This window comes from Centroberyx affinis, unplaced genomic scaffold (assembly GCF_046629955.1).
Source record: "Centroberyx affinis isolate AG114_WGS23_722 - 3 ecotype Tasmania unplaced genomic scaffold, CSIRO-AGI_Caff_v1 ptg002808l_1, whole genome shotgun sequence".
Taxonomy (NCBI): Eukaryota; Metazoa; Chordata; class Actinopteri; order Beryciformes; family Berycidae; genus Centroberyx; species Centroberyx affinis.
Genome location: NW_027280954.1, coordinates 29315 through 173493, shown reverse-complemented (window position 1 = coordinate 173493; position 144179 = coordinate 29315). Strand labels below are relative to the sequence as shown.

Here is a 144179-nt window from a genome sequence, read left to right as displayed (position 1 = left end):
GTCATCATTTGACCATTGCCACCCAGCTTTTTGAATTAAAAATATCATAATTCACAGGAAAATAACAAAAAAACAAATGCTTGTAAATGTAACAGCAGTTGTTTTTTTGTGTTTTATTTTTTTACTTACTGTCATATGATTGGTCTATGTGCCCTGAGGTGGCCCTTTTAGATTTCATAGAATATATTTATTATTGAGTATGTATGCGATCATATAACCCAGACAGAGGCAAAATATGTAGGTTTTTAATATTGTATATCGTTAATATAGTTTTGTCAATTGTTCTCTCAGAGTAGCTGATTTTTTTTCATCCTTTAGAGTAAAGTATCTTCCTGATTGTTGTTGTTTTTATTTTGTCTCCATCTTCGTTTCTTCACTTCCCAGAGATCACCTGTCAATCAAACAGTGTGGGCGGGACTCTGACGTCTTTTTCACACATTTTTTGCACATCGCTCCCAGGAAAGAGCTGCCAGACACCAAGTGTTTAGAAAAGTTTCCATGTACTGGATATAGGTTGTGTCACTATTGGATTATATCAGTTGGCGAAAGAGAGTAGCAAAAGTGACATTTATTTACATGAAAATGTCCCGGATTCTTCCTTTTTAATATTCTCAAAGATAATGTTTCAGGGCAGTTTTTCTCCTCCCCATCAGCTGATGTGGAAGACCTTCCCCCCCTCTTCCTTTGCGCGTTGCCTCCATCAACCCCTGGAATCGATTAGTGGCTTTCTATTTTTAGAGCGGCGTAGTTCACCTTGGCCATCCTCCATCCTCCTCAGGTAGCCAGGAGGACCCGTCCCGGCCGCCCCCCTTTTTACCGAGAGCCTCTCAAAGTCATGGAGGACGGGGGGGAGGAAAAAAAAAAACCAGCCCCGCTTCTTTCTGATCATCAGCGGTGCCGTGTATTAGTGCATGCAGGGCTGGCTGGACGCCTCGCACGAGTTATTTATTTGGCGGCTTGCTGTTTGTCCCAGGATACTGTCTGGGCTCTGACCTCTGATAAGCACCTCTCTCTACACCCGATAACAGCTGGCTCTACCTCTTTCCTGATCCCCTTTCCCTCTTTTTTTTTTTTCTGTCTCTCTCTTCCTCTGTCTCTCTTTCTCTCCAGACATCAGGGAAAAATGTTTGCGTGTGTGTGTGTGTGTGTGTGTGTGGAAGGGAAGGGTATCTCTGCTCTATCTCATTGCCTCTTTAATAACCCTTGCGCTGCGACGGCCGCCGAAGAAATTGTTTTGGGTAGAAGTTGCGGGGGCCCCGGCCGTCCCCCGATGCATCTATCTGAATAACCTTTAGATGAATTAAGCGGCGGGCCTCGGCTGGCCGGCCGCGGGACCCCTCTGGAGAGGCGTCTTCAAAGGTTGGCTAATAGTGACGCGTGGCCAGGAGGCCCGCCAGCCAATTGATCAGGTCTCGACTCAAACGGCAATTAGGGAGCCTTATGAAAACCACCTTGAGTCTCGGGGCGGGATAAACAAGCCCTCGCCCAGCCTCTGCAGCGTATACCGAAGTCGGCTTTTATTTAGAGTACAGATACTGTGCACTGTTCCTGCTACTGCTGTGTCACAATCACACTGTAGATTCCTCTCACAGCACAATACCTTTAAAGGATAAGTATGGTCCTATGTATAATTTGTCTCTTACATACCTGTAGTACTTGGACCCACAGAGAATATTGGCCCCAGAGTCAGCTGTCGAGCTCTGTCACCTCTTGCTGCTAACAATGAGTCCAAAGTGTTTGTCGAAATATCTCCAAAAAAAAAGCCGCACGCGAAAAACGATGTTACCACTCGCACGCTATCTTTCCTCCGCTGCCTTTTCTCTTTTCCTAGTAACTCCCATACTTCATCCCCCTCGGTGCAGGATTAACTACACCAGTTTAAAGCTCACTCTGCCGTCACAGATGTTGGCTTTGAGATTGAAATGAGCTCTCTGTGGTAAAGGGAGTGAATTAAAAAGGAGAGGAAATATAAACCTGAAGAGGCCCGGAGAACCAAGTCCCTCCGCTGATGGAGAGAAAACGAGTGTGAAAGAAAGTGTGACCCGGCTCTTATTCGACGGAGTTTGATAGCTAAACCCCAGGCACCATTCAAGAAAGCCCCCCGCCCCCCCCCCCCCCCCCCCCCCATGCCCCCCTCAAAAACCAGGGCACCACAATTTTAATGTAGGTTCAATCACTGCCATTGTCACTATCCTCAAACTCCTGTTCTGTTCTATAAAAGGATTTTTTCCAATGTATTGCCCAAATATGACAGTTTCAGTTCTAAAACAACACCACAGAACAACACAGAATTGTTTAGAGCGCATTGATTATACTAATAAGATTGAGATTTGAGATAGAACCTTTTGAAGAGGAGGGTGGAACCACAACGTGATTCCCTGTAGGACACAGTTTACTGTCGTCCAACTTCCATGCTGCCACATGCTAGGATCAAAGCAGCATAATCCCCAGAATGGAGTGTGTGATGATCTAAAGTCATCGAGAGCTTGATATTCTGGTACAATGTATGGCAAGCATCATTTGTGTTTCAGAAAATATGCTTTCACATCGTTTTATGTTCATGAGGTTGACCATCGTTCATTTGATGTGAAAGTACACAGTAAAATCAAGGTTCTGGACAAAACCGCTACAGTTCTGTTGTGCAAATCAACTACCAAGTACCAAGCTATCAACCAAGCTATGCACTTCAGAGCCAGTGCACCATGCAACAGAAGTGTCTTCTTAAGATCAGCAGCCGCATGAGTCATGTTCACTGTCTAGAAACTCTAAGGCGTCAGTTGACAGCTGTTTCGAATTTTAAAATTGAAATGTATCAGCTTGCAAACAATCCCTCCATGACTTTTCCTAGACCCATTTCATTTTCGCTGCAAACCAGTGTTGTTACATTTTCACAAACACATAAGGAAATACTGTATGTCCTACCTCCTTTTACAATCCAAACTGCTCATGATCGTCAACAGTGGGCTACCATTATGAGAACTGAGGCTAATAGGCTAATAAAACAACAGCAATATGGTAGCAGACACAATTTGGCAACATCAAATAAAACGCACAGTCTGCAAAGTAGTGTTTGGATTTGAGATTTCTTACGAGAAAAAAAAACGTTACATTTATTTCCTATGGAAAGTGAACAATAAATTGTTTGCCGACTGTTTTATTAGACAAGGGTTTTCATGCATTAGCAGGGAAAGGGGCTGGGAAATGGTTTGACGTCAAGTTGCGGCTCGTTGGCCTTCTGAGACCCCCAAAATCCACTGCCCATCCCAACCCCCACCCCCCACCCCCCCTACCACTCACTCCCAATTTAATTATTCCTATCTCAGCCGCATTATTCTCGAAAACGCAGATTGGCGCTTTTTCCAAAATCTGCCTAAAAGACGGCTCTGCCAGGCTGAGGTTGGCTAATGCAGCGTTTTGGCTGGGGGCCTCCTGAGGCGGATGTGCCGATTAAGACAATGCTCTTAAATATTGACGGAGATGAATGCAGCCCCCGCCGCCCGCCACCCCCACTGCCATCCCCCCCTTTCCTAGTCTTCCTACAGAAGGCATTGCGAGCAAAGCAATGAGAGGAGTCCGTGAAATGAACAAAACGGCACAAAAGAAAGGGAAACAGAGACTGAGCATGTCTGTGCGTGCCAAGCCATCATTTTTCATTTTTTGCTAATTCATCTTGGCTCGTCCCCAATCCCACTGATTAAAGGAGTTGTGATGTGCAGCGATGGCTTCGTAATAATGTACACTTTCACATTCAATTATACAGACCAATTATGTTGCTCTTATAATTTCAAATGAGCCCAGCAACTGTGAAACGTACAGTGTGCGCTACATATGCAAATTGCTTGGAGTGTGTGCTCGAACAAACACACACATACACACACACCCAGAGACACATATCCCACTGAGACATCTCCAGACTCATACTCAGTCAATATACTGTAACTCTTTACCCAAAGAACAAAATAGAGAGAGGCGTTAATGATGATCCAGTGACAGGCTATAGGCTTCCTGTTACAGGCTTGGTCCTTGAATACCTGGAATATCATGGAAACATATTTTGAGTTGTAAACTGGTATTTACCACAATGTAATTATGAAATACAACAACACTGGTCATATTGTCAACATTTGAGCCCAAATGAGCCGGTGCCATATTTATCTGACTAAACTGGCTCAGTTCCCCCTCCAGTGGTTAAAATGAGCAGCCAGTGTTCAGCTGGAGATGATTGTCCTTAAGATAGGTCATTTGAGAAAAAAAAAAAAAATGTTGCACATGCCCACAAACACTCCACCCCATTCTTTTAAATTGTGTACTAGGCGGAGGAAAGCTCAAACTGGGTGCAGAATTACTCTTTAAGATCACATAAAGAAATAGCTGAATATGAGCATCAGTTATCTCTCCTTATACCCATAAACCCTTGCATTTTGGGATCGTTTCCTGTAGTTTGTTCAGATTACATCCTCATTGCTACCGGACCGAGACACACATTATCAGGAGTGTCGTTGAGGTTATTTAATGCTAGCTGAGTTCGAATGACAGTTCTCACCTGGCCAAATGATCCGAACTAGGGATGTTCATGAAAAATCGCGATCGAATCATTCTTTGCCATATATAACATTGATTAACCTTAAATTAAGCGACTTTTTGAATTATGTCATTGCAGCCGGTTAGTCCGACCGCGCAAATGACCATGAAACCAAAGCGGAGAACTACTTCGCGAGATATTCCTCCACCACTTGATACGAATCCACTTGACTGGTGGGAAGCCAACCAAGGACAATTCCCGAGGCTGGCAACACTAACGCAGCGGTACCTCTGCATGGACTGACGGTGAAGAGACTGCGTTCAGGACTTACTCCTGAGCATGTGGACACGCCGATCTTTCTGAATGAAAATGTTGAATTTAACGTTTGCGCGATATTTGGTCGTTACCTTGAGTGAAAGTCGATCGAGAACTTGTGCATCCCTAATCCGAACTAAAGGAAGAAACGCTCCCAATTTCAAATAAACCAACTTGCTTAGTGTGAACGCACCCCAGTTGCAAACTAGATACTGCAAGCCATATGTTTTCCCATCACCAGTGATGTACCGCCCTTGCCTCCCTTCCTTGCCATGCTTTCCCTGCGCTTTCCTTTGAAGAAGATGCCAACCGATCCGTATACAAAACCTCGTCCATTAATCCGTAGGAGTGACAGCGTGACTTCCACATAGTATGGCCCGTTTGTCGCTTTCAAGTGGTGATTAAGTATGAGTGAACCCCCACCCCACCGCTCCCAGCCAGTTGCTTTTAAGCGGACCATATGTAGGCACCAGCAGCCTGCAGCCCTGGACTCGGCAGTAACTCGTGGCCTAATTACATTTCGACGGGGGCATCCTCTCCACAGGCGCTGCTGTTTTGCTTTACCTGTGCACTGAGACTTGCCAAGAAAATGTCTCATTTAGACGCCTAACGTGATTATCTCATTTTGCATAGGATTGCTGCTCTCAAGTGGGGTGGCGCCGGATTCGCACGTCAGCCACGTTGATTTTCCAAGACTTTGGAAAGTCAAACCCCGTGTCCACGAAGCCAGTGATTCTCAACCTTTTTCATATCAAAGACCCCTAATTTAGTCCACATTAGGGCCACGGACCCCCATTTGATGGGATTTTGTCTCGCAGACCCAAATCTGAGAATATTTTTATTGTTATATATGACTTGGTCCAGAATTCCAAGACTATCTGTATTGTAGGTAGAGAGATAACAGTGAAACTATGATCAAAACAGTCATTCTTCTACATTCTCTAATTTTGATAACTTCTTGTTAATGAAGTAATGCTGAAGTTTAACAATTTATCAGTTTGCTGGGGACCCCGTGGAACCCCCTCAAGGACTCCTGGTGGTCCCCGGGCCCCGCGTTGAGAACCACTGCACTAGTACACTGTAGGTTTGTTGTCAGGCACATTCGTCTGTAACACTAGATATACATTCTGTTCTTTTCATTCATGTGTGGTGAAATCGCAAAGACTTACAGTAATAGCACGTTTAATACACAGTTTCATGGCTTCTGGCACCTTCCATTATGAACGCTTTGTCATACATGCCACCTCTTCCAACTCCAGAGAACGATGGAATTATGACTTCATGCTAAACTTTGCCTATATGCTAGGCATTGGAGGGGGCTCTTTTTATTGCTCCTATCGCTGCGGAAAGACACCCGGTGCTCGAGGAACGATTTTTCTTCCGCATATAATGGTCGTCTGACAGTGATTGTGTCTTTTGATTGACTTAATTCCCTCCCTTTTGCCTTTCCTTTTCAAAAATCTATTATTTCAGTCCACTGAAGTGGGCTGTATCAGCCTCACCACATGCACACTCATTTGCATGGCGTGGCTTTGTGCTCCGCTGATAAATTTAGACCAAAGTTTAGCGGTGAATGCCGGCAAACTTTATTTGGAGGGCTTTTGCAAGATAAGATCAGAGGCTTGTTTTTTTTTTTTTTTTGTTGTTCTAACTGCATTAACTTTATTTTTATGTGCAGTTCCTGCTTATTGCACTAATTTAGTTTCCCTCTCCTCGGGGTTGTTTATTGCAGTCGTATGAAGTGTGGTATGGGGAGTGTGTGATATTCATAAAGGAGAGCGGTGAGGGAGGTGGAAGAGGGAGGAATAGAGCGGAGAACAACAACCCCCCCCATGCGCCGCACGTCTAGCTAACTAGGACAGTGAAATTGATGGGCCATTGCGTCTAGGTGACCTACATAAATGAATGTGGACAAAGATTTCTTACACACCCGAATTGAGCTGTGCTGTAGGTGAGAGACTCAGCAGAGCAGGGCGGGAAAACACACACACACACACACACACAACAAGAAACGCTGATGTGATGGTAACACAGGGATGGCCATCTAAGCAAATATTAATGTAGTCGGACAGTTTTAGGGGGCAGGTTTGTTTGTTTGGGTGGAATTGACAGAAAAGCTTTTCTTTTGTTGGAAAGTCAGGTAGCTAATTCTGTAGATGATCACACAGATAAAATGGTGTGAGTATATGGACTCAGTTTATCACTAATCTCAGAAATACAAGGCATCAGTAAACATGGTGTCCCCCTTTTGGCCAATCAGTAACAAATATGTTGCCTTGTTTCAACGAGATCCCCAAAGTTTCATCAAAATCCTGAGGTGGGGACTTGTGGGTCACATGACTTGGACTCGAGTCACAGTTTGAATTGCTTGAGACTTGACTTGATGCATCTTGTGTTTGTGTAAATGACTTAGATTGAAAGTGATGAGATTTGTTCCAGCAGACGACTGAATTTAAATTCTGTTTTCTGAATTTGTATGGAATGATTGAATTTATTGAAGTTGAAACTGATTATAGAAACTCATGATGCTCTTACCAAGTTTTTATCCTATTAAAACCATATTGCATTGAAAAGTCCTAGATATTTAGTTTTCTTTAAGATATTAAATTGATACTAGACTCTTGTTTTGTTTTGACTTGACTGCTGTTCTCCATTTAGACTTGGAACTTGACCTGAGACTTGTGCCTCAAGACTTGAGACTGACCTTGGACTCGAGCAAAGTTGACTTGGTCACACATCTGTCAAAATCTGATCAGTGGTGTCTGCGATATCGTGTGGGATGGACAGACAGACAATTAAAATGGAGCCAGAATGGTGCTCTCTCTCTCTCTCTCACACACTCTCTCTCTCTCTCTCCCCCTCCCTCCATCGGCAGCAGTGCCTATTTGTTGTACACCTGGATCATTGAGACTTTCCCCGACTTCAGCAATACTCTCTCACAGGGGTCAGTGACCTGGTTCCTTGTTCCCACCTTGTGGCTGTATGGCTTCTGAAGGACGTCCACTGCAGTCGAGCACAGCAGACACTTCCATATCTCACTTATTTTTTATTTAACCTTTATTTCTCCAGGTTTGTCTCATTGAGATGCAATCTCTTTTCAAGAGAGACCTGACTTCACTTCTCGTCTTCCAGACACTAGCACCAATATTTTCTCTACCTGCTTATTCCTTCTTCGAGTGGTGGGCGAATGAGTCCTCTCCCAGCATGCATTGAGACACCCTGGACAGGTTCTCCAATCCATCACAGGACTAACACAGATAGACAGACAATGGTGCAATGTTGAGCCTCCAATCCACCTGACTTGCATATCTTTTGACTGTTGGAGGAAACCCATGAGAACAATGATTTTATAGTTTTTTTATACAAATCTCACATTGTCCTTCTGTCTCAGAAAGTTCCATTGCTACTGCTGCTATTTTGTATATCCAGTTAAAAGCTGGACTTTTTTGTACATTTTCATTTATACATTTCTACTTAAAGGAGAATTACGTAATCTATGACCTCTAGGACCAGCAGGGATTGCAACAACATCAATAGAACGTTTTTTTCTGGAAATAGCAGGAATGAGCTAATGGCCATTGTTTCCCCCGATGCTTGAGGAGCAAGATCAAATTTCTAGGCTGTTAATAATAATAATAATGATTACTATAGCCTAGAAATAGAAATGTGATGTAATTTGGAAGAAATTACATAAAATACCCCCCAAAAACCTGGACAATTTGAGTGACTCAGTGAATTTGAGTGTGTTTATATATCTGTGCTAGTTTAAATCCTCGTAGCACAATATTGAGGCCGAAAAAAGAAAGACCAAAAAATTCATAGTAATTTTTAGTTGCTGGTGGTAAAGTAACCTTTTTGCTGCCACGTGGCAGAGCGGCAGAAATACTTCTCATTCATGCGCTGATTGTTTCCTGGTCCTCCCCGGTGCTTGTTATGCACCAGAGAGAGATGTATTTAAAGCGGGAAAATGATTACAAGCCCCCGCTCGATCATTCAGCCCGCAGGTAAGCGCGGCGTAATCAAATATACATTTGTTTATGTCTCCTGCGAGAGCTCCACTTACATCCAGATACAGCGGCGGTAATCAGCCGCCGCCGTGTTGATATTCGGGGGGGGCGAGGGAGGGGCGGCGAGGGAGAGCCGTGGAAAAACTCGCCTCGCCTCCTCGGCCACTTGGAGATAACGCAACCCACAGACTCCAGTGTCTCATCTGTCACACATAGATTGCTATTAAAGCTGTCTGAGAGCATTCCCATGATCTAATTAGACAGGCTCTCTCTCTCTCTCTCTCTCTCTGTCTGTCTGTCTCGTTCTCTCACCCCAGCCCAGCGCCGTCTCGCTTTGTCTCCTGTCTGCCGCTCTCTCTCCCCTCTCCTCTCTGTCTGTCTGCTCGTCTCTCTCTCTCTCTCTCTCTCTCTCTCTCTCTCTCTCTCTCTCACTCCCTTCCCCTCCTTACTTCATTGGTCATGCCAATTGCTTCCTTTGAGAAAAGCCTCTCATGGCTCTTGCCTTGATGTGTCTCGTGTAATTAAAGCCCAAATTGTTTTGATGCCAGTGTAATCACATTAGTCTGTTTTTGCAGGAGGGGTAACGCGAGCGAGAGTGAGGAAGAGAGAAGGGTGAAATTGGACTTTTTTTTTTTTTTTTTTTTTTTTTTCTTCTTCAGCGCCACAACCTGCTACCACTCTGTGTGTGTCTGTGTGTGTGTGTTGTTATTATGACCATAGAGCTGTCACAGTACATGGTGCTCAAAGCCCAGGCCCATATGGCGTTCCATTACCCTGTCTGTCAGATGGTGAAGAAGGGCAGCGGCTGATGGACACAATCACACATCCAGCTAGTTAGAGAGGAGAAACCCGATCAATGTTGCGGGAGCCAGGTGGAAGAAACGCTTATTCCTCACTGTCACCTTCCTCGGGATATCATATTTTCAGGATATTAGTTTTAATATTATTATTTGCACTTTTGTTTGCCGTCCATAAACTTACAGATGATATCAGCGGAATATATTATGGCTTTTACCGCCCCAGCAGTTCAGGTATCAATCTTAAAGGTGATAGTCATCTCAAGAAGAGGTTAATCCCCAGGCGTCAACGTACACAAATGCATGGAATGTTTCAAGGCAACTCCATATGTTTCTACAAGGGTTAGAATGATATGACGGTTTGCCAATATATGCGGCCGATATTGGCTTTTTATTAAATATCACATATCAGCCGGTCAGTGTTGTCCACCTCTGATATGATGGAGGTTACCGCTGCCTAAAACTGTGTAAGCTGCAATGAAATTTGTTTTAATTTAATACATTTTATGTATCGATTGAAAAGTGTTTTAATCGTTATAACAAATCCACATTCAAAATCACTTGTATTTATGAATTTAAAATCAACCATAAACGAACTACAGCAGCTATTTCTCGTTTTTCCTAAGTATGTTTGATTGTGTTGAGTGTGAATATAACTGATAATTCGGATTTTTGGACTTGTGGCGCTGGTGGACGCAGGTGAAAGCCAATGAAAATCAATATGTAAATGAAGTGTTGCATCGTAAACACAGAAATGAGAGAAACTAGAAATGCCAGAAAGGCAAAGAAAGCCGAAGTTCTCGCCAGCAGAACTCTTGTCTATTGGCAGAACGTCACTTTTAGAGATATTTTGTTAATTAATGAAATGTTTTTAGTGTTAGTAATCATAAGTTGGAAGTATACCGCCTTGCCAGAGTAAGGGAAATGCTTTTATGAATCGCTTATGGGACATGCAAATGAGGCGGTGAAGCTGTTTTTGAATAGGGAAGAACGCACCGCTCCGGTCTTACCCCACTACCATGCTGTTAACCCCGCTGCTGCGCTTTTATGAAGATGGGCCATTGTGTGTAATACAGATAAAGCACCTTAGCTGGGATTTAATTTCAATAAACCAAAGCTTGTGGTGGGTTCTGATTCATAAGCCGTCCTTGTCAATTATCAGCACAGTGTGTCGAGTCAAATTGAACCGGCGAGTCGGGGGTGACGCGCGAGTCTTTGGGTGGCGTCCCGCTCGTGTTCGCCTCATATTACATTACACACGCATGTTGAAAGGTAGAACCACGTGTTTCAGTTTCATACTTTCACGACAGGAGACGGGTGGGATGCAACAGGAGCTGCACGAAAACCAAGTTATGAAAAAACGCGGCGATAACGATAGATCCGTCTGACGCGCGACTACAAGGCTCCTAACGTCAGCATCAGTCGGGTCCGGGAGAACAGGCCCCGCATTACAAACCGAAATTGGTGTTAAAAAAAAAAAAAAAAAAAAAAGTAGCCGCCTGGAAAGCAGCCAAGTAATCGGCTATTCTGGCCGGCAGCCAGCGCGTGTGGAAAACACTGTGTGGTATATCCAAGGCCCGCTCCTGGCTGCATTAGTCAGCCAGCCGGCCAAATCTGCATACATAGCTGACTGGCCTCCCAATCCATTTGACTTAATGAACAGAGCAGAGCACCACTATCATTAGTCATTTTGCGGTGTAATGATTTGGTTTCTTTTTTTTTTTTTTGCATTTACTGTTTGGTATTTTTTTTCCCTCGCTGCCTCTGCCCTTCGTGGCGAGGGGGTTTCCTGGTGTCTAGGGTCCATATCCGTCTTGTCATATCCTGTGCAGGCGAGTGACCTTGATGTTTTTCCGGGGAAACAAATGGTTAGAAGGCGTCCCGCTGGGTTGCGGAGGCGGGTTACACCTTTACTGTAATCATGTATCATGTATTGTGGCGATATGTATTGTAGGGGCGGAAAAAAATGAATCGCGATATTGGCTCTATTTTATTTTGCTGTAGTAATTGCAAATGGGACGGCTCGCCCATTGTCGTGACATTTTGAAATTAAATTAAATGCTAGTAAGAGTTGTGTCTCAGAAATAAACATAGGTCTGCACAGTCATATTTTTTTCGTTGTCATTGAACTTTTTATATCGCATCGTATCTGTATTAGGTTTTGAAAGCATCTTCACTTTATGGATTTTTTTTTTTTGTAACCAAATTTTATTCAACAATCTGCACATATGATGAAACAGTATTACAGATTCATACTTTTCTTTTTAGACAGTAATACCCCGCTTTATGGATTTCTTTGACATATGCCTAAGACTTTTTGCACAGTACTGTATGTTGCAAACACCATAGTCTACCGTGACTGGCCTGTAATAATCCCATCTATTTAAGTTCACCTGCGGCGCGACACTGGCCATCGACTCTCCTAAATCCCTTCATTGCTCCTCGTCTTTCTGACAAGTCTCACCCACTCCATCAGAACAGGGTTTTTCCTGTCCCTCTCTTCCTCCTCCTCCTCCTCCTCCGCCCGCCTCGCGTGTTCCTCTCCCACCCCGTCAGTCCGCTAAACGTATTTCGCCCCGGTCATTACAATGTAGCGAGATGGCTTGCTGCCTCAATCGATTCCTCTGTCCACTCTCATTTACTTTACAAGGGATCCCGCTTCCAAAGAGCTTAACCGGGCTTTCTCCCGCTCCTCCTCCTCCTCCTCCTCCACTCCTCTCCCCTCCCCTCTCTTGTTTTTGATTAAGAGGATGTGTAAATAAGGGCGCAAACTCCCATCGATGCATGCCAATCTATTTATCGACTGGCCGAGGATGCATCTGGCCACCTCTGCCATGACGTCTCCCAAGGTGGAGGAGAGACTGCTGGGTTTTGTGTTTATTTCTTTGGCTTTTTTTCTTTTTTTTTTTTTCTCTCTCACGCATTTGCATTTTCTCTCTCTCTCTCTCTCTCTCTGTCTCTCTCCTTTCTCTTCCTCTCTCTACCGGGGGGAAGAAAAAAAAAAAAATGAGGCCCATTGACAGCCTTTCTCCACTGGCCTGGCGTCTCATTATTAATAGATGGGGAAGCATGCCCATTCATCAAGTGGAGGAGAAATTAATTGACACAGGCTTTGATTTTATTGTGTCTGCTGGCACTGCTTTCCTCCCCTCCCCTCCCCTCCTTCATCTTTTCCCTCTGTTTGAAAATGCGTTTGATGGCGCGGACGCGTGGCTTGTCTGTGCAGCGAACAAAAAAAAAAAAAAAAGCAATAGTTTGGCCAATCAATAGGGATGTACAGGGGGGGGGGTCAAAATAACAGAAACGCCACATGAAATAGGACTTAAACTTTGAAGCGACTCAATCGGTTTTCAAAGCAACATGAGGCGGCTAACGGAGCTCCACACAGACCGAGTAGACATAGAGAATCGCTCACAAAAAAGTTCAAAACCATTTAATGTGTCAGGAGAATAGTGTGGGAAATCATGATAACATATATCAAACAGTAGAGGGAAGCAGAACAGGGGCAGAGAGACACTTAACAGGAGAGCTGCTAAATATCACAAAACTAAACACTCAAAATGACCTGAGAGTAGAATCAACACCTCTGCGACTCTATGAAATCGTGATTATCTTGGCCAAAATTATCTCGATACACTATGTTATATCGATAATTATTAATACGATGAAAACCTTAAAACCAGAACTGTAATATGCTTCAATTACTTAAAAACGAATTTATCATTTCAATCGCAAGACTTATTTAAACTCATTTTAATGTAAGACTGTAGAACATATGTAAAATATTTATGTTAAATATTACACTTATAAAATGCTGGTTTAGCTAATAAAAACTTTAAAAATAGTTTTAAGCGACATAAAAATCCAAATAACAGCATCTAAAATAAGGAACTGTAATATGCTTCAATTACTTAAAAACTAATTTATCATATCAATCGCAAGACATTTGACTTATTTAAATCATTTTAATCTAAGACTGTAGAACATATGTAAAATATTTATATAAAGTATTACACTTATAAAATGCTGGTTTAGCTAATAAAAAAATTAAGAATAGTTTTAAGCGACATAAAAATCCAAATAACGGCATCTAAAATAAGTCAATTTAGTCTCAAAAAGTGCTGCTGACCTGCATCCACTTTAACGCAGCAACATGAATATAACAATTTATTAGAGGAAAATAAAGCATCAATAATGGCAGATGAGAGAGTCCTGGGCTGTGCTGTGCGTTTCAATTTGTTATTTCCAACAAGTTGGCGGTTATCGGGGTCGTCACGGTAATAAAAAATTAGAGCCAGTTTCATAACCGTTATTGCATTTTTACCGCGATATAGAGTAATACCGGTTATTGTCCCATCCCTAGTCTCAACTAAAACTCTACTGAGCTTCACAAAGCTGGTATTTGTGGCAGAAAACACTTGCGTCAAAGAGTCATAACCCGGTGTAAGGAGCACAAAACCTGCAGCCCTGAGCGGTGGAAAGAAGTAATGTGGTCAGATGAGTCTTTTTCCTCCATCCAGACGGGTTGAAGTTTGGAGAAAGCTAAAGGAAGCCCACAATGTCTGCTGCCAACTGGAAAAACACAGTGGTGGATCTGTACTGGGATAGCGCCATCTACTCAGAGTTAGTTTTTTCATTAGTTCTGATGGTTGACCTGTATCGTCATATAACGGCCAAGAAATATGAGGCCATTTTACAGGAGGATGTGAACACTGTTCCCCCAATGATGTCCCCATATTCCAAGATGATAACGCCCCCCATACACACAGCTGGGCTTTCACAGCGGGATGAAGTCAAACTTCCCTCCTTGAAGAAAGGTCCCAGTTCAGGACGCAGTATGACAGCAGGACAAGGACTGAAGCTGTTCAACACATAAGCAATTCATACACACACATACACAGACATGTTCCAGTACATTTATGCACACAATCATGTACAATCATATACATTCACCTGTGAGTTAAATCTAGTTTACCACCCGTTAAGACCGAAAGGCAGTAAGGCGCCACTTCATGTTCAAACCCGGCCATTTCACATCAGCAATATTGGCCAATGCTAAATGGCTATGTGCAGTCAGCATACATTACTGTAGATTACCAGCACTCAAGTCACACACACACACACACACACACAAATACACACACACACCACTTGTCACACCCATACTAATCGCACACACTCAGACAGAGAGAAAACCACACACATGAACACAGACACTTGAATAGTTTAAGTAGACAAACAGACATTAGGCGTGATTCGTCTATGCGCTCGCACGCACACACACGCACACACACGCACACACACACACACACACACACGCAGCGAGCTCCCCCCCTGGCTCTCCCACACTGACGGAGTGTAGAAATTGGATGCCATTTGTGACGGCGCTGTCATAGTCTCTGCCTGTATGTAAATGACTTCTCACACTTGGGAGTAAATTGAACAGGGGATCCGGAGAGAGAGAGAGAGAGAGCGAGACGGAGATGGAGAAAGAGAGAGAGAGAGAGAGAAAGAGGGGGGGGGGGGGAATATAGGGAGCAAATAAAAGCAGAGAGCGCCCTAATGGAGGGAAACAAACAAATGTGCAGCCAGTGTTTCTCATAAACTTTGAGTGACTGAGCGTTCTAGTTTTTTTTCCCCCAGCGTTTATTTGCTGTACAGTAGCGCGGTAACAGATTCCCAGTATATTTATTTACACATAGCGCGGGGCGTGAGGTGTTTAGTAGGCAGACACAGAGCCATATTGTGCTTCTGAACAGGCTCGCTTGTGTATGTATCCCCCTTTTTAAGAGATTTGTGCGTGTGTGTGTGTGTGTGTGTGTGTGTTTTCGCCGGGAGGAGAAATGCAAGTGTTATTTTCGGCGCTTATCTTTTTATTGCCAGATGAATCAATACGCCGAGACATCGTTGTTATCGTTAGTGCAGTCTGGCTTCTTCTGGTCGGCGGGGGGGCGGGGGGGAGACTGAGCCGCTTCGTGCCGGTTCTGTGCCGGCCTACAGGGGCGGACAAAATAAAAGGAACGGCGGATGAAATGGAGTATCGTGCCACACCGTCAGTGGTTCTCAACCTGGGGTCCGGGGACCACCAGGGGGGTCCTTGAAGGGGGGGTTCCAGGGGGTCCCCAGCGAATTGATGAAGTGTTAAACTTCACTTACTTACTTTACAAGAAGTTAACACAATTAGAGAAAGTAGAAGACGACTACTATATAAGACTGTTTTGATCATACTTTCACTGTTATCCCTCTAGCTGCAATACAGATAGTAATGACATTCTGGACAAAATCATATCTAACAATAAAAATATTCTCAGATTTGGGTCCGAGAGACAGTCTGTGGCCCTAATGTGGACTAAATTCGGGGTCCTCGATATGAAATAGGTTGAGAATTGAAATTGCAAAGGCAGATGTACAGGCCGGGCATGTTAAAGTTGGATGCCGATTAGCAGTGTGTCAGCATTAAAGGATAGGTGTGTTTTCAAAGCAACATGAGGCAAGTAAGAGCTACAAAGAGGCCGAATATTCATGGAACATCAATCACAAAAACTGTATTTAATGCTCCAAGGGGAACAGTTTGGAAAATCATGACATCAGCAAAGGGGAGACAAGTGGAAGCTTCCTGACAGGGACAGATGCAGACTGAACAGGAACTTTGGCAAACACAACAAACAAACAACAACAGCAAAACTATAGACTAGGGATGGGATGATATGATTATCTCACGATACGATTCCATACACGATATGGGGTTCATAATTCGATACAACCACGATACGATGGAATAAATAAAAGTTCAATGACAACAAAGTCTGACTGTGCAGCTTTCTTGCAATGGCACTAGCATGCTAAAAAGGAAGCAATTTAAAAGTGCAAATAATATAATTTGGATGGAGAGCTTGTGAATTTGTGATGGTCAAGCCGTCTCATTTGCGATTCCTACAGCAGAATAAAATGGAGCTAATATCATTTTTCTGCCCCACGATACGTATTGTCACATTTTTGTATCGCGATATATTGAATTCCGATATATGGTCCCATCCCTGCCACAGACGCCAAAATGACCACAGGATTGAACCTACGTCTCTGTGACAGTCACAAAGCCGGTGTTTACGGCCGGGCTGCCGTTCAGAAACCACTCGGATCCAAGGCCAGCGCTCAAAGACGTGCCCCCGTCTCTCCAGAGTCGTCTTTGTTTTCCTTAGCCTCAGCTGGAGTGGCTGGCCTCGGTAATGTAATATCTGATTTGCTCATGTAGTTCTCCGCTCTTAAAATACATTAGATCACTGGCAGCAGACTAGTGTGTGTGTGTGTGTGTGTCTGTGTGTGTGTGTGTGTGTGTGGTGCTCTTAACGTAAAGGTCAGCCCAAGACCCCATCGATTTAGCATTTTAATTTTATTTGCGTGGTGACTCCGATGGGGTCTGGCATTAAGACCTGCGCTTTCGTTCCGCCCGCTTTGTTTTGAGAGAGGCTGCAAACGTCTGGCTTGGTGTGTGTGCGTGTGTGTGTGCGTGTGTGTGTAGCTTGCTTGTGTGTGTGTGTGTGCGTGTGTGTGCCTTCCGAGCGTTAATAAGTGTGAGATTCCATCCCAACGCCTCGGTAATGGCCACTAGCACTTATTACCGCACCCCAGATTGGAAATGTGCGTGTTGTCATTGAGGGGGCAAGGGGGAAAAGAATGACGGCAGACATAAAAAAAAAAAAAAAAAAAAGCTGGAAAAGAAAGAAAGAGAGAGGGAAAAAAAATAGATATTTTCCATTCCGGTATTTGACAGGAGGAGACGGGAGCTTGTAGTTGCTTTGTGTAGTCCAGCGGTGGCATATTGTGCATTTTGTAAAGCAGGGGTGTGGAGGATGAGGAGGAAAAATGGACAGACTAAACTCCCCTCCCTCTATTCTCTATTTCTCTCTTTCACTTTTTTTTCTGTCTGCCAGTGAAAGTAATATTTCACAGATTTGATTCTAAAGTAAATCAGCATTTTGAACTTACACAATTTGCTCTACTTTCGTTATTCATACTATGATTAAAGTGTTTGCGTCTCTGGTTGTATGTAGTGTAACAACTGGAAAGGGTTAAGGTTAGCATGTAGGATAATTTAGTTTGGTGTGACCATTTTAAACACATAGCATTAAAGCTGCACTATATAATTTTAGCATTGGCGGCAACATTTGAATTTTGAGGACTTCATTACCCAGAAATCATGTTTACCAATCCAGCCTGTCGGTGATGCTTTATACCAAAGGACACCAAAGAGAAGAGAGAGGAAAAGATCTAATGTTTTCACCAAAAAAAGGTATTGTGAGATAAGCATATCGTCCCATCCCTACATGCATTTTCCAGTTGATCTAAAACAAAAAAGCGGATGTTACCAAGCAGTTATACCTCTAGGACAATTTCACTCTTAAGTTTTAATCTGACACTTCCAAAATGCAGAATTTAAACTGGGCAAGCAGAGCGAAGCTGCAGCATCTCTAATGGGGGATGGGACGTCCCACTTTGTGATTTAGGCTGATGAAACAGCTGGATTTTTTACATAAAAACCCTGCTTCGTGCAGCTTTAAGACGTGTAAGAAAACTTTCTCAGAATTCCGGTGGATCTGTCTTCATTAGAAGCGATCATTAGCCATTTAGCAGCTCCGCGGAGCAGAGTTGAGATGCCGCCTGGCTGAGGACCGAGCTGACGGCCGTCAATAGTGCTGTCAGCTCTGTCTGCTACCTGAGACCCAGAGAGAAGAACAGGCTGAACAGATGAAGAAAAAGGGATAAAGGTGATGCAGCGCTGGGGTTAGAATGTAATCAGATATAGTTAGGAATCACCAACCTCAACACTCCTTAAGTTTTTTTTTGAGGGCTTGAGGACATCCGTCTCTCACGTGGAATATCTCTGGCCATCGATCGGATTTCGATGAAACTCTCACGACTGCGTTCCAGAATTACACTGATTGGCCCACTACCGTTACAGGTCAAAACAAGGCGACACATTTGTCACCGATTGTTCATTCATGAGTTCGTCTCTCACGCTCGATATCTCAGACACCATGGATTGGATTTGAACAAAACACAGAGGAATGACGCATCGTACAACTTGCCTTCCAGCATTTTCAGGATTGGCCCAAGCGGGGCACTACATTTACAGCTCAAATCAAGGTGACACATTTGTCACCGATTGGCCTAGAAGAGGACTGCATCATTCTCGGGGGACAACATATTCATGACAACATATTTACCGTTGCCTTGTTACCTCCGCCAAAGAGGTTATGTTTTTGGTGCCGTTTGTTTGCTTGTCTGTTAGTAGGATTACGGAAAAACTACTGACCCGATTTTCATGAAACTTCGTGGAAGGGTGTAGCATGGGCCAAGGAAGACCCCATTAAATTTTGGAGCGGATCCGGATCCGACTCACGAACGAGCAATAAAAGCACGAACCTTGGCGGAGGTCTGCGCTCTCCGAGTTCCCTTCTAGTTCTTTCTTTGATTGAGCAGACGTGGTCTTGCCCTCTATTCATGTAACCTCTTTGTAAACCCATCAACAGTCCATCACTCACCACTGCCTTTAACTTTTCTCTCATCCGCTCGAAACACTTCCTTTCTCAACTGTCACCAACTCTGCCAACACTCGGACGATTGAAAGCTCTTGAGAAGAAGCTCCACCGACTGGCCCATCCGCTGCCCACAAATCACCCACAGCCCGGAATTTATTGTCCAGCGTGTCAAATCGTCCAAAGCCATGTGAAGTAACCCTTGTTGGAAGTGAACCCTGTGTATAAATTATGGGGGGAAATACTGAACACTTTTCATTTTTTGATTTTTTTTTTGGCATGAAAAAGGTCAAATTTAAAGAAAGTGAATATCTGCCTAAAATATCGTCTGTCAGCGTCCTTCTAATCCAAAATATCAGTATCAGCTCAGCCCCCACCTCTCTTACTCTTTCTGTCTCACATCATCTCTCTCTCTCTGTCTTCTCTCCCCCCGTCGTCTCTCACTCTCTCGTTTTCTAATTCTTTGTCGCTCTCCCTCCCTCTCGCTCTCCCCCACTCTCTCTCTCTCTCTCGCTCGGTGCCACCCATCGCGGTGGCAGTCGTATGTTGGCTGCTGGGCCCCGTTGAGAAATTGCTCCTGACAGCTGATTTGTTGGTTGTCAGAAGTGGTGGCTGGGGTGCTGATAAGGTGGAGGGGAGGAGGGGGAGGACACGGAGGAGGAGGAGGAGGAGGAGGGGAGGGAGGCGGCGAGCAATGAAGGGACCAGACATTTTTTTCTCACTCGCTTCAGAAACCTGGACCAAGGACCTTACTTCTCCCTGTCTTACCAACCCCCCACCCCGCTAAACAAGTAGCAAACAAACACGCACTTTTTACATGCTTGCCATCTGTGAGCATGTCGGAAAATGAAAATATAACAATGAAACTGAAATCAAATCACTAAGAACAACTACTACAACTTGACCACTAACGTTACTGCTAACAATTAGCAAGGCCTACAATGCTAATGTTACATCCTCAACAAAGGATTAAGCCCTCTTACATCGAAGAAGTCCAACAAATGATATGCAAAAACCTAGATCAAACAGTCTAATGCAGTGGTTCTCAACGTGGGGTCCGGGGACCACCAGGGATCCTTGAGGGTATTTCAGCGGGTCCCCAGCAAATTGATGAATTGTTAAACATCACCATTATTTAATTTACAATATGTTAACGCAATTAGAGAATGTAGAAGAATGACTATTCTCATAGTTTCACTGTTGTCTCTCTATACAATACAGATAGTCATGGAATTCTGGACAAAATCATATCTAACAATAAAAATATTCTCAGATTTGGGTCTGAGATACCAAATTTAATCAAATGGGGGTCCGTGGCCCAAATGTGTACTAAATTAGGGGTCCTTGATATGAAAAAGGTTGAGAATCACTAGTCTAATGTCATAAAATGACACGACTTGCCTTATCAGGAAACAAGGGAATTTGAATTTATGGCACATCTGCTGGTCTATAAAGGTTACTACTAGGGATGGGACAATATATCGAAATGTAATATATCGCAATACTAAAAAGTGATATCGCGATATTAGCTCCATTTTATTCTGCTGTATTTGTTGTTTACATTCTAGCAAGCCGATGCCATCGCTAGAAAGATTTGCGTCTCAGAAATAAACGTAATTCTGAACAGTCAGACTTTGTTGCCATTGAACTTTTATTTATCACATCGTATCGTGGTCGTATCGCATCGTATCGCGAGATAAGCGTATCGCCCCGTCCCTCGTTACTACCACAGGCATTTCAGACATAGCGGTTCAACAAGGACCAAATGAAAACCCTACAGGCTCTCAGACACAGGAGCATATGGAGAATGCTGACCCCTCTGGCACGAATGACAAAGGACCTCGTCGCACATCTCCGCCGCAGATTAATATATCTCTTCATTGTTATCTTCTTACTGTAGATTCGTGCCTCCTATTTTGTCTATGGAAGGCATCGTGTTGAAGTCTCTCTGGGTGGATATGCATCTTTGAGGGCGTGCGAGATAAACAAAGCCTTTGTGGACGCAAAATAAAAAAGCTTTGGCTCTCGCTCCGTGGCGAAAACGTGATGCATAGCAGGGAATTTCAGTTTAGTACATTTTCATTATTGTTGATATTATGTTGTTTTTGTCCCGAAGAAATGTATTGGACTGTTTTTTTCTAGAGAGTTTATCAGCAGTGAATGGATTCGTTGGAGCAATGCTGAGAGAATGGCCACAGCTAAAATGTGTCTCTTTGTTGAATGGTGGATGGGGGTTTGATTCCTATTTGGACAACAGACTCTACATGCACTTTAGGTTGCCATAACGATATGATATGATCAACACACACACACATACACACATACACACACACTAAAACACATCAAGCCATTTGAATGGAGATGTAAGTCAGAGCCTAGCGTTTCCATCAGCCTATACAGCAGGGAGCTTGTACACACACACACACATACACACACACACACACACCATCCAGGGAAGGGCCCGAGGCAGAAACCCAGAGTGAGAGGAGACAGGACTATCCATCAAACGGAAGGAGAAGAGGAGCAAAAAAGAGAAAAGGGAGAACGACAAGAAGAATGATAAAGAGAGCGGTGACGGGAGGCGGCGATAATAAAACAAAAGCAGTCCAGAAATATGAAATGATTGTGATAGAACAGAGGAGGGGAGCGATCGGCGCTGAGATGTGCCGTCCCACATCCGCACTCAATCAGGCCGATCCTTAAAACTCAACAGGAACTACATATTTAACATGCGTATTTAACAGAATCTACTATAAGTGACATCACACAACAGGAGAATGTACTTCTGGGTGTTTCATCTAAGAGTTCGCATGCCATACAGTGTTGTACATTGTCGTATCAGCATTGCCTCTGTGCATGTGTGTGATATGCTCTAAGCTATGTTTGCTAACGTTCCTGGAGAGAGTAAATCGATTTGCCTTGTCACTTGGCCCCTTCCAGGACGTCTGGATGGCTTCATAATAAATCATATTAGCAATAAGCTTTTTAAGGCAGAGGAAGTCCGGGAGATCTGTCGCGCCGTCGGCCGACCAGCTTCACTTCCTGTTTTGAGTCCGCACACAGCAGAGCGCGGCGGCGTCACGGCAACAGCCAATCAGCTGTCTAGAACGTACGCAGATTATTAGGTAGTGCGCTATTGCCGTTGCTCGGTTGCAGCTGTAAGGCACTGCGCGCGGTTTCTGTCGGCGTTGTGGCCGAGTTGAAAAAAAAAACAAAACAAAAAAATGTAGGGAGTGAAGAGACTTGATGATGGACAGAATGAAGAAAAAGAGGAGATTATTACGGACTAGCGAGGCAGGCTTCGGACCACAAACCTGACCTCCATTAACCCTTGACCTCCTTCTCCCGGGCGTCGCTCGGCAAGTCGCTCAATAAAAACTTGGTATATGTATATATACAATGTATGCGTGTGTGTGTGTGTGTGTGTGTGTGTGTGCAGTTTCCTGGATGTTCACCCCCCCCCCCCCCCCCCACAGTGTAATAAATCACCGTTTGTGTACCATGTTGCGCTTAAATGTGTGTGTTCACAGGACGGAGGGAGGGGATGAGGGGGTGGGATGGGGTGGGGGGGGGACGCCTGCCACTTTATCTTAGCCTGTTTTTATCAGCAGCTCCCGCCTTTTATCTGGCCTTATCTACTGCCGTTGGTGTGTTTGTGTGAGGGTGTGAGTGCCACGCCGCCTCCTCTGGCTCTCTGTCAGACCTTGTTGACCTCCCAACCTGTGTCGGCTTATCTCCCACTTTCTTAAAAGCCTCGGTGTTGTCTGAGCCCCGGCCCTGCCCAGCTGGGGGGGGGGGAATCCACACTCGCCCCTGCTCTCGCCGCTCTTTTTTTTTGCTCTGCAGCCTGGCCCCTTTATTCATTCTCTCAGCACACACACACAGACATACACACACACACACACATACATACCAGTTCCCTTAACTATATAACCCTTATCCCTAACCTGGACCCAGTTGTTATTTCTAACAACTAATCAGTGAGATTTTCATATAAATATCACTGATTGATGTAACACAGTAGTGATTCAACCTATAGCCAGTTCATGAAAGCTTTTAAATTTGCTATTCTAAACAATGTGATGTGTTTTACGTTTCTGTTTTTGTGGAATGGTAGCACTTTACCTTACTTGTAAGTTCTGGTAATAACAATTTGTTGTTATTATAATGTGTCATTTTTCATTTAAATGCCAGTAAGTAGAGCGGCTCTGTACACTTAGCAATATTACCCCAGAGTTATTACCGGAAATTACCAGCATTTAACTGAGAAATTACCATATAAATACAAATAGTTACTCGTTAACAGAAATTACCAGTTACTTTCTGATCATTTTTATACAATTACACAGTTATTACCCAGTAATTACTGTACTGTAATGTAAAGTGCTACAGTTAATAAACAGAAGAAGAACTGGGTAGTTAGCATGAGCAGTGATAGCCACCATGGCTGAACAGACAAAGAAAAGAGAAACTCAAACAGCATCAACAGAAAATCCAAGGAAAAAAGACGTCACAGTGCTGGACACACTGTTTGATTGACAGGTGATCTCTGGGAAGAGCAGAGCAGAAACACCACAGCAAGTGCTGAGCACCAAACCCCAAACCCAAGTCCTGATCCTAAACTGACCAAAATGTCCTCACTTTGAAGGTCTAAAATTCAATATGGCTCTCACAAGGACAGAAGATCACACACACACGCACACACACACACACACACACACACACACACACGCACACACACACGCACACACACACACACACACAGGTTTTCACAATCAGAAATACAGATAGAGCAGATGTGCAGGAGGAAACACCATACAAACATAAGAGTTAGATGTGTGTGTTTGGCAGTGTGCATAACCACAGACATACTGTATGTAGAAAAATATACCTTTGTGTACTGTGCATGTGTTGCTGTTGTATCTCATGTATTCCTGTGTGACCTGCAGCTAATCAGATTGAGCCTAATGCCAGTGAGTCATTAGACTACCCTCTAATACTGTACCTCCCAATTACCTCAGAGTGTTCATTTGTTGCTTACCCTAACAGTCTGTATCAATAATGCTGGATATGTTCTGCCATTAACGCCAGCCTAAAGCGCTTATAGTGAAATATCAGCGAAGCAACAGAAAATATCTGCAATGAAATTCATATGCCAGTCCAAGGCCTTTATTGGGCTTTATGGCCGTCTCCCCTCCTCTTCTCCACATGAGAGCAAAATATGGTTATTCCAGTAGAGAGAAGTGTATCATTTTTATTGCCGAGGGGCTTTTGTTGAACCAGGACTATAAAGCTCACTGGACTTGTGAAAGCAGAGCCTTTTTCTGAGGTGAAAGGCTCCATTTCTACCTCTTAATCGATAGAAATGAGTGGTCTTAGCTGTAAGCGGATCGTGCTTTTGTGGAATTTTAACCGAGTGTCGTCCTCCCCCCCTTCCCCCTTCCCTTCTTCTTTTTTCTTCTTACTCCTTCCTCTTTCCCCTCCTCTCTCTGCCCTCCTGCCATTGTCCCCTCTACCTCTCTGTCTTCTCTGCAGGTTTCGGCTTTGTAACTTTTGAAATTGAGGATGTGGTGGAGAAAGTCTGCGAGATCCATTTTCATGAAATCAATAATAAAATGGTGAGTGGCTCCCCTCGCCTATCAGAATGCCGAAGACGGGTCTGGATTAATATTTGATTTTCTCCTTAGCGCAGCGGCAACGGTAGTGGTGGAAACTGATACTGGGCTGGTCAGTATGGGGATTGGCACACACACACACACACACACACACACACCACCTAGATGTTGAGGGATGAGGGGGGTGGAGGTCGGCGGTGTGTTCAGTGCAACCGATCACCGACCATGAAATTGTGTGTATGATCCCGAACCACGCAGAAGGGCAGAACAACCTGGCCCTACCTCTGCCCCCATGTCCCATTTCCACGCCGGGATGCACTGCAAATCAGGCCGGAATGACTGGCCGTGTCTGAAAGTTTGTCATTTTAAGAGAAAAAAGTGCTCCAGTTCGGCCCCGATGCCCACTGCGGCACCGGGGGCCGAAGAGGAAGAGGAGGTCCCTTAACCCGCTACCCGATCTGTAGCTCGAATGCCTAAATGCCTAAATCATTGTCCGGTTGTTTTTAGGCCAGGGGCGTGGAACGGCCCTAGCTGGGACGGCAGTTTCATAGAAGCGAAACTGATCCAAAACCATTTCCATGAACATCTCTAAACCATGTACTGTACTCTGCATGGTCAACCATAGACCTGGAACTACCAGGCATAACATCTGAGTTCAGTGCCTCAGAAATACCTTTTTGTCTTAGACCTACTCACTAGGCTTGGGCAATATGTAAAAGTCTGCGATACTGTCCCGCCAAAATATCGCGATATATGCTATTATGGCGGGGTAATAAACGGCACATTTCTAGTGTGCGGACTCTGTTTTGTAATAATGTTTTTTTTTGCGGTTTTTTTCAGTTTTTTGGGGGGACAAAGCCAAATTTTTCACTTCCGAGTATGATTATTTTTGTTTTTTTATTCAACATCGCGGGAAATATCGCAGTATTCACGAAATATCGCAAAATACGATAACATAGAATATCGGCCCAAGCCTACTATTCACCAGTATAACGCTGTAACACTATAATGGTATTCCACACACCCGCATAAATACTCACTCACATAGAGACACTTTAGAATTGAGCAAGGAGGATGCACCTCATCTTCTTTAGAATCTATAGTTAATCAAGGGGGGCTTTTAAAAATGTGTCCATCCTGAGGCTGTCGCTCCCTCTCATTCCCCTTCAAAATATGCACTGCTTGCCCACACACACACACACACACACATTTGCATCCCACAAACCCTCTCACTGTCCCGTTGTATCTCTAATTGCAAGATGATCTCACCCTGCCGCCCATGCAAGCTTTTCTTCCCCAGGTCTTATTGTTGTCACTGAGTCAGCATATACCCCGGCCTGCCATCAGCCAGACAACACGGTGTTACAGACAGGGTTAAGAAGCCCCAGACCCGCTAGCTATTGATTTTCACATGATAGCGCATCACATGGTTTTATTGTTTGGGGAGCACACCAGTGCCGGCCATGATTTCTTTATTTTAGTCGATTTCTCCCCATGGAGACCCTCCTACCCCCGTCCTCCTTCCACACCGCTCATCGACTGGCCCGCATTAAATTGGGCTACAGGGGAATTGCATGCATCGTTAACACCAGTAGGGGAGGGCAGGCGAGAGAAGAGTAATAGAGAAACGGGGAGAGAGCGAGGAAGAGAAGAATGAGGAAATACGGGGTGGAATTCCACCCTTCGCAGGCATTAATACCGAGTTCCCACTTGCTCTGTAAAGGAATAGCCGTATTTTTTTAATTTGTTTTTGTTGGTTGCTGTCGGTGTGGACTAGTACAAGCCCCTATTTCCCAAAGGCATTGTGATAATCCTCGTGCACTGGCCTGCAGTGGAACCCAGATACTGTTAGTGCTTGGGCTGTGCAGGAAACCCAGGCTGTGTGGTTGTTTATGAGTCTGCTTCTCTGTTAGACTACATAGCGTGTAAAAATACTCAACAACCAATAGTTTACTATGAAGCGTTTCAGAACAAATAGTCATATAGCCTATTTAAAGTTTCAGAAAAGGAGGGATAGGAGGGCTGCATTGGCCAGTTTTGCGGCATGTTTTGGTTTTCCCCTTCAGAACTGATAGTGTCTCCTCAATATAATAATGTCTCTGGCCTAAAACCAACTGTTTGTTCAGCTTAAGTTAGCTGACTCAGTAGTGGGTGGACCTGGACTCACACCACCACTATCTTGTTTTTTCAGATAGGCTATTTCTCTAGCCGCCTTGTTGTATAATTAAAGGTTAAATGTGTAATATGTCTGCTTTACTGAAGCATAGGCTCGTAAATATCAGCAGAGATTCCTGAATGGTAGTGAGGAAAACAAAGTGAACGACCCACGGCAGAGATTTCTGCATTGAACAGGAGCAGGCCGAGGCTGTGTTGTTGTTGTTGTTGTTGTTGTTGTTGTTTGAAGGCCTCCTATGCCACCCCCCAAAACACTAACTATCTTGACTAGTTAGCCTTCTAACTAACCAATAGCAAAAATAAGTGGCTCGTAAATAGCAGTTCCGCCATTAGAGCACCTTGCTAGGAAAATGGCCTACACGTTTTTGAATTCATGATTTTGTTATTGTGTTCAGCGTTCAGCCTTTGTTACGGCTAACCTCTGTGCTGCTTGCAGAGAGAATGCACATATGAACACATAGACCCTTTACACATTGTTTCCAATTCGCCACGATGGCACCAGCTGTGGTTGCTAAATTTGTGATGCCACTGCAAAGCCTCTATTTGACTTGTTCATTCCCACAAAGTTGCCATAATTGTGTCAAAAATGCAGTTTATGATGTCTCCTGGCCTTGGAAGCATCCTGCCAGTAGCCTAATGCATCTGGCAGCAGGCTTTTATAGCCACCATTTCCGACCTCGCCATCTGTGCCCCTTAAACCCTCAACTTTTAAGGGTGACTTCAGTCATCAAATAAGGTCATCTTTGCTCCTTCGGTGGCTTTTTGTTGGAACCGTGACCTTTAGGTGCCCCCTCTCTCTCTCTGTAAGAGATGCCCAGGCTCCGTGTGAAGAGCTGATTGTAGATTCAGTGGAAGGCATGTGTCGTGAAACTGGCACAGTGCCTGGCCAAGCCTTCTGTACTATTAAACATTCAACAGTCGTTCCTTTAAAGGCAGAGAACCCAGAGCCAGATTGAGTGGGCGGAGAGTCGGAGAGGAGAGAGACGGGAGAGTTAGCAGTAAGGATGGAGGGGGAAATGATAAGTAAGTGAGACAGGGGCGAACAGGGAAGGAGAGATGCCTTGGCTGATGGCAAGGATGAGGAAGCGGAAAGAGAGAGGTAGTGAAACAGCCAGAGAGAGAGAGAGAGAGGGAGAAGGCTCTCGGACATCCACTCCGTTCAGTGTTCATCTTCCTGACAGCGCAGGCATCTGGAGACGCACCGAGAGCAGAAGGAGGGAGGGAGGAAAAAAAGAGGGGAACGAGGTGATCGAGTGAAAATCCCCCATATAGAAACCTGGAGAACTCTGTTTTTTTTCTGGGTTTTTTTTTTTACTCTCCGTGTAGATATCTGTTCCCTGAGAAGAAACTAGGGTAACTGTTTTATCAATGTATGTCAGTAGCTGTTACACCTCAAACTGCCACTCTCTCGCCACCTCTAGCATTCATTCACTCGGTGCACTTGGTTGAGATGAGTGAACCCCCATCCGTCCGTCCATGTTGCGTAATCCGGAAATCGGAGAGATAAATAGATTTGTTTTCTCGACTCTTTGACATACACATATACGAGCACACAGGTAATGGGGCCCACTTTTGACTGTGAAGGAGAGAAGAGAAGTGTTGATTCTGTTAGTGGAGAGGTGTATTTATATGCAGGCCGTCTGTTGGTTACACATGCATCCACCATCTGACCTGGCATCCAGCCTCCCTCTGGGACGGCAGCCGGGCTTACAATCACCGCACTCTTATACAAACACGTCTTGTCGGGGGGGGGGGGGGGGGGGAGCACTCAGCTGGGTCGTCCTTCGTATGCAGAGTGTGTGTGTGTGTGTGTGTGTGTCCGCGGTATCACACACTCATTTTTTTTGTCTTTCACACATACGTGCCTTAACCATTACACAGACCTTGTAGAGGATGGAAAACAACACAAAAAATTAAATGAACAATAACTTAGCTATTATTCACTTATATGTGTGTGTGTGTACGTCAGTGGTTCGAAACGTGGGGTCCGGGGACCACCAGGGGTCCTTGAGGGCATTCCAGGGGGGTCCCCAGCAAATCGATGAATTGTTAAACGTCATTATTTTGTCATTTTAGAATGACTATTTTGATCGTAGTTTCACTGTTATCTCTCTACCTACAATACAGATAGTCATGGAATTCTGGACAAAATCATATCTGACGATAAAAATATTCTCAGATTTGGGTCTGAGAGACAAAAAAAATCTCATCAAATGGGGGTCTGTGGCCCCAATGTGGACTAAATTAGGGGTCCTTGATATGAAAAAGGTTGTGTGTACATCATACATCAACTATATACAGTATATATGTAGTATTGCGATATTACATTTTGGATATCGTCTAGTCGTCCTACCTACGTCCCCGCAGTGTCATCGGCACATCAGCCGTGCCGAGAGGGAGGGATGGAGGGATGGAGGAGAGAATTCTCTTCCATCCCCTTCACTGGGCCGGAGCTGATGCTACGCTACTGTCGGGTGACATTGACACAGCCTGAGCAGGGGAGGGAAGGCTCGCCGGTTCCTGGGTGCATAAAGGACAGAGAGAGAGAGAGAGAGAGAGAGAGAGAGAGAGAGAGAGGCACAACCAAGCCACATAGACGTGATATAATACCAGTAGCTGTTGAAAACCTTTTTATCCCAATTAAAACCTATCATGAGTTGATTTTTGCCTATCTTGATGCAAGCACTCAACGCCCTGTGTGTGTGTGTGTGTGTGTGTGTGTGTGTGTGTGTGTGTTTGCGGCCGCATCATGCGTGCCTGTTTACCCACAGCTCGACGATGTTTAAGAGTAGGTTTGACTAATGGAAGTGAATTGTGATATTTGAAAAGATTACAGCCATTCAGCCAGCTGTAATGGAGCATGCCATTGACAAAGTGCTCTTTTAAACCAGAAATGTCAAAACACATGGATGGGGAAATTTACTGCTTAAAATAGGAGCATGATCAAAGCAACACATCAAAGAGAGAGGGAGAGAGAGGGAGAGAGACAGAGGGAGAGAGACAGGCAGACAGACAGGGGGAAGAGATTGAGAGAACAGTTTCCTGCACATAATTGCCCGAGCCAAAATGGCAAAAGCAGCAGTTGGGAGACTGGTGTTGTAAAGCTAACTGGGTTTTATGGCTCCCTAACTGGAGTTGATGTTACACATAAAGAAAAAGAAAGCAATAAAGTGGCGAGGGGAGATGCAAGGAGGTGAGATGATAGGAAGGGTCCTGAGGTGGGAAGGCACTCTGCGTCACCCCAAGAGACCCCTTTACTGCTCTGTGGCAAGGGCACACACACACATGAAGAGCAGTACAGATGCACACACACACACACACACACACACACACAAACACCTTTTCTTACCAGCACTTCCCTACAAAGTACAGTGGTTGTGAAAATTAGATGTTCTCTTTAGAAGCATAAATAGCCCCTGACAGCATTTCTCTATTTTTCAGAAGGGGGGGTAAAAAAAAAAAATTTCTGCATCAGCCCAGATCACTGTAACTGTATTAATAATGTATAGGGGAGGGCCACCCCGTCTCCCCATGTAATCTAATTCAACTTACCATGAATAATGCCTGGGTGTTAAGTTCAGAGTGCTCTTGCCTCCAGGCTAGGAGCAACTCTCTCTTTCTCTCTCTCTCTCTCTCTCTCTTTATTTTCCTCCCTCTCTCTTTACAAATGGAAAAGATTGTAGCCACTGAACCTTTCCCATGGCGGTCTAGATGGATGCAGGGGCTCAGCAGCCGGTGGTCATAATGCTTCCCCGCCATTAATAGGGGAACAGAAGAGCAGAAGTCTGAAAACGAGGGATGTGGCGGAGGGTAAACACATACGACACTCAGTTTAGCGCCTTTTTAGGCTGACATAAATCTTTAAAATGAATATTCACAGGATACATCATAGTATATCAAAGCAACAGGGAGGGGACGATATGCTTATCTCAAGATACAGTTCGATACACAATATGGGGTTTGTGATTCGATACAACCATGATAAGATGTAATGAATAAAAGTCCAATAACTACAAAGTATGACTGCAGAATATGTATTTCTGAGCCAAATCTTTCTAGCGATGGCATTGGCTCGCTAGAATGTAAACAATTTCAAAATGTCATTACAAAGTGCAAATAATATAATTTGGATGGAGAGCTTGTGAAATTGGTCAAGCCGTCTCATTTGTGATTACTACAGCAGAATAAAATGGAGCGATAATATCACGATTCATTTTTCTGCCCCACGATACGTATTGTCACATTTTTGTATCGCGATATATTGAATTTGGATATATCGCCACATCCCTACAAAGCAGTGTAAGTTATTGGAGGATCTTTTAAAGCTGCACTAAGCAAGATTTTTATGCTAAAATCCATCTCATCAGCATAAATCACAAAGTGGGGCTGCAACAGAGAAGAGCGTCCCATCCCCACTAATTGAGACGCTGTAGATTCAGCCTTATTTGCCCAAATTAAATTCCAAGTATGGTCTCTGGTGGAAAATCTTCTCCACATACACAAAGTGACCAACCGAAACTTCAGAGTGAAATCCCAAAGTGTCTCCTAAACAGCAGTGAACAGCACTCACTCGAAGAAGAAAACATTTAGTTTACCGATGTCACCTTATAGGATTTGTGGGTAGTGAAGTCCTCCAAATCCAAACCTCTCACTGCTATTTGGGGCTGCTAACATGCAAAATTTCCTAGTGAAGTTTTTCGGGAAAAAAAAGCCTAAATTAATAATTTTCAGAAAATTAAAATGTATTTTTGTTCATATTAGTACTTGCTTGTGTTATGATGATCACCGACTGAAGGTCATAGTTTACCCACCTTTTTATTTATCACTACATCACTTAGTAGTAGTAGTAGTCCATGCTTAGTAATCAGCCAGATTTGTGCTTTTTAGATACAGTGTAAGGCAGTGGTTCTCAACGTGGGGTCCGGGGACCACCAGGGGTCCTTGAGGGGGTTCCAGGGGGTCCCCAGCAAATTGATGAATTGTTAAACTTCATCATTTACAAGAAGTTAAGACAGTTACAGAATGTAGAAGAATGACTGTCATAGTTTCACTGTTATCTTTGCCTACAACACAGATAGTCATAGAATTCTGGACAAAATCATATCTAACAATAAAAATATTCTCAGATTTGGGTCCGAGAGACAAAGGGGGGTCCATGGCCCTAATGTGGACTAAATTCAGGGTCCTCGATATGAAATGGGTTGAGTCACTGGTGTAAGGAATGCTTCCTTACACGGCTACATGGTTTCTTCCCTCATTTTGAAGGATGAAATGCACTCACAGGTTTGATCTAGGTTTGTAGACTGGGCTTAGCTGAGCTTATGCTGTCGTGTTTTCAGAGAGCTAATGATTTGTTTCATTGTTGGGGCATTATGGATGATGTGTGTAGAACAGAGGTACACAGCCTCCTATATCAGTGTTGTCTTACCCCACAAGGGAAGTCACTAGGTTAGATGGAATAATCATAATACTGAAATTCTCTACCAAAGCTTATTCAAAATATTAAGTCTGCATATGCACATATTCAGTATTCTCTCATTTGTTGAGAGAATTGTATATCTCAACCAGGAAATTCCAGCAGTTTTACACAGTCAGTCTAATATCATTTTCACCTTGCTGCATGCTCTGCTCATTATGACGGATACAGCAGCGGTCCCAGTTACACTGGAGCTCACTGGCCTGTATTAATGACTTGCCCAGTGGCTGTGTTTTTTTGTGGTACAGTGAATTTCATTGTGTTACTGTGGGACAGATGAGGGTCGATGAGTCATTCGAGCAGCTCTGCACTGCAGCTACTCAGCACAACATAGAAACAGAGAGGGATGGGAGGATGGCTCAGTTGTGTGAACTTCCCTGTCACACAGACTGCGTTCGTGTTTCATGGACTCGACCTGGCTGAATAGTAGTTGTGTACCCGATTAGTTGTTGAAAATGTGTATAAGAAAAAAAGGACTTAACAATTAGTCTCCTATACAGGCAGTTTTCCTCCAATAAATTCCAGATGTTCTGCTAGTCACACATGTACTGTATATCTATAGTGACAAGCCGCTATAAAGGAAGCAGAAGAAATTTGCTTTGTGTCTGCACTAAAGGGTAAATACACCCTAAAACAGCTATTCCTGGGTGCATTTTCTTGATTGGTGGTGTATTTTGTCTTATTCCCGTGGTTAAATGGCTAAACATAGACGACGTGACATCATGCTGATATTTTCCAGCACAGCTACAATGGAGTTTAATAGGAGGGCAATTTTCAACGACTTAAAACGTTAATGGCAAATTTTTGGTTTTGTAAGGGAGTAAGCGGCTCTCGCTTTTTCTCGACTGGAACAGTTTTCTCTTGTAACTAAAATGGATACAACAAAAAGGTAAATTACAACACTTCATCACCAAATAACTGTTGGAATGCATTGAACATCACACATTGATGATATATAACAGTGTAACAGAGTGGAATGTTCCTTTAAGGCAGTGTGTCCATTCTTTTCACATTCCCCTTGAGACCAAAATGAGAAGCAGTCAAATACCTAGCCAGCTAAAATGGCATGTCCTACTCTTCATCTTCAAATAATATGGTGGCTGCTTTGTGTCCCATTCCCCTAGCTGGTAGCGAACACCAGCCCTGGTTTCTGGGGAGAATGTTTATAGAAGCAGACTCGCTGCCTGAAGCAGAAACACACAATGTCTTTCTCAATCTGTGTTCTTGTTGTGTCCTCTATCTGATGTAGTTTCCTATGTATTACAAGTAAGATTTTAAAATAAAAGAACGCTATGAACATAGGATGGATAAAGAGCCCAGAAGTTTAATTGCCAACTTCTTCAGTCCATCTCAAACTTGAAATATGCTCTCTGTTCTTCAGTCCATCTCAAACTGTAAAGATGTTCTCTGTCCTTGTGTTCTTGAGAAGTTTATTCTCTCTAAGACAACTTGGAAGAATGTTCTCCCCAAGGACTTGGACGCCATGGATTTGATAATCCCGTTAATTGTAGTTATCGGCAATGTCATCTATAGGAGCTTGCAGGACCTCAATACTGTGGAGAAAAATGCCATTGCATGCCTTTGCTGTAGGCTAGGATATCTGCTTTCTGTAGAATATTGATCTGCATGTGTCTATCATATGTCTTGTGGAGTGTATAGAAGTTGTTGGAGCAACTTGTCTGGAAAAGAGATTGGCAGTTGGTGTCATAAACCCATGTCAGCTTTATTTTTGTATCCTTGACACCTTTTACAAAGCCTGAAAAAGATTCTCCTGTAAGTACATAGATGCTGAGCATGTGCAAATATCACAGCTGTGTCAGAGAACGGACCTCGTTACAGTTTGTTTTCTATTTAATCTTCATCATATGTATCACACAGATCTTACACTTGATCCAGAATCGTCTTACCTAGGACAAGTATTCATATTTGAGAGCAGAAATGTAGCGAGGCATTTACTTGCCACACAACAGCCTAATACACTTCTATGGTATGGATTATCAAGGAGTTTGTCCTATTATTCAACCGCATAGTAATTTAAATCAGTCCAGGGCCGTTTGGATTACTCTACTCCGATTTGAGGTGTTTATGATAATTTAATTTGGAATTAAAGTAAATTAGGACTATTAAAGGGATTATTGGGCTGGTTGCAAATTTAGCCACTCTTGTTTTGCACATCAGTGCTTTCAGAATCCTCAGTGTCGTACTACACCAGAATTCTGCATTTTCCCACCTCCTCTCTCTCCCTTTTTCTGCCTTTCTCTGGTCTTTTCAGCCCTGTCAGAGAGGGAAAGGGCTTTATCTTAAACAGAAACAAATTTGTTTGTTTTCTTTTTTTTTTTTTTTCCCATTTCAAAAAGGAAGGGGTGAGCCAGAAGAAATTGGCCGACCAAAGTCCACCCAGGTCACCAAGGCTGCAAGAAAACTTATGTGAAAATGAAAATGAAAATGAAATGCTGACCATTAAGTCTTTTACAGAAATTTCACTGGAAACTGTCCAAGCTGATTATGTGCTCCAAGCCTGCATCCCGTCACCTGTTCATTTCTCTTTGAACTGAACTTATTTGGTTTTAACCATTGCAAAGTGTGTTGAGACCATGTCGATAAATGCACTTTAAACTCCAATAAACTTCAACTTTAACTTTGGGGGCAAATTTGGGTTTCTTGTTTTGAATTGCAGATGGAAAGTTGATAATATAGGATAATGACAGCAGTCCAGGTTACCCCGATAGCTCCTAGCATTTCATTTTCTGGATGATAAAGGATTTAGTTTCCTACAGCTGAGATGGGTTTGCCTGCTGTTTTCTGGACCTTGGGGTTTGCATGTTAGAAAAAGTCATGGCATTAGAGTGTCATGAGAGAGTCACCTTAATTTTTGATAGGTCTGTGTGCATATCTGCACACAGTCATGCATTTTTTATAAGTATGATGTGAGCACTCACCAGGGGATTGAGCAGTGGAAAGGTCAGTGAGGAGGTAGTATGCTGCCTGGTTGACTGCTGGCCTTGCTGACTGACTGACTGACTGCCACCTGGGGGGTTTCTAATTGCACCCTGCCAGGTGGCACAGGCCCACCCACCACTCTCCGTCTGCCCTCGGGGCCAGGGGGTGGGTGGCTCTGCCAATCTAATGCCCACCCACTGAGAGACATTTACTGATGGCTGACTGCCTGTTTGTCGATCTGCACACTGTTTAGGCCTTGTAAGGTATTAGCAACCATCTTGCATGGAGGGGAACTCACATGCACACCAGTCTCTTTCTGTGCAGGCTCACAAAGGAAGGCGCAGACACACAGACGCACTCTTGAACAGACGTGTTTTCCTCCTTCTTCCCCACCCCGATAATGATGCCAGCCAGCCGGCCAACCAGCCGGCCAGTTAGCCCCTTCACCTATGCTCCATTAGCTCAGGGCCCCTCCTTCATATTTTCATTAAGAGTGGAGGCACCTCATCAGTGCTGAATCCCCATCTGTAATTAGTTAAGTAATAACAGGGGACACACTGCTCAGGCCTCTTAAAATGGCCCATTGCTAATGATGCCACCCCCATCATAGCAGGCGTCTCCATGCCCATTAGCAAGTGGGCTCGGGCCGCTGCTGGGACCCCCAGAGCGCCCACCCCTTGCCACTTCCCTGCACCCACTTGATTGGGAAATAATTGCAGCCCCCCTCCCAGTCATTTCCAGCACTGTCTATTGTGTTTAATTAAACAAGAACTTTGAAGGGTAAAGTGGCCTTTGCCACGTTGTGTTTTTCCCTCTCCGGCATATTGATTGGGGTGTAATGATGATATTGGCAGAGCCATTGAAACAAAGGCTCTCTGACCTTAAGCAAATGGCCTTGGCGCATTCCAGGACAAATTAGTGTTTCTGATATGCTCCCTGATAAAGGCAATGACAGTGATGTAGGGGGATTGCAGAAGTACAAGGGAGGTTGGTGGTGTGTGTTAGAGAGAGACAGAGAGACAGAGACTTTAAGGGGTGGTGGGCTGCCTATGGGCATGGTCGGATGTTGAGAAAGACATGAGACGACGAGCTACAATGTACAACTTTACTCCTTGAGGTAGGAAGTGTATTGTTAGTCCCGCCCTCCTCCCCCTCCGTTGGTCAAGTTCCCACTCCAACATTTGACACTTGTCAACACATGATGAGCCGTCTACCTTGAAGCAGCATCTAGCCAGATGCTGATGTAGCCAGCGTCTGTAAAGTCACCTCAGGCGCTGAAGAAGCAGACGGTGAACGCAGCCAGGCATCTGGAATGTTTAGCTTCGCTGTTCTTTCTTTCCTCCATTGTTGTGGTTGCTATGACTTCCCTGCTCTGTGGCCACTAGCCTCGCCTTGATAGCCACAACCGGCTCACCGCTGGCCATGCCCATAAGATTCACCCAAAGCAAATGGTGTACGCCCCAAAACATCCTCAACATCACTTAAAAGTCAGATTCAAGGATTTAGGCATGCACACACAGGGTCACAGACAGACTGATAATGTATAATATATCTTATTTATTTATTTATTGGTATTTTAATGTCAAAAGTTGTGTATGGTAGAGCTTTAAATAAAGGTTCAGTCCAAGCAGAAATGAAAAACACCGCTGTGGGTTACATTCAGAAACATTGTTGTCTTTGCTCTCCTCACTCCACAGGTAGAATGCAAGAAGGCCCAGCCGAAAGAGGTGATGTTCCCCCCGGGGACGCGAGGCCGGGCCAGGGGCCTGCCGTACACCATGGACGCCTTCATGCTGGGCATGGGCATGCTGAGTAAGTACACTGAGTATGTGTGTGTGTGTTTGTGCATTTCTGTCTGTGTTGTTGGCATACATGCATGTTTGTGTGTTCATGGAAGTTTTTCTCAAACCAGCTTGGAAACAGTCTTTAAAGTCTCAGTGAAATGAAAAATGACTTTTTCACCTTGTTAGCTCATGCTCCATTTCATAACATACACCAATTTAACAATATTTTTTTTGTGTGTGTATTTTTATGTCAAAATCACATTGGAAAACAGTGCATTTTAGTGGTTATTTTATTGTGTGCCAGTAGGCGTATATAAAAATGCAATCCCCCCATCCGCACCTCCCATCATATAAATGTAATACAAGGCTTCACAGGCATAGAATCGGTCCGTTTTTCTACCACTGTGCAGTCACCACCACCACTCCATCATCGGCGTGTAACCATGACACTGACTGAACCTCAGACGATGACATTTCTGTCTTCCAGGAGCTTTGATGTCAACTGTAAATCTCCCATAGTGTGGGCAAAGTGGCAGTAAACCTAGACGCCACACTGTAGGGCTGACAGGCAGGAAAACTCTGTGTGTGACTTCCACTGATGGAGCAGGATGGATTTAAAAAAACATTTGTTTGCGGAGATCAGCATCAACTTTTGTAATTTGATTGTTAACATTTTTATTTTAAATATTGATATACATTGTAAAAAAGTGGAACTATGCAAAGCTGAAATGTCTTAGTGGAACCTATGGCACAGACCAGCCAATGGAAGGCTTCTGGTGTCATTTAAAAAAAACCCTCTACCTCTCTCTGAAAGTGAAGCCCAGTGTGGTTCAGTGGACAGCACTATGGCTCCATCCTGCTATTTCTACCAGCCAGGGAGACGGAGCTAGCCAAACTAGATGGCGGCGTTTGCACTGAGACAGTCTCGGCCCTCACTGCCAACGTGATTGATAAAGATATGCGACCAATCAGCCGAGGGCAGAAAGCGATGTGATTCTTTTCTCCATAATTAAGCAGTAACATACGAGAGGGAGTGCTATAACGTGGTTATCGACACCAGTGTGTTGCAGTTGTAGGAATGAGGCAGCAGCCTGACAGCATCTACAACATTTTGACAATAGTATCAATCATTAAACAAAACGAATCCCAAACCGATTACTTTAGCTGAGCTTGGGCTTGGGCTGCATCTTTGCTGTAATTTTGTTACGCAAGGCTTTCCAAGCAGGAGGAGCAGCTGGCTGTCAGATGCCAACGTCCAACTCATTTTACCCATAAAACCTTGTGTTTCGGGGTCGTTTTCTGTCGTTGGTTCGAATTGCGTTCTCACTCCTAACGAACCGCACCACAGGTCACATGGAACAGGGCTGAGATTTGCAGGCATCTCGGTGTGGTTCTTTGAGTCTGAGTCGCATCGTTCACACCCGCACAAACCAAATTAATACTAACTGTTCCAGAGTGTGAATACGTGTGTGTGTGTGTGAATGCAACCTTAAATTAACTCGTGCAGAAGAGGTACAGCAGCACCACTTGGCAGAGGTCTTTGTCTGCTGGAGTGCTTGACACAAGAGGAGAGGAAGTTCTACAGATTGATGCTGCTGTCAGATGCACAGAGGCAGGCAGGTACCAACCCCCCCCTTATGGAGTCATGGATTCCACCAGAGAGAGAGACAGACTCGGCCCCCACCCCCCACCCCTCCACACACACACACACACACACACACACACCTCACATCTCGGCTCCTCACCCTTTGTGTTAGTGACAAGAATTAATTAATGGAGAGATTGATCGGCTGCCGAAAGCAACTGGAGCAAATAAATCGTTTGATGCTTGGCGCCCAATCCCAAATGCTGTCGGCTAATGGGGGCTCGGGAATAGGTCGGCCACGCCCGCTATTTGGCTTCATGAAGCATCATTCCTCACAGGGGGGGGGGGGACCTCGGCATCAAATATGCCACTAATACTCAGCCACACCACCCCTGTCACACACACACACACACACACACACACACACAACCCTGACCCCCCGACTTCCAACAGAACATTACGGAGCCAAATAAGGGGGAAACTTAAATATTATTAAATTATGAATAAGCGATTTCATCTGCCTTGGTCTTAAAATGCCAGATAATAGGATATGGATATAGAGTTCCATTTGGCTGAGTGAGTGGGGAGGCTGATTTGTCAGAGCTCCAGTGTCTTTTGGTTCGTTCATATTCTTCATACTCAAAAGCCTCGACTTTGTAGTTATCGACTGTCAGTTCCAGCTCAGCACCTAGTATATGTATGCTGTATATGTAAATTAGTTTATGGTAACACTTTACAATGGATTTAGTCCAGTGGATTAACATTTGTATGAATTTAGGTGCAAACAAATCAATTTTTTTTATCCCTCATTTATCCAGGGAAAGGTGACAGAGCTCCATGCATTTTCCCTTTAAACCTGCAATAAGTGATATCAGACCTTATGAGGTCTAATATCACTGAAACTAGTATGTGCTATGTGGATATTTCATTGAGACATAATTATATAAACCAATATCCACACATGCGGGCCAGCTGTGTTGCTGTGTTCACCTCTTTTCTAAAGATTGTTGTCGAAATCCCCTCCAGAACGAAGCTCCTCCTTGGTTAGCTTAGCTTTAGCCTTTAGTTTTGTCCTTAGTAGGCCTCCGTAGTGCAGTGTCTTTGCTGTGCTTTATTTACTACGGTGGCCCTGAGGGTCAAAACACAACAACATTTCACAAAACACAACATTTCACAAAACACAACAAAATTTTTTTTTTTTTTTTTAAACTAGCTTGGCTCCTCCCTCGCTGTTTAAAAGTGGTGCTCTCCCCCTCCCATCCCTGAAAATATTCTCATAACGGCAGAATCGATGAAGCGAGGGAGTAAATTTTGTAAACTTGCTACCTGCCTCTTCACTTGTCATTGTTTGTAACACACATGAGCTTCAGCGGGAGAAAGGTATGTCAAAGTGAGACTGGTAACCGGTGACACTTCTCCGTAGGTACGGTTAGCTTAGCTATTAGCTTCGTAATGTTGTCCTTTGTAGGCCTCCGTAGTGCAGTGGGCATACTGTATATGGCTTTATTTATGAAGTTGTTGCAATCTCTATCACCCTCTAGTGGTCAGAAAATGTTGCTTATTGTGGCTTTAACACCCTGCTTCACATTCATACAGTTCCGCACTGGGAGCTGCCCAGTTAGACGACTGTTCTACTGGCTTCCTGCCCACATATTCCCAGCCGGTCGGGGGATTCAAACTGGCGACCATCCCATCACAAGCCAGCTTCTCTAACCATTGCCTTTTAAATGTCAAGAAAGGAAAGCAGAGGGCAGAGAGAGCAGGGCCTGTATGAACCATCGGAGCTAATGCGAAGCGTCTTATCTAAATGAAATTCGAAAAGCGGGACAGCGAAGACGGTCCCGTTTGGCAATTTGCATGAAAACGTACACAGAGCTCATTACTTAGGGAGCGGTAATTCCTTACATGCCGAAAACTCATTAAAGGGCCTCTCCCGCGCTCCTTTTTGTTTACGGTGCCTAATCAAGCTATTTATCTTTATTGTGTCGAAGAGAGTCGCATGTATGTTTGCTTGAAATTAATACGCACTTAAGCTGCTCGCAACCACACATGGCTTTAGCAGATGGATAATTGATTTTAAAGTGAATGTGAACTGTTGAGCCATAAAATAGGTACATTAGCATGCATATTAATTCAGGGTGTTGAGAGAAGGTCGGGAAAAGCAAGCCAACGGGGGCAGATAAAACCACAGGCTTTACTCATTGAGAAGATGGGCAAATACAGCAGACGAGGCTTGTAGCGACTGATAATGTAACTCCCAGATAATGTTAGAACTTGTAAAAATATAACAATTCCTTCTCAATGAGTCAAAAATACAATGAAACCTGTTCTGTAATTGTGTTCTCTGACTATAATACATTATTATATTAACAGGCAATTATTACATTATAAGGGGCGTAACTTTGCTTAATTATTACAATATCAGTCTGAAGATGTTACAAGTTCAAGTTTGTTATATAGCCCTTCATCACAAGCGTGTCTCAAAGTACTTTACAGAGAATAAGCCTAACTAGATCTAACTGAGCAACAATCAATCACAGAAGAGTGATGTAAGACCACTGGGACGGCTGAGCGTGCAATAGGTGACAGGACAAATGTGATCAAATGTGTAATATGATCAAATTTTCTAGTTCTGGACATACAGTGGAATGGACAGTAACATGGACAGTGACATAAGAGAAACGGATGAGGCAGAGAGAGGCAAAATGTCCACAGAAACAGCACTTGTGTTCAGAACAAGGAAAGACACACAGACAGCCGTACATCAGGCAGACAGACAGACAGCAGATAGAGCAGCCTTATGCTGGGTTCCCAATGGCAGATTCCTGTGTTAATACTGCATAAGCTAAGGTAGGAGAAGGTAGACGTTGCTGTCGTAGGTCGTATGACTGCAACAATAAATAGGTTTTGAGATTTCTACAGAATTAGTGTCCTTAATTGTAAGAGGGAGTTGGTACCAGATATAGGGAGCTTGGTAGGAGAACTCCTTGGAGAACTGCCTTCTGATTTTTTTCTTGATTCCAGGGACAGTAAGGTAACCAGCGTCCTGCGATCGGAGGGCACGAGGGGGAATATAAGGGATGATGAGGTCGGATAAATATGATGGTGCAAGCCCATGTAACGATTTCTATGTTAACAGAAGCACCTTTAAGTCAGACCTGGCTTGGATGGGGAGCCAGTGAAGGGAGGTCAGGATAGGTGTAATGTGATAAAATTTTCTAGATCTGGTTAATCTTCTGGCAGTATAAACTTTGTGTTTATTTCACAAAATGTACCCCCTTTTTTTTTTCATTTTAATTTTAATTTTTTATTTATTTATTTTTTCCTTTCTGACACCATTGTTTTATTATGGCCCTTGTCTGGAGGTAGGGGTGGGGGGGACTGGTCTTGTGGGATTATTACTTGATCTTATTTGTTTTTTATATCCTTGATACTTCAATTCTGTGTTTTCTCCTGTAAACTGTTCTGTGTCTGAGAAAAAGTCAATAAATAAATTGTTTAAAAAAAAAAAAAAAGAATCAGAAAATTTGGTACACAGAGTAAATAAAGTATAAGAAGGACAAAAAAAATCTTCTGGCAGTAGCATTTTGATGAAACAATAGAAGGTATTAGGGTTTCGGCATGAGCCATATTTAGCAAAGGATGAATTTTTGCAATATTGCGAAGGTGGAAAAATGCTATCTTTGTGATATCCTTGATGTGAGAGTCGAATGAGACAGCCGGGTCAAATGTAACGCCAAGATTTTTAACTGCGGGACTCCAAAATTTAAAGTGACATCTGCGACTCGAGTCTGTTGTGTTTTAGGGCCAACAACTAGAATCTCAGTTTTGTTGGTATTTAGTCGCAGGAACTTAAATATTTTTTGACAGCAGATAGACAGACTTCTAAGTTTGTGAGTTGTGAACAGTTATTAGGCTTAATGGGTAGGTAGATTTGGGTATCCTCCACATAATAATGAAATTTATCACCATGGCTTTGGAAAATTTTGCCAAGAGGTAGCATGTAAATGGAGAAAAGCAAAGGTCCTAGCACTGAACCTTGTGGTATGCCGAAGTTAACTTCAGAGCATTTAGAGATTATGTTGTTGTGTGAAACACTATGCGTTGTATCCAAGCGGCTAAAACCACAGATGAATTTTGAAGCCAATACTGAACTAAACTAAGTGGTGGCAGGCGGCAATTCCTCTAAAGAAGACTCCAAACCCCCCACTCCATGCAAGTCAGTGGGACCACAACCCAACTTCTCGCAAAGATAGAAAATACATTTTTCTTCTAAATATATTCTAATGCCCTTATGCCGAATTTCACCTTTGTGAGAGTGGTCTCGTTGCTATGGAGAGACCTAAAGCCAGGTTCAGACGGTTCAAAAAGAACATTGCAGTAGAGATAGCCAGTTAATTGGATAGCTACATGATCTGCTTATTGATTACAAAACAAAAATACAACAGGTTTCTATTACATTTTCAACTCATTTAGGGGGACATTTTATTACAATTCAGCAAATTATTATACTGTATTACCCAATATTTATTATATCAGAACACTCAGTACCTCTGCCATGTTGATTTTTCAAACACACACACAGACACACACACACACGTTCTCCACAGCCTCAGGTTGGTATTACCGTTGCTCTCATATTGAACGTGTCTCAGTCCTCGTGGAGCCGATCTCCCCTCAGAGAGAATAAATCAGTCATTTTCTCAGCTGATAAAGAGAATCTCTCTCTCCCTCACTCCCTCTCTCTCTCTCTCACACACACACACACACGCATACACTCTTGGTGACATGTGTTTTACACTTCTCTCTCACATCATTTCCAACTCTATTGTCACACATCGAGCCTGCTCAGCCACCAGGAAAACTGTCTGACAGATGAAACGCTCACCGCTCTCCTCGCTCCCCAATTCGAGATCCTCTTTATTTCAGAAAGCCACGTAATGTTATACCACAGGAGTCTCTGTGTTTACACACTTTCACTCCCTTGTGCATATAGGATGTGCGCCGAAGCATGCGTTCATTTATGTGTGTGCGCAAAGGCGGCTTTGTGTGTATCTCAAATGACTAGCCTAACTTACTGAGAGAATATGTATGCATGATGAATAAGTGTCTGTGTGTGCTCACTTAAAATTGTACAATGAAACAAAATGTATGGATTTGCTCCTGTGTTTGCAAATGTGTTTAATGCAGTGTGTCCAAATTCCAATATTTCTTCTGTATTTATTTTCTAACTGTAGTGGTAGGAAGCATAAAGCCATAATACTTACTGAGACCATTTAGCGTAAAAATGTAATATTTTTTTGCAAATATGTTTAGCATGCCAGATAACGATATTACCGTGTCGGGCTGGCATGGTAGAATACATATAGGGGAAACACTGACATATACAGTATGCCATAACTTTCTATCGGTCCTGAATGTCTCCCACCTATTTAAGAAGTTATCAGTTTGTTCACCTATTTATTTTCTTAAACGTTTTACAAATTGTGGTGGAGTATGCTGCTGTCAGAGTAGGGTACCTTGTTTTTAGGGTAAGGTATTTATACAGACCCGCATGACGCCTCTTTCACATATTGTGGGCATATAATGAATTTAACACGGAAAATGGAAATAGGCTACACATTTCTAACTAAAGCTGCAATAAGTGAAATTTTTGGACCACTAGAGGGTGAAAGAAACCGCAACACATTTGTAAATAAAGCACAGCAAAGACACTGCACTACGGAGGCCTACTAAGGACAAAACTAGCAAAGCACCGTGCATTAAGGCTAAAGCTAAACTAACCCAGGAGGAGCTTCATTCTGGAGTGGAATTTGACAGCAAGCTTTAGAAAAGAGGTGAAAACAGCAACACAGCTGGCCCACATGTGTGGATATTGGTTTATATCATTATGTCTCATTACTTGAATGCAATACTTGAGCTAAAAAAAAGTCATTTGAGGTCGAGATTACAGCAAGTATACATTTCTCTCTTTCCTTCAATCTCAACTTTCCTGGTTTAAAAACACAACACATCCTTCTGATCGATGTGGCCTGAATTTTTGTCAACATGACAACCCTGCTGAAAACCACTAATAGTCTGATGCCTTTCTTCAAATTCATCTGCAAAAATGAGTCATCTCAGGGTCAAAATGGAAGTCAGAAGCATTAGCATGAGAAGTCAGCATTGTAGGCTGTCGACACTGCATCGCTATCACATTCAAAATGCAGAAATTTTATACAGACAGATTCTATTAAAAGTGCGCTGGTTCTAATGTACTAAAATTAAAATTTACTATCAAAGTGTACTGTGCTTCCTGGTGGCCAAATATAGAACAGCAGCTTAAGTTCAACTTAAATTGGTTCCATGCTATAAAAGGTATAAATGAATAACTACTCCATCAAGAAAGTCGGCCATTTTTTAGTAATCTGGATGTTCACTTACGTAGTTTCCTTCACACTCAGTACACACACACACACACACAGACACACCCGCAAACTCTTGGGCCAGCTTGCTAAATGTCACAGACAAAGCTCTGTGTCATGTACACTTATCCTCAGTAGCTGACATTTACTCCATTTTAAGAGAAAAGTCCACAGTAGCGGCTCAGCCCATTGAATCCAGTGTGGCTGCAATCACTACTCTGTCAACAATAGAGATTCAAGGTTCAGTACTTCAACTGAAGCCGAAGTCTGTGGGGGTCAGAGTTGTCTAAAAGATAAATAAATGCACAAAAGAATTTCACGAATGTATATCACGATTCGTAAATAAACAAGGATGATTCACAAATGTATTGTCCTGTCCATATACAAATGCCACCCAACTTGAATAAATGTCAAACACATAGCTATTGCCCCTGTTCACCAGTTGGATGCCACTGGACACACTGCTGGCACTGTAGGTAAGGACAAGTAATTAATCCTATCAAAATAGTTTTTTTTTCACTTATCAAGCTTGATCTGGATTACAACAAGGCTCTAATAACAACTAACAAAAGAAAAATAAAATCTTCTAATACCACGAAATGTGCAAAAAATCAATGGCTGTCGGAGCGAACGTCCTTTTGAACCACTGTTCCACATGTTCAGCTTTAAAAACCAGGATTCGGATGTGTTGTTATTTTCAACCGCAGTCAGGCATTACAGATAGATTTTACAATGTTCTCGTGGTCCTTGTAAAAAAAAAATATCAGCTTGCTCACACATTGCTCGCCCCATATGTTATTGAACTCGCACCAAACCTGAGCCTCACAGTGGGAGTGCCAATTGAAATAGAAGGCAGTGAAAATGTATGTTGTCAGATGCTCGCTGCGAGCCGCCACTGTCAATTTCAAAAAGCCCACTCTCTCTCTCTCTCTCTCTTTCTCTCGAGTATTGTGGCCTCTATTTGTTTTAGGATGTGTTATTTGGACCTATCTGTTGTTTGTGTGCTCGTGCTGTTGCGGAAACGTTATTCTGCGCTTCAGTTTTCCACCGAAGCTTCTGGTCTTCCCTGACACACAGACACACACTTTTAAAAGGAATAAAACGGCCATTGGAGCAGAGTGAACAGTTTGCTCATCTGCCTCCTAGCCGTGGTGTTTCTTCGTCGTCCAACCTGGCAACCGCCCCAGCTCGGACAGCATGCGTACTGTTTGCCATCCCACTCTAACCCCCTATCTAATCTACCGCCGTGACCAGGACGGGCTCCAACAGATGCAGCATGGCAAACACTGCTGATAGAGTCATTTCACTTTTAATAAATACACACACACACGCTTAATAAACACACTTCCTTCTTAAACTTACTCTTAAAAAAACAAGTGAAAACCATCTTAATGTTAGTTACATGCTAAGCTACAGCTGTAACAAAAATCAAATTAAATCACCGATAATTGTTCACTAGTACAAATTAACAACTAACGTTGCTGCCAATGGTGACAATAACAGTGGGGATGAGGGTGTCTGTTAGCATTACAAACAGCGGGGGCCAATACGCTGGTGTGATATTCTCAACAAAGGATTAAGCCCACTTACAATGAAGAAGTCCAACAAACAATATGCAAAACCTAAATCAAACAATCTAATGTTGTAAAATGGCATGATTCATCTTGTCAGGAAACAGGAAAGGGAATTTGAAATGAACTTCTACTAACTACCCAAATGCTTGAATTGTAGGGAAATGGAAAAATCAAGACAAGTCAAATTTGATTTATATAGCACATTTCATACCAGGGTAGTTCAAAGTGCTTTACAGACAGGAAAGCAATAATAAATGGTAAGAAAATAAGAGCATGTAAATACACAAATATACACATGTATACAAATACATACAAACATACATGCTTGCTGTACATATACATGCATACAGTATACTAAAAGTATGGCGGCTAGGAATGTGCCATAGCAAATAAAAAAGGTTTCAAGCTTGCTTAAAAAGAAGAAAATCGTGGGATCATGTCTCAGATCATCAGTGTCTCAGAAATCAGTCTTCAAGTACAACAACAGTGAAAACTTCCATCAGATTTACATTTACATCATTTCATCATTGAATGGATAGAACTGTCCTTTCACTGTTTGCTATGGTAATTTCACTGGTACGCTATAAAATGGCGACTATGGCATTTTAAGGGTTAGTTGCTATGGTGACGCAAGTCCTGGCATTCAGGCCATAAAGTGTGTCAAATTTGCTTGGCCAGCTTTTCTTGTCAAAATCAGCATATTAACAAACCTAGCTGGTAAGCATCATCAACTTAATTTAATATAGCCTTAAATGCTATGAACTAACGTAGTTTAGCCTACCTTTAGTGGAGAGGAAAAGTTAGCATTCACTAACTTCAAACAGCTAACGGACATGAAACAGATGAATTCAACTATAGCCACATCCACTAACTACTAAGAGGTCAAAATGTTTGAGCTACTTAAAAAGACAGTAGCTGCTTGTAAAAGAGCACCACCTAGTGGTGGCATGAGTGACAACTTCATTCAGCTGCAATGCCAGTTTTCCACTGCTTTGGTCCTCGCTGCAAAACCTCTCACCTCAGCGACTTGCCATTGAATCAGTTTATACAGAAGCTAGCCCAACAGTACATGAAAATGGCCACAGCTCTGACCATCCAAGAACGCTGATTTTAATGGGAACGATGGTTCTATCCTTTTAAGTTCTGTGGTTACTACCACAGGCATTTCAGACACGGCAGTTCAACAAGGACCTAATGAAAATCCTACAGGCTCTATGGCACAGCAGTACATGGGGATGATGACCCTTCTGGCAAGCACAGCCATATTAGAAGAAACAGGAGCGCTTGTGAGCTGTTTGTCATTACAATTTATGCTTCAGCAAAGATGGTTGCATTGGTGGTGGCCTGGAGGTTAGAGAAGCAGACTTGTGACCGGAAGGTTACTGGTTTGAACAGTAGAGCTGCTCTGTAGCCAAGAGTAGAAGACTGTGGTTGCCCTGGGCAGTAACCAGCGTGAACGTGTTAATGGGAAGCAGGGCGTTTCCTAAAAAAAGCATAGAACTCTGACGGCGTTCCCAGGATTAATAAAGGTTAAAAAACTCGAGGAATATTATCCCCCATGCCCCTAAAACACACACTCATTGTCTCCTGCAAAATCGAGCTTAATGAACCAGAAGACAGTGCTAATCTGTAACATCCTGGCCACAAATCTCAGCCACTCATTGTGTCTCCCACTGACTCGTCTTTCAGCATCGATCAGCCTGCATCATAAAAGAAACGTTATTGATCGGTGACACCAGTGTACGTAGATGCATGTGTGTGTGTGTGTGTGTGTGTGTACATGCACAGCAGGTGGGCTTCTGATGCTCACAAGCTCACGCCGAGTCCAACCCATGATTCACGCTCTCTCCAGAGAGTCATTGTACCTAAGACAGCAGAGTTTGTTTCTATTTTGGATGGAGATAAGAGTGCATTTTTCGTTTGTCATCGTTTATTTTAAGATCAGATGACCTTCCTTTAACAGCTTCCTTCTTTCGTCTTCTCCCCAGGTTACCCTAACATCGTAGCTACATACGGCCGAGGCTACACTGGTTTTGCCCCTAGCTATAGCTACCAATTCCCTGGTAAGTTCTGCTCTCTTAAGCTGTTTGATTCCTCTCTGCTCACTTTGATACATACAACTGGCTGCTCTCTCTCTCTCTCTCTCTCTCTCGCTCTCTCTCTCACACACACACACAGACACACACATTTGTTTTATACTATACTTGTGATGACTAAATTCATTCCTTAACCCTTACCTTAACGCTTACAGTAACCCAAACCTAATCTTAATTCCAAAAACAGCTTTTGGCGAGCTGCCTTGCCCTTTGTGGGTCAATTTTGTTTGTTTGGTGGTATATTTTTTTCTTATTCCCGCTGATAACTAGGCAATCGTAGACGACCTGATGCCACATTGAGATATTTCCAGCAGCAGAGTTTGACAGCAGAAAATGTTCCAGCGATATAAAACATCAACGGAATCAAAGAGCGAGGGCTTCCTTCTGGAGCCGCCATTTTTCACCAAGAGACGTTCAACAATCATACAGGGAGAAATCCATCGTAGAAGAGGAGAGAGACCAATTTCTCCACCAAGAGTAGCCTCAATACATCTTTGCTGATCTGCAGTTGGCAGCATTTTTGAAATACAACGCTGTCGTCGATGACTTGTAATTTGAACAACTGGGCAAACTTACCTCACTATCGCTATCACTCTTTCCACATACAAGTATACAGCACAGAGAAGCCTCTTCTACACTACAAACATTACAAACTGAAATAGGTTGAGGGAAAGTGGGTACACCAAAAAAGTTCTTCATCACAAAATAACTACTGGATTGAACATCACAGATCGATGATATCTAACAGTGGAAGACTATCTGAGGGGGGGAGCCTTTAATCCTGAACTCAAATCCTAATCCTAATTTTAAACTAACTTCATCCCTAAACCCAAGACCTAAAGTGTTGTTAGTCCCCTCACCTAAACTAACCTTACCCTTATAGGGATGAGCATATCCTCTGAGTCAGCCTTTGCACTGTATAGCTGTCAGCTACTTCATACTCTGTACTTTATTTAGAACAGTAAGAAAAGAAAATAACCTATTTAAATTGAGCTTGCTTTGTTCTTCTCAATCTCTATCCTTTTTTACTTCAATGGAGATTGAAGTAAAAATATTGTTTGCCTGACTTCTCTATTGAGATTAATTTACTTTCTACACCCTGAACCCAAATCCTAATCCTGAACTAACCCTAACCCTAAACCCAGTTTGTAAACCTAAAGAAATTTTAACCCTAAACCCAATTTTTAATCCTAAACTTGCCTCTTGAAGAAGTGAGAACCGACCAAAATGTCCTCACTCTGAAGGTGTAAAACTCAAACTGGTTCTCACAAGGATAGAAGTAGGAGAGCACACACACACACACACACACACACAAACAAGGACCTATAGTTGTGCGGGCTAAATGCAACAATGCATTCAGTACACTGAAATCCTCAAATGCAGACATGCAGACGCACACAGACAAACAGACAAACAGACAAACAGACACACACACACACACACACACACACAAGCGCGCCTGTGTCAGATCTCAGCAGGGTTTCCTCAGGATGAATGTGTAATGCTGTCACATCAGCCCAACCCAAGCGGCTGTGCTTAAAGGACAAATTCCCTTCCTGGCAATCTCCACACAGCAGCATTATCTCAGTGCCAGCTATTACACTGCTGAAGAAATGCAATCCCCCCTTCTCTCCAAATGTGATTTGATAAGGTGACATTAAACTATTATTTCCCCATTCGCTACCTCTAAAGACCTTTACAATGGGAAATGCCAGAACCAAGCCCAGAATATGCCAAAACTAGTCATCGGAAATCCACACTTCAGTGTTGATTTCATGGGTTATTTGAAGGAGTGGGAGGTGGGCTGGTATACCAGCTGCCTGTCTAGCATTGGTGCCAGTATATGACGACGATTTTCTCTGATTGGACACAGGAGGAAATAACAGGTTTTTTTTACATTTTCTTTGCATAAATTGGTGTACTATGCAGATCCTACAAATAATAATCAGTGACAGTAAATATCCATTTTCTCGCTGATTGATATAACGCTTTTACATTTGCTGTTCTGAACACCCGGTGGTTGGTCTTTCCTGGGAGAAATCCACATAGGAAGTGATGCGTTTTACATTTGTTACGGTTGTTTGGAATAAACAGAAGAAGAACTGGGTAGTTAGCAGTGATAGCCACCATGGCTGAACAGACAAAGAAACCTACAGACCTACAGAAAGTCAAACATCATCGGCATAAAATCAACAGGATCTTATCGAAGCGTTTGTGTTGTATGCAGTTGGCTTATCGTCTTGTTCCTTCCTTCATCTGCCTCATCGGTCAAGGTCATTCTAATGCAGTGGTTCTCAACGTGGGGTCCGGGGACCACCAGGGGTCATTGAGGGGGATCCAGGGGGTCCCTAGCAAATTGATGAAGTGTTAAACTTCACTTAGTTAATTTATAAGAAGTTAACACAATTAGAGAAAGTAGAAGACGACTACTATATAAGACTATTTTGATCATAGTTTCACTGTTATCCCTCTAGCTGCAATACAGATAGTAATGACATTCTGGACAAAATCATATCTAACAATAAAAATATTCTCAGATTTGGGTCCGAGAGGCAAAATCTCATCAAATGGGGGTCTGTGGCCCTAATGTGGACTAAGTTTGGGGTCCTCGATATGAAACGGGTTGAGAATCACTGTTCTAGCGCGAAAGTGGCCGAAAAGCACATTGTAGCCAGAGTTTATGTTTCAAAATCGATTCGAAGAATATCGCTGCTGAACTGTCGCCTGAACGACACCACGCAGGCAACACCGCTGATTCGACCGCAGCAATTAAACGGCAAAAAGCCGAGCTGTAAGCGGCTGAGCTGTGGAGCAGCGCTGGAGGAGTCCCATGGTGTGACTAAGCCAGAGGAAACAGGATTAAAATACGTCAGCCTCGGGACTGTACTTTTCTTCAAGGCCGCGGACCACAGTGCAACCGGGGGAAACACACCAGGCTGTCGCCGCTCCCCACACACACACACACACACACACGCACAAGCATCTGATGGCCCACTAGGGTTGGCCAAACACAGCCTGTCAAATCCCAGCCTCTTCCAACTGTGCTATCTCCTCCAACTGCCCTTGCTCGTCCACAGCGGTTGCTCCGTGTGTGTTTTCTGACGGCCGAGCTGTCTTCCTCCTGATGCTGAGCAGGGGGGGGGGGGGGGGATCAAAGCCCCCCCCCCGTATACCCCCGAGTTCGCGGCTCTAATCCATACCATAATGCTCGACGTATCCCTCTGTAATGACACGGAACATGTTATTTTGTCACGGCCTTAGTGCAGATAAAAAAAATACATTAAAAAAAAACCCCAAAAAGGCTCTGTGTTAAATGTATTCTTAGTGGCCCGTCATCAGCACAAACAGGAGGGCAGCTTTGGCAACACATCTATCCGTCCCTCCTTTCATTCCTGCCTCCCTCCATCCAAGCTGGCACCTATTAAAAAAGCCAGGGTGAGGGGCAGTGGGGGGGGGGGGTCCTGATTGCTTTGGGTTAACTTTTTTTTAGGCTTTGCTCTTAATCCCTTGGCTCTTCCTGTAAAATGATCTCGCCTTTTTTTTTTTCTTCACCCACACCCCGCCACCCCGTTCGCTCGTCTCCCTCATTCTCTCTCCCTGTGATTTCCTGATAGCGCCGGAATGACCTTGGTGCTCGGACATGTAAGGTGAAAAGCCCTTTTTTCTCTCCTCTCTCTCCCCCCCCCCCCCCCTTTCCCTCTCGTAGCGTTGAGGGATTTAGAATAGTTGGCCGGCCTGCGGAGGTTAAAAATTGACTGTTGAAAAAGAGAGGAGCTCATTTTTTCTGAAGCACTGCCCATAATCCTCGCTAGGGACCCAATTCAGAGGAGGTCAAACAGAGGGGGTTGTGTCGGTGTGTGTGTGTGTGTGTGTGTGTCTGCGTGAGGACTGTGATTGTTCATGCTGCCTCTCCACCTCTATTTTGCCAGCTGTTTTTGGCTCCATTTAACGCTCTTTTATTACAGCGTCTCTCTATTCAGGCCTATTCAAAGTGAGCGTCTCTTCCATCGCCTTATTCTGGTTTCACAGCCCATTAAGCGCTTCCTTGAACGTGGCTTGTGATGTGTCTGGGCGAGAGCGGGGCCGGTAATGATTACAGTTTACACTTCTGTGTTGCTATTGCTTTCGTATCTTTGCTTCAGACGTGCCGTTGTAAACCTGTCCCTTTCCACGGCTTTCACTGCCGATCGCCGTGTGTGTATTTGTGTTTTCGGCCTGTCTTTGTGTGTGTGAGTGAGTGAGAGAGAATAATCATATTTTGCCACCCAGATAATTTATGCCTGATGTACCTGTAGACACACATTCACACGCTTGGGCTGCGTTCACACATTGGTGTTATTATTTATTTTTTTGTGTGTGGAGAAAGCGCAGCCTGGAGCACTTCTTGTGAGGAGAAATAAAAAGCGGATCACGACAACGTTAGCTTAGTAACCTGCTAGCTAACAAGCTGGTTAGCAGTTCTAGCAGATAATACAGTGTTGAGCAACAAGCAAAGGCTTACCAGATATTCCCAATACACGTCCAGTACGCTCCCACACTGCCTCTTTATGACTTGTGTTGTTGTACTCTTTGATATTCGCAGCGTTCAATTTCTCTCTCTTTGTTGTCGTTGTGGGAAATGGCCTGCAGCCTCTCCTCCATCGTGATTGGCTGAAAAGATGAACTTTCACTTTTGAAAGCACTAGCAAAAGGCGCTAGCGGTTTTGAAACAACGCTATAGCTGAATCCAAATGTCCGGACTTCCCGTTCCCGGGAAGTCTGCTGAGGACTCCAAATCCACAATCCATCCAGTCCACAAGGGGCCTCAAGCGGACTTTCTGCAGACTTCCAGAGAGTCCGCTTGGGGTGCAGACTTCAGCAGGCTTCACTGATTTAATTACCCACAATTCATCGCAATACGGACGTGACGTCGTAGTCTTTCCGATTGCCGAACAAAAAAACAAAAAGAACTTATTATGAATGTGTAAAACAATGACTTTATTAAAGCGTTACTTGAATCATGTAGGCCAGAAATAATATTCAACCACATCATGACACAGAAATATGTAGAAGTATAGGCTATAGAGGTAATCAAAATGCATTTTATTATTGTAGTCTTTAAGTGATGGTAGCCTATAAAAGCTGTGCAGTGTAATGCCAAATATCCAGGCTATGAAAAATGAACGAAAAACTACAAAAGGTCTTCCAATGTAAGAAATACCCAATTTATTTAGCCATAGTTCGGTCCTTATTTACAAACAATTTCTGTATTTGAATGTGTGTAGCCTATATGTTGTGTAGAAATGTATGAGTATCATTTTGTTCACTCACAAAACAAGCCTAGAACGATTACATACGCTAAGTGCTGCAGCGATCACCGTGTGCATGACTGTAGTTGTCTCTAGACTGTTGCTTCGAACGTTTCCACGGCGACTGAGTGAACCAGACTTGAGTCACGGTGCGTACGACTGAAGTCCGCGAGGGGCTCAGTCCACGAGTCCGGAGGGTGGACATTTGGGTTGAGCATACACCAGCCATGATGCCCAGAGCAGATTCAAGGAATACAGCAATAACATTTGCATCCGGACTGCCTCGGCCATTCCTGCGGTGGAGATCCCAGGCGGAGGAATGCTATCTTCCTCAGCTTTCTCCCGGCCGCTCACCTCTCCCTCCTCTTCCCATTTCACCGAAAACCAATTGTCTCCTTGTTTTTGTCACAGCCCATTTCTGGCAGCTGACACGTCGGCCTCTGATGAGAGCTGAAGGATGCGGCACATCAGTGTGTGTGTGTGTGTGTGTGTGTGTGTGTGTGTGGGGCGGTGAAGCGCCAAGGTCAGAGCCTCTTAGAGCCAACTTCCTCGGCAGGCCCCGGCTAATAAAGGCTCTCTTCCCTCCCTTCGTTCCTCCCTCGCTATCTCCCCTTCCTCTGCTTACCTGTTTCTTTCTGGAGGGGCGCGTCTGGAATTGATGTTTCACTTTTCATTAGTCCCTAATCAGTTATGCAAACAGAAAGAGGCCATTGGAGACACACATACACACACACACACACATGGGCACACATACAAATTCACACATGCATACCACATCACCTCCTCCCTCTTTTTCTCTCACATACAAAGAACATACACAAATTTTTACCGTGGCGGCGTGAAATTCAAGAGCCGAACTCGGGATACATAGACTCAAAAGTATTGTATTATTGTGAAACTTAAATTATAAACCTTCACATTTTAGCTGCGATTTTAATCTCCCATAAAGCTCTTCATATCGAAATAGCTTTGAAGAATGGGGGACATGACTAGAGAACCTACTTCTGGGGACAATATAAATGAAATGGAAAAAGAGAGGGGGATAGTGCCTCAGCATTAGTTCTATAGGCATGCATGTAATGTTATATAATCTATGTTTGTTAATAGGGCTGGGCGATAATTCAATATTATCGTTTATATTATCGTCTTTCAGTGGAATCATATCGTGATGATATGAAGATATTTTAATATCGTGACACACATTTCTGTTGTCTAAATTGATGATGACAAGCAAATTTTACTTAAAAACTCATAAAATGAGGTATGGTAGGAATATTATTTGAATATTTCTGTTTTGTTTGACAGCACACCTAACATTAGCATTCGTTTCAATGAGATGAACATTAATTTGATTATTTAACGTGATTTTGCATACACGAACCATATCGTGATATATGTCGATATCGAGAAAAATCCTTATGATTATCGTGATATTGATTTCAACCATATCGCCCAGCCCTATTTGCTAATGTACCTCCATATAACTCGATCAACTCGGGAGCCAGAGAGCTGCGATCACATTCAAATAAACGGATCATCAATTAATAAACTAACGCTGAATTAGGGCTTTGTGTCACATCCACAGATGCACTGCAGGACTGCAAAGGAGCTGCGCTTGTTTCTCTTTGCCAGCAACACATCGGCGCCCGAGGCAATATCATCACCGAGCGGCCCGACAAATAAGTTTAAATTAAACACCTTGCCGGGGTGGGAGTGGAGGTAGAGAGGCAGGGCGCGATCTCCGCTGATGGCCATGAAAAAGGCTGATGGTGAGATGCCCACGGAGCGGACTTTAATAAGAGACCACACAACATGCTGGGTTGTCAGAGTTGACTGTCTGCCCTCGCTGGCCTCCCAGTGAGAGAGAGAGAGAGAGAGAGGGAGAAAGAGAGAGAGAGAGAGAGAGAGAGAGAGAAGCAGGTAGACCAGCATGGAGAGCAGAGACAAAGAGGATGGCTGCAGGAGAGAGCAAGTGGAAGAGGCTGAGGGGGGAGGAAAAAAAAGGGAGAAAGTACAATGTAGAGGAAATAGAAAAAGAGGGAAAAATACAGAGAGGGGGAGATGCCGCTAACAGCAGTGGTTGTCCAACTGGTGTCCGGGTGACGCCCAGGGGTCCTTGAAGGGTTTCCAGGGGTCCCCAGCAAGTTGAAAAGTAGTCATTAGAAATTATTCCAATTAGAGAATGTACTGTATACGAATGACTATTGTAATCCTAGATTTCACTCTCACTGCTATTATCTCCCCATGTACAGTGTAGACACTTCTAAAAATCAATACTAAATCAACAACTAAAATCTTCCCATATGGGCCACTGGGACTAAATCCGATCAAATGGGGGGTCCGTGGTCTATTTGGGGGTCGTTTGAGAAGCACAGCACTAGAGAAAGGAGAAATAATGAGATGGTTTGAAGGGAAAGCAAGACAAACATTTCTTTTTGTTTTCCGGGGAAGCGCTCGCCTACAGGAGAGGCTGTTCCAAATCTCTTTTTTGCTCCTCAAAGTACATTCAAAGAAAGCTCGATCAGACGGGGTTGGTGAGGGTAGAGAAAGAAAGAGAGACATGGAGAACGAGAGATAAGAAAACGGATGAACTGCAAAAAATCTCCATCTTAACAAGTCATTTAGTCTATTATTGAGTCCTAAAATCGAAATTTTCTTAAAATAAGTGAGAAAATCTGCCAGTGGGGTTTGATGATTTCACTTGTTTTCAATGCAAATCAACTTCTTTCAAGAATTTTGTAGTATCAAGTGTTATTTCCTTGATAGTAGTGAAGTGATCTGCCTTTTTCTGACTTGTTTCAAGATACCGACACTCATTTCTAGAAATCCCCTTAAACAAGTGAAGCTGCATTGGAAACAAGTGGAGTTATCTCACCTCACTGGCAGAATTCTTCTCACGGTTTAAGAAAAAATAAGATTGGAAGGCTGAACATGAGACTGAATGACTTGTTAGGATGGATGTTTTTTTTTGCGGTGTGTATGACGAGAGGGCGTTTGAGAAAGGGAAGTTAAAGAAATGGGGAGAAAGATGACAGTTTGGCATGTCCTGGTGGCTCAGCTGGCACATCAGTAGATTTTCCCGGGTCTCTCTCTCTCTCTCTCTCTCTCTCTCTATTGTCAGCCACCAAATGAAGCAAAAATGCGTGTGATGCGATGACGCCAGAAGTGATAGCTCACCTATCGAGGCAAGACGTTCTGCAGGCCACAAGGAGAGAAAGACAGGAGAGAGAGGGAGAGACACCTCGACCTCCTCTGCAGAATCAACTGAGCACGACCCACACACACACTTTGAGCCACTTCCACACTCATATACACACAGCAGACAGTGTAATGATGCAGACAGACCGAGAGGCAGCTCTAGACTCTAGTTCCCAGTGGCTGCTTCCTATATTAATGCGGTCGAAATTAAAGTAAGAGAGGAGACTGTGGCTCCCGAACTCGTTAGGGCCGGTCGTATGATAATGAGAATAGATCGGTTTTGAGTTTGGTTTTAAGTTTATTGCATACTGTCGGGGTGCGTTTCAGGTCAGCGGTCACCGGCTATATCCAACACACACACACACACACATTAGTACATGCTTGCAAACCTGTGGATCTGCACTCACCATCTCTCTCCCTCCCTCTCTCTCTCTCTGTGTGTGTCTCACATACACACACGCGGGCGCACACTTAAAAGCAGCCCACTGGCTAATTTGGAGCTCATTTATCCAGGGTGGATTATGCAGATGATGTGTGTTTATGGAGCAGGCCGGGCCCCGGGCTCAGCGGAGATTGATGCTGTTGCCAATCAGGGCTGCGCTCTCCGCATATGGAAACGGTCGTCTGAATACCTCTGACCGGCTCTCACACCGCGCTTCCCGAACAGCCGTAAGCTGCCCCTCCAACATATGCTGTATCACCTGCTCGAGGCCCTTTTTTTTTTTGCAAAGGCGGGGCAACCAGCCATTACAGTGTACCGGGGGGGGGGGCAGCAAGTGCATGCACATTTTGCGAGGGGAGGCCAGGAGATCGAGGGCAGCGAGGGGGAAAATGGCTTTTTTTTTTTCTGTCTTCCAACATCCTATGCGAAGCCAAATGCGTAATTTTTTTTTTTTTTTTCAAACGTTATTTTTTTTTTGCCATTTCCGCTTTATTGCACTGTTTATCATAAAGATTGACAGAGGCGGCGGCGAGGGGGGGGGAGAGAGGGATAGCGCGCGATGTAAGTCCCGAGTCCGCTGACCCGCGGGCGGCCCGACAAATCCGGATATTTTGTCTCAAACGGCTCCGTCCCCGTCCGTTTTTTTTTAAGGTGACATTTTCATCCTCGGCTGAGCGGGGCCGAGGTGCCGTCCTGTCGAGCGAGGGCAGATTTAATCGAGGCTTTTGTAGCTGTCTGTCGGCCTTGTCCCGCCGTCTTGTTCACCTTGTAGCGCGGGCCGGCGTGGCACGTGTTGTATATCAAGGACAAACAAGGGTTGTCTTCCATTAGATCGGTGTCTGGGAAAAAAAAATAGGAGGGTTACTGAGAGAAAGAAAGAGGAGGAAAGCTAGGTGAAATGGAGGGAGCGCGTTCTCTTGTCCTCTCCCCCCCACCCCCCACACACATGTTAATCGCACTAGCCGGGGCTCTGCCGTGGAGCCCGGGTCTCGGCCTGCTGACTGGTAATTGGCCTCATTGTCAAGGCAGAGCGCCGGAACGCCTCTGTGAGCACGGGGGGAGATGAAGCCAGTCGTCCCCCCCCTCCCCCCCCGCCCCGCCATGGCCCCCGCGTGTCCCATCCGATCCCCTCCTCCCTTTGATGGACCTCTGCCCTCTAATTGGATGTTACACCCCACTTGTCACCTCTCGGCGACGCGTTCAGGGACTCGTCCGGATAGATGCGACGTCAATGAGCCAAGACGTCAGATGAAGAACCCGGGGAGAACACGGCTCCAAAGCCGCATCTCCATTTCATTATGGGTCATTATGAACACATCAGATGTGATTGTGGGAATATTGAGAGCGTTGAGGGCCTGTCTTGGTCTGATTTATTTGTTTTTGTGCAGTCGTCTGTATTATGCCGGATGCTGGTCAGTTTCCAACAGTCTGCCACAGTGGACCCTTACCGTGAACTATAGAGAGCCTAAGTCCCTCCCCTTCCGGTGGACCACCATGGGACCTTATGTCGGAAAAAATATGTACGGTAGTCAACAATAATTGTTTGATGCCGTTTGAATTGTGCCATGAATTACACATATGATGTTTTGTCAATTTACAAGATAATTTTCCAAGTGAAGAAAGTCGCAGTTTGTCGTAAAACTGTTGAAGTATCAGACTGTGAAAATACGTAATTAGAAAGACTACGCACCCGAAAGTGGCGTAAGTGACACACAAAACTAAACGTTACTTTACTGTTTTACGACTAACTGCCACTTTCTTGACTTGCAAAATGATCTTTTAAATTGACAAAACATCATATGTGTAATTCATGGCACAATTCAAACGGGACCAAACAATTATTTGTCTCTCGCCGTTGACTACCGTACGTATTTTTTCCGAAATAAGGTCCCATGGTGGTCCACCGGAAGGGGAGGGACTTAGGCTCTCTATGAGGGGACATGTATCTTTACTGTTTCTCGGACATATTCCCCACTAGCATTTATGGTTTTGCACGTGTTTTAATCTATGTTCCTATTTTTTGCAACTCTTGAAACTTTAACATTGTCCAAAGAGTCCAAATGCTACATGCCATTGTTGCCGACTGTAGTCTAGTTAGTTCTGAGGAAGAGCTTTCCTCAAATTTGCCGTCTATGTTACCGTACATTATTTCACACCATTTTACAGATTGCCTGGAGAGCCCAGCACAGCCAGCGAGTGCTTTGGAGGGGATCCCTTCCCTTTTACCCCTTCAGGCCTCTTGTTTTTTCTGCAGTCTGGGAGTCGACAGCCTCTCCACAGCTGCATTTCAACCCATTTCTCTGCTGCCTTTTCAAAGGCCCTGTGATGTTGCACTCACCTGGAGTGAGATAGACAGAGGTTGCAGGCTTTCAAAGCCTAGTTGGCAGGCTGGGGGAGAGGAGAAACCTTGTTTTTCATGGAGAATGTGTAGACAATGTGTTGTCTATTTCGAGGAGAGGGATGGATGGATGGATGTACCAATTGGGTTCCCGCTGTGCCTTAATGCCTTCAAAAATAGCTGTGTGAAATGCGCCATTAGCTCAGACTGGAGGCATCCACAATAGCCCCTGTGTGTGTGTGTGTGTGTGTCGGTGCGTGTGTTTGTGTGTTCGTGTGTGTGTGTGTCCAGCAATTTGAAGGCAATGTTGTGCAGTGTTTTGTAGTGGCTGTTTGTGCTCGCTATCTGTCCCAAAACATCACAAATTAAGGTGGATGCATTTGTGGAAAGGTGAGATAATGCCAATATACAGAAAGACATACACACACACACACACGCACACGTCTTGAAATTCTGTTCCCCGCTAAAGCGCTTTTTATCTGTAGAGGCTATTTACTCTTCAACGAGGGCCCCACTGTTAATAATAGCCGTGGAGAAGTAAGCCATTTGTGCAGGCCCCAGCTCCCTCTCATAATAAATGATGTATTAAGCTTAGGGGAAATCAGAGCTGTGAATATCCCCGCCTCTTTCCCTGTGCATCTCTTAAGTGGATCCCCACTCTATTTTCTTCACATTATGTAGACAGACCTTATCAGTGTGTTTTCTACAACTATACGTTTTTATATAGCCGTACATGTGTGGTCCACGCTTCTGTTCTTGGGCTACATTACACTTTTCATTGAACCGAATAGCATTTTTTTTTTGACACGTGGACTCGCTTATTCTTATCAATGCCGTTTCATTAGGGCGATGGCACGAGGAGCGGGAGGTTGCGAGGGTGACTGGGTGATGTTTATGGAAATTTTGTGCTACGGCAGGAAAGCGCTGATAGTGCTGTTCAGAGAGCGGATTCCTTTGAAAAAGGCACGCGAATCCAGTCAAGGCCTTTTCCATTTACCGCTGAATGATTCACCTTGCGTTCCGCACACCTTGAAAAAGACAGCAAGATGGAGATGTAGAAATTAATTCATCTCTGCTCTCTCTTGCTCTCTTTTTTTTTTTTTTATTTCCCTTGCTCACTTTGCACAAGTGTACCTTTTAACCCTGAGTTTTGTATGCTGTCTGAGAGCTGTATAAAAGGCCTCATCAATGATGCTCCGAGGGGGAACCCTGCTGGCAGAGAATGCAATCCTGTACAGTACAAATCTGCTTCTGCCATGCTATTAAACTGCAATGGGATTTCTCTATCCACAACCAAATCTGTAGTCTTGGTGCTTCTCCCTTAGGCTTGTGGGAGGAAAGGGGAGGTTCACATTTTGCAAGTACAAAATAAGGGTGGGGGGAAAATCAGTGAATGAGTAGAGAGGGATTAAATAGTGATTAGAGAAATTGTGATTGTAATATTGGTATCAGTAGTCTGGCTGGTTTGAGATTGAGATTGGGTTTTTGGGTTTATGCTTTCCTCCAAGAGACTCTTGTGAACCAAAAGTGTTTTCTTGGCTGGGCCAGCAAGTGGCGACCGGCCCAAGGAGTTGGTCTGCCTGATGTTAAACAAGTTGAATATTTAGAAAGGCTCATCATCCAGTCAGGGCCACGACTTGGGCCAGTTTGGTTGGTTTTTTTTTTCTGTTTGAAAGAAGACACCGAGTCCACTAACCTGTGGCAGACTGTTCCACAGCATGGGCACTTTGACCGTGCTTTTGCGGTCAAAGCGATTGTTTTCATCCTGAATCTTGGGACTGCTAGCAGGATGCTGTCAGAGGATCTTAGGCTGCGATTGGGCTCACACCAGGTTAAAAGGTCAGAGATGTAACTTGGGGCTAGACCACATAGAGCCTTAAAAACAATCAGTAAAATTGTAAAGCCCCTACGTGTAGAATTTTTATCTAATTATATCATCCTCCAATTAATTTTGATACCATAAACGTTTGTCAGTAGAAAAATGAGACCATCGCGGAGAAAGTTGGTTTAGTCTATGTGTTGCTTTCAGTCTGTTCACTCTCTCTGTCCGCGGGTATGATTTCTGGGAAAAGTGCTAAGGAGGTGCTCAACCAAACCAAGAAGACAACAGCCGCAGTTTGAATGCAGGCTAGTTGCTTAGATTGAACAGCGTGAAGCTAATCAATATGGCAGACAGTGGTAACATGGAAGAAGGACTGTAACTGCTGGACCCTCTGCAATAAAACAAAACAAGAAGCCTTTAATAGAAGAGGCTGAAAGAGCTAAGGAGAGGGAGGGGAGCACCGTAATCGCCACATTTAATACAACTCCGATTATGTTTCTTGATTTATGTTTAGTCTCATTGTTAGCATTTTCCATTAGCTGCAGCTCGTAGCATCAGAATAGTAAGTGTTGGACAGGCTATGTTAACAACAACAACAATCCCCCCAAACATCTGTTAACCTGAATTCTCACAATAGCAAACTACTTCATAGTACAACGCTGTCATTAGGAATAATATAGAAACTAAGGTTTGAGCTACAGTTATCTACAGCAGTATTTTGTTTACATATTGTGGCTGTATGAAGCGGGGTATCACAAACGCTGCTAAGATGTGGCAAATTCGTTTGCGACAGTGTCTTTTTTTGGCACTACCACTAGGAGTCAAAGTCAACAATTTTCAAATCCTACACATAGCGGCTTTAAAATCAATTCTAAAATTAATAGGGAGCCAGTGCAGCAAAGCTAAGATAGGGGTGAAGTATTCCTGTTTCCTCAATGTGGTTAGAAGAGTAAAGAGTAACTAAACCCCAAACCCAAATCTTTGGTGAAGCCTGAAGTAGGGTACTGAACTGGCCATCTGCTATTGGCTGGTCTTTGTGCCAGGTGATGTCACCTTCTATAGAGTACAACAGGTGCTGACATCACCTGGAACAAAGACCAGCAGTATGTTATGTGGACATACAAACTTCACTGGTGCTCTGACTAACAAGAGGGTGAGTACACCCCCTTGACCCCCTACAAGCTAAATAGCCTACCACTGACTTTCACCATGGAACCTGGATGGCCCAGCCACCACTAGGCACACCTGCTCTGGTTTTCAGTGACTCTTGATGCTCAAAGAAATGCTCCTCTCCAACCCATTTCTCACTGAATTTCCACTCCCACCCCATCGACGAGTGCTCCTACTTCCTCAAACATCCACCTCCATCCACACACAGACACCAGGTCGTTAGCCCGGCTAACGACGATGGAGACGCACTTCAGTCTGATGATGATGACGCCCAGAAGAACACGGAGTCCCCACCGAGTGCCAGCGCTGTCACTGTTTCTAAGTGGACACTAAATCACAATTCTCCATCCCAAACCTTCAGCAGCCCTCCGTTTCCCATTCGTCAAAGAGAATGAGCCCCGACTTCCTGTGTGCACAATATCCAATGAGTGATGAGTCCGGAGGTACTTGCTGCGCCGTGCTGCGCCATTCATTCTCATTTGGAGCACATGAGGAGCCACAAATCCCTCAGTCCACCCAAACATCAGGGCTAGTCGGGGAGCGGAATAGAGATGTAAGACGAGTAAAGGTGGACAGAGAAGAAATGGGAAGGGTGACATACATAGAGTGGGATGAACCAGTACTGTACAGAAAGGAGTAGGTGAAAAGAAGAAAAGGTGGGGTGGGGGACAGGGGGGGTGAGTCGAGTGAAGTAGAGGAGAGAGAGATGATTATACAGTAAAAGGAGAAAGCAAAAGAGACAGTCACAGGGTAGCGAGGAGGAGGAAAGAGATGAGAGAGAGAAACAGCAGAGAAGTAAAGACACAGAAAGGAAATCCATTAAGCATTAGTGAAAGAAATAAACTGTACTGTACAGCAACCTTGTTTGTCCTTGGAGCTCTTTTCGCTGTCTTTGTCTCCAGCCCCAGCCTTCAGATCCCAGAAACCCCCTAGGGCAAGCCAAGCACTGGGGCCCAGAAACCCACTGCAATCTAAATTCTAAACATTGGCTTTATCTATCCAGCAATAAAGGGCCCATGAAATTGATTTAATGCCGCAGAGGCTTTCCTGGGTGGCGGGCATCTCTGAAAGTGCCGGCAAAGCACCGGCCCCATCTATTCATTAACCTCTACTAATCCCACTTTGTTCATCTCGCTCAGAAACTTCGCTTGACAGGCCCAAGTTCACAGTGCTGAGCGGCCCTCTGGGTGATAGATGGAGGGAAGAGAGAAAGTGCCAAATTTGAGTTCAAAGATTCTTTTGATTTTTTTTTTACCTTTATTTATACAGGTAAGTTGATGAAGAGCATGTCCTCATTTGCAAAGATGACATGTTAAGGTGCAAAGACGGCAATATAAGATACATAATAAATGCAAGACTCAAGACAAATGGCAATGATGAGCAACAAGAATCAGGATGCAGACAAGAAATTAAAGATGTCCTCCAGCATGATAATGAAAATATTCACAGATAATGTGTCAAACATAGGGACATTGGAACTGTTTGGAATTTTGGATGTCACCATTAAGTTATTGAATGTCTGTGTAGGCAAGAGAAAGAACTGAATGAATGAATGATAATTACACAGTAGAATGCATCAGTGAACCTTAGTCAGCATACTGTAAACCGCATACTGATAACAACACCATAGCTGTTTCACAAGCAATTGTTGGATATGGGTCATGGCTGTGAGTACTCTGCTTATGGGGATAATGGCCCACCCCTTTGCAACTGAAAATTAGTTCAAATTGATTGAGTGAGGAGAAATTGCTATAATTTATGATGCTGTGTGCTTTCCATTGCTTCAGATTGGACCAGTGATGGCTCTTGGGCCCACAGATTTTACAGGCTGTGTGGGCTGTTTTTTGTAATTATGTTGTTTACAACTGGTAAGGAGGGAAATCTGTATGTGAGAATGTTCTCAATGAAGATCTGGTAAAACAGATACCTCTCTGATGCATGGCTAATTATAGAACGTTCCATTTCCGTACTTTGTGAGGAGGTAAGGAGGTGTTATGGATGGATGGCAGCCTGCAGATTGGACATGTATGGTTCTTCTGTCCAGTAGAAACAAGTATGTATTCTTTCTCTTGTCATTATTTGGCATGATTATCTGCCGAGGTGCCAAATATATCATACTTGGCTTTGGAGTGTTTGATGTCACATTGATTAGTGTTACTGAAAATGGGCTTGAATGAGCCGTGAAGGCCTCTCCCATGTAGGTGCTAGTGCATTTGCAGTACAAGAGGCCACTTATAATATCTCCTTGACAAAGACGATGCGGAGAGAGAAGGGATAAAACAAAATAAGGTGAGAAAAGTTGGAAAAAGACCCTGGACATCTCAGCACATCGTTGGCCCGTCGCTTCCCCATCTCACTGCTCCCTCCACCCCCCACCTACCCAGTGGCCACCGCTGCACGGGGGGGGGGGGTAACAACCTCATTCCGGAACCCATAGCATGTCCTGCTTAACCCAGGTGACCTCTTAACACAGCCCCTCAGGGCACGGCGTTCACACCCACTTACCTCCCCCAGCTCCCAGATCTCTCCTTTTTCCGTTTTTTTCCCTCACTCTTCTCTTCCACGCCTCATTTCCAGCCACCTCCCTCTTCCCATTTTCTCCTCCTTGCCCTCCCTCTGTGCCAATTTCCCCCAAACTCGCTGAAGTAACTCCCAAACTACCGTTTCGCTCCCCACATCCTCACCTCCTCAACAGGAGTACAATAGTAAAACATCGTTTCTTACCCCTATTTGCAGGACTTGCTGGTCAAGGCTGCCATCATGACCGCTGTATATCACTTTACGCAATCACCGCATTCCTTGCAATATCCCCGCTGATAGTTCAGGTCTTTGTTCAGACTCGTCTTTAATCTTGTCGCCAAAGTTGGAAGTGTTGATTAGTAGCACCAAATAAGAGGTTATTTCATGCGGCTTCAGTAGATTGGGGAATGTCTTTGTTTAATATGTAGAGAGAGAAAGAGAGTGGGAGAGAATGACTGCAACAGACAGGGCTCATTACATGCCATCCCTTCTATCCGAGTGCAACCATCTGGCATTGTCACCACTCCATTGTTCAGGACGCCCTCGATCTTCGATAGCCAAAGACATCTCCATGTGTTTAATTAAGAATAAGATAGTCTGTAATTATATTTATATCATAATAAGCACTTGGACCTAGTTGTGATGCGCTCCATTGTCACGCCTTCGTATGATGATTCCTAATTTTTATGTTTGAACCCTGTGTCGATTAAGGCAAATTGGAGTTGTTCATGAGGTACAAATCATCTGTCAGCAGAGGGTCAGGCATGCACAGGGTGTGATTATTGTAAGTGTGATCTCCTTCAGGGATCAATAAAGTATCACGTTGTTACTATCATCGTAATTATTATTCGCAGAGAAAGAATTTGAGAGGAAGATGGTTCTTTGCGTACCAAAGGCAATTGCACACAACTGTGGAGCTGATATTGGGAACAGTGCATAGTAATTATCCTGTTAATCTGTTCTGCCCATGACAAGATGACAAACACACATTCAAAGGTGTGCGAGGTGTACTTTTGCACATGATGGGTGTAATGGTTCACGCGAATTGATATTGAAATTATATTAAAAAACTTAACAGCACAAAAAACTGGCTAAATAATTATGTAAGCCATGCAGGCCAGGCTGGGTTATGGAGCATGGTCAAAATTGAAAGTGTCTTTCAATTCTCTAGCTTGCTCCTTCAGGATTCCTTATAGATTCAAACTGATTGGTCTGTTTACAAACCAATTTAGAATCCAAATCTCTAAATTCCTTATCCCTCTGTCTTGCAAGGATGATATCGAGTGATTTAATCTCCATTCAAACTGATAGAAGGAAAGTTAGGCTATAAAGGAAATCTTTTGAGCACATGGCAAATAGCAGATTGTTTGAATTAACCGATAGACTACAGGGACAGAGGCTTAAATCTACAATCTAAGAATATTGTATGGCTTTAGCTATTTGAAGAAAGACATGACAGAAGAAAAGAATTATCACACAAATAGCCATTTATTATTAAAGTGAGTGTATCTGTATGACAGTATAATTCACATTCATTATACGATAATAAAAAAAATCAGCAGAGTTTAAAAATACCAAGAAAAACAAACAAAATTTTTTTTTCAGTATGAACACTGCAAGGGATCTATATGGACTGCAAAGTATTTCATATAAAGTCAAATAAGCTAAATTGTTGACAGCTGTTTTTTTTGGTCTTCCACTCCAACAGAGCTGTGAGGGTGAGAGAGAGACGGAAGGTGACGAGTGATGACAAAGAAGTTGCTTGTATAAAAGTTGATACTGTTCAAAGATGACAGTTGCACTATCTCCATGTTTGCCAAGGCTCAGAATATAAAGGGGGGAAATGAAGGGAGGAAGCGGGAAAGATCAGAGGGACTTCTGTTCTCGGAGAGTGTGTTAAAGCCCCAGCATGCAACTGTTATGACCGTGTAAAATTGGGGGCGATTTTTCCATTTGTTTACACTGATTTATGTTTTCATCATTATTGGATCTCAGTTCTGTGAGTGCAGTGTTTCTTCCCAGAGATCACCTGTCAGTCAAACAGTGTGTCCAGTACTGTGACGTCTTTCTCTTTTTTCATTTTCTGTTGATGCGGTTTGAGTTTCTGTAGGTGGCGCTCTTTTCTTTGTTTGTTCCACTTCTTGTGCGCCAGAGGATTTTTCCCAGGAAAGACCTACCAGACACCAGGTGTTTAGAACAGCAGATGTAAAAGCTTCCCTCAACTCTATGTAGGTTGAATCATTATTGTGTCATATTGGTCGGTGAATAGTAGCAAAACGGAAGTTTATTATGAAAATGTCGCAGATTATTGCTTTAATCCACACCCAGTTGTCGGGTCAAATGTCGACATCATACAAAGATATATCCGTTTCATAAATCACACAGTCCCCCACCCTCTTCCTCCCCGGTCCTACCCAACCTTTGCTCCACCGATGCTGGGAAGACACAAATGACCCCCCAGATTGATGAACCTCAAAGGCAGACAACTGCCAGCTGATTAGCACACTCCTGGCTTTTATGATCCCGGCCTCCCCCCACCCCCCTCTTCTTCGACTCCTCTCCTCCTCCATACCATGGGTGTGAGGCGAGGTGAAGATAAGTGAGCGAACGCGGATGCGGACTTAAAAAAGTACCCCGGCATGTCGAAAATTTCCATATCGGCGTGGTGCGGAGCGCTCGAGCCGCGCTTCCCCGAGTTAACCCCTGTCAGCTTTATGTGTCGGCCCGTCCTTAACGCGCCTTCCAAGGAGATGATTGCTTTTCACACTTCCCGTGCAATACATGCAGACAATACACGATTGTTCCCTTTGTTAGATTTAGATGGTGCTCGCTAATCCAGAATGTTCGGCATTCAAATCCTCCAAATCTTCCAAATGCCTCAGACACACGCGTCCCAGGGACTGGGGATGAAAATTAGCTGTCTAGCTGTATCTCTGTGCAGTGCATCAGACTTCTTGGAGGTGTATGTTTTTTTTATTGTACCTGGTCCCTGTTAAATAAACACTGCACTATTAGTCATCATTTGTAGGAAGTGTGCTGTCCAAAAATACCATGACCAGAAAAACATACACACACACACACACACACACATATTCAAGGGTGGAAAGAGCACCAAAATATCCTACTCGAGTATAACTTAAGTAGAGGTAAAATTACTGGTGTAAAAATCCACTTAAAAAAGTTTTTTTTTTCCCCAAAGTAACCCATTTAAAGGTTCCATATTTTCCTGATTTTCAAATATATTATGGCTCAAGAATAATGATCTTCATGATGTTTTGCAAATGAATGTAGGTCAGTTAAAAGTTGATTTGAATTAGTAAAATTAAGTGAATGTGAAGACTAAGTCCTAACAGGCACAATGCTGGACCCTGATTGGGCGACAACAGCAGCTCCGCTAATTTTAATGAGGTAAACCTGTGGAAGCTTTCCAGTTCAAATGCTGCAAACTGGCCTGACTGGAAGGATTTCAGTCATTATTTAGTGAGGGAGCTCATCAGGACCAGTTGTGGTCCATTTACTGGAGTTAGTGTTAAAGGATAATTCTGGATATTTTCAACCTGGGACTTATTTTCTTAGGTTTTGCCATCATGACGATTGATTGCCATGTTCTCCTCATATTGGAAGACGTGGTAGAATGGGAGTTTGTTGCTTCAATTTGAAAGTGTTTTTTACGTATTTTACTCGTTGGAATGTCCACATCCAAAATCATTTGCATGTATGAATTTTAAATTGACCATAAACAAACTACAGTAGATATTTCTCTCTTTTTGTAAGTGTGGTTGATTGTATTAGTGTGAATATAACTGATGGTTGTGATTTTTCATAGCTTGACTAGGGAGTGAAATACAGTGTGGTTAAGTCCAGCCAAGTCTGCAAACATTCAGTACCAAAAGAAAGGTGTATTGGACAGCAGCATTCCCACAAAAACGAAAGGAAAATAAGGCCAGTGTTTCCCCTATATGCACCTAGCAGCTATGACCGCCGCTGCTGAATTAGAGAGGAGAGGGGTCCTTCTTATCTCTTTGTTATATTATTTTGCACTATGGATGCTTCATATCCAGGTCAATTCACACACTTGTGAGTAAAGCATATAAACAGAGAGGAGAGGAGAGGGCTCCGTCTTCTTTAGAAACTAACGTTATATTATTTTGCGCTACGGATGCTTCATATCCAGGTCAATTCACACAGCTGTGAGTAAAGCATATAAACTTTGCGCTTACCTGATAATGTCAGCACAACGATTATAACAACAAGCACCGGGTAGATGTCAAGCTGCGGTTACATGAGACATTTTTTTTTCATTCTGAATGAAATCATTCCGAAGTAAGATTGCCACACAAGTGTTTACCTGAGCGCTAAATATAACGTTCGCATTAAGATGTGCGTTTACATCGGTTTACATGCTCCACAGTATGTAATCATAATAAAAGTTTCTGACATGTGCAAAACACCGAATCCAGCACTCTAACATGGGCTTACGTTTTTAAAAGATGGACCTGCGTCAGTTATTTCTTTCCTGCTGTTCTTTCTGATGAAGCAACAGTTTTATCAAAACATACGACTGCATAAGTGTCAGAAAAAGACGTTTTGTTTTGCCCCCGCAATGATCGGGTCCATTTGTAATTTTCACCGCTGTAAACCGAAACCGGCCCGGAGAGGCGGAGTCAGGACTTGATATAAAAACGGGCTGCACCGCCTACATCATGCCTGAGCGCCCCGGGGTTAATAACAAGCACATCCATTCAAATCCTCCCGGAAAAAAGGGAAACGTTATTGACGTTACTTACGTTAAATGCGCGAGCGTGTGCAGAAAGAGGCGAGATAAAGAAAGTGATCGGAATGAGTGTTTACATGACGAAATTTTATCCATCGACCGGATTATGAAAGAGTTAAACCACCCCTCTCAAACGGAATGAAACTTCATTCGGATCGGCAGTTTATTCTGATTGAGTTTATATGAGGCATTTTTATTCTGATTGGGCTACTATTCTGATTAAAAGGCTCCATGTAAACGCATCTAATTGAAGCAAGCGATGCAGATCACGGATTCAGGATTACCATTCGCCAAAGGTCCTGCAACTTCACGTATCGCACAGTAACGTTACAGCAAACGCAATCATTTGATAGGAATACGCAAGGAAACACATATCTGTGAAATAAACATTTGGAAGATCCATCTTGATACAAAGATAGCAGGTATTCCACATGCACCGATTGTTTTCTTCTTCCTGGAGGCGGGCCTTACTATGCTCGAGGGCCACCGTGACGCGCGAAAGCTGTCAATCTCAAAGACAACTGACAGATTCCCTCAGAGATATTAACGTTACATATTATTTGGATAGGATTCCCTTAAAGAAACGTCATAAATGTAAGTTATTTTATCATTGAAAATGTCATTACATTAAAGTAAATTAACACTGTTTGATAACACAACAGTGTGGTGATGCAAGTTAATTCTGGAAAAAAGGACAGTTAAGAATGAATAATTAGAAGAATGAATGACAGCTAGCTAGCCGCTAGCTAACACCCAGTGGACGTAAACGGTCACCCAGTGGGTGATATGGGTCACACATAAACTAATAGCTTATTTGTCAAATCACATGTTTGAATTTTCAGATGAGTTTTAAAGACTGGCTGATCAAGAGAAGAAAGAATTAATAATTGACAATAAATGTCAATAATTGTTTTAAATATTATACTTTTATTATGTTCAATAAAAGTGTATTTTCCTAAATCCTGAGACACCTCATAAGCTAGATATACATTTCCCCTGCTCATTACTGTGCTAAAATGTACTGTATGTACTTAGGTCTCAAGAGCCTTCTGGTGCCTGCAGACACATAGAAACCTCCCGGCAGGGCGTGCTTTACAAGCACACAAAAAAAAATTTGTGCAAAAAATTTTTTCCGCACGCGCGTGTTTCACCTCCGCTGCTACAACTCCATCCTAGGGGAAACACTGATAAGGCCCAGGTTGAAAATAACCGTAATTATCCTTTAAACTGCTTGTAAAAATGGGTGGATTATTGAAAACACAATAGCTTAAACTTTAACCAGTCAAACCAAGTCAAGTTTTAATATACAATCCCTGGGATCCAAGCACAAAGAGGCAACCGGTGGTGTTGGGAGTCTAGTCTGGTCCGGATTTTTCAAAATAAAAGCCGTTTTAGCAAACATACCACCTAATGTAGAGGCGATATTATGTGAATACTGCGGCCTGTGATTAAATGCTTCACACATAACAATAGAACTCTAATAGAGCTCCCCATTACTCAATTTCATCATGGCTTTACAAGCATCACCTTTTGTCTAGTATTAATCATTAACAGTATTATTCATTACTTCATTACTTTACAATGAAAATTGATCCAACTATGTTGAACATTTGACACAATTGGTTGGACCATTTACAGCTGGACATTTTGCTCAGTGTATGCTCAGTTTTTTGAGATATATATTGTTATTCTTTTACTGTTTTTTATTACTCTGTAAAGCACTTTGAACTGCGTTTGTATGAAAATGTGCTATAAAAATAAACTTGGCTTGACTTGACTATGTACAGAAAAAGTGATAATATACAAGGCACATTTAACAATTTACAAATATAGACAAGGCAACAGTAAACATGTCAGGAATGCCAGGAATGATGCAGTCCCCCTTTGGGCCATCAGTGCAGTTTAAAAAGTGCCAGAATGGAGCAATGAGACGCATCATTCACATAAGTTTAGTGAAAAGCAGCATCCAAGACATGGTGTGTGACTTTTTAATTAAACAAATGTCGTAGCGCCCCCCTTAGGCCAATCAGTGTAGTTTTGAAAGTGCTGGCATAGAGCAAAGACACGCATCATTCCCTGAAGTTTCGTCAAAATCGGATCAACGGACGGACAGTCGGCTGGACGAACAGGCGGGCCGGGGCCGACCCATAGTCCCTTGTCCGATTTTCATTGTGAACATGGAGGCATCAGGGTGTCTCAGTGTTTAGTACTGTGGCCTCACAGCCAGAAGGTCATGAGTTTGATTCCCGGTCCTTTCTGTGTGGAGTTTGCAAGTTTCTCTCTGTGTTCTGCTGGGTTTCCCCCCACAGTCAGGTGGACTGGAGACTCTATATTGTCCATAGGTTTGAATGTGAGTGTCTGTCTATCTGTGGTAGTCCTGTGATGGACTGGAGACCTGTCCGGGGTGTCTTAACGCACGCTGGGACAGGCTCCAGCCCCCACCACCACCCAGAAAAGGATTTCGCGAGTAGGGAAAACGAATGAATCCTTACCTGTCCTCCCCCTGTGTCGTCCTCCTCCCAGGCTTCCCGGCGACGGCGTACGGACCGGTGGCGGCGGCGGCGGTAGCGGCGGCTCGTGGCTCAGGTAGGGGGACCCGTGGAAGAGGCGGCGGCTACACGGCATACGGGCAGAACGCAGGGGCAGGTAAACGCTCTGTCGGTATTCTGTGTGGCCTGACGCTCTCTCCATGCTGTTTTCTCACTTCTCTAGCCTGCCTTCGCTCCCCCTCAACCCCCCCCCCAGCCTCACACACACACACTAACATGCTAACATATGCTCTATACATACACACTCCTTGTAAAGTGAAGAGAGAGGGGTGGATTTCAAAGTTTCCTCTCTCTCCTCACTTTGGCTACAAGGTAGCATCATAGGTGCTAGTTGTCTGAAGAGCTTCTGTACCTGCCAGCTCTGTACACTATAGATGGATTTTGATTATTACAATGTCTAAAAGGTTCTTGGAAGTGATTTAAGTTTTTTTCTTCTGCTGGTTTGCTTTACATTGAACGTCGCCCAGCCTTTAAGTGACATATCCAAACCTAATGTTCACAAACATCACTTAAGCTTAATTACTGTCAAAATAATGCAACCTTCAGTCATTATATTTCAGCCAGGATTTTGACTTGTCAACCTAAAAAAAACCTCCTGAGACTTTTCCTGTCAAGCTAATACAAAGAATAGCAGAATCCTGACTCCCACTCAAATTGGCTTCCTCTCTTTGCCTGATTTCTCCTCCCTGGCTCCACTGATTCACCAGCCCAGTAGCTTAATCAATCATTCAGACTCTGCCCGCCACCACACAGATATATACCTAAACAAACACTGGGAGAAAAACAGGCAGCAGAGCTCAGTCTAGATTGACAAATGACAAAAAACAAAACAAAATGGCATTATGGCTCCTTGAGACAAAACTGCATTATGCCTAGATACATACAGTATCTGTACCAAGTTCCAGATCTCTATGACTAATGGCACGGTGGGTGTCAGCCTTAGACTTTGAGGGGTTATTATATGGGAAATGGGCCAATCAGTACCATTCTTTGTGTCTAGGTTGAGTCACCAGGACTAGATAGATTTACCAATCTATGACTGAGTTATTGCATTGAATACATAATAATAATAATAGGTAGATTCCTATTCAGTGGTAACTTAATAAACCTGGTTACATCACCTATACTGAGTTAGTTTTTTATTTTTAAAATGTATGAGTCTACAAGCCACCAACAACTCTTCTGTTACTAAAAGGTCCATCTTCTTACTTTGTATAATACTGATCGTCTACTATCACTCAGTGTAGTGTATGCTCAAGTGTTAGCATGGAGCCTACTATCACTCAACATAGTGTATTTTTAAGAGTTAGCATGGAGCACCATCACCAACAAGCTACTGGGTGATGTTGGTGTCTGTGTTCTCATCACTTAATGGCTAAGTTGACCAATGGGATAATCACCCATAAACTTGGTGTATTCCTTTAACCTTAAAGCTGGGGTAGGCAACTTTGGAAGAATTTGAAAGTACACAACAAAAACATGCTGCTCCCTCCAAACGAGGCTCAGGTGTGTGCATGACAGCGGGGGCAAACTTAAGAAATTCGAAATATTTTACGCAAAATACAACTCTGCCATCTCAATCTAGTTGTAACTAAAACATTCACCAGCAAAAATATTTTTTTGTCAGAATAGATTAGCCATTGCGTTTAAAAACACACATTGCTACAAACCTAGGTTCACTCTACACTGGAGAGAGAGTGAGCCAACTCGGGCAAACTTGATAAATTCCAAACCTTTTGTGCAAAACATAGCTAGGACAAAAAAATATTTTTTTTGTCACACATAGATTAGCTACCTCAGTGGCAAAGCCTACCTAACGCTGGTTGACTGACCTGAATGTGGCTCCTTCCTGATGAACAGATCTTGTGCAGTGGGGAAAATTGATTTACACAACAAGTTTATTCCAGTCCCAGTATTCAGTTTGGATTATGGCTGTTTCATGTCATCTCTTTTGTGGATATACGTTTTCTCACTGCAGTTTGCAGGTAGGTCAGAACTAGATTGAGCTATGTGCGCGTGTGATTGACAGGCAGTAGGGACGCCTCCTTGCGGAAAAGCTGTCATGATTGGTTGCTAAGATCCAGGCGTCCTGAGATTTCGGAGTGGCTGGTGACAGGGCCTAGGACAGTCACAGAGACCGGATATTTTCTCAGAGCATTTGATCTATTCGTAGCTGTCGGCATGTAAAGAGAAATATTACCAAATAAATTGCCTACCCCAGCTTTAATGCATGCAATGGAGAGGTGGCTTAAATGTGTGTATAAAATATGCACACAAACTCACATGCACCCACATAGCCCAGTTGTATGGCCTCAACCAGTCTCAGGGGCAGCTCTAAGATGGTAAACACTGAATCTGTAGCGCCTTGTTTATGTGCATAATAATGTTAAATTTTATGTACTGACACAAGAACTCAATATGCTCTTTCATGTAGAAAAACAAGAGATTGGCTACACATTTATTACTTAGTTTTGGGAGGTCCGAATTAGAGATCTCCATTGTAAAATGTTTTAGTATAGGACATACAATTCATCATCGAGAGGTTTTATTCATGTAAAATACCTAAAGGAAAGTGTAACAGTAACACAGTAATACAACAATTTTCAATGAATAAACTCATTGTCACTTGATCACACCACATGCCAAGGAGTCAGTCATGGGCAGCCAGCTTTTGCCTTGGACTCAGTCTACTGTAGTGCCACTTAAGCAGAGATGTCATAATATGCTAGTTCTCCAACATTAATCAGGTATGAATATAGAAAATAACTCAATCCGACAGGAAAAAAATGTAAGCCTGTGTTAAAGGAAAAATCGAACCTACAACACTTTAACGCTATTAAGAGAAGAACTATTGGCAATATACCTTGCTATTTTGTTGGTTGTTGCTGTATTTTTGTTATTCCTGCGGATAACTGACCCAACGTAGACATTGTAACATCACAGCTACAATGGAGTTTGATAGCAGAAAATGTTTCAGTGATCTAAAACATCAAGATAAACGTCAGGTTTTGGTGTCAGTCCCTCAGAATCAAAGAGCGAGGGCTTCTTTCTAGAGCCGCCATTTTGCACCAGGAGACGTTCAACAGTCATACAGGGAGAAATCCATCGTAGAAAAGGAGAGAGACCAATTTCTCCACCCACAGGAGCAGAAAATAGACCAGAATACAATGCAACAAGACATTTGTTTTGAGTAAGGGGCATGACACTCACTTTTTCTCAATTGGGAAAACTCGCTCTCTTGCTCTTACTATGCTATTGCTCTTGCTCTTTCCACCTACAAGTGTAACCTGAGTAGCACAAGTTCAGGCACATTCTCTCTGGGTTATCATAAAGCATTCTGGGAAACATAGGAAATCATTAACTTGAAGGATAAGGCCTTCTTTTCCTTGTTTTTGCCTTTGAGACGATCGACAATGTTCAAAATTTCATCACTTACTTCACTGTAGAGCTTTACATACCTCCAATTCCCCAGGAGCAATGCTCTCCAACACACACTTAGAGGGCCAATGCACTCTCCAACAGTTAAACCCAAAAAGACACAACATTTTCAACACAATAATAGCAGTTACAAATATCTATAAATAGCTGTGATTGAACAATTATCTTGACATTTCCATCATAATAGTCCATTTGATACTTTTTAGCGTTGCTCACAGACGTTTATTTTGCTGGCTGCCAGTTTTCTGCTGCATTCACGGCTTCCTTATATCACAAGAAGCAAAACAACAGGCTTTCATTGCTTAGCTTGACAGTGTTCTTTACTTGTATTTATGAATTTAAAATCAACCACAAACTACAGCAGATATTTCTCACTTTTTGTAAGTGCAGTTGATGGCATTAGTGTGAATATAACTGATAATTTAGATTTTTAATACCTTGGACTGTTTATATCAGTGGATTCTCTGCTATATTTTGTCCCATGTGTTGACACTTTTGCAATTCGTGCTGCCAGATGGAAGATATCGGTGCTCGCAAGAATGTTTTCCCAGTCGGCAGCTCGTATTTACAGAACATCTGATATGACACAAATGCAGTATAAGAGTACTTGAAAAGTCTACTTGCCAACTAGCTCACACTAGGTAAAATAACACATTTAATACCGCAATATATGCAAGTTTCAGGTTATGGATAATCAAAAAATCTGATGTTGGCAGGTCCCATTGTAGTTGGGTGATTTTGTGTTGGAAAGGATGTGTTTTAGTCGCTTTTTGGGTTTGACTGTTGGAGATTGTGTTGGCTCTCTGGGTGTTTATTGGAGCAAACTGGAGGTGTGTAAAGGTCTACAGTGAAGTAAGTGATGACATTTTGAATACAATCAATTGTTATGATGGTAAAAACTAGGAAAATACAGCCCAGCTCGAAAATAACAAGAATTTTCCTATATGGAGAAATAGATGGGGCAAGTAGAGAGAAAGTGGGTACACCAAAAAAGTAAATTACAACACTTCATCACAAAATAACTGCTGGAATGCATTGAACATCACTAATTGGTGATATACTGTATAACAGTGTAAGATTATCCCAGTGTGGAATTTACTTGAACATATGAAATAAGATTTATTTTTGTTATCATACTGTAGTGGCTTATAGGGGATCAGCAGTGTAAATAAGGCACAGTTACCTTTGAGCAGCTTAAGTCCCAGTATGGGTGTCTTGTGTACTTGCATCACCAATGTGGTTTTATCATGCTTCTAAATTCTGTTTGTCACAGTTAATTGGAGAACTTGGAGGTCTTGTGAGATTACCTGTGTAAGATATAATCATTTTTTACGCTGCTTTCTGTTTTTTTATACGAGTAGAATGGAATATATTGCCATTAGGTGTCATTCTCTCTAATGTAAGCCCTAGCATGATTTCACGTCCTGGAGCAAAGATACATTTCTCCAGAGATGAGAAAGGAGGGAGACAGAATTAGCAGCTGGAGGAACTCGTACAGCGCTTGCACAATGGAATAAATGCAGCCATGACTCGGCGACACCTTTACAAATCATTTCACTAAAAATCATTCCATCTTTTAACTTTTTTGACCATCTCTGAGAGTTTGTCTTTGAATGATGCGCTGCTTAGTCTACTTCTAAGGAGGAAATGAATGTCAAATAAAAGGTTAGACTTCATTCAGTCGACCTCAATAAGTAAACAATATGCATTATAAATGACTCCGTTTCTTGGTGTTGACTCAGTTAAACCATCATGAGTCACACTGGATTTAGCTCATATCAGTGGTAGCAGAGTAAACACACACACACGCACAACCATACACAACCATACACACACTAGTTTCATAACATACCTTTCATAACATAGCTGAAATTTACCTGGCTAACTTTAGCTTGCATGATGCTCAGTTGCCACTTGCTGTTGTGCTTCTAAATAATATCTGTGAAATGGCCTTGCCTCGCTGTTGGGATCTAATGTCTTGTGCTGTGCTAACCGAAGGATAAGATTAGACCAGTACACTGTGCCTTTACCGAAATTCAAAGTAACATTTCGGTCAACTGTGCTTGAGCAGCATACTTCAAAGTGCTGGTCGTTGGGATGTCGTTGGGTGGCCCCTGTGGTAGTTTACTGTCATAAAAATCAGCCATTCACTCTATAGGATTCAGCTGTTTTCTTGTGCTAACGTGAATGTAAGCGATTTCCGTGGCTAGCTTGCGAGGCTGTGGGACATCGGCGCCGCAGTTTGTTGGTCCCGAAAGGACTGAGTACGGCTGTTTTATAAGGCAATGAGTGTATTCATTCCATGCACACTGGCACTGTGTCTGCAATGGCATTCTCTTAAAATCTCTCTTAAACCTCCACATTGCCAGACTAAACAGTAGTTGGATGATATTGGTCTTTAGCGCTCTGGAGTGTGATAAAACGCACTAAAGTTCAAACTGTTGTCTTAGCTTCAGCGACACAGCCTCGCCTACAAGAAACACGGCAGCCATCTCACTGTCTCCCAGCTCACCAGTTGGTCTATTGACTGTGTAAGAGGGATTTTCTTCCCAACCAAAAGATGTGGATATGGCAGGATTTGAAAGGTGACAGAGTGGGATGCCTTTGGCAATGACTGAAAAGCAACACAGAAGTTGTTATACGCTTGAGTCGTTGACAGCGGGGTGCCCCACCTTCATATTCCCCTAACAGAGATTGGCCCTAGGGCATTGTGGTCTAGAATAAAGACTCTTGTTCACCACCTGCAGGGGAAATTTCATCTGGCTTGCTTCAATAGCCAATAGTACCTAACAAGAAAGTGTCAAGGGTGCTTTAGACTTTAATTTCATCGTTCTTTTTCTTGAAGCATTGAATATTACCGGAGTATAAGCTCTACAAACGCCTAGAGATAAAGAAAGAGGGGGCCTGATTCAGACCCTTAAGCGCTGCCCAATTGACCTTATTTACATGCCGGCCATTTTGAACACTCGGGGTGGGACGCTCGAAGATTGTCATATATGTATAAGTAGCGTTACTTCAACACATAAATTACTTCTGATCAAATTAGCTAGCAATCCCAGAAACAACAACCACACCGACTACTTGAATTTAACAGACGTAATTAGCTAACTTACTAGTTAGTGAACTACTAGCTACCTTGGCTATATGCTAGGTAGCTAGCAATAATGGCCCAAATATTTTAAAATGTGAACCTATCCTTCTGGATTCTTCGGATCTATTTGTTTCTAATATGTTATTAAGTAGGGAATCTGTGAAATGAGAAATGTTTGTATTATGCATCTTGGTACACAACAGTAGGGTTAGGGACGCTGTGTGAATAAGGTCAATGGAGCTTCAGTCTGTTTTTACACTCCATATCACGGCCCTGTTTCAAACCCTGGAGTTAAATGCAGGAATATGCAGCCTCCTGCAAGATGTACTCTTGAGGTGCTGAATATGTAAATCAAGACATGTCCACCTTCACATCATGATATGCAGATTCTGACTCTGACTGAAGACCATTTATAAGCTCATTTCCTTACGCACCAGAAACCCTGCAATGTGTCTAGGGCTCCCATCAGTTTCCTGATCTAAAATCTGGAAATCTGCTAATCTATGAGTACGTACCAAAAATATGACATAGGTTATATGTTGAATCACAAAAACTTTAAAGCTGCAAATTATTAATCATTGGGTGTAAAACTGTTGCTTGCTGAATATCATAACATTGAATAGTCGGTGCCCCCAAATGGCATGGAGTGGTGACTGTTTGAATTTTGAGGACTTCATTACCCATAAATCCTGTAATTTAGGCAAATAGTGTGAATCCACAGCTTCTCAGTTAGTGGGGGTGGGACGCTCTTCTCTGTTACAGCCCCACATTGTGATTTAGGCTGATAAGACGGTTGGATTTTAACATAAAAATTTGGACTAGCGCAGCTTTAATTCACAATATGAACTGATGATGATGATGTCAGTCCACTAAATCAGAAATATTTCGAATGCGCTTTTACGCATAGACTGTCTCTTCTCTTGCCTGAATCCCCCGACCCATACTCATACTCTTACCATACTCCAGCCAACATCCCTCAATGTTACTCCAGGTGAGATTCATCCTTTCCTTCCCGATGACAGGTGCTGCCTCAGCCGAATGTAAGGCGCACAGTATATAAATGCAGCGCCTCAGCAGAAAGACATGACATGGAGAAAAGTCTGCCTCCTGATTTTCCGCCGTACCTGTGGGGACGACAAAGAACGCAAGGTTTTGAATTAGCCCATGCGCAAGTGAAGGCATGCCCAAAATCCTCAGTAGTCTAAGTCCGAATAGGAACAGCTCAATCTGCACAGGACCCACAAAGCTTTACACAGTCTGAACTGGGCCCCATAGCGTACGACCAAGGAATGGAAACGGGGTCAACAAAAAAAATCTGACAGAGACAATAAACTAACTCAACAGGCAGACAGACAGAAGCATTTTTATATCCGTCCTGTTAGGCTCCAGCAGCCACAGACAAGTGGATTTTGGTTAGTTTGAACTGGCCTTTAGAGATCTCTGACTCATGATATCCTCCAACTGCTTTGCTCACACCTCCGTCCACTCTCTCCCTGTCCTCTTCATCCCTTCATCATTGTTTTCTCTTTTTCCTCCATCCTGTCCTGTATATTTCTCTCTCTGGTCGGTATAGGTTCCTGTCTTGCCTCTTCTTGTAATTCGGTGTCCTGTGTGGGTGTGGTCTTGACTTGCATGCCACCCAACTTTTCATAGCGTTTCCCTGTGCTCTGGTGTTGGCTTTTACAAGGAACCGATTGTAAGTCATTTGCATAGCAGTCATTATTAGATATAATGTTCTTCTTGACAAGCTCAGAGCCGGGCTCTGGAGGAGCCATATGGATTGCTGAACCCTTTACTGTGGCGGATAGCAAAAGCAGCATGCAGCCTCTTTGCTGCTGATTTCTGTGGCAAAGGCAGCTGCAAAGGCAGCTCCCCCAGAGGAGGTGGCAGTTGTGCCTGATTGGCAGCTTAGAGCTGAAGCATTGTGGCACTCAATGCCTGGCAGGAGATGATTGTGATTATGATGGGCTGACTGAACTCTGTGCTAGTGCAGCCTGAACTTTCCTTCAGTCATCTGGCTGTAGATAATGCAGTATCTCCTCATGACCTGAAAGCTTTTTTCCCAGCAAAATATCCTTTTTTTACACAGAGATAACAGACTTGTTAAAGGATGCACGATCATCTCATAATTAGGAAGATTCAAAATGAACGCCCACCAAGCACCAAATGCCAGCAAACTTTGTCATAACATTTCAATGCCTCAGTTATATACGGTTTTCTGTCTTTGTCTGTTCTTTAACTTTGTCCCTACTGGCCACCGTACACCTCTCTCTGACCACTAGCCAATCGCATCAAAGCAAAACAGTAACTCTGTATCAAACCGGCTCTTTGGCTGCCAGTTATACCGCTCTACACAAAGCGGTAGGTGAAAGTTAACAAGCCTAACATTAGTTGAGACTTAACGTTATTGCCATGTAGCAAGTTACTTCATGATGAAATACAGATTTGACCCTAAATCAGTTCTTGTCTCTTTATTGATTTCACACAGCACCTGATTCTATACGCGAAATCGGTTGACAAATTTCTAGGAAAAATGCATATCGCTTAAAAAAAGATATTCTTAGCTTGTGTTCTTTTTTTAGCTTGGCATGTGAGCCAAAAAGTTAATTTCAGGCACTGCTCATCATCAGCCATGGTACACACCACACGGCAGCAAAGATACACAGCGTTTGGCCTGACACTCGCCTTACCTCCACATGTCATATTCGGCCCTTACCAGTGCCACGCTGTCGTCCAGGCGTCCGTCAGGAGGAGCCGCTGTGTCGAGTTAAACTAGGCCACGCTAGCCCCGCCTCCTCCCCTCCCCTCCCTGCCCCGTCCTGGGGAAAAAATGTGGAAATATTACCTCCTCTTTGCGTCCAGCCTGTCTGTGCCGCTGATGAAGATGGATACATGAGCGAGCTCCTCTCAACGGCGGCTCGCCAGTGGCCCCCGCCGCTGTCCACCTTTTATTCTCCTGCTGTTTGTTTTCTTGAAAGAGTATGATGGATTGTGTGTGTGTGTGTGTGTATGTGTATGCATGTGTACACTGTAGATGTGTCTTGCGTGTCTTTGCATTTGCTTCATTTGTTTGGGTGCTTTGTGTGTGTGGCAGTTGGATGTTGTCTGTGGTGTGTGTGTGTGTGTGTGTGTGTGTGTGTGTGCACGTAGATCTAAATGTATACTAGATTAAGGCAATGGCAAATTTAAAAACGTGTGATGGGAGGAAAGGCGGTGCTCTTTAATAGACCTCCAGCCTATACACTCTATCATCTGTTAGATATCTTCATACTGGCTTATCTGGGCACTAAATGAGCTGCCATTATTTATAGATTATTTATGAACTGCCATCTCGGGCTGAAAAGAAGTGGTCTTTTTGTTAATTAGCCTCCGATTCAGCTGGAAAAAGGCCCTCCTTTCCGACGGGGAGTAAAAAGCCACCGCAGGCGGAAACAGAGCGAGGGCCCCCGTTCGTTTTTTTTTTTTTTAAATGCCGTCGGAGGAAATTAAGCTAATTGCAGCCGAGAAAATAATCCAACAGTCATTTTCGAAGCACGTGCGAAAAGCGTATCGACGTCTTTATTTCGAGAGGGAGAGAGAGCCAAATAAAGCGTTTTTTTTTGGGGGGGGGGGGGTTTGTTTTGGGGTTTTTTTGTTTTTTTTACAAGGGAGTGTGATTTTGTGCCACGCGGGCTCGGGCAAAACGCGCTCATCTTTATGCATCTGTATTCGGAAGATTGCAAGGTCAGTGTTCGCGAGCAGAAAGGAATACTTTGTCGGAGAGGACACGCACACGCACACACAGCTGCACTCCCCCCCCACACACACACTCCCTCCCCCTACTCCCCCCAGATGGACTCACTGCCTCTGACAGTTTTGCCCCCAGGCAGGTGATTGTGCAAAATGTTATTTCCAAGGTTGGCACTGCCTCCACCCCCCGCACCCCCCCTCCACCCCACACTCCCCACCTCCACACACTCGCGTGTACTCCTTTTGTATGTAAGGTCTTTTTTTTTTTAAATGCCAGCCTCTTTTTTTTTTTTTTTTTTTGCTTACATCAACAAACAAATAGTGTGAGTAATTCTGCTGACAGGACAGGTGTTAAGCATTTTCCCCTCCATTAGACACATTCATGCGACAGTGTCGGGTTGTGTGTGTGTGTGTGTGTGGGGGGGGGGTGGCGGCGCTGTCTTCGGGGACGGCTTTTTTTTTGGTAGACTCTGCCGTTTTGTTTTTTTTTCAAGGGGAGGAATTTAATTGATGGTGACACATGACAAAAATCACAGGTTACAGGGAGAGACGTTCAGGCTTTGAAAAGAACTGAAAACACAGTCTCCGTAATTCAGGATTTATGTCTTGACGTGAGGCCGTGATTCTTTTCATAGAGCGCCATTGTAATTTTCCTAACTCATCGCAATGCACAGCAGCATCAATGCAAATAAAGGATGTAGGATTTTTTTTCTTCTTTTTTCAGAATACAACATTGCAATAAAGTGTGTCGACCTAAACTCTCTCTTGCTTCATTGCATACTTTAGAACGGTCCATTAAGTTGGTTTAGTAGTTGGTGTTTTTTCCAACTTTTCTTTTTGTTGTTGTAATAGAGAGCGACACACAAGAAATATTTGTATTCTACTTGACTGAGAATTTACCCTTGAGAATACAATCTTTACCCTTCATAAATTGGGACTTTATAAATCATGATCTTATAAAAGAATATTGAATTATTTGATATGTATATATTCTTATACTGTTTTTAAGTGTTTGCTAAAGAAAGCCAGTGGTGCAGGAAGCAACAGTTAGTCATGCTCCAACTGTCTTTTCTCCTTAGACAAGACAAAAAGTAAATAAATAAAAATATAAAATAAATAAAATATATTATATGTAACAAAATAAATTGTATGTACAAATCCAGTTATTTTTGACCATGCAATAACAGGTTTGTTTGTGCTGCATGTCCACTATTAGATGAATCCAGAACAGGGTTAGTACAGTATGCATCCTATCTGCTTTACTAGACACAGTTGGACTAAATGTCCCTTAAAGATTTATTTCCTGATGTCCTTTTTTATTATTCTGCCCATTTATAGCTTCACAGCTTTTATCAGCTTCATCGGAAATAGCCTGTTTTTGACAGCTTTGTTTCTTTAGTCTTAAACTCAGTTCTACACGGCGTTAAAAAAGGTCTTAGAAAGTCTTAAATTTGTCTGTCTGAAACCTGCAGATACCCTGTCTAACAGCAAGCTATAAATTCCAATGCAACATGGCGTATTGATGGTTTAATGAATGAACTCCTTTCTCAAAAGTTGTTAATTTGAGTTGCCCTCTAAGCAGTCTTTGCGTGGTGTGTAAGGGGAGTGATAATCAACATAAATAATTCACTGGGAATGATTCAGCCAGCCCCGCGCTGCTTTGCTGTTGCCACAGCAACTCACATCCATTCATTTGTTTTGCAGATGAGTTATTACCCCCTATTAGAAAAGAGCATGTGCACGCGTGCATATGAATATGTGTGTGTGTGTGTGAGATGACGCGTCGCCTTGTCCACTGTCATCAAAGCTAATTTGATGATTATTGTTTAGTGGAAGTAAGAATGCAAAAGAACAGATCCATGCATTATTCATATTTCAGGTAAAGGGCGATGCGAGTTTACATTGAAAACACTGAGGACGGATTAAAGGAAAAGATGGGAATGTGTGGGATGTCCATCATAAATCATTCTTCTTCTCCTCTGCTTTTCCTTTGCCCTTTCTTGTCTGTTTGAATCCCCTCACATGTCAAACTGCTGAAACTAGAGGCTCACAGTACCCACCGGTGTTAATTTTCACGCCATTTTTTAAATTGAGCCGCAGTCTTTGCCTTTTGATGAAAACGTCCTTTAAGTTCAGTCCGATTTCAGTCGTGTCATATCAGCTCGGTTACTCACAAACTAAAATGGCATATGATTTTCGTCAACAAAAATAACATCATAGCGGATGGAAATAGATGGAGGAAGATTGGTGCCGCCGCATTAGCGCAGAGTACATTTGCAACATTTAGACGTTTACCGAACTATGTGGAGACTCGGGAGCCGCGTTTGCCTCCGCTAGTCTGCGAGAGCAAATGCAAGAGTCTGTGATTTGATATTCTAAACTACGCTCTTTCTAAGTTCAAAAATGGTTAGGATCGTTATGTTCATGGTCTCCCACAGAGTTTTTCAATTCGCCGTGTTTTGGTCATTAATCGAATGAAATAAAACAAATTCTACTATCGTGGTGGTGGAGAATTTCACACTTCTCACCGATGAAATGAAAAGAGCTGTTCATCAACAAGCGTTCTGGTCATTCATCTTGTGACAAGATCAGCCCTGGAAGTCATACAGTATATTGAACTGTCTATATAAAAAGCCTATATGTCAACTACTGTATATTAGCAGGCATGGGACTTCAAAACACCTCTCTTCCCCACATACCGTTTCCTACACTCTCTGCAATATTTACAATAGCCATTCTTATACATTCTCTAATTGGGGATAATTTCTGGTGAATTACGGTCCAATAATACAAATAAACTCTTGCTCATTTTGCTGGTGGCCCCCCGGAGCCCCCTTACGGACCCCTAGCGGTCCCCAAACCCCACTTTGAGAACCACTAAATACCTGCAGCCCAATTCAGCTCACACACTCTAACATGTGAAGATAGAAGCCAGTTTAAGTCTGCCATACTGTAGAAGTAGATTAATATAAACGCTAGATTAACAAGGTTTTGTCCCATGCATACTATTCAGCAGACAACTGATCCTCGATTAGTCCTCCTACTCCAAGCACAGCATGATCTTAATAAGAGAATTCACATTGTAATGCAACGTATTCCCCATTCAAGGTGCAGGTATATCTAAAGCTCTTTATTTTCTGTTCTAGATAAGCAGGGCTCTACTCTTTTATCAGCCTAGATGTAAAGTGTCAATGAGCAGTGTAATAGAAACAGCCAGACAGCCTGTTTTGCCTCTCTGAGGCCCTGCAGCAACAAATCTCCTCAATATGTTTCCTAACAACAGATAAAACATTCCACTGATTTATTCATATGTTTGTCTCATTCCCTAGGCCTTGATGATGATGCCCTCTGCTGAGTATTAAGCTATTTGTAATGGCAAGAAGGACTCGTGTGTGTGTGTGTGTTGGTGCTCATGTGTGTGCGCTTGTGTGTGTGTGTGGGGCTCCTCTTTCATCCTCCCAGCAGGTCGTGACACTCCCAGATGGGTGGCACCGACAGCACCCACCGGGAGCCCGCTGCGCCGGGTGTCAGTCGCGGCGCGCTCCCAGCCGGGGCGGAAAGGTGGCGGCGGCGGTGGTGCTGGCAGGGGGACGTGGCAGTAGAGGCCGGGGGCAGCCAGCCAAGGGGTTGGGGGTTTTCGGGGATGTGGGGGGGTGGGGGGGGGGGTTAGTACAGATGTGCAGAGACCCCCAAAACATCTGTTTACCCACAGCACACACAGACAAGGCAGCAATCGTGCCGTTGGGTTTGTTCCCTCGCGTTTGGCACAGAGAGGCTGTAGGCTGTAACACCTGATAGTGGAACTACTTGTCAAAACGGATGGAAAAAAGTCATAATCCATGATATTGTCATATAAATAAATATCGGTTTCACTACTGTCTTATCACCAATTGTTATAACACAATAGTGATTCAACCTATAGCCAGTTTTACATTTTTTACACAAAAGAACATTGTTGCAAACGGTTCTGCGCGTCCTCCTCGAAGAATTCTCTAAGCCCATTGTGCGTCCATGTGACAGACATTTGTACGTAGCCAATGAAAATGTCGAATCACCCCGAAAGGGATCAAACGTACATCCAAAGCCGTTGGACGAAACGTTTCATACCGTTGGGAACGAACGTTTTGCACCGTAGCAAAACGGCGCAAGGTTTGAACGCGTCCCTGGTGTCTAGCAGGTCTTTCCTGGGAAATTCTCGGGTGTTTTAAACAGTGCCTTGTGAAAGCCAATTGGATTCAAGAGGTCGCATTCGAATGTAAATCCACTGCGGTCCAAGTCAACACTCTCCTCCTAAGCTTCTTAAAGCAGTGGTTCTCAACGTGGGGTCCGGGGACCACCAGGGGTCCTTGAGGGGGTTCCAGGGGGTCCCCAGCAAATTGATAAATTATTAAACTTCACCATTATTTCATTTACAAGAAGTTAATGCAATTCAAGAATGTAGAAGAATGACTGTTTTGATCATAGTTTCTCTGTTATCTCTCTACATACAATACTCAATAGTCATGGGATTCTGGACAAAATCATATCTAACAATAAAAATATTCTCAGATTTGGGTCCGAGAGACAAAGTCTCATCAAATGGGGGTCCATGGCTCTAATGTGGACTAAATTAGGGGTCCTTGATATGAAAAAGGTTGAGAACCACTGTGTTAAAGGACAGGCCCGATATAGAACAGGCAGTGGTTGATGAAACATCAAAGAGGGAGTGCAGACGTGTGCTGTTGAAAAATAATGTCCCGTTCCATGTCGGATCTGTCTTTCTCAGCATCGTCGGCCTCTGCTTGGCCTGAGTTGTGGAAAAAAAAATCTAAATAGCTGCGTCAGGTTAACACAGTGCCAAAGACCTCAAACCCGTTCAGTGTTATTATACATATACGGGTTTTAAAATGGATGCCGGGGGGGGGGGGGGATTTCTGTGCCCGCAGGTTAGGGCGGCTGCCGTCCCGGTCGGGGGAAACGAGGCGCCGTCGGAGCAGCGGAGCCCCCGACCATTACCGAGGCGGCCGTCTTTGATGTGTCAAAACGTTGATTTTTAATTCAGCTCACATTTTTCACTTTCCCCGCACGCTCAAAAGTGAATCATCTGCATAACAGCTGAGAGAAAATTAGCTCGGTGCGATAATCAAGAGGCCCGTTCCCTTCTTCCAGATGGCCGCTCTCAGATTCCCTGTAATCCGTAAATGGGCGCTTTCGACGGCGTTTTATTTCACATTTTTAGGCAGACAGTGGTCTCATTATCGATGATCTCTGGGTATAATATGAGTCATTTATATCAGCGCTTTGTTAGAGGAGACCTTCACGGCTGTGGCTGACACCGGGCAGCCAAGGACTTGTTTTTCATCTGAGCGCCAACAATGCAGCCAGGTGTGTGTGTGTGTGTGTGTGTGTGTCTGTGTCTGCTGGTGGTGGTTGTGCACATTTTCCCGTCTTTGTCCACAATTGTTTAACTAAGGGAAGAGACAGAGGCGCAGGGCCTCAGTAAAGGTCTTCATTTGTTTGTTGTTAAAGATCTAATTAGAGAGATGAGAGGGAACAGAATGGGATGCCTGTCTCCGTCTAATTAGTGGGGAGATCTGAAATCTCTTTGAACCTCAAGGACACCCAGCTATTAGCCTGCACATCAAAAATGGATTAAATCTTTGTGTGTGTGCGTGTGCATGTGTGTGTTGTTTCCTTCCTGAAACAATTAAAGATTCGCCGGTTGAGTGGGCATCCCCCCCACTTGTCTACAAGTGCGCGGGGGAGAGAGGGTGTTTGCATCCTTAAAAAGTCGGAAGAAGTCCTCATTCATGTTTTTTTTGACCCGCTTATTCCTATTCAGGGTCACGGGGGGGGGAAGAGGGGAGGGGGCAATCCCATAATGCATTGGAAAGAAGGCAGGGAAACACTCTGGACAGGTCGGCAGTCCATCACAGGGTCTAACTGGATATCTCAATGGATTTGCATGAAACTTTGTGGAAAGCTTGGTCACAGGGCGAGGAGGAACTGATTAACTTTTCACACCGACTGCCCAAAGGGGGGTGTAGCAGTGGGCGTGGCTTCTCACTTCCGAACAGATTCACGGAACACCATCAGACTTAACGGCCTGTCAGCAGACAGAAGAGGCAAACCCTCCATTATTGGCCCCATGGAGAGCTCATTTCCAGTTTAGACATAACTGCCCTGCCAATTTTTTCCAAAACTTGGTCCAGCGGGAGAAGAGCAGCGCTAATGGCCACTGAACAGATATAGAGCTGATTGGATGGTCTCATGTCCTGTTTCAGGTCCAGCCATGAAAATGTGAGAATTTCTCAATGTGAAATAACTTAATGTGGCATGGAAGAAATTATTAACTTTTGGTGAAAATCCCTTCATGTGGAACTGGCGTATATTGACAATTGCGTAGTGTTGGCAGAGGTATGAGATACTGACGCTTGGTATTTCTTGGGGGTCTTTCTTGATAGCATAATTGCCTACTTTAGAATGTTTAATTAAGATCATAATATATGGTCGGTGTTTGTTCAACCTCGGTGAATTCTTTCTTTGTTGTAAGAGAAAGCGACGATATCACACAGTACTTCAGAAATATTTGCATTTTAAATACGTGACTAGCCATTTACCCTTCAGAATACCATCTTTAGTCTTTACCTGAGGGCATATGATAAGTTGGGAATCTATATTTTCTATTCAAGAATATTAAATAGACTTAATATATATGATTTACTGCATACATACTGGTTTTCATGAAAGTCCTGCATCAGCAAAGTGATATAAAAAAAAAAACCCAGTGGTGCCAGAAACAGCAGAGAACTGATGCTCCATCTGTTTGAATCTCAACCATTTCTCCTGAGACAAGCTTTGGATGTACATCAAAAAAAAAAAACACATCCCTCACAGGGTATCCACAGGATCCTTAAAAAGTCTGAAAAAGTCTTAAAATAAATTAGCAGAATTTAAGACCTTTAAAAGAATTCAAATGTCTTAAAGACCCCATGAAATGGCATCTTTACTTCCTTGATTTGATGCATTTCCCGTTGGAACAGGAAGTTGGGGCGGGACATAACGCAGTGAGGGATCATTCAAAAGTCTAAACCAATAGAATAATAATCATGGAGAGAAAGGCAATTTTATTTGATAGAAGGGACGGAGGGGTGGGACTGTTCAAACATCTCTGATGGTTTTATTGGTTGGGTTAGAGTTAGAGGTCACCATGAAATATCCACTGTTTTCCAGAAGGTAAAGGTCATGGGAGTTCATTACATGGGGACTTTAAATACAGTTAGAGGACTTATTTTTTCACCATGTAATGCCAGGGCCAGATTAAGACACAACAGAGTTAGCAGCAAAATATGCTTTACTAAACACAGTTAGACTCCATAATTAATTTCCTGGTGTCCTTTTTCTTATTCTGCCCATTTATATTGCACAGCTTTCGTTAGCTATGTTCAATCAGAAATAAGATGAAATAGGTTTTACCACCTTTGTTTCTTGTTTTGGTTTTGAAATTGGTCTTAAATTCAATTCCAAATAGCATTAAAAAGGTCTTAAAAGTCTTAAATTCATCTTTCTGAAACCTGCAGATACTCTGCTCTCCTCTTGTCTCTTCTTGTCCATGATAGCTTGAAGCTGTCATCTCAACTAGCACACTTTTCCATTAAAGGAATAGTAAAAAAAATTGTCATTATCTACTCACCCCCATGTCAGTCAAAAGTGGAGCTTGTATGTCTATCTATCACACAGGGAGTTAGCTTGCACAGCTCTGTTTCAGCTTTCTCCAAAACAACACATGTGGCTGGAGACTGTTTCTTTAGAGTTCCAAAAACAGCAAAAATGACCATAAAAGTGTTCTGAAGCCAAATGATCGCACTGTGGGTCCAAAAGTCCAATATTCACAACAACATCTCCTTATAAATATTGTAATTACGGGTACAGCGTGCTTGAACGATCCAATAAAGTGGTCGAATTTTACATGATACCCAAGATGCAAAGATGTTCACTCTTTGTTTAATTTTTAACTTTAACAACCTTTAGCCAATAAACGTATTAAAACATCAATTACAAAACTGCTGAGAATATTCTCCTCTTCATTCTGGCATTGCAGTACAAAGCAGCCCAGTACCACTTGGTTTCTAAAATACTCACCAAAAAAGCAGCCTTTGTTTCAGGGTCCATTTTGTTTCATTTCTGACTAAAAACTAGTTGAATATCCAAGACTGTAAAACTCGGAAGGACAAGCTGACAAGGGGCACATGAAGGCAGCATGACTCTTCCATCAGCTTGCAGCCACCTGGCTGAGCCTTATATGCACATACAAATTTCACCAGTGTTACAACTGACATGAGAGTGAGTAGATAATGACAAAATATTCCTTTAATGGCTTTGTTCAGTCTGCTGGAGCTGCTCGAATTGCAGTTTGTTTGCAAGCACTCATACGTTCATTCAGAAAGGATAAGTCTCAGGCAAATTTTGTCGTAATAACATCACTTACTTGTTGATGCTTAGCACATAATCCAGGACATGAATTGGTTTGTGTTCAGACTTGTAGTGGTTGGTGATATGTTGAGGTAATGGCTCTTACTTTGCAAAACGGAGAGATTGAACGAAGGGGAGTGAGGGAACGAAGGAGAAGACCGAACTGAAGTTGTGATAGAAGATCAAAAAGCATCGGATGAACTGATCTGTCCCTTCAGTATCTTCTGAATTGAATTTGAAGGTTCACATCCACAAAGGTCACTTTTAACGATGTTCTTTGATATTTTAGATGCTGAAAATTCGCGCTTCGTCATTATTCTTACTCTTCTTCTGCGTAAGGAAAGCACATCTTTTGGGCCGCTGAGGTACAATGTCTCCGTAGAAGCCCCGTTAATAGGAAGCCTTTTCAACCTGTCCCTTCTCTTGCCACATCTTGCAAACTTGCCAGTGTCACATCTAAAATTAATGAGAAATTTCTGCCCTAATCTCAGTGATTTATGAGCACAGCAAGACATAAATTATTGATCATTCTTAATCACTGCTTCCTTTTTTTATGAGGAAAAAGGTCTTCCAGTAATATTTTCCAACCCGAAGCTGTTGCATTACAGTATATCACATATTACCCAAAAGGATTAAAAGAGCTTGATTTGAGCTGATTTGTGTATTAGATAATTTAATCATTTGTTTATGTGGTGACAAAAAAATCGAATTGCAATTATTTGACAGAATATTGCAATTGTGATTTAAACTGCGATTCATCTCATCAAAAGTTTTTCCTGTCATCCATTTTTTTGAACTTTAAAATTGTTTAAAGTAATGTGACTTTGTTAAAAAAAATAGATGTGAGTGAGTGAGTATGCAGAAAGGTTTTCACCAATATTATAGTTGATTTATGGACCAAAGATTACCTGCAGCTCTAAAACACCTTGTTTAGAAATCTATTTTGGACGCTCTTCTCTCTTAAGAAATTAATTGCAGCCACTGCGATTTGGAAATTGCAGAAGTTCATATTGTGATTTAGATTTTTTTTTTTTCTCGATTAATTGTCCAGCTCTACTCTATAGTGTCTTGCTCATGAGCTCAGTGGTCATCAGGATGGATCTACCGTGAGTGTAGTCCTCCCTCTTCGGTGGTCTTTATCGTCCTTTCGTACACCGCACAATCAAAAAGAAGTTAGCAACTGGGGCATAGATTTTTTTTTTTTTTTTTACCTGGGTTGTGCTCTGGCCCACAGCGCAGCAGCCACTAACGACAGCTGGGCGAGAAGGCAGGGAGAAAAAAAACAACACAGCAACTATACAGTACAGCACCGTTCAGCCAATGAAAAAGGGAAACAATCAAGCAAGGTCATTACTGCAAAAAGTCTAAAAGTTGTCCCACAATGATGGAGTCCCCCCTCCCCTCCCCTCCCCTCCCTCCCTCCCTCCTCCCAATCCTCCCCCCCCCACCCTCCCCTGTCTCCCAGGGTTCCCTGATTATGGGTTGTATTCCGCGGCCGGGGCCGGCGGTGACGTGCGGGGAGGACCGCCCTACTCCCTGGCCGACTATGGCTCCCTGGGGCCCCAGGCCGCTGCTCAGATGCTGCCCAGTGAGCATGCCAGCTCGGCCTGCACCTCTCCCACCTCCCTCCAGCACCACCTGCACAGCCCGGACCCTTTTAAGAGCCCAGGTGTGTACCTCCACGTCTCTCTGCTACTCCTACACATTCCACCTCCGCAGAACCACCGAATGCCATGCATTTAGACCCACAGGCGGCACCCAACTCATCGGCAGCTCATTGAGAAAGAGAGAGAGGGAGAAAATTTAGATTAGACTGGGGGAGTGGGGGGGTAATGATGAAGCAGGGAGGCACTGCACTGTGTGGCAGCACTGGCAATTTGCCTGGAATGCAATGCATGCTTTTCATAGCACTGCCTTTTGAGAATTGTTCAGTTGATTTTCTGTTATTTTGTCATTATCACTCGTCATGGCTTGGACTTTCCGTGTATCGACATACCAGTACATCTCTTGTTTCTGAACTGCATCTGGCTGTCAAGGACAGGTTGTCAAATGGATTCACACTGACCCCTCTATACGTCATGCAATTATGACAAAATGTTGGTTTTAAATTGGCATACGTATAAGGATGACATACACATTTCTTTTAGTTCTACTGTACATGCATACATCCCCTGTTGGAGAATGGTTAACATATTCATGGCGATGCGCCAGAGGTTCATAAACAGATTAAGGCCCCAGATCTACTAAAGGTTTGAGCTAGTGCAACTCTGGTTTTGCACAGGGCATTTTACGGCTGAAAAAACTGGTCAATCAGGATGCCGTTGTACTTTTCTCTTTTGCTTTACTGCATTTGTGGCTGTTTCAAGGCTGGAGCATAAAATAGAGGGAGGGGAATATGGAAATTGGCAGTGGTAATTTATCAACGCTGGAGGCTCGCAATCAGCTGTTGATTGTGCATGCTATTTAAGAACTAGGGAAAGTACATCTTAAAAAATGCTACTGAAGAACTACAAAAAGTACTTCTTAAAACATGCTATTTAAGAACTAGGAAAAGCACATCTTAAAACAAAAATGATTTTAAAACAAGGAAAAGCGTGCATTAAAAGTAGTAGGGAGTAGCTACGTGGATGCATTGTTATAGTGTCAAGGAAATAGCTTATTTAACCTTTAAAAAAATGCCAATTTGGAATTGCACTTAACAATTCCAGTGGTAGGTTTGGGATTGACAGTGGTAAAATCACTAACGACAAGGTCTTTAAGGAAATCAGGGACAGAGCTTATAGTTTATAATAACTCATAATCAACAGACTGCACCATTCCAAAAGCCAGTATCCTGAGTTTTAGATTTCAAATTCCAAAGACTTTTGAGTCTAATACATAGACACATTTGATATTTGGTCATAGGCTACAACAATTTGAGTTGTACATTTATCGCCATTTTTGCTCTTGGGTAAGCCCCTTAATAAAAACTTGTCTGTAGCACCTCTGGGTGGCACAGAAGTGAGAATGGCAAGTTTATTTTGCACCAAGGCAACATGAAAACTGCTATGAAAAGAAAATGAACACAACTATTAACTATATTCACTAAAACCTTAGACCTAGTCACTAGTGATGGTTTGGTTACCTAAATCTTACACCTAGTCAGTAGTGATGGTATGGTTACTTAAACCCTAGACCTACAGTAGTCAGTAGTGATGGGTTGGTTAATGGTTCATCCTCTAGAGGATAGAGACTTTAGGGTTAGCAACTTTAGCAACTTTTGCTTTGGTTCTCCTTATATTTGCAGGTTCACAGTTCTAATGAATTATCTGCCTGTGTTCACCTGCATGTCCATACATAAATGCCTTGTGCACACAGGAATAAATGCACCTGCACTGGAGTTTTTGCACTGCGCCTCACGTTGTGCCATATTAATACGTAGATCCAGGCCTTAGTCTTATAAGTGACTTTTGAACACTAAGTTGTAGGCTACACGCCCATTACTCCTAGTTTGGAAGTGAACATTTCAATTCTGCTCTTCAATGTCTAGATGTGACCAATTGTAGAAAATACACACAGCAGAAACTAAACTTCTTCTCCTCATAGGATTTACCTCTTATTCCAAAGCTTTGGCTTGTTTGTATGAAAACAACAGACTTTGCGTATCTACTCTACTGGTGACTGCCATCTGCTAGAGCTTCTCTCTTTTCTGATTGTGGATCTCAGTAGCCTCACAACGTACCCAGGGATCATATACTGATCTTAGTGCAAATGTCAGGTTGTTCTTAACAAGACACAAGTTAGGATCGCAAAATACTTAGTATTACAGATCTCTTAACCAGCCTGTTTGAGCTCAGCCAAGACCTAATGTGGTTGGTGATCAACTGTAATTTACACTCAAGTTTTACATTAAGGCATGTTTGATAGTTGAATGGGTTACAACTTGGGGTTTACGCACTATAACTCTGGATGAACATAGAGAGAGGGTACAGCGGGACAGTCGAGCACAGCAGAGGCCAGTACAAAAGCTTTTATTTTGGTAAAATAACCACCCTCCACTACTTACAACATGCTGTCTGAAACATGGAGAAGGTCTGTAATCACTGGAAGCAGGCGTATTATCACTGCAGTGCCCAGATAAGCCAAGGGCAGACAATTGTCTGATGAGGATGCCTGTTGCTAACTAGTTCTGTCATTACATAAGATTACAGGCAATTACCCTGGAGTTTGGCCTATGGATCCAGGAGACGCCAGATATTTCAGTCAAGGAACAATGATTGCGACACTTGTGCATGTGCATGAGAGAAACTTTCCTTGTGTTTACACTGCACGCAACTTAGTTGATGGGTCGCTCTATTCTGACCGATTCTGGGTGGTGCAAGAGGCTTTGATTTCACCCATGGAGTGGTCTATAGCTACAAAGTTTTGAAGAGGCAAATTATGTATGTTTTGCTGCTTTGGTATTACCTTTCATAACGTTGCATAGTTTTGATGAGTTCACATAGCTAGCTAGTGAGTTCTAATTAGGTAGCATTAATTGAAATTATACTGAAAAAACGGAATACTTCAACTTCACCATTGACCGCAACAATGGATGCATTTGTTCTTCAAGCATCGTTTTTGAGATGTTGTCACACCAAGCATGTTTAGAACAGTTTAAACAAACTCTACTATTTACTCCTTTAGTTCTGTTCATTTGGCCAGGTAAGAACAATGCCATTTGAACTCGGGTGACACCAAATAACTGCACCAAGACGCCTGAAAATGCAGGTCTCAGTCCTCTTCCAGGTGAATTGCGGTGTGGTTCAATAGGAATGACAACGTAGTCCGAACCAACTGCAGGAAGCCACAAAACACAAGGTTTCATGGGTATAAGCAGATGGATGTTGACATCTGATGCCCATGCTTGGATAACTTCGACTTAAACAAAAGGAATCGATTGCAAACCGCAGTCTGGACTGATGCTTGTATTGAGCCATTTCTTCATGTGTTCTTAATTGGTATGAACACCAGAGAAGGTAAATTACTGCCAAGAGCACAGACAAGTCCATCATGCTTCTCTAAAGTTACATGGACTGGATTCTGATTTGTTTTGACTTCCCCACTATCAAAATCTCTAACCTGGCTGGATGACAGGTTACCAAAACTCTGTCCAATAAATGAGCTCATTGTGAGTCATGTGACTTTTGTTTACAAGCCCTCGTTCACTTGTAAATGGGCAGTGTGAGCCAAAATAAATAAAACACAAAAAAGCAGCAAAGTCAACTTTTCCACTGTGGTTCAGACCAAAGAAAGCCATCTGTAGGTGTGATTACACAGTAAGTGAATAGGAGATTGTGTGTAGACGTGTGTGTTTTGAGTGCAGAATGACCACTCCACCCTCTATCGCCAGCTACACACACACACCCTACTGGAATGACACACACATTCTTGCTGCTGTTTTTTCGGAAGTACATACATGTATGTTGTGCTTTGTGGTGAAATAAACAGCAGCATGTTCCTATTTTGGAATTACCCACCATGCTTCAACAAACCTAACCACATTACACCAAAGCCTAAATTTGATAATGAATCCCCCTACCCCAACCCCCCACCTCACCCCTTCAGCCCTTACTTGGGTGCTATGTGGTTGCATAGTTAGCTGTTAAATCCTTCCTTAAATCCTTTTGTGGTTATTACAGTTTCAAGCACTCTGTCTCACCCTTTCATTAGCTTATTTTAATAACCCCTTAGCCCTAGTGAGTGCTCAGACTCTCAGCATTAATAGACCTCCCTTTCAGTAAGCATCCGCACTGGCTAAAAGCTTCCGGCTGTAGCCCCAACCTGATTTAATATTCCTTTTATTAATGGGTGTGTCACTGAATGGCACTCAGTGGGAGAAAAATGAGCAGATCTCAGTGTTGGGGGTGGGGGGTGGGGAGTGGGTGGGTTGAGGTGTCCTGGGGTTTTTATTTAATTGAATGTATTCCCTGGTTTTTATTTAGTATTATTTGTCGATGAAGCAATGAGGGTCGTCTGAATCTGAACGCAGCTATGGCTCAAGTGGTCAAGAACAATCATTCTCTTTCACGCATCCTTGGGGTTTCTCTTCAATTCTGTCTCTCTTTCTCTTGCTCCCACTCTCACTCCGCTGTCTTACCCCCTCATTTCTTAATTTGCAGCTTTATTGGTCAGGGATTTCAACCAGATGTGTTCACGTTTCAAAAAGGGAGTCTGTCTGGCTTGGGTTCTCTGTAGACACATTCTTCACCCCACAAGTACACTGAGAAGTTTGCTTTTGCAGACTGAACTCAGTGTCATGTCAGCTCTCTTCCCTACCTCAATTTTGCCCTTAAGAGCAGGCATATTTTCTCTCTTCCTAACATATAATTTCTCCAACTCGCGCCTCTCACATATGACGCCCCAGTAAGGAAACACAGCGTGGGGGGTTGGCCTCCATCTCCTCTGTTCTTTAATATCACTCCTTCTCTCTTGGTGGAGAGGGGCCATGGAAATGTGGCTCAACCCTGCAGTCTTTTAGCACACATTACCCAGGACACCCTGTGTAATTTCCTGCCTGTCAGGCAGCAGGCTGGGTCCAATACCCCCGGCACTAAGGAGAAGATAATCACCATCATATATTTAAAGGAGGTTGGAGAAGGAGCGGGGGGAGTTAAGGGGGTGTGGGGGTGATGAAGTTTAGAGGCTCTCCTAGCGACAGGTGTTGATTAGATGAGGGGTGTTGTGCCCAAATCCCCAGTGCATTTTCTGCCAGGCATTCAGGAACTGTCTGGCAGTCATATCTGAGGGCTTCTGCACGGTGCAAAGCAGAGCACCACTGAGGAGGTGAAGGATGACGAGAGAGGAGAGTTCCTTGCAAGTTTTTTTTTTTTTTTTTTTACCTTTCCAGGACGTCGAGAAAAGCTTGCACTGTGCATAGGGGGATATCACATCTTTTATAGCACACTCTTCGATTATATTTTGTCTTATAACACGGCCCTGCATTCAAAAGTCTTTTGTGTGTGGTTTGCATGGAATCTTAATGCTCCTTGGTGGATTGATGGTTGTTGTGTAATGACATAGTCCATGCATGCACATACAAAATGGCAAACGAAAACAATAAACCTAAAGATAAATTACATACAATATGATACAATATGAGACAGTAAGTTTATTGTTAGTTCTGCCCTCCTCCCCCTCAGTTGGTCAAGTTCCCACCCCAGCACTTGTCATTCATCTTGATGAGCTGTCTACATTGAAACAGCATCTAGCCTGAGGCTGAGGTAACCGCCATCGGTAAAGCCACCACAGGCAAAGAAGAAGCAGACAGTGAACACAGCCAATCTGCAATAAAAAAAAGCAATGCTGATGTTCACCGTGTTTTCGTATGTTTAGCTTTGCTATTCTTTCTTTTCTCACTGCTTCCCTCCATTGTTGTTCTTAGTCACATCCGCACTTATGTCATGGACTTTTACCCAAGAGAATGTCTTCCGACCTCCTTTGGTGCTCCAGGTTCCTCCTGGTGTCCGCCGACTCCCTTTGCCTCTGGCACTTCCGAAGTCGCTGGAGACAACACCGCAGAAAGCATGGGAGAAGAGGGGGTACTCTGATGCCAGCCTTGCCCAGCATTGTCGTCCCTTTCTCCACCCAGCTTCCATCACCTTGTCAGTGCGTCCAGACAACTCTGTCGAGTGCTCTCGCAGCATTCCCTGGAGGACCGATATACCTGGCTTTGCTCCATTGACTCTGACGGGTTGGATTTCCCACCTTGTATCCTCCCAGCGAGGCCGTTCTACAAGACTGGTGGCATCAATCCATGGAACCTTCGGGCGATCAGACCAGTATCACTCTCTTTTCAGCAAGTCATCACGGTCAAGTTGGCCCTATTAAGCGCAACGTCAGTGTCTAATAAGACCTTTATCCTTCCTTTTTTTATTTTTGGGCATTTTTTGCCTTTATTTGATAAGTTGAGAGACATAGGAAATACTGAAAGAGAGAGAGAGAGAGAGGGGGTTGACATGCGACAAAGGCTAGATTCGAACCCAGTACGTTACATTTACATGGTACGCACCACGGAACCACCAGGACGCCCCATAGGACCTTTATCTTAAATGATGTCCCAAAAGTTTTTTTCTAAAGGGAGATGTGGCTACGTCCTGGGGACTGCAGTTTGCTCTCTGAACTTTGTCCTGCTAATTATAATTTGTTGAATTCCCCATGGCTCAGGGTTCAGATGGGGGACTTGCAGTGTTTTTTAAGAATTATCTCAACTGTTGTGCTGTTACTGATGATAAATTCTCCAGTTTTGAAATGCTAGCGTTCAAAATTTTTTGTGACAATGCAGTCCTATGCATTGATATTTATCGTCCCCCAAGACCACATGGTTGTTGTTTTTTAGCAGAATTTTCTGAATGTTTATCTTCTGTTGTGCTTGAGTATGATAAGGCTTTAATTGTTGGGGGTTTTAATATCCATGTAGATGGCTTTTGCCTCTGAGTCTTAATTTGGTACAACAAGTTTCTGGTCCCATTCACAATCTTGGCCACACTCTTGATTTAGTTTTAGTTAGTTTTGGGTTTAAGTATTAACTCTCTGTCTGTAAGATGTTCATATGTCTGATCACACGTTATTTTTGATGCAGTTTTCCAAATACCTGTTGTTAATCAAAAGTGCACAATTTGCGCCATATAGTTAAGGATTAATCTGCTGAAAAATTCTCTTATGTTTTTAGAGATCTGAGTAAGAGAATATCTCAACTCTTTCACATCAGTAACTACTTTAACAACCAATGCTCAACTAAATAGTATTGCACCTTTTAAAACCAGGCGTGTATTTGAATGAGGGAAACTATAGTGTGAAAAGGGAATGTAGAATGGCTGAGCATGGGTAGAAAAACCCCAAACTTCAAGTCCACTACCTTCCTATGAAATTTGCTGCCTTCTTATAATAAAAACCAATAAGGATGCAAGAGCTGCTTATTTTGTTGAGCTAATTTCTACCAATAAGCATGACCCTAGATTTGTGTTCCATACTATTAATCACCGTGTCAACTCTGTTCCCTCTGTGCTTCCTCTGTTGACAAATGGGAAAATAATGTTATCCTTTGTTGAAAAGGTTAATGGTATTAGATGTATGGACTCATGCCCGCTTTGCATTAGTTCTGCAGTTTTCACCAATTTCTTTGCATATTGTGTCACACTTGAGATCTTCTTCCAGTCCGCTGGATATCATTCTAACAAATTTCCTCAAAGAAGACATGGATACTGTTGGCCCTAGTTTACTGACCCTTGTGAATCAGTCCCTTGCTTCTGGTCATCTCCCTGACTATTTCAAGCTGGCTTGTGTCCAGTCTCTTCCTAAGAATCTAGCCGTGATTCATTGCTCCACATTAACTACACTCCTATTTCTAAACTGCCCTTTGTTTCCAAAATTTAGAAAAAAAAGGTCTCTAAGCAACTCTTACAGGTAGTAGATAGCAACAGTATTTTTCAAAGAATTTTGTCAGGCTTTAATCAGTAGCAGAGTACAGGAACTACTCATCTGAGAGTTACAAATGACATCTGTAACTGATTCTGGTAAATGCTCAACTTTTGTGTTGCTGGATCTTAGTGCGACTTTTGATCATAGCATTTTGATAAACAGGCTTAGGCAGTGTGCTGGCATATCTGGGTCCTCTTGACTGGTTCTCTTCTTACTTATCTAACAGAACATGTTCAGTCTCTATTGGCAATAATGCTTTATCATTTTCCTCCATAGGTGCATTCTCGGACCTATATTGATGTCCCTTTTTATGCTACCCTTGGGTAACATAATATGTAAATTTAATGTCTCTGTTCATTGATATGCTGATGACACACAACTTTATCTTTCTGTCAAACGTAATGATTTCAGTAGATACTCTATTTTAAAGAGTAACTAAACCCCAAACCAAAATCTTTGATGAAGCCTGACACCTAATGGTGAAAAGTAGGGTGCTGAACTGGCCATCTGCTATTGGCTGGTCTCTGTACCACCTGTTGTACTCTATAGAAGGTGACGCAGTGGTAATTGCAAATAGGATATGTGGGATTTTTTGCTGGCTCTGATATCTCCCACCTGGCATCACAAATTGTTTAAGTGTGTCAACACAATTGGTAAACACAGCAGGGTATCCACCAATGTCAGCAGTCTAAGGTATTAAATAATCAAAATGATCATATATTCACACTAATACAATCAACCATACTTGGGGGAAAAAGGTTGTTCACAGCTGATTTTAAAGTCATAAATACAAATGGTTTTGGATGTTTGAATGATTCCAATGTCAAGCTGAAGCCATGAAAGCCCGTTCTTCCACTTCTTCCAATATGACCTAAATGCAGCAGGAAATCAGCAGCCAACAAAGTTAAACAAGGGACTGTTTCAGCAATGCAAAAAAAGTATCAAATGGATCATTATAACTGAAATGTTGTGATAATTATTCAAATGCAGATATTTAAAGACATGTCATTGTGAGTGTTACTGTGTTGAAAGCTTGTGCTTTAATAAGTTTTGGCGGGGTTCAACTGTGAGATTGTTTGCTGTGTTGTGGGTGTATTGGAGAGCAGTGCACCTGGAGACCTGGGGGTATGAAAGCTCAACAGTGAAGTAAGTGATGAAATTTTAAACACAATCAATCGTCATGGTGGCATGAACTAGGACAATAAGGCCCGGATTGAAAATAACCAGAATTATCCTAAACTGTCCCTCCGGTTGTCTTTCATGACATGATAATGTGGCATGTGCCAGCTGCCCTCCATCTCAGCTGGCTAGCAAAGCTGTCATCATTGTTTGGCTAACGTCACTTAGCTATTTAAATCTATTTGGTTTACCAGTTGTGGTTGTAGCTATCTGAGCTTGCTCCATGCATGTGTGCATCACGCCTCCGCTGGTTAGCAAAGCTAACTAAATGAGGGGTATATTATGTCATTGTTATATTTCCTTACTGGTGTGTCTAGTTGGCAAACTGGCTAGCTGACATCACACTGTAACGTGACTAGGGGTGTTCAGAGATGGTAGCCTACTATTTGAACTTGTATCTGTATTGGTTCACCAACCAAATTATTTGTATTCAGATAAATCAGTAAATGGGTGGAGCTTGAACCCAAAGTGGGTGTGGTTTAGACTGACACATTAAGAATCCCCCAAATTCTTAGTTTTGTAACCCTTGTAATCATCACTATTGCTTGTTGAGATATTAAAGCATGGTTGTGGTTTTACAATGACATCAATAATAATGGAGTATAAAAACAGCAACCTGGATGTTATGTAATAATAAACATATGCTTTTTTAAACACTGCCATATATGACCATAGTCATAAACAAGAAAAAATCTCCTACCCTGAACTTACTGTATGCCATTAAGAACTGCATGAACACTGAGGGAGAGTAAACAGTCAATTATAAACATCTTCATTATGAACTACCTTATGCCTACCACATCCCCCTGTGCCCCTGCTCAAATTCCTCTTAAATTTTGTGAAGACCTGTAATGTGGAGTGATGGGGAGAGACAACACCCTGCTGTACAAATTAGTAAATTAGTAATCAAAATAATTAGACTATTTCTGGAGCAAACAAAAAGCATACAAACAAGCAACGAACTTGCAACGAACTGTCACTCTCTCTCTCTCTCTCTGTGACATCACCAGACTGACCAGGGAACAGAAACAAACTCTGCCTTCTTCTCTTCTGAGTTCAATGAGACATCAGTCAAGTTTTATTCGGTTGAATATGTTTTCTCTGTGATTCTATTTATTACTATAGTACTATTAAAGCCTTCAAATAATATTTAAAAAATTTGGAAGGAAAAAATATTCAGGTCAAATGCATTATTTGAGCTTTGCCGAATATGGTATTCAGATTTGCAAGCCAACCAATAGCTCTTTGTTGTAGATTAGTTATTGTCATGTCATATTATGATATATAGTATTAACCAAGGTATTAATTGACATTACCATTATACTGCAGTATGAAAAAAAACAGGATATATGGAGGTTCTTCATAACAAAGAAAACAAAAATTGCAGAGCCAGACCCATCTAGCAGTGACAGTGAACTAATCTAATCGTAAACTAGCTGATGATGGATGTTTCCATGCTCAGTGCCACCCTTGCTTGAGTCGGTGCCCCACCTTGGCCACCCCAGTCAAAATGGCCTGGACACGCCCCTGTTCCACGAATGAGGATAAAGCTTAAGGGCGATCGTGCTTTTGCTATTGCGGCCCCTAAACTTTGGAACAGCCTTCCCCTTGATGTCAGATTGTCTGAATCAACTAGACCCATTTTTATTCTCTTGCCTTTGATTGTGTCTGATATTTTATTTCCTGTACTGAGTGTTCTCCTTTGACTATTTTTATGTGTTACTATATTGCTATTCATGTTTTACTATTTTACTGTTTAATGTGTTCTTATTTTCTAGTATCCCATTGTGAAGCACTTTGCAACCACAGTTTAGTAAGGTGCTATATAAGTAACATTTTACATACTTACTTACCCAACATCATTGAAAAGCCAAGTTCAGGCAAGCGGGGGGATTTAGGCATGAACACACACGGTCAGAGGCACACACACACGGATGATGTGATATATCTTATTTATTTTATTGTTATTTTAACGTGAAAAAGTTGTATATTGTAGCTTTAATTATTTTTGCTATGGTTGCTTTGGGGTTCTGTCTGGCCTATATTGTCTCTGGGCTTTGTCTAATCTGGTGATTTGTATGGAAAACTTGCTTGGAATCAGATTGCTCTATCCTTGCATCTGCAAGCTCCTACTCACTTCTCATTTCTGAGTGCCAGTTCTGTTGCAGTTTCTCCTCCTAACCCAGTTCTGCCCCCCCCCCCCCCGGCTCTTCCTCAACAGGAACCAACCCGACCCGGCCCGGAGCCTTCCCTGGTGCCAACAGCCCCGGCCCAGTAGCTGACCTCTATGGAACCGCCAGTCAGGACTCCGGTGTGGGAAACTACATCAGTGCCGCCAGCCCCCAGCCAGGGTCCGGCTTCGGCCACAGCATCGCTGTGAGTATACCCACTCAGTCATCACCATCATCACCATCCTCCACTAACTCCTCCTCACTGCCTAAACCCATCCATCACCTCCTTGTCCTCTTCATTTCACCGCTGTTAGTGAAGAAGAATATGAGGTTGAAAATAGGACGGTATAATGGAGATACTTCAGACTGTTCACCTCTTGAATCAATCAGCAATTTTGTCATACCTTGTGCAATCAGTTTCACTGCTGCCTGCATTTTAGGAATTACGCTCATCTTCTAGCAGTGCACCAAAAATACCTCACGTTGAAATATCTTTTGCTGAAAAAGGCTCAAGCCCTGAGTTAGGTTCAGTAGTCCTTTTGAGTTCACTTGCCAACATTTCCCCTATCCTCTCTTTCACACTTCCTCTTCTCTCTCTGCTGCCCTATGACAAACTGTGAATTTGCACGGCATGTCATCACCTCTCTGATGCGTCGCTTCTGTTCATGTGCCAAGCAGGTCAAGGTCAACAATCGCCCATACAAATGGCCTCCCCATCACTGCTAGAACAAGCATTTCTCTGACATTTTTTACCTTTGTAGAATGTCAATATGTTGAGTTCTACCATTTCCAGCTGGGATCGCTACAAAGCTGCCGCGGTGCATAATTCCAAATCAAAAAGACTGTAATAAACCTTTTGCAAACTACTGTTCTGAGAAGATTTTTTCATGCCCTTTGAAGCCAGGCCAGCTGATGCCATCATCGTGGCTATGTTACTTGTGAACTTTTGCTGGATGGGATAGGGCAGGAAGATGAAAGCTAGGAAGCCAGAGCCATAGCTGATTCCACAAGAACTGATAACCATAGCCCTGTTTCAACTTTACCCCTTTTGATCTCCTGTCCAAATACCCCAACAGTAAGTTGACCAGAAATCTGAACAAGGCCTTTTGTGTGTTTGGCCACCTGCTATTTGGTGCGCAAACAGCTTGAATACCCTCTGATAGGCAGGTTTACATTCCCCAGTGTATTCCCAGGCTGTTGACAGAACTGTACAGAGGCTTGACAGTAGCTCCTGTACTGTGATCGCAGAGGAGCCATTCATGAAATATCATTTGTAATTGAAATGTCACCTCACCACCTAACTTTGAGAGACGGTTTCGAGCTCTTTAAAATGAAATGTGGGCTGGGAAATAATGGATCCCTTTTGGAAACATGATAGGGAGCATTAGCCTTCAGAATCCATCATCTGCAATATTTCATGTAGTTGCTACATATGGCTTCCCCGACCTATAGTTGAATTACATTTTTAACATTTTCTTTAGGCTTTCGGTGACTGTAAACTGCAGGACACTGTAACAGGTGGTGAGATTTCACAAATGGGTTTGAATGCATTTTCATTCAAATATAATTCCCAAGAGCTCAGAGGGCAAAGGCCCATCTAAATATAATATGCAAGAAAACAACAAGAATTATCATTTAAAGTTTGCGTATGCTTTAAGAAGAATGTTAAGCACAGAACAAATAAAATCCATATTGTAAAGCCACCTGAGCAAACTAATATATAATAATAACAATAATAATAATAATAGTTAATAATATACAGTTTTGACCTGTTTGATCACACTTGATCTAGTTACTGTAGTATATTTCAGCCCCATTTAAACATATTCACACTTAGATTATTTTAGATTATTACTTTTTAGACTATTTTTGCTTGACCATGAACAGACCGACTTTGTTAACATCAGCTTCAAACAGAGGTTTGCCTGTGTGAAAACACACAGGCTGGGTTTCCTTAAAGTATCACCGATATAATCTACATCAATTGATTTCAAATGGAAGAGACATAATCCGAGCATTAATGAAGCTTTTGGGAAAACCCGACACTGCATGGTTCAATTTCACAGTTGAGCTTTATTATTGGGCAGGCTGGTTGAGAGTAACGTGATTTGGATCATCCCCATGCCATTTACTCATCTCTGCATAATTACTGAATTGTTTTGCATGTCTTGTGATTTTTGATGATTCGATTAATATGTGTTAGCATGAATGTGATGAGCCTCACAAGTAGATAACTGGACTTGTTGATCTTGGAACTGTAACTGTGGGTGTCAAGCTAACTGCATAAGTAACGTCAACCTTTTAAACGAAGGCATATTGCCCAAAGTAAAGTGTAGAAAAAATGATATTCAAAACAAAGCTTTTGCTCTGTTGTAGCAGATCTCTGTACAGTCAGCAGATGTGTTTACCTGTGTTTGTGACTCAGTTGTGTACCAGTCAGGTTGATTTCATGGGTGGTGGCTTCAAACAGATCCGTGCTTTCAGGGCCTGACATCAGGGTGGAGACCCACCTCTCTGCTGCCTTTTGCCAAAATCCAAATTATGGAACCAAATTGGGATCTAAATGTAGTCCCTGTTGCTAAAATGAGCCAGACCCATGGAAATGAGAGAGATGAATTTCCATTCATGCTGGCAGCACATCCTATGAATAAAATATACTCACCAGTAATAGGCTCCTTTTGCCTTTTCCCAAGAAATGCATACTGACACAGGTACTAATTGTACACTTTTAGGGTCCATTGATTGCGACAGCTTTTACAAATGGATACCATTGAAAGCTAACAGGTGGCTGGTTGCCATCTCATTTGAGGTATTATATGTCATTTTTATGATATCCCAGTCCTTTTGACCCATACAAACATCTATTGTTTTCCTTTGACTTGTCTGATTTCCCCTTTCATTTTCTCCCTGACTGTTTCTATTGTATTTATTGTGGATACTGTCCCTCAAAAGCATGTCATAGCTTTTCACAGGGTTTCCGGCAACACTGCTGTATACTGTACAAAACAATTTTAATGGCAAGCCCTTTGAAAAGTTACCCAAACATTGTTGATGTCCATTGTAACACATTCTTACAGTGGATTCCCCTTTAAATGTCCTTTTCTCATCTTAACTGCTGTATTTAACCATCTTCTGACTCTTGTGTGCATGTTTACTTTTAAAACGTTTAACTACATGCTAGATGAAATTGATACACAAACTCTGCTTGTTTTTCCTACTGTTGCTTTCTCTGACATTTGCCAGTTAGTAAGGGTTTTCTCCAGAAAGCCCTTAGTTTGAGGGGGGTTGGAGTATTCATGCTATCGATTTTATGTCAATTTGTCTAATGAGGGTTCATACATATAATTGTCATGTAAGTTCATTTCCAGTCCTGTGCTGGGACAGCTGTACCTTTCTGTCCTACAGCAAAACCACACTGTCATTTTGCCAAAGCATGTCACCATAGCAATCTTCAAGACTCAAGACAGAAATATTCAGTCATGGTGAAACCCTTGTGAAACCCCAGCAGTATGTGAAGCCACAGCATGGTATAGAGGCACAGGAAGCCGTGAGAGAAGGCAACATGTCAAAGCAAAGTTTGTCTGTAGTTTGTCTTGCTTACTATAGTAACCCAACATATCAACACTAGATGACTCCCAGGCAATTGCAGCACTTGTCTCTCTGCATGCTAGATACTAATGCAGTCACACCAAAGCTTGCTGCCTTTACCTCCAGGCGTGTAGCAACTGATTATGTAACGATACATTATCACTTGCCACGAAGCCTTGTGCCGCGACTGCCGCATAGAAGTTGCTGTGTATCGTGCCATCCTCCTCTTTACCCATTCAAAGCTTGAAAACAAATTTCCATTTGTTCATTGATTTGTTTACAGTCAGTTGGACCAACAGAGGATAGACCTCAGCCATAAATCCAAATTCCAATATCCACAAATAAAAAGGTTTAACGATGCAAGGGGATTATGGTCGAAGCAGAAATTGAAAGGAATTGAATCATTTAACAGACAAAAATGTTTTTGCAAGAGGATTATGGCATGAAAAAATGTTGGCAGTTGCGGCTCAAGCTCATGTGGATCCCTGTATCCCAAGCTTTTACCAGCCTGTCTCCAAGTCTGATCGCTTGTCTAAACTTGCTTCACATTTCACAGCCAAAAGTGGGTGTGACAGGGTATCTGCAGGTCCTACAAAGTGTCTGAGAAAGTCTTAAATTCAATTTAAGACTTCAATTTTTTCGCCATGTAATGACAGTTTTGTTTTCTTATTCAGTTTCATTTTGATGCAAAAATGAAATTAGATAGAGGTATTGACAGATGCTTTACTTTTCAGTGATATTTAGTCAAGGCAAAGTTGGAAATTAAGGCAAATGAAGTGTGCAGTTTCACCAAAAGATATGAATGGGATCAGCAGTAGTGCTGATTTTATTTGCTTATGTTGTATTACATTACTTTCACTCCCATTTGGTCACAGTAAATTTGACCCACATGTATGTCCCCCTCTTAGAATAATACAGAACAGGATTAATACAATGTGACAGATGATGTGTCCTTTTTATGATACTGCTTATTTATAGTTTCACAACTTTCATTAGCGATGTTCAATCAGAAATCGTCTGGTATTGACAGATTTTTGTTGGTGTCTCCATCTTTGGTGCTCAGCACTCACTGTTGCAGTGTTTCTGCACTGCACTTCCCAGTGTGTCCAGCACTGTGACGTCTTTTTCCTTGGATTTTCTGTTTTGACTTTTCTTTGTCTATTCAGTCATGGTGGCTATTGCTGCTCATGCTAACTACCCAGTTCTTCTTCTTCTATTAAGCCTATTCCAAACAAAACGGAAACATAAAACACATCACTTCCTGTGCGCCAAAGGATTTTTCCCAGGAAAGAGCTACCAGATAACAGGTGTTTAGAACAGCAAATGGAAAAGCTTTCATGAACTGAATATCGGTTGAATCACTGTCATTCAGTGACATAGAGTAGTAAAACGGACATTTATTTCTCTGAAAATTGGATTATCACATTAAATTGATCAAGTAGCATTAAAACAGTCTAAAAAAGTCTTAAATGTGGCTTTCTGAACCCTGCAGATACCCTGTATTGGAATCTATGAAGTCAGACACAATCCGCTAGGCAGAAGGCTGAAGTATTGGGACACAGTGAATGTACCATACGGTGAAGGGAGAGGCTGTGGATGCTGACCTGCTTCTTGGCTATGTGTGTGTGTGTGTTTGTGCTACCAGCAGAGTATTGCAGGAGGCCCGGGGAAGGCAGGCCGGAGTTTCTAAACTGCTTCTGTGTACAGGTGATGCCATCCAGCGCCAATCACTACAGCATCCACACAGTGACCGAGAGCGGAGGTGGCACCAGATGAAGAACAAGCTCGGAAAAAATAAAAATGTCAAAAATCATCTCAGAAAAAAAAAGAAAAAAAAAAAGAAACTACAATCTGCTGTACTATAAATCCCGACCTGGCATTGAGATCCTTTATATCTGACTGTAGTCCAGTATCTTTGTGTAGAATTTTGCCGTTTGTCATTTTTCCTTTTTTGATGATTTTATCCTCATTTGAATTGCTTTTCTCAGATTATTATTATTATTTTCCCTTCTCGGTCTTTAGATCAATAATGAGAGTTTTCTTCATTTTAAGTGTTTAGTTCTGATCATTTTACGTGTACGTTTATGTGTATTTTGATCCTCATGTAAAAACAAATGTATATGTCACCACACTTTTTATTTTTTTTGGATCATTTTTTTTGTGTCTTTCAAGACACTGTGGATATTTGTTTTTATCCTCAGTGATTGAAAGATTGTCAGGTGTCAATTTGCACATACGAGACATCTGATCCGAACCAATGAAACATTGGTTCGCGTTTCAAAAACACAAGATAAACTAATAACTCTTAGTAGCTTTGTTTCTTGCAACGTCGTCACCATACGTACCTATTTTTGGCAATAAGAGGACTACAATATTTTCACAGTCCTTTTTTATAAATGTTTTGTTGTCTGGAGAAGAAAAAAAAAAAACGAGTTTTCCTTTTAATACTACGTGAATTCCGATTGAAAAAACGAAAAGAAAAAAAAAGAATATAACTGTAAATAGTATTCCAGTCACTGCGTATAATGGGGGTTTTGAGAGAGACAGACATATTTTTGTGACGGTTCATGAGGGGGAAAAAGGCTGCACCACGCTGGATGGGAGGACGTCGACAGCGCCAAGTCCCATCTGAGTCCCATCCATAGCACAAAAAGGCCGTGAGGATAAAGATGATCCCGTGACAGATCCTACACTGTTGGCTTGCTCTGTAAATACCATTGGCTTTCTTAACTGTGGCTAACGTCATACCAGCATATTTGTCGACACGATGAGCTACAATGTGCACAGCTACAAAAAAAAAAAAAAAAAAGATGACACAAGGTTCTTATTAACACTGGATGTCGTCACACAAACATCTCTCACAGATGACTTCTGATCAATACTCTCGACACACAACTGAAAGACTCACTTCTTTCTCTTTCTCTCACTCTTCTTCTCCCTCTCTCTCTCTCTCTCTCTCTCTCTCTCTCTCTCTCTCTCTCTCGCTGAGACTTTGGAGGTCAATCGCATCAAAAGAAATAAATGACAAAATCCAAAGCACACTTATAGTACACAATAGTTTTTTTGGTTTTTTTTTTCTGTTTCGGGAATACGAGATGGATGAGTCGTGTCCGGATATTTCATACGGATGGTAATTTTAATTTTGTTTGACATGCTGTAATTCTCTTTAGTACTTCACTGCTTATTTGAAAGGCAATATTTCAAGTCCGATATATTTTTTTTTTTTGCGACTTCTTTTTCTGTCCAAGGAAGAAGTTCGACAAACGAGTGTGTCTCATTACCTCAGTCCTGTGTGTTTTGTCTTATAAAAAGGTGACCAGATAACTTATTCGATGCGGAAACGGATTGATAATATGAATGGATTATGAAGTGGAGTTGTTGCACTGTGATTAGCAGTAAGGGTGAGACCGGATTTTATTTGCACATTAGTTGGCTATTTGAAATGGTCTCAGCGATGTGAAGGATTGTTATTTTTAGAATGAACTTTTTCAACCCAACTTTGGTTAGTTTAATTGTAAAATGTTGGGACATATGTTTTACTGTTTTCTAATTTTGACAATTGCCATATAGCCTGCATACCACAGGTTCGTCCACCAATATAACACAAACACAAATTTTCATACGAGTAAAAATAAAGGAAAATAGAGAGGAATGTTATCTATAATCATTTCATGTAAATAGGAATTTGCTAAAATTGAGAAATCAATCTTCCTTAAAGTTTTAAATGGTTTATGAATTGATAAATGTATATCCTGTTTTTCTCCTCTGTGCTGATACAGATATTTTACAAATTACTTTTACAAAACCGTGTGAAGCTGAATGCTGGATCGTTTTTAAAACGGGGACTTCAAGTAATAATCAAATAATCCAAAAAACAGAAATGTGTATGTTATCAATTATAAAGAGAAAAATGTATGTTCCCTTGAATGATTTACATTTCTAAGAAGGATTTGTATCAATATTTTTGTGGTTGTTAATGATTATATGAATAATAACTATAATACTAACAATAATAATATTATGTACTGTACATCCATCCAGTTCTCTCTCCATTCCCTGTCACCTTCTACAATAATCTTCTGTTGATCATCAATGTATTTCAGTAATGTGTGAAAAAAGAAAATCAAATGACCTTGTATAGGAGTGCTGTCTTTGATACCAGTGTAGTGGTCTATACACATATTTGTTAATCCTCCAATCTGTCACTCCCTTCGTCTCTCTCCTCTCACTCTCTTTCTCCTAGTAACTAGTAATAGATGTTATGTAGTTAATATAGATAATAATAGCTAGTAGTCATTAGATGATTTAGGACCAGTAAGGATAGAACTTTCTCTTATTAATTACCATATGGGGAAAAAAAATGCTGACATTGGTTTCACTCGTATTTTTCTGTTGACTTTCTGTTCTGTGCTTATCTCACGTGGTTTCAACGAACCAAAGCTCTCATTGAAAAACATTTAACGGAAGAATTGCTGTAAGATGGAATTGTAAACAAGGCATTAATTGGATCCCCACCCTTGAATGTTTTAAAAGGGGTGTGCCATACTACCTTAAATGCTAATGCTAGATATGCAAAACACTTTGATTTCTTATAATTTGTCAGGAGGGACACAAGTTATAGTAAAGAGCAAGAAGGATTTTATTACATGAATGAAAAATAAACATATTTTTTTAGAAAGTTATAACAGATTAATGATAATAATGGTAATAATAACAATAATGACTATTATAAATATCATTAATCTAAATTCTAAGTTTTAATATTTGTACTCTTGAAAATATCCCAGTGGCCCATGGCACTACTATTTTTGAATACTGTTTTTTTACTTGTTAACTTAAGTACTTGTATACTTTAGTTTGAACTCATCAATTCTTAAAAACGTTAGTGAATTATTTTTGTACTCTTGAACCATGGAACCAGCTCTTACTTTAATCAATGCTAGCATTCACAAATGCTTTGTTATCAAATTGCAGCCTACTGATCAAAGCTCTACTGTCTTGTCTAATCGTTACTAAAACACTTAAGTAGCCTTAGACACTTGCAATAACCGACTTTCTTGCACTTAGCGGTAGCGCAAAGCTAACTGAGGTGATACAGATGGAATGAGTAGACTTGTAGGCGAGATAAAACTCTGGTTACTGTGCCATACTTGTAGTAGAAAATATAAGTAAAAATACAAATTCGTAGCTTTGCCAGAAAGTATATCGAGCAATGCTGGAGACGAGCAGGCGGTCATCGCTCGTCCGTTTGGCGGAGGCTTTCGTCCAAAGCACTTTACAGAGTTTCATTTGTAGCACCGATGTTCCTCGTGGGAATCAAACCACTAACCCACACATTGTTAGCTAGGAGTGTTCCACCCTGCCCTCTGGCACTGTAGCTGGAACTCCTTTTAGACTTGGGGGTTTGGAAGATACTACGTAATAAAATTGCATCCAACAGTTTCACAGTGCTGTGCCTTTAATGAGAATGGTGAGGCAGGTTGTTATGCTACTTTGGCTGTTTTAAACTATGTTAATAACACAAAATCTTCCACGACCGATGCAGTGAATTTTCAGTAGGTTTTCCAACCCCCTTGAAGATAAAGCGCTCAAGCAACACTCTTCAAGATAGTCACAGGCGGTGCTTGATGCCATCACGTTTTCATTTCTGACCCGGTTCAGCATTTTGATTAAAGTACGAGCTGTTTGCCCTTTCAAGTAGTTGATCCAGTACCACATCTTCTTATGCAGTAGGCGTTCATTGCTTAAGACGTTTTTTGATTTGATCTCGTAGCTTGGACTTTAAGGTAGCATGGCTCTGTTGTTGCTGTACTTTTCTTTCACATTGACAGCAGTTTACAGCTAATGAATGTTACACATCTTGCTAGACTAGTTCATCATTGGATAATTGTTGGTTAGATAAAAGAAAAGAAAAAAAGAGCAAAAAAAAAAAAAAGAGAGAAAAACACACAACATACGACCTGGAAGGTGTTGGGATATATTGGGAGCGTACTACCGTATCCACTTAAACTTGAATCTTGAGGCAAGTGCTAGGCAATGGCCAATCGATCATCCTGTCACTGAAATACAGCACACACATACTGTCATCTGGGTACATAATGTAAGTACATGTGCACAGATAAAGGGTTTAAGTGTATAATATATGTATGTTGAACACATTGTCTATGTGTGAATGCTGAACACTCATGTTAGAAAAAACTGAGCGCTGAAATGTTTAAGTAGCCAACACTGTTGTAGGTTTTGTCTTGCACTCACAACATTTTTTTTGTCCCATGATGCAAACATCATGGTTGTACTGGAATATGCAGGATATTGAAACATAAAAACTGTAACTAAGGTACAATATTGTTTCACTTGGATTGTTACCAACAGTGGCGCATCTCCAACTATAAGGTTTTCTGTTTAGAAAAGTGGTACCGTCATTTGTGTTTCATCACATGGCCCTAGCAGAAGCTTGTCCTTTTCATGCCTCATTTGGGGGTTTTCTGATTGCCTTGCCCATTCCTACCACTTGCCCATTTTTTAATGTTAACAGACTTTTTACCGCGAGAGCTGACTGAACGGACTGACTGTCTGAAAGCATCTTTCAGGTCTTCTTGTATGGCTTGCTCAAGCCCTGTTGTAAAAAAAAAAAAAAAATAACTAAAGTGGATGGGGGTCTCTCACATCCCAGATGTGGAAAGTATAATTTTATATTTGTATTTTCAAATAATGATAATAAAAGATGTTTGTGAAAGGTTTCCATCCTCTACTGTGGTCCAGAAATCAATGTGTTTGTCTGGAAAAAAATGAAATAAAACAAACCTGTTTTGAACCATTTCACCTAATGTTTTTACTACTGAACAAGCTTATACCTCAAGAAACATAAAAGCGGACTTTTGTTTTCATTTATATTCTTCTTTTGATAAGAAAATCATATTAGACAGTACTGGAATCGATAGCAAAAAAGATAAACTTAAAGCTCCAAAACAAATGTTTCACAGTTTAACACATTAGGGAATTTTAAAGCTGCTATGTGTATCATTGTGCCATCAATAAATCATTACCACATTCATTTTGAGATATTGGTATAATTACCATAAACAGATGAAACCATCACCACATACAGTGGCAGCCTCTACCGGTCTCTACACTGCATTTTACATTGTCTGGCACTGGGTCGTATTTCAGAGTTTCTGGCAATGACAGATGGTGGAAGGAGAGAAAGGCAAACGGAAAAATCACTTCCAGCATATTTATCCTCTTCAGTAATGCCAAAAACGCTGGGGAGGGGCAGGAGGAACAGGGGCTTATGGGAAATGTGGTCTTAACCTTGAGATACACTAGCACATTACTACTGGTGTGAATTAGAGGCGACCAATTTCAAACATGGTTGCATTTGTTTAACTGTCATTTATTGATATGACAGTTGATGATTGATGATTCATAATGATTGATTAATGTTAAACCTGCAATAAGCGATATCAGAACTTATAACCAATGCTGAAACTAATGTGCGCCATGTGGAGATTTCATTGAAACACAATGATATGAACATCCACAAAATATCAACACACAGCGGCCCAGCTATGTTGCTGTTTTCACCTCTTTTCTAAAGCTTGTTGTCAAACTCCTCTCCAGAACGAAGCTCCTCCCAGGCTATTCAGTAGCTTTTTTTTTTTTTTAAACTAGCTCTAAAACTGTCTCCTCCCTCCCCCTCCCATTCCTGAAAAAAATTCTTGTAATGGCAGAATTGATGAAGTGAGTGAGTAAATTTGTTAAACTATATCTACCTCTTCACTTGTGTTTGTGGGACATGTAACATGTGAGAGGGAGAAAGGTCTGGCAAAGTGAGACTGGTAACAGCAACACTTCTTTGTAGGTACAGTTAGCTTAGCTATTAGCCTTAATGCTTTGCTACATTTGTCCATAGTAGGCCACCGTAGCGCAGTGGCTTTGCTGTGCTTTATTTACAAATGTGTTTCTGTCACCCTCTAGTGGTCAGGAAATGTCACTTATTGCAGCTTTAATTAATTCCATTCCGGTTCTGTTTCCTTAGAGTTGGGTGCAATTCCAATTCCAACTCCAACCCCAGGAATTGAATTGGAATTTACCATGCATTCTCAATTCAGTTCATGAATGGACCCAACCCCCAAGGTATCACAATTCATTTGGCAGTAATGTATTGATGGTTAAAAATGATACACATAGCACCTTTAAAGTGTAGAATGTCACTGGTTGAGAGTGAGCTTGTCAATGTTGCTGTAACAGTGTAGTAATATTTGCATTCTGAATATGTATTAGGGTTGGAGTGTAATGAAGTGCTGTAAGCAGGAACAACACTCCTTAACCTCCCAACATACTGTACAATATCAGACCTGCAAATGCTGCCCCTGCCACACAGACACAAATGCATAGGATGGGAGCTGGGCCGTAGCAGCAGTCAATCACTGGTTTCCTGCTCGGCTCCTCGTCGTGGCCTCGCTGCGGCTCATTCTCCCCCTCATTTGTCAAAACATTTCAAACCGGGTCATCATATGTTCTTGTCATATTCTCATGGCAAACCCATTCGTCTGCTCCCGGCCCGAGCTCAAAATAGCCATCAGTGTGCGTTCATCTCTCTGTCTGACTCCGTCCGTCCACCGCCGTACACAACCGCTCCAGACAATTTCAGACATATTTTTCAAGAAGAACCTCGAAGGATGGATGCCCAGATGCAACCCCAACCTCCCGAATGTCACAACGTTCAGAAACGGCAGGAGATGGAGTTAGTGCGGTTGTTGCGTGTGATATCCCGGGGAATGACGAATGGGAACGTGGCCCGCCGACAGAAATTAATATCATTTTTAATTTGAGCCACCGTTTTCAGGATGTGAAATTACTTCTGAAAAGTTGAGGCGTAGCAGTTATTACAAATGTGTAGAAATCCATCTTCCCTTCGCGTGGCTTGCGACATTCAATCCACAGTTGTACTCTTGGCAAGGCAGACAACTCCTCTCATTCAGCCACACGCTCATACAAGCATGCACACACACTTAATAATAATATACACCTTTCTCTGCCACATCTACACACACACACACACACACACACACACACACACACACCTCTCTCTGTTCATAGCCCTCATACTGGCTTGTCTGGCCACCTGTCCTCCATACTGCACTGCAGCTTCCTCAGATAGACTCATGACTTAGAGGGAAGGCAGGCTGCCAGCACAGCAATAGAGAGCAGTTCATAGTCATTCCTACAGCAGGGGTAGTCAGCACTTTGGCTATTTTACTGTTACGTAGCAATAACATTACTGTCAATTATGACAGCGGGAGTTGCTGCTTTTATAATTGGTGCGCTTTCTCATAGTTATTATGAATGGGGCTTGTGGGATCCCAGCAAACATGTTGAAAAGAAATGGCCTGGACCAACATTTAAATCCTGTGTAAATATAGCGCCAAAATGAAAATTGAGACGCCGTTCATATAGTCATCCAGTCGTCTTCCTGCATCAGTTTGTGAAATCGGGACCTGAATATCTTTCTGGTATCAGTTTCCAAAGCTGTTTTAATATAATTTTTTGCCGTGCCATAATATCACACTGTCAATGTTTTGCGCTTGTTTGGGTCGATGCTGACCTTGGCCGCCTCCTGCAACGTTACTGTCCTTCAAATACTTTCTGGGTCTTTAGCCAACAATTTCCTGAAGCAAAACACTTGTTTTCAGGAAAAAATATCTCAATTTGGTATCTGGATGACCACACTATGAAATTTGTAGAACTACACTGCAAAAAATGGCATGCTATCCAGTGATTTTAACTTGTTTCCAGACCTATCAAGCTTATTTCATGATATTTTTAGTCAAATTATCTCACTGCACTGGCAGATAATCTTGCTGATTGCAATACATTTTACTTGATACATGCCAATATGACTTCTGATGATTTCTTGAAAATCATCATAGAACAATGAAGAAAATCTTGAAACAAGAAACTTTATGAGATTTTTTTTTTACTTTTACCAAGTAAATGTCCTGAAACAAGTTACATTATCCTGAAAAACTAAATTGTGTGATTTCACGAAAAAAAAATCCTAAAATAAGCTTGATAAGTCTGGATAGAAGATAAAATAACATAACACGTTTTTGCAGTGTACAATGTCCCCTTGGAGAGAAGCAAGGCAGCTAAAGCAAGCAAACCATTCATCAGTGCTTAGACAAAGGCCAAAGGCTTGATGAAAGTTTGGTGTTGACACTGGATTCGGCTCGCTCCTGCTCCTGTTGCTGCTCGTCAAGCGCTTGGTGGGTTTCGTCCGAATCAACAGTAGCCGGAGACGGAAAGATCCTCTCAAAAAGGCAACCTATACATTGTGTCAGAATGAGGTTGACGGCAAGACCGGGACCTTTGAGTCACGGCACAGAGCCAACACAGCTTTAACACGGGGCATCAGCTGACTGAGGAGAACCAATTAAAAAAGGTTGAAAAATGACTGCAGGTGCAGCGAGGTCTCCTGAGAACTCATTTGGCAAGGCCCGGTGCTCTCCAGTGTGCATTTAAAAGCACAGCGCTCCAGTCATGCGGTCGCGGATGTGTGTGAGGGCTAAAATATCACCGGGGCCCCGTGTCTCCCCATCCTCCTCCATCCAGCCTTTGGCCTTTCTCTAAGCACTCTGTGATGAACAGTTTGCTCGCTTCATCTGCCTTGCTTTTCTCGAAGGTGACATCGTAGTTCTACAGAAATGTTACAGTGTAGTCATTCTTGCAGATACTAAAAATTAGACGGATGTCTTTTTCTGAGAATGAAAGTGTCTTGGAAAAATATTTAGGCCCCGATTTCACAAAACGATTCAAGACACACATTCATCATTCTTTTAATAGGGCAAAATGTTACTTTTTCATCATAATCTTGTTTAGAATAAAACACATTCCTCTTGTTGTTCCTCTTAAACATTTATGCCTATATGTTCTGAAGATCACACGTTCTACAATGCGTACGCTTCGATTCGAAAGACAGATGGCTCTTCCGTTCCGTGTCTAATGTTTGCATTGGGCTTTCGCTCGGGCCTGTACCGCTCCCAAAGTGATTTCTCCTGACATAAAGAAGTGGATAATATCCCAAATCTCAATAAGCTCTCAGAAATCTGTGAACACAGTCCTGAAATCGTTTAATCAACCCCTTCTCAAGCACCTCGCCGCAACAGCCTCCATCACTTGATTGGAGGGCCTGGCAGTCTGTGGCAGACCTTACCCTGTGGGCCTCCATGTTGTAGCAATTACATTCAGTTCCTCCACACCCCCACTCATCCCCATCAACTTTACTATCTCTCTCTCTGCGCTGCCGCGTATTTACTGAGGAATGTTTAACTTTGAGCTGCGAGGCATCCCAATCATCTCTCGTTACACACACACACTCCAATCAGCCTCTCGTTAACACCTGACACTACCTGCCATTAACAAAGCACACTAATTAGGGGTCCCAATCAGCCAGCACAGGAGTGTGCTCTCCAAAAACTACTGAAGCTTAGCTAAACTGTGAGTGGGTAGGATCTTAGAAAACATTATTGCTTGTAGACGAGGCATGGTCGCTACTCCTTAGTTCTGTTTCGGGCGAGATTGCTTGAGCAGCCATTGTGCCACTTTACCCAAGGAACAGACACACACACACACATCAATGATGCTCATCCTTATTTCAATGGCGAACCGAGGTTCCATAACAGCAGATAACGGTTGACTGCCTTGATGAAGGGCGATGCTAGTTGATGTTGAACACAGCTCATAACCTCCAGTGGGACTTAGTCCAGCAACCTTGCACTTACTGAACAGCAAATCAACGAAGTTCTTAAAGGTGTATGAAGTCAGTGGTTCTCAACCTTTTTGGCTTGTGACCCCTAAAGCGAAGCCATACCTACTCGCGACCCCCCCGTCAAGGCCTGCATACACAGAGTGGTGAACAGTTCTACCAAAGAATGTTTTTCCCATTGCAGGTTGTTTCATTCAATTATCAGAGGATGTAAAAACTAAAAAAAGAAAAACAAAGAGGAAAGTCACACATGATAATTTTATATAGTAAACATTTGTTTCTTTCCTATCTCATAAATCATCTCACAACTCCCCCAACCCCCTAGGTCTTTTTGTTCTCCAGCCTCCTTACAGGTAGACTAGCGGTCTATAGTGCCTCCAAGGCTGGCCTGATTCAAGCTTGATTTCCTAACCTAGCTAGCAGCGGCCTAGAGTTTTTGTTCCAATACAGTTTGGGCCATCAAGTGAGTTTTGAAAGCCAGAAATCTCAGCACCTGGCTAAGTAATCTTTTAATAACCAACATTAATCAACAACCCCTAGCACATATATTCTAGTCATTTTGTGATATGGGGCAGTAAAAACCTTACTTACTGTACCTTTAGCTACATGCAACATGAGCCTTGACCACAAGGTCATCCACAACTCAGTCTGCTGCTAAGGACAAATAACAACATAAGACCAAGAGCTTCTTAGTCTCAACATGGTGAAAGATTTCAGCCAGTAACTACTAAATACCATTTTAAAGTAAACTTAAATGGCACTACAGCTAGTGCTGGGAAAACGAATTCACTCAAAGGTAATTTCTTAATTTGTGTGGATTCATTACGCACCAAAAAGCAATCTCTCCCCTGTGACTGTGTCAAATTGACTATGTGCAGGGAAATGCGCTCATCTGCATAGCTGTCACAACGCTTCATAAGATCTGGCACCCAATAACTTCACAATGCACAGAATTACCGGTGTCAATTTTAATGTGACATACCAATTTACATCACACACTGTGGGGACAAGCACACATTTCGAGCAGCTCCATGGTTAATAGGTGGAACGCTATCTGTATTATAATTTGGCTAGTGTGAAGTGTAATCAAGCTGTATTTGACTCAATGGGAGAGCATTGACTCGGCAGGCAACATAGCAGGTGACTCGGGGACTGTGCTGACTGGGTCTGCATGTAAATTGGCATGGCACTATATCTACAGCAGCTTTTAACCAAGGTTAGTTTGCATATTTCCCTGTTAAAGCCGTGGGCACCGCATAGACCTGGCCACCTATTCCAGGCACTCATTAACTGCCATTAAATGTCAGCTGGATGATTTTTACATGCTTAATTGTCAATTACAAACTCTTTCATCGGGGGGAAAAAAGAGGCACATCTCACTCGAAGGAACGATGATAGCGAACGTCTTAACGGACTCTCGCCACATCTCAGGACTCTGGTTTGCTTTAATGTGATTGAGATCGGTGAGAATGCATAAAGTCATTTCTCAGGTTTAGTGCAGAGATCCTGCAACTTGCTGGATGGCGAAGCCTAAGCATGTATTCTGTATGAAAAGCTCCTTATCCAAGAAATGACAGCATATTTCACTGTGCGTAGCCTATAGCTTCACCTGCAAAGAAATGCCTAAAAAGGAAGAAGCCAGACTGCATCAAGTCCTGACAACCCCCGCCCCCCTTTTATATTTGCATGTAAAATCAGTCTCGTCCTCCTCAGCCGATAATAATGAAGTCCTGCCTGCGTTCATTGGCTGTGTTGTTATCAGCCCATTATTTAACCGTTTAACCGTTTATGCCATTAGGGGATTTTCTTCCACCTGAAATCAATAAACGCCACACAGCCGAGGCCACGGCGAGGCTTGACGGGGAGAAAGGAGGTTCATCAATCACTGGTCACTGACAACATGAGCGGGGCGGTGGCGGGGGTGGTGGTGGTGGTGGTGGAGGGTTTTTCGACAAGCTCCTCAAGACATCGCCTCATAAACATGACAGTTTTAAAATTACAGTTTTCTGACACCACGCACGGCGACGACTTACAGAGCTGCTGCTGCTGCTGTGGCGGCGATACATCTTTTATTTCTTGTCCCGATTTGAAACTCGGGCTAGTGTGCGTGATGTCGGCGGTTTTCATCATGTAGTTTGTAGTGTTGTTCTGCGGAGGGGGGGGGGGGGGAAACATTGCCGTGTATGTGAAGGTGCTGCTGAAGTCCTTAGCGTGGATTAGGAATGACAGGTGGCCTATTCGAAAGGCAGTGGGAGAGAACGCAATGTAATAAGTGACAGACTACATAGACGACTGTGGTTTGTGCTGAATTAAATATGCAAAGCCAGCCATCGATGCGTTAAAAAGCTTTGTTTCCTTTCGAGCTCACCCTCTTTTCAGAATTCCTTTCATCTTAGAATCTTCATGTGATTCACAATCGATGACAATCGGTCTAATATCTCTTTCTAAAATATCTCTTCACTTTCACTCATTATTCAAAATGCGGCAGCCAGACTTTTAACCAATACGCCATAGGTCACATATTACACCAGCGTTGGCCACTCTACATTGGTTACCCATCAACTGCAGAATTGATTTTAAAATTCTTTTAAATCACCTATAAAGCACTACATGGGCTTTATAGGTAAAACGCAGAGTCAGTGGATAGTTTTAAGAAGCTTTTAAAAACTCACTTGTTTCATAAGCACTTTGTTTTGCAACGTGTTTGCTTTCTGTGCAGTTTTTATTTTGTTATTTCCTGCTTTTCTGTTTCTAACTTTCTTTTTTATTTTTTAATGTTTTCATTGTACAGAACCTTGTAACTCTGGTTTCGAAAGGCGCTTTATAAATAAAGTTTACTTACTTACTACTTACTATACTATTCATAACCAAATCAAGTTTTGTATTGTATTTTCAGTAGCAAAATTATGTTATGCGCAGTCACTGTGCCATATCTTAAGCTTTGGTGAAGTCTGTACTCATAACTGCACAAATACTATAGAGATTACGGTTGGACACTTCTAAACTGTCCCCATGCATAACGTTCTTTCCATAACATAATAACAGCCATGCATCGGCACTGTCCACCTACCGAGATGCATTTGTTTGAAGAGTAATCACACTATCTATAACACACTGACACCATCCTTACCCAGCTGACGACTTCCTTTGTCGGTCACGTCTCTCCTCGCATTCATTACAGCCCACAGCTTCGCCCCAAACCATATCAAGCCCCAGTGTGTATTTACCCTTGTCGTGAATCTTGGGGAGGTACAAATTTAGTATCCTGCATCAACAAGGATTCAGAGGTGTTATTGCTAATTAAATAGTGCTGTTTCAAATCCCTTGTTGCAGCCTAAATAGTCTTGAAAATCATTTTGAAACTCACTGTGACGTTAACTTTATCAATCCACCTCACCATGTTATTGTGACCTCTTCCTCACCTGCCCACTTAACCACTTAACTGACTCTGTTTCCCCCATGATCCACCCCGCCCCCCCCCAAAAAAAAAACAACACACACACACACTCTCTCTCTCCGTGTCCCAGTCAGGCCATTAATCACACTGGCATTTGACAGTCAAAACTATGAGAAATGCAAACGTCTGCCATGTTCCTTAAGCGTGAATCTGTGGATGTACCTGCAGGTGATTTGCTCCATTTCTTAAGTGCTCATACTGGCAAATATGGGCCTCATATTTGCCAGTATAATTCATTGCAACTGAACATCTCAGCTTAGGAAATCAAATTTATGGCCTGAATCATCACTAGCACCTTGCCAATGGGGGCAATTGTTGACGTTTCATGAGGAATTGTCAGCAGCGGGCGAGGTTCCCAATATATCCTCCACTGTCAAAGATTAACCTTTATTTCTAACTTCTAAAGAAACATCACAGCAAATGTATATAAGCGGTAATTTTTGTTTTTCCCATCATTTATTTCATCACTTAAAAAGACTTGACCCGAGCAGCTTAATTAAGTTTCAGCTGGTACCTCCTTACACCTATAAATAGATTACTTAGTATGCCAGACAGTGATTTAAATAGAAAATTATACGTTTAGATATCAATTTGTGATGTTCAGTGGTTTCCTGGACTTATTTTGGATGAAGTGTTGTAATTTACTTTTTTGCTGTACCCACTTTCCCTCAACCTGCCTCATCTGCTTCTACTTCAGTTAGTGATTTCCCAGAAGTTTCCCAGAATGACCTGCGCCCCTTACTCCAAACACATCCTGTGGCTGCATTGCATTCTGGTCTATTGAGGCTACTCTTGGTGGATAAATTGGTCTCTCTGTCTCTTCTACGATGGATTTCTCCCTGTATGATTGTTGAGCGTCTCTCGGTGCAAAATGGCGGCTCTAGAAAGAATTCCTCGCTCTTTGATTCTGAGGGACTGACACCAAAACCTGACGTTTATGTTGATGTTTTAGACCGCTGATTTTCTGCTATTAAACTCCATTGTAGCTGCACTGGAAATATCTTGATGTGACATCTACATTTGGCCAGTTATCCACAGTAATAAGAAAAAAACACCACCAAACAACAAAATGGACCCAGAAATGCAAGGTATAATACCAATAGCTGATTTTTGTTAGTGGTAAAGGCCTTTAGGGTGGATTTTTCCTTCAACATGCAAACATACAAGTTTGTTTCCCCAACAGAATAACTCCAAAAATAACAGTCAAGCTGAACTCTATTAACATAGGCACATTGTGAGGAGCCGTGCAAAAACAAGTGTGGGCACCATTAGTTCAGTGTGCACAGGTATTTACTGAGATTGGGCAACTTAATTAACTTGGGCAAGTTAATTACAATTGCGCACCCGCAAATGTAAGGAGTGACAAAGTCACAAAGAGCCTAATTGCCCCAGGTCTCCCGAGAGCCTGTCTGGCAAAAGAAGAACCAAGTTTCATCCAGTGGAGCTGGAGGTGTTAGCAGCACAGAAAACTCTCAGAAATTCACCGTTACAGAGCAGAAATGTCTTTGCTGCACATAAAAAGTCAGTGAAATTAAATATCCAGCAAGGTGAACCCAGTGTTGATGAGGTCAAGAAACCACTGACCATACCATTACTAGTTAGTAGGTCTAAGGTTTTAGTGAATATAGTTCTTTTCAGCAGTTTTCATGTTGCCTTGTTGGTGCAAAATAAACTTGCCATTCCCATTATTGTGCCAATGTCCCAACCTCAACCTGATTTAGTGAAATCAGCACAATGGCATCCTGGTAGCTCAGTTGGCTAAGGTGAGTACCATGTAACCGCGATGCCCTGGCCTGGGACCTTTGATGCATGTCATCCTCCCCTCTCTCTCTACTGTCACCTATCTAAAATTAAGGCAAAATGTCCCTCCCAAAAAAAGAGGACTGTGCAGGGTTTTTTTGTTTCCACAAAGCAATTACAAATCAATGCAATATAGGCCTTTTCGGTCGACAGTCAAAACATCCTAAATTTAAAGTAACATTGTAACTGATTAGTGCAATTCCATTTATTCCAAGTGGGTTATTATTTATTATTAAAATGCAAGTGTAAGTCTATTACAAAATCAAGCAACTTTAGGCTATTTCGCTGATGACTTAAAAACATTCTCTAATTGCAATGCATCTACTGAGTTACTACCACTGCAGCCAGGCTTGCCCACACGCAGTTTTAAGACCTGTTTTTTCTTAGTTCTTAAACACTGTACAAAATTCACAGATAATAGCAAGCCTCCAGTGTTGATAAATCACATCCAATGCCAATTGTTGTAATTCCCTCCTATTTTGCACTCCAGCCAAACAACACCCACAAATTCAATATGGCATAAGAGCAAATAACCGCTGTGTCCTGAATGCCTTTATGCACGGACCTTCGCTAAGTTTGTCCTTTGGAGCCTCTGTAGTCCAGCAGCTTTGCTGTGGTGTATTTACAAATGTGTTGCGGTTTCTGTCACCCTCTAGTGGTCGGAAAGTCGCTTAGTGCAGCTTTAAGTAAAGTCGTTTGCCTAAACTTAACTGTTAGTCAACCTTTGCAACGTAATTCAATTTGTGCCAGAGGAACTCATTCCAATTTGTGGTGGAGAAACTTTATTTTCACATAATACATATCCACACCACATAAATTGGCGTTTCAGAGGTTGTGTTTATTTCACATATATGTGTGAAATCATGTTGAGAGTGCTAGTGCACTCGTTCACTATTTCACATGGTGTCTTATTATTATCGCCCAGAAAAGTCCAGATTTGTGGACATGACATAACTTTATCCACTTTAGAAACCAGAAAACTGAGACTCTGATGTCACTGGTATGTAGATCTTGGAGCTGTTCTAATGACTTGAATGCCCTCGTGCCTTTTAAGTTACATACTAATGACCATTTCAGCAAGGCTAACGTAACAGAGTAGAAAGAATACTATCCAAAATCTAATTCAACAGTGAGCTTTGGAATGGGCTTGCATTTCCCTGTGCTCCTTTCCAGCCAGCCTGCCCTTGTGTTGTTTTGTCGTTAACCTTATTGACATTGTGGCCGTCCCCAACTAACCACATCATAAATGGCCCGTCGTGATAAGATGCTCTTGCAAGATTCTGCATTAAGTATCAAAACAAATTAACCTTCAGATATTTCTTCGATCCTGTGCATGACATACACAACGGTCTCGCATCCTCACACTCTGTTCCACCCCTTCAACCCCATTGTACCCCCACCCTCCCCCACACACACACCCACACACCATCCATCCATCCATGTTCAAACACACTGCCATTCTGTCACACCCTCTTGTGTGATCCTCCTTCATATGACCAAATGTAATCTTTTGCATTTAATTTATACACGCATTATTATTTATACAAGGAGGATTAGGTGCTGGTGAGGCTACAGATTGGATTTTGGTCAGGGCCCTGGGTTGGGGCGCAGGTAATTATAGTGAAGATGGATGGGAGCAGACCGGAGCCCTAGACACTGCTGGGATATTACTTTATTAAATATGAAGCCAGGTGATCAAATCGGGAGCCCCGAGGCTATTGACAGCCGCGGTGAGGGGTCAAGGTGAGGGGGCCTGAAACGCCTTTGGTATAATGAATGTATTAATTCTGACCCGGCCTGAGCAACACAACATCATGTCCAGGCAAATCATCGACATGCAGCGCCCCAGCATTTAAGTCTGATCTGTGTCCACTTTGCATGCTAATGGCCGCTGGGAGCTGGGATGTCCCACATATGCACAGTCATATCCAGCGGGCCTCAGGAGGGGAACGGAGTGACAGCTTGGCCTGCGGACTGCATAACAATATTTCCATTGGCGCTAACTCGATTTACGTCTGTGGATAATCTTTTATCAATTCATCAAAGCAAGCAAGGAAATCACTTAGGTTGTCATTCATACGGCGGTCGAGGGGGACGTATGTTGGAGGATGTTTGTCGCCTGTGTTTGACAGCTACAGACGTATTGTTGACCAATAAAAATCAAGCCCACATGTGCATACATTACAGCCGTTTCCTCACTGGTGTCTCATTGATTGATCTCATTTTCTCTTTGATGTCTCAAAGTAGTGATTCCTATTTGGAATCCAGACAAAGATGTGACTGTAATTCATTGGCAGCTAACACTTTTATCACAGCTGATATGAATCTTATAAAATTGTCTCCATCTAAAGCAAAGCAGGAGAGTGAGTATGTGGCAGTGACAGCAGCCATAATGTATCACTTAGTCCAATATATAAGCACTCTTAAGATGGCCTTCATTGGCCTTGCGCAGACTCTCTCATTGGTACATATTTATTTATAAGTCCATAAGTCCATCCTTGGTCTGCTCCCCTCTTACCTTTGTGGGTATATCTCACTCAAAATTTGTAATTATTGTTTGGGCTCAAATGACACCCTCTTACTGTCCGTCCCTAAGGTTCGCACTGAATTTGGCAAACGGGCCTTTATGTTCTCCGCCCCTGCAGCCTGGAACCACTTGCAGACAGATCTGCAGCTAGATGAGCTGATCCCGATTAGGGCATTCAAAAATGTAGTGGAGGGTTTGGAATGGAGGCAAATTCAATTGGAATTTGTAATTGCTTCCTTAGCTAGACCCGTTTCCTCCTGTCTGTCTTTTAGGCATAATGATTCTGTGAGTTGCTACTGTATGTTTTGTTTTATGTGCTTTTAATGTTTGCTTGTATGTTGTATGAAACCCTGTATTGCTGCTATCTTGGCCAGGGCTCCCTCGAAGAAGAGATCTTGTAATCTCAATGGGAGTCATCTGGTTAAATAAAGGTTTAATAATAAAATATCCCCACAAGATCCATTTCAAGTCCTGAAATCCATACGAAAAAAAAAAATCCTGAACTATTGAATGAAAAAATTAAGATACTAAGAAAGAAGTTGAAAATATCATAGGTCATGACCACGATCACAGCCCCTGATGAATGAGCTGAAATGAATAGAGGGATTACATTCTTTTCTACATCATCTTATTCCCAGATAAAGTTAGGGCAAACCCTTACATTCAACAACCCCAAAATACTTCTTTTCCTTCCTTCCCCTCAGCCAGGGAGACAGATACATACCATCACTCTTCTATTTTCAAAATCTGATCTTGTTAAAAGACAGCATCAAATATTGATCAGTCTGGAGGATACTCAATAAGAGGTGATCCTGCCACAGTGCAGCAGTGGGCCTGAGAGCTGGTATCAGCCACCACATGATTTATGACAGAGGGTTGGGGATAGGGGATAGGGCACAGGCAGTGCTTCGGTGAAATTCCAGACGAAAGGAGAGCCGGACTCTTGTCTGGCACAGATGTAGCAGCAAGGCCAAGGGAGGTGGCCACCTAACATTGACCTACAATACTCTCAGGGCTGAGGGGTCCTAGCTGGGTTCAATGACCCCATTCACACCTGGTACAAAAATGTGATCTGTATCTGGATATTTCATTTTTCAATTTTGAATAGGGACAGATGCACAGACAGAGAAATAAAATAAAATACTCTGATGTCATATATGATAACATTTATAGCCCAAGCTAATTTGCAATGTTTTCACTAGATGGGCTTTTGTTAAAAACAAAAGTACACACATAAAATACGTTAACATAAGAAAGACCACTTCAATGCAGAGATATTTATTATATTTATTTAAAAAAGACAGCCCAGTGGGGGGAAAGAGACAGAGAGACAAGGTCACCCATGACTGCATGACTGGTTGTTCTTCAAAAACTGTTTCAATTTGTATTTAAAGTGATCCCAATTATGATCATTTATGAGTTGTGCGGGTAATGAATTCCATATGTTGACCCCCTGTACAGAAAAGGCTGTTCGTCCAAAGGAGGCACTTTGCAATTCCCCACAACAGCACCCCTAGTGGTTGTGCCAGAAACCCAAAGAGATTTCACCATGTCACTGACGGTGCGTTCACACTAGTGATGCGCGGATCGGCTCTGATGCCATCTGAATCCGCATGTACGCATAAATCATCCACCCGCCACCCACCCCAACAAATTATTTTCTACGATTTATAGACCCGCACCCGCCCGGCACCCGCATGGACATTTCACTCCACCTCTATATTGCCTATTAAATTATGTCGAGCAGCCCGAGCCTTCTATGTGATTTCTTTATTGTGTGTTCGTTGTATTGATGTATTAGTGTTTTCTTTAATGATTTACTTTAAAGATTAGAGAGGCTGCTTTCAGTAATTAAACGTTTCCATGGTGAACTGTGCCTTTGCAATACAGTTTCATATTTATGCTGCGGTCCCGTTTCTCTCTTGTATAATAGAAATAATTGTTATTAGTGGCTACACAGCGTCTCTCTTAATCGAGACGCTCTTATGATTTCTGCTGCAGTGGGATCGCTGCAGGTATTTAATGAACTCAAAAAAGATTTTTTTTATGCGCACCCAGTCACACATTACCATTATTTCTCAGTGGGATATATGTAAGCGTGATGATATGGTAACATATTACAAGTAGGCTGGTTTTAAATAAACAATATTTTCCTCATTAATGATGTATTATTTCACCCACCCACAACCCATCCACTATTAATCAGAATGTTAATTTGACCCGACCTGCCCGATCCGCGGATTAAGCGCGGTGCCCGCAGATATAACTGCAATCCGCGAATCACTAGTTCACACCAAACATGTTTCGAACTCCGGTTCTGATTCATGTGTTCTTACCTGGTATGAAGACCAGAGATGGTAAATTATGGCAAACAGCACAGATAAGTCTGTAGTTAAAGTTTCGGATTTGTTTTGACTCCCTCGCTCCCCGGCTGCCAAAATCTTTAATCCCGCAGGATGACAGGTTACGAAAGTCCTGTCCCATAAAGGAGCTACTTGTGAGTCCATGTGACTTTTGTTCACAAGCCCATGCTTGCATTTGGGCAGTGTGAACCTAAACAAACCAAATACAAAAATGTTACAAAGTAAACTTTTCAACTATGATTTGGATCAAAGAAAACAAACTGAACTGAAAACTAGGGCTGGGTATCGTTAAAAAATTTTCGATACCAATAACGGTACCGATACCTTGACTTCGATACCGGTTCCTGAACGATACTTTTTTCGGTACTTTACTCTCTCTGTAATAACAAATATGTAATTTCAGTTGTAAAATATTAGTCCAAACTTCTCAACTTCAACATTGTTATTTATTTAGAACATTTTACACACCACACAAAATAAACCCCCTCCCTACCTCCCCCTTCAACAATGAACGTGGTCACTGCCTTGTGGCACTCACTGACTCTCTGGCGGGGTAACGACGTAACGAGTCTTTTTTTTTAGATTTTATTTTAGGTATTTTATGCTTTATTGATAGAGCCAGTGTGAGAGAGAGACAGAAAGGAATGGGAGAGAGAGGAGGACACGCAGCAAAGGACCGCAGGCCGGATTCGAACCCGAGTCGCTGCGGGAAGGACTGAGCCTTATGGTATGCGCTCTACTTGGTGAGCCACCGGGGCGCCCCGTAACGACGTTTTCTGTGCCACGAGGGCGGGGTCAGAGTGGGACAGGGCGACCTGTCAGTGAAAGCAAGAGTGTAAACAACACGACTCACGAGCTGATGATAATGATAACGCTAGTTAAAATGCTAAGCTAACGTCAGCCAAGACAATGAAAAAAGCCCAGTTATCTCCAACAACAACTTATCCAACTAGCTAATTAATTATCTGAACATGTCGATGAAGTTGTCGATGCCTCACTTAAAGTTTCGTCGTCCATGGAGGGTTCAACTTCTTCGGTGCTGGCTGCAGGCTAACGTGTGTACGTAGCTAGCTGCGGCTGCTGCGGGGGACTTGGCTTTCAGGCTATCAAATACGGTAGGCTACACTCTTCAGCTTTAACAAATATTTTGTGTTTGACCAGGCGTTTCCTCAGGTTAGATGTGTTGCCATGGCCAGCTTTGTATTTTGCATCACAAATATTGCAGCAAGCGTTGTCTGCGTCAAGTTTTGAAAAGTGTAACCACACTTGGGGCCACTTTCGGCTCGCCATCGCCCTGACAACAAGCAACAAGCTGCAGGGGTGACGTAATCTCGCTCTCAGAGTCTCGCTCTCTCTCTTTCTCTGTACTCTCTCACCCAGATGCGCTCTCAGGTACCGAAATGTGGCACCGATTGATTTTACGTGAATCGGTACTCGGTAGTACCGACGTAATTCGGTCGGTGCCATAAAAGTATCGAAGTTCGGTACCCAGCCCTACTGAAAACACACCCTGTGAACCTGAGGAGCTATTAATGGATGATTTTTGTGTTGACACATTTAATGAAATTATCAATTATCTATCTGGATAAGGATAAAAATATGCATATAACATGCATTGCGACAGGAATGTGACTGGATTTGCCAGAGTGAAACAAGTGGAAATGCAATCTGTACAGTGTGTTCGCCCACAGGGTAGAAACGTCATTGCCACCATGGGTAGAAAAATGATACAAATGTCATCGCCGCCGTGGGATAGAAACGTCATCGCGGCCTCTGCTCTCTTCCCACCAGGATAAAATATGAAAAATTGACAATTCCTGTTGTCATCTCTGTGCTCCTACTATCTTGACTGTAGAGGCTCATGCACACCTTCAGTTTCTTGTAGGCAGGTGCGTAGGAGGAAATGTCCATAGGCAAAAGAAGAGAGAATTCCCACACACTGTCCTTTTACTTGCAATAAACTTTATTACTGATACAACGTTTCGGTCCTTAGACCTTCATCAGGCAAAACTGAGGAACAAAGAACATTCCAGACAGATATAGCCAACACCTCCTCAGGTGAGGCCAATCAGGGACCATGAGCTGTCAAGCAATCAGTCCCACAGTCTGTATGCATTTAGCCAATTAGAAGGCATAACCCACCATAAAAAACGGACATTCCACAATCTATGATGGACAGCAACTACATCAATTTATATACAAACATTGAATCATATAGTTAAAGTTAAAAACAATTAATCCAAAATCATCTCTTCCATAATGATAACAATAATATTAGGCTAATGGTAAATCTCAGGGTAACATTATCATAATTTCACTGTTTAGGCTACCCCATAAATATACCTCTAAATAGGAAGTAGGTTACCACAATACAAATTTTACATAGCCACATTCAATCATATAATAATAGAAATAGAAAATAAGAAAAAAAAAATTAAGAAAAAATATGAGTATAGAAAAATACATTGAATCTCACAATTGAAATACATTGAATCTCACAATTGAAATACATAAACATAGGGATGATGAAGACAATGTGCAAAAATCATCCAAACAGGGCTTCAATACATGGGCAATAGAAGACAATTCATCATTAGTGGATAAATCTAATAACAATCAAATAGGAATCTGTCCTGACTGATCCCATACAGAACTAATATTCACAGCATCACATTAAGTAGCAACTCATCATTAAGACCTTTGGGGGAGAATGTCTGTAATGTGAAGATCCAAAAAGCTTCACACCTCTTCAGTAACAAGTTGTGGTCACCACCTCTAGGTGGCACCTATACCTTCTCTATACCATAAAAACATAAGGAAGAGATGTCATGCTTTTTATCATGAAAGTGCATAGCAACAGGATAATCACAGTCATTTCCGCATATTGCACTCTTGTGTTCACTGATGCGTACCTACATATGATAAACCACATGAGTGGAAGAGCAGGTAATCACACTTTTGATAGGGAACTGTTTGCCTGTGTGTGGATGACTGAAATGTGTAATCTTGGAGGTGTTGTTACATTGTGCACAGTTACCACAGCGGTAATTCCCATTGGGGAGAGGGCTGAGAAGTGTTTGAATGGGTTGTGCAGGTCTATTCTTGTGTGCAAAATACGCATGTACCAAGTAGTCTCTCAAGTTGCGGTCTCAAGACCTCCTTCAAGTTGCAGCCTCAAGACCTCCTTCATGTGGTATGTTAGTGTACAAGCTAGCAACATCTAGAGTTAATAAAATAGCATCATCTGGAATATCATTAAGATTAGAGAGCTTATTTATAAAGTCTGTAGAAACTTTAATATAAGACGGTAAGGTCTGTGCAAAAGGTTTTATGTAAAAATCTATAAATTCTGACAAGGGAGACAACAAAGAGTCAGTCTGAGCCACTATAGGACGACCTGGGGGATTCACTAATGACTTATGTATCTTAGGAAGGGTGTAGAATACAGGTCGAATGGGATGTTGGCTGTATAAAAAGTCAAATTCAGATTTGGAGATCCAACCTTTATGTTTAGCCTCTTCCAAGTACGAAAACACATTTTTTTTTAAATGAATCAGTCGGGTCAGACTTCAATTTCTTATAAAATTTCTCATTATATAGTTGGGAGAGGATTTCAGCTTTGTATTTATCTGCATCTTGGACACAGATGGCACCTCCCTTGTGAGCAGGTTTGATTACCACATCTTTAGAAGTCATTAGCTCTGTCATTGCTATTCTTTCTTTACTAGAAAAGTTCTGGGAGACATGAGGAGGTTGAGTAGTAGTTTTCCTTATGTCATACTGACATGACTATTGAGAGCCTTGGAAAGACCTGTATGCTGTCTAGTCCAATTCCTACCTTGAGGAAGAGGTCTGGGCGTTTTAGCTGCCTCTTCAGTCTGCATTCCTGGCTACAGACTTTCTGTACTGCTGCTGGTTATGATTTTATTGACCACTTTGATTCATTTTGGAAGGAAGAACATTTACTTAGATGGGACGGCATTCATCTATCCAGACATGAGGTGAAGCAATTTGTGTCAAATGTGAGGAAATCTTTACCTAATGTCAATAGCAACCTCATTTCAATTAAGTGTAAACCAATTCTGGATGCTGTTCAGCCCACCGTCTTCACTGCTAAGTTTGGTCTTCTTAAGGTCAGATCCCTTTCTAACAAATCATTTTTATGTAACGATTTTATTTTCAGTAACGATCTTGATTTCTTTCTGATCACCAAATCCTGGCTGAACCAGGATAATATAGTTCCCCTACTTGAAACTTGACCCCCTGGCTACTCCTACCTCAACCAGCCCAGATTAACTGGCCAAGGGGGTGGCCTAGTTGTTTTTTATAAAAATAGTCTTAAATGTTGCAACATTACCTTTGGCCCTTTCTCTACCTTTGAAGCCCTCGGTTTTATTATTTCAGGCAATCCACATGCATTCTGATTTATAGACCACCCAAATTCACAACTGGTTTTATCACAGAATTCTCAGAACTATTATCAATTGTTATCCCTAAATTTGACAATATTCTGATTCTTGGCGATTTTAATGTGGATGTATGCTGCCCTGAGAATGAGTTTTTAAATTTGGTAGAATCTTTTAATCTGCTTCTTGCGCCTACTGGTCCTACCCATATCAAAGGCCACACCTTAGATCTTGTTTTATATACTGGAATTACTCTGCATTGATATTGGGGTTACTGATCATAATTGTATTTTATTTAACACTACCATGCCCATTATCTCAAACCGACTTGAAGGTCAGACATACTCTCGCATTTTGAATTCCACTTCTGCCGCCATGTTCTGCCAAGAATCTGCCTCCTCTGATTTCCAGATTTGCTCTTCAATGGACACCAATGATATGTTAAATGGTTTTAACAGTACCTGTTCAGCCATTCTAGACAGAGTAGCACCTTTTAAAACAAGAAAGCCCAAAAATACTTTTCAGCCCTGGATAAATGAGGAAATTCGTTCATTGAAGAGAATCTGTCGTAAAGCAGAACGGAAATGGAAGGCCACACAACTGTTCACCTTGACAGTCTAAAAATCTTAATGAAAACACTCAATTCTGCAATTAAAAATGCTCAAGCAAACTATTTCGCTGAGATCATTGAAAAAAACCAGCATAACACCAAGGTGCTCTTTGATATTATTAGCCGCACTACAGATGCCCCCCCTAATGTGATTGAGCCCTCCACAGAGATTTGTGAGGAGTTTCTATCTTTCTTTTCCAACAAAGTCATCACAATAAAAAATCAAATTTCCCCACTGTCTCTTGTAACATCCGAACCTCCTAGTCATTTGTCCTGCTCTCTACATTTATTTCACCCTGTCTCAATTGATCATTTAGCCAAGACCATTACTAATATGAAGCCCGCATCCTGTTCTCTTGATATCCTTCCCACCCACTTCCTTAAAGAAGTCCTGCAGCTAGTTTGTCCTTTTATTTCAGTCATAATCAATTCCTCTCTCACATCTGGCACATCATTTTAAGTCTGCAATAGTCCAACCGCTTCTCAAAAAACCCTCACTAGACCCTACTATCCTGAACAACTTTCGTCCCATCTCCAAACTTCCATTCCTGGCCAAGGTTCTAGAAAAAATAGTTGCAGAACAGGTCATTTCATTTATGACCAGAAATGGCCCCTTGAAATATTTCAGTCAGGCTTTAGAGTGGGCCATAGCACAGAGACTGCACTCCTCAAAGTGCTCAATGATCTTCTTTTAGCAGCTGACTCTGGCCACTCATCTATTTTAACCCTTTTAGATCTCACCGCTGCCTTTGATACCATAGACCATTCAATTTTAATTGAGCGTCTTAAAAAATGGGTTGGAATCTCTGGCTGTGTTAGACTGGTTTTATTCGTATCTCCGAAATAGGACTTTTAGTGTCGCTATTGGTGATTGCAGATCTTCCACAGAATCTTTGTCTTGTGGAGTACCTCAGGGGTCCAGTCTTGGCCCCCTGCTTTTCTCCATTTACATGTTACCACTAGGACACATAATCCGCAGACACAATATTAGTTTCCATTTTTACACAGATTACACACAGCTTTATTTCTCTTTCGACCCCACCAGGAACAACCAATTAATCACTCTCAGGGCATGCCTAAATGAAGTTCAGATCTGGCTGTCGAATAATTACCTTCAACTGAATACAGACAAATCCGAAGTCATTATCATAGGCCCAGACACCACACGTAATCACATTTCACCACAACTTGGTTCATTCACCACCAGTATCACTACTAGCTGCAGAAATCTTGGTGTCACTTTTGATAATAATCTTAACTTCAATCAGCATGTTAAAATAATTGTTCAGTCTTGTTTTACCCAGTTATGCAGAATCTCTAAGATCCGGTCCTTTCTGTCTCCCAAGAACCTGGAAATTGTCATTCATGCATTCATCACATCCCGTCTAGACTACTGTAACGCACTCTACTCATGCTTAAGCAAGCACAACCTTTCCAGACTTCAGTTAATTCAAAATGCCGCTGCCGGACTCCTCACTAATTCTAACAAAAGAGCACATATAACCCCAATTTTAGCTTCATTACACTGGCTACCTGTGTGTTTTAGAATCAATTTTAAGATTTTAATTATCCCTTTTAAGGCCCGGATGGGACTGGCCCCTGAGTATATCAAAGAATGTTTAATCCCATATGAGCCTAAGTGTAACCTGAGATCCTCCGGTGGGTCCCTTTTAGAGATTCCAAGGTCTAGATTGAAAACCAGGGTCGACCGGGCCTTTGCTATCAGGGCCCTGTCGCTCTGGAATGATTTGCCGGAGGAGATCAGGCAAGCCACATCTTTGTCCTCTTTTAAAAACACACTTTTTTAGATGCACTTTTACTTAATTGCTTTGTATGGCTAATAATAAATTCTATTGTTTTATTATTTTAATATCTTATCGTTTACTTTGTTTTAGTTTATTCTTACTTTTATGTTCTTTTTATAATGCTTTTATTTTATTGTCATTTTGTTGGATTCTGTTTTTATTTTTGCTGTTGTGAAACACTTTGTAATTATGTTTTGAAAGGTGCTATACAAATAAAATGTATTATTATTATTATTATTATTATTATTATGTTGTACTATACACCAAAAAGTATTAATGGAAGCATTAGACACATTGGGGCAAAATCTGCTCTTAGGCCTAAAGGGGGAAGGAGGAGTTCTAATTGCAGCCTCATTGTCATGGGTAAAAAAGTGTTTCAGCTTTATCTGTCGAAAACATTTAAATAAATCTACTTTTAAACCAAAAGCATTGATGCCTCTTCTCGGGACAAATGACAGGCCCTTAGACAAAAGGTTCATTTGGTCGTTAGTCAGTTCTGTAGATGAAATATTGATTACCGTGTCCTGGACAGGCTGCGTGTCCAAGGACGCTGTCCTGTTCTTGTATGATCGCCTCCCCCGCCTGCATTTCTTTTTCGGCCGTGGTACCTTCTGCGTTGTCCTAAAAAAGGTTGTTCACTGGAATGCTGACTGGAATCGCTGTCGAGAGTGAAGTCGCTGTCAGATGGAAGGTCTTCTCTATCAGTCCAACCCCGGCGATGGTGAGGTGCTGCTGCAGGCTGAGGCTGGTTAGTGCGTAATGGTCCAGGCTGTCGAGAGATGGTAGTGTGTTCTTTTTTATCCCAGGTGTAGACCTCATGTCTTTTGTAGTCCTCTGTTTCGCGTTTGTACTTCTTCAGTTTAGTGATATGCAATTTCTCTTTGTGATGACGCACAGAATCTTTTATGGAGCGATCACTGGTAGCAAAGTCTGTGTCAGTCTTCTGTTTCAGAGTCTGTTCTTGTGATTGGATTTCTTTTTGCATTGGCTAAATTTTCTAATTGGCTAAATGCATACAGACTGTGGGACTGATTGCTAGCTCATGGTCCCTGATTGGCCTCACCTGAGGAGGTGTTGGCTATATCTGTCTGGAATGTTCTTTGTTCCTCAGTTTTGCCTGATGAAGGTCTAAGGACCGAAACGTTGTATCAGTAATAAACTTTATTGCAAGTAAAAGGACAGTATGCGGGAATTCTCTCTTCTCTTGTTGCTCCTACTAGAAAGTGGTAGAAGATAAAGAAAAAGGAAGTCCAGGCTGTACAGTAACAGCTGCCATGGTAGTTTTTGTTACTCACCTGCCCAGCCAAAAATGACATCCAATCACAACGTGGACAGAATGCACACACTGTTTACACATTGACATACACACTAATAATAACTAATAATTTGATCTTAACCCGATTAAGGCAATATTCCCGATATTTCATATTTAAATTGTCAAGTAAATGCCTTAACCTAAATATCTTAATCAGAGTGAAGTGATTTTCTGCTTAATTTTTCCATTTATTGGAGCATGTAAACGCCTTTGATTTCTTTCGACTTTCGACCGAACAGCAGACCGATTATTCAATTATTATTCAAGAAGTGGCGTTACCTCGAAACATGTTGTAACGTAACATAATGAAAATATTGCCATAAAGGATAAGTTCGCCAATGGCTACGTTTACATGCACACCAATAATGCGATGAACCCAATAATGCAATGAACTCAATAATGCGAGTAAGGCAGAACTCATGTAAACACCACACTCTGATTATGATAATGCGACTATGCTCACAGTCGAAGTAAGCATAATCAATATGTGGAGTATATTAACAGGACATGTATATACCGTAGTCACATATCTTGAACTGTGACAAATTTGCACGTGTCCAGCTCACCATGTAAAGGTAAAAGGTAATTGTAGTCTGTACTGGGCTAGATTAGGGGGTTATTCTTACCAATATCTGTCATCCACAACAGCTTGGAGGATATATTTCAGTTGATGAAAAGCGCTGCGCAATTACACACACCTCAACCAATGTAGGTACCTTGATTAAATATTGCACAACCAGCATCTAACTGCTATTCCGCACAGCTTCCAATTGACTACAGTGCAAATCATCAGGAATACAGGAGACGGATGGTGACACTCTGGAGACGTGTTGGACACAGCAGCTCAGAGCTCCATCCAAACACACCAGGATGCCGGAGGAGCAACAACCGCATGCGTTGTTTCCCAGTAGTAGAGCCTGAAGCATGCCATTTTGTAATTGTAATAGAGATAAGCCTAAGGCTGCGAAAAACAAGACGTGATAGAGCAGAATTATAGCTGTAGTTGTTGGCGGGACAGGAAAGTTATTTTTTTATCAAAAAATATATGTATGTCCTATTTCTACAATTCTCTCTGGATAATCGAAATAAATACTTAAGTATTTGCTCATCATTGTGCGCATGTAAACATATCGAATGGGGTTTGGACTCATTGTTAGCAGCAAGAGGCAATGGAGCTTGCCGTTTCAACCGACAGCTGACTCATGGAGCCAATATTCTCTGTGGGTCCAAGTACTACAGGGCTGTAAGAGACAAATTATATATAGGTCCAAAATCACCATACTTATCCTTTAAGCTGATAACTCACAGTATTTGGGATATTGGTGAGCATGTAAACGTACTCACTGACAATGCATATAATACCAGGTGTGAATGTAAGGCCACGAAGATTGTTCATTATCCAGATGCAGATGACTTTTTAATATCAGGTGGGTTTTTTTGCAGTTTCTATTCTGCAGTATACTGTCCACTGATGAGTAATAGCATATAGGGTGGCGAGTGAATGCAACAAGGTCATGTGCCAGATTCAAAACCATGACATTGAAAGTACATAGTATGTGCTTTACCCACTACCCCACCACCACCCCACTTCCTGAGGCCTTCCATCAAATCCCATGTTTTCTCCCTTTGCGAGAAGTGAACACATTAGCACCCTGATGCTTTCTCTCGCCTAATTTGAGGGGTAATTCTCCCCCCACATACCTTAATGAGATAAAGAGGTTCATAAAAAGGAGAAACTTGCCTCCCAGTTTGCTAAATCAAACAAGTTGGCAAAAGCGTGATTAATTGTGTGTTAAGACTGGAAAAGCACCAAGAGAAAGTCCTCTCTAAAAATACATGTACTCAGCCCTATGTTGCAGCTGTGACTAGCATTTCTGCAGGGCTGCACATTTCTCCACTATCATTTATCTTAGTCAGACACCAAAGAAATGGGGTCCCTATTGTGTCTGTTGGGCTGGTGAGCGCAGCTACAGTATAGTGGTACAATGCTATACAGTATCTCTGATTTCTACTCCGTGCTGGTCTGTCCTGTGCAGTATAGGGCAAGAGGTTTCAGTAATGGCTAGGGAGTGAATGGGAGAGAATGCCAAGCTTTGACCCAGATACCAGCCGTACAATATGTATTCTCCATCACGCATTCATGTTCAAGGGGAATACTAGGCTACTTAACGTTTATTAATACAGACCATACTGCCCTAAAGCATAGGAATAACATCTGAAAGACAAAATTAAGAGATATTCTCCTTTTACTTGTCCTCTGCTCAAAGACATGTTCTGCAATAAACATTAATATTAAGGTCTACATAGAATAAAAATGATGTAGACTTAATGGAATCATTGGCTATGTTTCCATGCACTGTTGCTGGTTACTCCAGTCAATAATAATAAATAAATAAATAAAATGCAAATTATATAAATAAATTAATCTAAAATACTGTATTTTCTATCATAAAAATTAATAAAAACATGCATAAACCCACATACCTGTAGTTGTGAAGAAACAAAACATTCACAGGGTTTCTCTCGCATAAATGCTCTCAGCACCTGTGTAACATCATGAGTAAAGTCACTAAATGCCCCATGCTAGCAAACACAGTCTCAGCAGTACACAAGCGTGACAAGCTACACGGCGGCCCTGAAACACACACAGGACTCGACACACTTGTCCCCTAATTAGCAGATTTATGCATGAAAAGAAATAAAATTGCAACTCTAAAACATAACAATGTTAATACACTGACTTTACATGTGTTTTTAAGTAACTTAACTTCACATTTACAACAAAAACAGGGAAAGTGCAGAGAGCAGAGAGACTGCGCACCTTCCCAGTAAAAGTCCCGAAACAAAGAGGAAGTAGAGCCAATGGAAGTGCGGCAAGTGCAGTTCGTAAAATAAAATGCTCACTATACTTCCGGCGATAACCCCCAATATTTCCCTTTGTGGAAAGGTGTCTAACCTTAACATGAAACCCAATATACTTATTTACACCATTTCATAAGGACATACTGACGACATATCAACAACACTTAAGGAACATAGGAACCATGATAACAGAAATGTTAACCTGCATCCTTCAAAATAAAAGTCTGCGCTTCAATCCACATACAATTTTTCCAAAATGTACAATGCCCTGCTCATAATATAGCGCAACAACATCACACTACTACATATGCACTATGAAACCTTGGCATTTATATACATTCATATGGCTCAAATATGCAACAAACCAGGGGCGTGTCTAGGGAGTGGTATATAAACATATATATGATTGGCCACCCCAGGTGCCACCCCAATATCCTGAGTTATAATTGGCTGATGGCCATGTTAGAGGTGAGACCATCAACATTGCGTGTTTTTTTTTCCAAACTAGCCCCTGTGTTCCAAGAAACATAACTACCTGCCATGTGGAGCAAAGAGACCAAACCAGGGATCCTTTACTGTGAGAAAAAAAAACATAAATCTGACCAATATCTGACCAAACTGACTGAGTTAATGGCAAAGACAAATGCAGCACGCACCTGAAGATAAAGGATGCTATTTTTGTGCCAGCGGAGTGACCTTGTGCTGGCAAAATGGCAGGGCTGGATCAACCAACCACAGGGCCCCTGGGCACACACATCCTATTGGGCCCCCCTCCCTCCCGTAAGCACCCAACGTAACTCAAGAGACTAGCCTGTTCACAAGCAATACAAACCTTTCACAGCTTCCAAGTACATCTGAAACAAGGTTTTAGCTTTTACAAACTGCCATTCCTTGTATCTAGAGCTTACTCATGCAATTTGAGAGTGATAACATTTGTCCAACCCCAAGGCACAGTTTCTGACCAATAACATCTGGCCACAGGGACTACAGTTGAAAATTAGCCTGTCAGCTAACACTGGCAAATTACCCTTGGGTTAATTAATGTGCACTGTCCCTGTTTAAAAATAAATAAATAACTGAAATGAAATGAAAGGCAATCCTTAGTTTTATGTGGTGGAGCCTTTGTTTACATTTGGATTGGATTACATTTGGCAGCAATGAAGGACCAAAAGAAATGTTAAATGTTTAAATGTATTGAATAGGTTTGATTTTGTCTGTACCCCTCTGCCCCACCTGTATATAATTACTGCTCTGTATCTTAGCTGGATGATATTCACTAAATGCATTGCTCATAAACAATACAATCAATAGGTCACAGTTTAATTGTGGTTGGGACCTCTGTACCAGGAGAGATTGTGTTTAGGGCCCCCATGTCAATAGAAGCCATGATTGGGGCCCCCATAATCATTCTAAATTGTGGCCTATGGCTAGGGGCCTCAGGCAGGTAAGTATCTGTCAGGGTCCTGCCTGGCTGTAGCCTGATATTCAGACTGAATGGCCATTTTATTACCGCTCCATTATTCAGTCTGAGATTGCCTCCTTGTTAGCCGTTTTCTGTGTGGTGGGGTTGATTTTCCCCAAACCAATAACTAGTGACTGACGTATCTGAACCAATCACTAGTGACTGATGTATCCAGCTGCTCTGACGTTATTTTCAGTGACACTGATGCTGGGCACATTACTAACTTCATCAAGAATGTTGGTCTTTTTTAACAAAAATGTCGTCTTTGCAAAGACAATATGTTGCTTAAGGGGTATTTCAACAAATATTATTCTGCCGAAACGCCAATGAAAAACCATCACACGAACATTTAAAATTTGGCCCGATTGTTTCTCCAAGCAAGAACAAGACGTTGAGTAGAGCAACACCAGACTCTCTGAATCGCTCGACAAAATCTGAAGAGTGGGCGGGATGCAATTCAGGAGTCTGGAACATTTCAATTGAAATTAGTGAGATATTGCGAAATGCATTGAATATGAATGCAGGAATCAGAAAAGTTTGGGGCCCCTGGTGGTCTGGGACCCCAGGGCATGTTCCCTGCATGCCCATTCGCCCATTCAGTAATTTTGCCTGACATCACTTGCACTGAAATAGGTGGGGAGCGCACTAGAGGGGAGTGCCGATACAAATTGGGTGGTGCAGTGTAATTTTGGTGTCCAAAAATACGCTTGCACCTCCGCCTCCTCAGACCACGTTTATTTTAGTGGTTTTAGTTGGCGCATCCACATAGGCCTCTTCAAAATCACATTAACCACTTTTATGTACTGCATGTTATGCTTGCCTGTTTCACTTTGATTTAACTTCTTCAACAGGTAGATTCTTCAACCAGTAGCCTTCATTGATTTTTAATGCGATTAAGGCAATAATGCTAGTAAGACAGAGTCTGTGCTGGGTTAAATTAACTGGTGACTCTCCATCATCTGTCATTCACAACACACTTCTCAACTTCGGTATGTGTGTTCCATCTGCAGCCTCTAATTCGGGGGATGTGGTGCCTCATTTTAGCATTGCGCACTTACGCACGTTTCTTCCAGTGTGGGTACCTTGATTAAATCTTCAGCACCCAGACTGGGCTTTTGCAAAATAAGTACAGGAGCTTCTGTGCTTTGGATGGCTATAACTCAGTAGGCTATTCCACACAGCTTCCAAGTTTATACAGTGCAAATCATCAGGGGTGACACCCTGAGGACGCACTGGTGAAGTAGTTTACTTCACTATGTCAAGTTCAGATATGCATGTTGTGTTGTTTAGGCGTAAAAGAAGGCCAAGAAGCTGTTAATTGAAAGGGGTAAATATAATTAGAACTACTTTCTTTACGTGATTTTGAAAATCTTACAGCAACTGGTTTGTACAGAAAGTGGATCTAGGAAAAGTCTCTGAGACATTTTGAAAGCTGAGATATTTCAACTCTGTATTTCAAAACAGCCATCAACTGACCACAGTTTGGCCTTTCTAGTCTTAACTGGTTTATTCATGGTGACTTGTAGACTCATTCGCAGGGTATTAAAGCTTTGTGCAAACAGTTTAACCTGCATTAAACCTTAACCAAGTATGGCCAGGTTACTCATGTAAATGTAGCCATGGATTCATCAACTTATTCCAACAAATTTTAGTTCTAACGTCTATCTACTCTATTGCCTATATTTTACAAAATTATATGTCTTTGATTCCACATCCATCTTGTCCAACAACCCATAACCTTGAATAATACTGAAATTTTGTTTTCCACTAAATCAGAAGGCACAGATACAAAT

General features: G+C 42.4%; 1 protein-coding gene across 1 annotated transcript; it reads left to right on the top strand.

The window, feature by feature from the left end:
• Positions 1-24126: 24126 nt before the first annotated feature.
• On the top strand, positions 24127-114810 carry LOC139657993 (RNA-binding protein Musashi homolog 2-like; the record flags this gene model as incomplete). Its single annotated transcript, XM_071535993.1, has 8 exons — positions 24127-24150; positions 24713-24795; positions 37081-37195; positions 48719-48793; positions 72902-73024; positions 93102-93305; positions 104475-104629; positions 109658-114810. Coding segments are annotated over 8 exons (824 nt in total), but the record flags the coding sequence as incomplete, so codon positions are not given.
• Between the last annotated feature and the right edge of the window lie 29369 nt (positions 114811-144179).